This window comes from Eretmochelys imbricata, chromosome 7, assembly GCF_965152235.1.
Source record: "Eretmochelys imbricata isolate rEreImb1 chromosome 7, rEreImb1.hap1, whole genome shotgun sequence".
Lineage (NCBI taxonomy): Eukaryota > Metazoa > Chordata > Testudines > Cheloniidae > Eretmochelys > Eretmochelys imbricata.
The window spans coordinates 98709502-98853680 of record NC_135578.1 but is presented as its reverse complement, the minus strand read 5'-3'; positions in this window follow the sequence as shown (position 1 = coordinate 98853680).

The window sequence follows — 144179 nt, the reverse complement described above, 5'->3', positions numbered from 1 at the left end:
TTGCTATTAGACATGGTAGGGTACCTTATCACTGAACAGCTAGAGGCATGAGATAGCATAACCTTTCTTATCAACTGTTTTACAAATGAAAACTCCATTTGATGAGGTATTTTGCAGTTAAAGTTTTTTCTCCCTGTTTCATGTGGTCCTCTCTGAACTTCTAAAATGCTGAAATGTACAAATGTTTAATCTCAGACGGAGCAAAAAAATCACACTAAGTTCTAGTCTATACTTAAAATTTAGGTTGACATAGTTGCAGTGAAAAATTCACACTCCTGAGCACCACAGCTATGCTAACCTAACCCCCAGTGTACACGCTGCTAGGTCGATGTATAAATTCTTCGATCAAACTAGCTACTGTCACTCAGGGAGCTGGAGATCCTACAGCAATGAAAAAACTCCTTCCGTCACTATAGGCTGCCTCTATACTATGGGGTTATGCCAGCATAGCTATGGCACTGTGGCTATGCCACAAAAATCCCCATAGTGAAGACATGGCCTGGAAAATAAAAAATAAGTGCAACTCTACAGAAGTGGAAACAGTGTTAGTAAAGGTTATAAGTCAGAGATGGGGATTCTGTGACTTAAGAATACTATAGAACGTTGATTTGAACATTTTTATCAGTGACCTGAGATAAAACAAAATAATCACTGATGAAGTTTACAGATGATATAAGGATTGGGGGAGTGGTAAATAATGAAGTGGAGACAGACAGAATGGTCTGGATTGCTTGGTAAGCTTGGTGTGTGTTTTAATATAGTCAAATGTAAAGTCGGACATCTAGTAACAATAAATGCAAACCATACATACAGGATGGGGGACTCTATCCTGGAAGGCAGTGACTCTGAAAACATATGAGCTCCCAGTGACACGCTTGTGGTCAAAAGGCCTAATTCAATCCCTGAATGTATAAACGGAAGAATATTAAGAAGGAGTATGAAGGTTATAATACCTCTGTATTTGGCACTGATGTGATTGCTACTGGAATATTGTGTCCACTTCTGGTGTCTACAATTCAAGAAGCATGTTGATAAATCAGAGAGGATTCAGAGAAAAGCCACAAGAATGAAAAGATTAGAAAACATGCCTTATAGAGAGATACTCAAGTACTTCAATCTATTCATCTTCACAAACAGAAAGTAAAGGGGTGACTTGATCACAGTCTATAAGTATCTACTTGGGAAAGAGAAATTAGATAATAGAGGGCACTTCAATCTAGTAGACAAAGGTATAAAACAAGATAATGACTGAAAATAGAAGCTAGACTAGTTCAGACTAGAAATAAAGCTCAGTTTTTCTTTTAACAGTGAGGAACATTGTCCCAAGGGCTATAATGGACTTTACATCACGATTGAATATTTTTCTAAAAAATATGCACTAATTCAGACAGAAATTAATTTAGTGAAGTACTACAGCCTAGAAAGTCTATGATCTGGGTTATACAGGAGGTCAGACTAGATGGCCTCATAATCTATGACTCTATGTACTCCAATGGTTCGGCTTATTATGTCCAGTGTATTTAACACAGCTGTGAAAAATTCTACCTGCTCCATTCATCTGGACCAGGCAAATTATTAGTTTGATGGTAAATAAGACACAGTTTGTTTTCCATAATCATATCCAAGTTTGGGTAAAAAATGTTTTTGTCTGGATTGGTAAATTGCCATAGCAGTTTTGCAAACGCCATGCAACTGTAGTTACCCTCCTCTTTTCTAAGATAATTTCACCTATCTTCTTCTAGCATTGGGCAACCTCAGCACAAACTGAATTCTGCAACCTGGCTTTCAGCATTTAGATGTGAACAAACCCACTGCAGGTTCAATGGGATGTTCAAATTTGAGGCGCTGCCCATGATATAAAGCTCTCACATTTAACCCTAATGAGTTACATATTATGTTATGGGACCGAACATTGTCTGTTCTCATCATTGGGTCAGTGTAATCCTTGGTGGCACCTTCGATATTTGTGGGGAAAAAAAGAGGAAACATTTTCGTAGCCAGGTGGTTTACAAATAGCAGCTGTTTGAAAATGTTTAGAAGTTTGGAAGAGCAGTAGTAATCCCGGCTACTAGTAGGAAGAGGCCATCTGACATTTGATAAAAACAATGCCTCATATGGATATCACAATTTATGTGGCGCACGCACACACACCAACAGTACTAACTGTGTTTGTCACTATATAGAAAACTGTTTTGTTTTTTTGGTAAATGCACTACAATATTACATTCCAAACCTAGGTAAATGAGGATTAGTGAAGTTCAATCAATATCATGACAATTGTTTTCTTTTTTATTTAAACCATTGTATTTTTGTTGGTCTGTATAAAACTGATTTCTTTCCTTTTTTAACCTATAATTATAGTGTATTATTATTACTCAATAAATTATCCATCTACACCTTAGAAAATTATTTCGTGCTATTAGCAGTTAATAATCTATGGTATCAATGCATTTCAGATATGTTGAGTAAGCTTACTTTGCCCTCATTGTGTTTGCTACACAGATGATTTTTATCATGATGGGCATGATTTTGTGGGGAAAAAACTGGTAAATAGACATGCTAAAAGGACTTAAGCAAAACTAGTGGAGAGTTGTAGGGGGTCAAGAAAGATTTCCCATACTCATGGATTTCACTGCACAATAGTCAGGTGTGCCACTTTCCTTTGACCTGTCAAGTGGTAGCCATCACAACATGCTGAATTCTTGCATCAGTGATCAACAAGCTGGGTTATTGATACAGAACTGATGCAGGATACTTGGGTCAGTGATGCAATATAGCAAATTAAATTCTGTTCTTGATAAACTTTCAAGGTGTAATATTTCCCTGCATACCTGAAGTACCATAGTCTAAGCATACCATAGAAAATCCTGCTTAGGGATACTCTTTCTGTAGAAATGGCAACCTCACAATTATGGTTCTGCATCCACTCCCAGATGAGAAAAGAGGATGAAACCACAATGTTCAATAAAAATAAAAACAGGACTTTTGTTACACTACATTGTGTTTTGAGCATGATTAATGAAACTGACTGGGTTAATATGCCTTGCAATGAATAGCTTTCATGCAACCTCATCCTTTATTATGCTTGCTGGCAGCATGACTATTAATAGTGCCTGAGCCTACACTTGCACTTTCAAACATTTCAGATACAAATAATAGAAGATTTCCAATTAAAAAGGATAATCTCTCTTCAGAAGGAGAGAAGTAAGCATAGTGAATAATTTAAAGGCTTTGGGGATATAAAGATTTATTATATTTCCCAACAAGCAATAAGCTGGAGGCTTGATTAATGCTTGAGAAATAGAAGATAGGGGATGATTCCAGGATTCTGAAGACATGATCTTTATTACAACTTATTTTTGTATCCTTATATTAGTTTGAAAGTGTTTCCATTGTATGCAAATCTTTCAGTCTTGACTTTTTTAAATTAAAAATATATTGATCATAACTTACTTTTCAATAAACTCATTTGAATTAACTTCCAAATTCAGGATCAGAACAAGAAGTGTTAAATAGCCCTATTACATAGTAAAAAAGTCCCATATTTTGAGATGTTCCAAACACAGATAGGAATATGGAAGCTTTCTACCCTTAACTCCCTCAATTTACAGGAAATCAAAACAATGTAGGTTTCTCTTAGAAAGCATTGCACTTAAGTACAGAAACATTAGATCAAAATTTCCTCTGGATGAATGAATAGCACATAGCTATAATAGGAGTTGTGTGGACTGATCCAAGGGCAGAAAACTCCATAAAAATACAAACATATGAAACAAAGCAAGACAACTTCCCCTAAAATACATTTCTCCATAAAAAGATCTCTGTAGCTATATGAAAGAATGAGGAGTACTTGTGGCACCTTAAAGACTAACAAATTTATTTAAGCATAAGCTTTCTTGGGCTAAAGCCCACTTCATCAGATGCATGCAGTGGAAAATACAGTAGGAAGATTTATATACACACACACACACCATGAAAAAAATGGGGGTTGCCATACCAACTCTTAACGAGATCAATTGATTAGCACTATAATTTTTTTTCTCCTGCTGATAATAGCCCACCTTAATCGATTGGTCTTGTTAAGAGTTGGCATGGCAACCCCCATTTTTTTCAGGTTCTCTGTGTGTATATATATATCTTCCTACTGTATTTTCCACTGTATGCATCTGATGAAGTGGGCTTATGCCAACAAAAGCTTATGCTCAAATAAATTTATTAGTCTCTAAGGTGCCACAAGTACTCCTCATTCTTTCTGCTGATACAGACTAACACGGCTACTGCTCTGAAATCTGTAGTTGTATGGTGAGTTATGCTACTCAGACTGGAAGCAAATTTAAAATGAGCACAAATAGAGAAAATCTCTAACCTTAATCCATTCCTAGGCCAAAGGGAGCTATGAGAACTGGAAATTGTACAAACCTAACATAATCTTACACTTTTCACATCATTATCTATTTGTTTGCTTTCAATACTACAACATATTTTTAAACATGAACAGCTTTCTGAGCTGAAAAGATTTTTGTTTCCATTAGCAATTTACTGTTCGCATCTTGTTTCATTTTTCACTAATATGTGCTTGTCAGAGTATATTGCCAAACACGAATAATAGCTTATAAGTTTGTAAAATGCAATTGAATTTCCTGTACTACCTCCATGTTAACACTATTGGATAATTCTGCAACAATATTGCTTTCTGCCAGTTACAGCTCAGTTTCTATATAGCATGCAAAATGTGCTCATAGAGAAGTTCCCACATACGGTAGGATACACGTCTCATACTTTTGTACTGAAGATGGGTTTACTCTCTCAATCAGCTCAGTTTATCCACAGGCTGGTACTCAAATCAGTTTCTTGGCGAGCTTCCTCCTGGAGTAAGGAAAAAGATACGTCAGCTCAATGTTGCAGAATAAAAATATGCATATTTTCACTTTGCACATGCAAACTTTCTTAACGACATCACTTTTTTGAAAGTACTATCTCTAGAGACAATGTGGGCTAATAAACTGGAATCTAGGCTATCTGGGTTTTATTCCCAGACTTGCTGCTGACTCTGTGTGACCATAGGGAAGTTGCTTACTTTTCTGTGCCTCAGTTTCACCAGTCTGTAAAATTAGAATAATAATGAACACACAGATTTGTAAAATTCATTGAGCTTTATAAATAAAGAGGGTTTTATAAGAGCTAAGTATTAGTCTATATGAAAGACATTTGCATGAAAATAGGATCTTCACATCTTAGATATTCATCCAGATCCACTGCTTATTCTTCCCAATCCTCTTAGGACATCTTAATTTGCTTTGTAGCTATTATCAGTGATGCTAGACAGTTTGCCACTTCCAAGTGAGCATTAAGCAACCTGAGCAGATGCCCCTAAAGAATAAACATCTTGTTTTTTCACTAGGTGTCCTTAATAATCTGGATAAAGGGAAGAGAAAGACCAAAAATGTTATTGAAGTAAATCTGCCCTTTTCAAAGCTTAGCGTGAAGCATTAAAGCTGTTTAATTTAAACTTTGTCTGTTAGATCTCTGAAAGCAAGAGAAAGATTCAGTCACCTAATGACACTTGATGTGTCTTGATTTAAAATTAGAGCTCGGACTACCTGGGCAAAAAAAAAAAAAAAAAAAACTGATGAGCAAACCAACTTTTTGTTAAAAAATAAAAAACAGCCAAAAGGGAAAGCAAAAGTTTGCTTGGTTGAAGCCAATAGAAAAATTAGAAATGGCAAAAGTGTTATGGCAGCAAGATATAAACAGATGCCTGTAAAAAAGAGAAGAACAAAAGACTAATGGTAAAAAATTAATTTTGTAATGGTACTGTTCTTTCCAATAGTTCTCCCTAAAACCCATCTTAATTGGGTAATTAAGAAAATGTGAATGGCATTGTCATGTCCTGCAGGTAAATCAACAGTGACAAACGCAGCTGTGTATTTCATTTCACATTCACTCTCACCTACAACAGACATATCTCTGTGCAACAGAAATTGGAGGATATTTGAATGAAGTTTATTCTCTTCCACCGTTCAGTGCTGAAAAAAGAGTCTCTCTCTCTCTTCCCAATTCAGTGAGTATAAACACTGACACACTCTTGCCATCTGGCTCATTTCTTTCACTTAACAATTCTGATGAGATTTTTTCGTTATGTTACTTGATCCAGTCCCAATGAAGTCAATGGGAGTCTGCCGATTGACTCCAGCAGTTATCTGATGAGGCTCTCAACTTGACACACAGTTTTATACAGATTCATTGGTGGGTGACTCCAATCCAGCTAGCTGCCTAAACTGTAGAATCCTTTTCAGAACTGTCCCCGCAGACCATAGTTGATCTCACAGAGCCCAACAAGATCCCATCAGATTGTAGCTCTTCCAGGGGTAGTGCAATGTAGGCTTAAGATGGCACATGAGAGGGATTCAGGGCACCAACATCCACACAAGCCATTTAAGATTTCATCTACCCCCTCCTACACGTGCCGTGATGTGTAGGGTATGTGTAGCTGCACGCTGCAGTGAAAGGCAGGCTGTGTCCACACACAATGAGGAGTTTCAGAGTAACAGCCGTGTTAGTCTGTATTCGCAAAAAGAAAAGGAGTCCTTGTGGCACCTTAGAGACTAACCAATTTATTTGAGCATGAGCTTTCGTGAGCTACAGCTCACTTCATCAGATGCATACCGTGGAAACTGCAGCCACCTTAGAGACTAACCAATTTATTTGAGCATGAGCTTTCGTGAGCTACAGCTCACTTCATCAGATGCATACCGTGGAAACTGCAGCCTTGTATGCTACCTGTGGCAGTGAAAGGCTCCAGCAGCGGTGAGGCAATGGGCAAAGGCTTTGGCAGCTCCACATTGACAGAGCCTTCCACTCCAGAGGAAAGGTTCTGTGGGTGAGAAGAGGCAAGTGGGAAACGGTCCAGCAGCAGGGAAGCAGTGGAACACTACACTGCTAAAAATAGTAGAGAGAGAGCCAGGTAAGGTATATGGGTTTTATTCCCAGACTTGCTGTTGACTCTATGTAAGCTATGTAATAGGTAAATTGCTTACTTTTCTGTGCCTCAGTTTCACCAGACTGTAAAATTGTGAATGCTACGGTTCAAGTGTATAGGCACTTTACTTACCTAAGCTGTGCCTCACTGTTTACATTGCTATTTATACCCAACCTAGCTGTGGTATGCAGTGTCTGTACTCTACATGCTGACATAAACTTACACCTGCCTTAAGAAATAAGGTAGAAATATTCTTGAGGCCTTTGCGGAATGGAACACAAACCTCCAGATTAGCCCTCAGGGCTTGGTTTGTGGCCAAGCCCTGTTAGCGTAACCCACACAAACCAAGTCTGATGGATTAATTCCTCAATCCTGAGTAAACCAAACACAGTACACATAGATTCACTCACATAACTGTGCTGTGACAGGTGAACTGCATCAGTGACTTCTGCAGGGGTAGAGGGAAAGATGGGATTAGAGTCACAAGCCAGCAAATGTCCCAATTTAGGCCTGCATCAGGGTTTGGTTGGCATAAATATCCCTGTCTCTATAGACAACTCCACCAATATGTTTCCATGACAATGCTTGCTTTTAACAGCCCTTTAATTTACTCATCTATTGGAACAAATTTATTGACCTCTCTGTTTAGCTGTGCATTTACTCAACTGATGTTAATAATTTGATGATTTTCTTCACACTACCCAAGAATATTTGACCCTAACTCCTAACAGAAAATGGGGTACTTTGCATTGTAGAACTAATGTCAAGAGACAAGCATGGGAGAGAAAGTATAGGGAAATGAATGAATTCTAAACAATGTCTTATAACCATAGAGCAGTTTTCTGCAATTTCAGTTATAACAGCAGAAATATTGCCTTGACTTCAGGTGTTGGTCAGCATTTGGCATCTGTAAATGAAGATTACTCCAGTTTGTTCTTAGTCTTGCTCAAAGGGTCCTCCTCTTTTGTTTGTTTGTGTGCGCACACATGCACATACATTAATATTTTGTCCTCAATTTTGAATGCATCACTGTTTGAGACGAAGAGATTGCTGCTGACCTCCAGACTTGCTCACTACCCTATCAATTTAAGGTCGTTGCTCCAAATATAGTACTTTCCTGATTGCTGTTATGAACAGTTTTCTTTCCAGTGACATTTCACCTAATAACTTATAGTGTAACTCTCATTATGAAATGTATTACTTTGGATGTGGGGCCCTTCCTCAGCTGTCAGCATTTTACTAAGCTCCCATTCCCATTTAAGTTTAGTGAACTGTAGAAATTTATCAGATTCTTAACTGTCTCTTTTCCACTTTAAGAGCTTTAATCATTTTCTGTCAAGATTTACCCCTCCGGGAGGCTGTCCCTGTAAAAGATCCTCACCAAATTCTCTTCAGCTCAGTTATAAACTGTGTGTTACTGAGGATTGTTTAGTGCAACTTTCAACATTGCTCATTGTACTACCTCACTTTGATGCATTCAGTGGTTATCCAAAAATCTTGCCTTAACTACTTTTCATCCTCTCTTGTCCCCATTCACTCACACTTACTACATTTTGCAATGAGCTTTTAAACTATAAGCTTCTCATGCAGAGACTGTCTTCCCATGCGTTTGTCTAGCACCTAGCACAATTTGGCCCATCTTGACTGTGGCCTTTGGAAGATGCTGCAATACAGATTATAAATGCTAATTTGATCCTACAACACGCAAAGCGGTTAGGCTCATTGCATTTTATATATTTTGTGAATCTCTGCGCTTCATGATTTTGGCTAGTACTGGATGAACAAGTACTGAGCAAGAAAATAATTTATTCAAACTTTTATAAGATTTCTATCTGCATTTTCAGGCCTAAGCAATTCAGACAAGTGTGGATGATCACCCAACTCTCTGATGCTTAACTGAACATCTAAATCTTCTGAGATTCACTTATTTCTAGGCATCTTTTATTCAAAGAGATAAAAACATGTATCACAATGTCACCGACATGTCTTCTGCCTCTCCTCCTGAGAGCTATATTAGGGCAGTGTGAGGTGCCACAGCGTGTGATACATATTACATCTCAGTCAGTCAGTAACACTGGTACAATCTCTGCAATTTCAGTTTATCTAGCTAATAGCACAAGGTTGATTGCCACTTCCATCACAAATCTGATGTCAGAAATTATTTTATCCAGTTCTTGGAACAGGTCTTATTGTAGACTGTGCTAGTACTGAGCCCATAGTAAGGTCCCCCAGGAGCATCCCAAGCATCCTGTGACTCAAGATAAGCTATAAATCCCCCTCTCCTTCTCCTTGCTCCAGGCCAATACCAGCAACAAACGACTAATCACCCCCTCTCATGTTTGCTTAGCTGCACTGGCTGGTACATTGTGGAGCAGTAATTTCAAGCAGTAACTTGTGTAATTTCCTCACCCACTCAGAGTAGCACATGCATGGTGTAAAAAGGACGAAGCTCTTACTCCCATTTTGCTCCTGTACAGATGCGCAGTCCAGAACACAATCTACCCTTAGGGTGAAATCCTGACTCTACTTAAGTCAGTGGCAAAACTCCCAAAGCATAAATTGGCAAATTACAGGTGTACCACATCATCAACTCAGGATTGTTCAATTACACCTCATTCTACTCACAGACACCGACATCCTTATTTACACTTCAATAGCTGTATCCTCTGTAATGAACTTTGTTGTAGTTCTCTCTGATCTTCTGTGAATGATTTACAAATGATCTAGAACTAATAGGAGCCAGAAAACTCACTATTTTCTTGCCTTTCCAAAAAGCTTGGTTTGCCTGAATCGACACTTGCATAAAGAGTCTGTTTTTGACATTCAGATCACATTCTTGCTCCAGATATTCTTTGTGATTAATCTTTGTATATGCTGGTAGATGAATTTTGCCTCATCATGCTTTCCTTTTCTCTGTCAACCTTATCTTCAGTATATCCTTGGTCTTTCCTAGTGCTGTACAAACCATACAATGTATAAGTCCTTGAGCAAAGTTCCAGAGGTCTCATGGAACATTACTTAATGCATTTGTACTCATTTCCCTCCCCCACCCCCGCAATGAGAGAAATGGGTTGTTGTATGAATGGGCAATGTGACACTTTTCAGTTACAATATATTAAAAAGTTATCTGAACTATGGAATATATTTAACCTGCATTCCTATAGGTGGTAATCTCCACACTTCCCAATGAGTAGGGAGATTTTTAAACTGGAACATTTCTTGGTATACAAACAACAGTTTAAAAATTTAACATGAGATTGCTACTTAATTAGTTGGTGAACAAAACAGGGCGACATTGTTCCCTTAGCAGAAGCCCAGAGGAAGGACTGGCACAAAATGGAAGTGTAGCTCTGATGGCATGAGCAGACGGATGGGCTATCAGCTTGAGTATGAGCCTGTCTGAGACCCAAGATATGTACTTGGGCAGGTTGTCTGTCCCACCGCTCATACCACCACAGCTATGCTTCTATTTTTAGTGTGGAAGTTTGACCAGAGCTATCACCTCAAAAGGCACACTTCCTGCCTTTAAGGGTATGCCAGTGAAGGCATACCCTTAGATAGAGCAGAATAGAATGTGAAGAATGTGTTCACTCTTTCTGTTTATGAGCAGATCATGAAATCCTTGATCCATCATTATTCAGACTTAATTGTCATATTTTTTCCTGTCCCACTCACTACAGATTTCTCACCATCAACTAATTGTGAATATTTGCTACTGGAATCTTGATAACCATGCTAAGTCTGTTAGTTATCAAACTCATGTAGTGTTGCTTTTGTACCCTGATTTTATGTTAAATTAAATAGAGCTTTCTGTGAATTTTGAGTATTACAAAAGAACACAATGTTAAATTCTCATTTTTGTGAATATTCATGCCAGCAAAGCTTGAGCACGTGAATGTTCATGGAAAGTAAATACACAAAAGTTGCAGAAAAAAGAAGAATGATCCAGTGGTATACTAGCCAGGACTTGAGATACCAATATTCAGTTGCCTGTTTCACCACAGACATCCTGGGTGACCTGGACAAGTCACTTAGGTTCTCTGTGCCTCAGTTTCCCATAGATAAAATATGAATAACAACCCTTATCTCACAGGGATGCTGTGAGGATAAATTCAGTACAGATTGTGAGAAGTTCAGATATTATGGAGATGAGGACTATACAGGACCGAAGATAGATAGGTTTCATACATTGTCACAGGGGAATGGGCTTTTTAACATATTTTAAGTTAAATATTACATGCATCTGGAACACAAATTGAAAAAAGTTATATTTCTTATATCAATATTTAAATGTAGACTCAACTGTTCAAAACTTTTTTTCCAGTCCAACTCCAATCTCCCTATATAAATTTCAGTTTCCACCTATAGCAAGTTAGAATCTCTAGGCCACATCCTCAGCTCCATTCAGCACAACTGGGGATGCGTGCATACTTATATGCATGTGCAATAAGGTAGCATGTGATCTTAAGCCACCTTTGCACTTTCCCAATTACCAGAGTTGCTGAGGTCCAAACCCATACCTCAGGGCAGTCTCAGAGTCTCAACATAAAAGCTAGTATGTACAGTTCTTTTCACTTTGGTACTAGATTAAGAGGGTTGAGGGCCTACTTATATGAAAGCTTGAGTTGCGGTCACCTGATTCTAGAGTGAAGAACTGCTGTACCTCTGGTCAATGCACCAAGAGTCGAGGATTATTGTTGTGTATGTAGATGTTATCAGACTGGATTATTGGTTTCAGTTTCATGTTTTTATTCTCAAATAAAAGCATAATCTGACAAAACTGAGTTTGTTGTGTTTCTTACCATTATCATCCCCTGGAGTCCTTCCATGCTGTCCACAGCTTTGCAAAGTAAGTGGATTCTGTTGACCTGTGTGATGTGACACTGCCTAAAGAGATTCTTTAGACACCCTGGAAGACTTGCTAAAAGACACAGAATGGCTGGCAGATTCTGTCTGTTCAGATAGCAGCTCTAATTAGTATGAAAGCAGTCCTTAGGGGTTACCAAAACAAGTGCCCCATACTTTGTAATTTGATAAATTGCTACAGACTTTGCTTCTTCCTTTCTGGGGGGTTGATTCTTGAGCCTTAAATGAAAAGGCAGCAGAAAGCAGCTGAAAAGATGTCCTAATGGGGCAGCTGAGGATTCCCTTGATGCTGGGAAACCCCTAGGTGGCATAAAGCCAGTATAGCTGGCTACAAACCATGCCCCATTATGTAGCAGGCTCTACACTGTGCTCCAGCAATCCTTACCTAAGCAGTGGCTACTGCAGGGACATTACCAGCTGGCAGAAATTAGAGCAGAGCTTCAGTTTCTTCAGCTTGTGCCAGGGGCCATTTTGTCCCTTTCCCCTCACACCAGGCCCAGAATTGGGGAGGTGGAAGAATGGCATACAGAACCCTTCACCCCTCCTCAGCAGTGCTGATCTCTACCGCAGCACAGCTGAGGATTTAACCTTGTATGCTAACAGCATGGATTATAGTTCCGAGGCCAGAACAATTTTTTATTAACATTTTTGATTTTTCTGTGTTCATTTATATGAATAAAACAGTATAAAACAAACAAACAAATACATTTAATAAAATGTCTCTCAGCCCTGCTTAGTGCCGCAGTGCTCCTAATAAGACTGAATGTCCTGTTAGGAATTGGGGGTTTATTTGTTTTTTCCCCTTCCCTGTTCATTAATACTTTTATGAGACAAAATTATTTTTCCACAGCTTGTAAAATATTGTGGGCTGTTTTAGATGAAGAACCATTTTCAATCAGAAGCCACCTTTCCATTTCTCCTAATCAGTGCCTTGTTATGGGTCATGCAAGCTCCGTTCACTTATTCCAGCCTACAGCATTAGTTCTTGTTAAAGGAAACTGGTGCATTTATTTTAGGTAATTTATTAGTTCAGAATATTCTACTATCCTTAACCATGGCAACAAATGAAATTTCAGCATTTCATTCCAGTTACATACTCCAAATTCTTACTATCATAGTATGTGAAGACTTTTTTTTAATATATCCATCCATCCATATAAAGTAAAATGTAATTACATTAAGCTTTTGGGAGCAAACTGTTATTTACAGGATATTATTTTCATAGGAAGTATATTTTGCACATTGAAAAGTTAACTGTGGTGCCCCACAGAGGACAGCCTAGCAGGAGTGAAATATTCTCATAGCCAGCTCTTTACAGGGGACAGAGAAGCCTCAGCATCAATACTTTAGCTTCTTGGGCAACACATAGGAAGGCCTTATAGGACTGGAAAAGTGAGCGGTCCCTCACCAGGGAACTTACTGAAGAATATGGGGGCAGGGAGAAGGAGGGCATCCCACTTGGTGCACCCTGAGAAAGCAAAAGGTGGTACAGGGACAGGCCATTGGGTGTTCTTGTTGGCTTGGCAAAGATGCAAACTAGAAGGATAGGATTTAAACAGCCAACCCGACAACAACCATTAAAGTCACTGCACTGACTCTGTGCAGTGCCTCCACAGGAGAAGGGAGGCAAAGATGGTCTTTGCACCAACTGGATTCTGAGCTGGCTAGGGCCCATTGTAACTCTGTGTTGCCGGCACCCAGTGCCGAGAGGCTGAACAACAGCTTGAGTGGTTCGTTACCCGGTGTGCTACACCCAATAATCACAACGGGGTGGAGAAGCAGAAAAGTTTATTTGCAGCTGCAAAAAGGTACAGGGAGAATAAAATCTCAAATCCTGCACAACAGAGCAGGAAGTTACACAGGCTTTTATACATCCTTTTTCCCAGCATACTTATCCAATAGCAAGCTGCCCCAAGTATCCATATAGCCAGCCAATCCAGTTCCCAGCTAGTTCCCTGATTCTCTGTATCATTTGTTAAACTATACATAAAGCTGCTTTATTCAGCATTGTTCTTCCATATCTCCCCTGTTTGGCCTTGCTTAGTTTCAGGCAGTCTGACTCTGCAACATACTGTTGCAGATTCTCAGCATAACTGCTGTGTGTGCCTCCAGGCAGGGGGGCCAAGGACACTTGGGCCTAGTACGCAGAGCTGCTGCGAGTGCCTCCAGGCAGGAGGGGAGGCCAAGGACACCGGGGCCTAGTGCAAGGGGGCTTCATCGACACTCGTGGTCTTCCATCCCCTCGAGTTACCTAGTGGCCATGCCCCAGTGTTCCCAACAACTCCCCCCTTTGAGAACACTCAACAGCCTTGGCTCTGAGTTCTCTCACTTGGGCTACTTATTTCTTTACAATAGGACTTTGCATAAGCACTTTGTGATAGCCCTGAAGAGAATGACTTATTAACTTTTTCCAAAAGGGCCCTGACACATGATACTGCACAGCATAATACCAGTAATACAAGCAATACAGGAAAGAGAATTTTCAATAGCAGGCTAAATAAACCACCAAGCCAAGACGACAAACCCCAGCCTGAAAACAAGGTTTGCAACCAATCGTTTTCTGGGGCAGTATAGGCAACCTGTGCTCCGGCTCGGGCATGGGCCTCAGCCTGTACCACTTTTTTATAGATTTCATAACTGCTATCATTTACATATACACAACATCGGGGCCTGACGAGGGCACAAACCCCTCCTTGGGATGCCAAGAGATAGTCCAAAGCCAGCCTGTTTTGCAGGGAAAACGTCCTGAGCTGCTGTACCTCTTTATTTAATGTTTTTACTGCTGACCCTAAATTACTAACCGAGTTTTTTTAACTTTAAGGCCACCTTCTTAAGTACCATCTGCAGCCTTACAGTATAGCAGCCTATGCATGCCATGGCTGGCCCAGTAAACAGTGGTGCTATTCCCAGTACAGAGCACCCTACCAGCTTCTCGGTTGTGAGGGGATTCTTCATATTGCCCTCCAATGCCTTAGTCAGTTGCCGCAGGGTCTTTTCTCATGACTCAACAGAGGTGTCTCGGGCATTTTTAATCTTTTCTTTGGGCAGTATGGCAGTTATGGAAAGATGAGGAACTCCATGAGCTATATAACAGCTACCTGTCCAGTTGGCTGGCAGCACCTTGTAAGCCTTTCGGCCACATACAAAATAGTGACTTTGTAGGGCCCAGTAAGGACTGTTTCTTAAGGGGATTCCTGGGATATTTAAGGCTGCTTTGGCTGCTTTTTTAAACAATTTATATGCCTCTATGGGAGCATCTTATTTTTTTGATTGGGTACAAGTGGGGGCGTTTCTAATTGTGCTGTTCAAATTACACTCGCCATAGGGATCACTACAAACCCACCATTGGCTTGCTACATTGGAGATATTAACTGGACAGCAAGTTACATTTCCAAACCTTTTTTGTGGTAAGATTATTTGTAAGTGTTTCCCTAAAAGGGGAGGAACCATTACACCCACACTGTTGGCCTCCCCTGTTGGTCTTTATTTAATACCCATCAGCCCACTGTGTAATAACACAGGAGCTCTTTCCCACAGGATGCCCATAGTGATCAGATTGGTTTCAGGTAAAACATAATACTCCCTCAGTGAGTACTGCAACTGAATACTCCTGGTCCTGATAGGTGGCTTGCTGTAAAGAGATCTTGTTCCAGAACGGCGAGTCCGTTCTTTCCTGCTCTTTGGTGGTGGCTAATTCTACTAGGGTCAAGGGCAGCATGTCAAGGGGCATTCCCGTTTTGGGGGATAGTGGAGTTGGAGCACATACCCAGCAATCAGTCTGGTTTGTTAAATTAGCAACATGGTGCGCAAGCAAAACAAAGGAGTTATGCTCCCGATATGCACAGTTTGGAAATACCAATACAGAGAATAACAATGTTACCCAATTAATTATGACCAGAGTCTTCCCAACCCAGGGTCTCCAGTACCTGGGTGGGCCCATTTTAGCATTAAGGTGCCCACTATTTGTGTCTTTTAAACAGTAGCTTTAGCCCGAGATCATCACTAGATGAGGAGTCAGCAGATTGGATGGTCCACTGTCCTGCTGACGAGGGGGCGGTTACTGCCTTCAGACGAGAGTGATGGATCCAGTTCTTGTGTCCCTCGATCTTTGCCGCTGTATGGGAGATCAGCAGGACGGTATAGGGTCCTTTCCACTTTTCCTGGAGAGGCTCGTCTTTCCAGGTGCGAACAAGCACAGAGTCACCGGGCTGTAAGGAGTGAACGGGAGAGTCCAAGGGGAGAGGCTGGGAATCCTTGGTATACCTGTGAAGAGACAAGAGAACAGCAGACAGGGAACACATATACTGTGACAAAAAAACATTACCCAACTCCCATTCCCCTGACAGAACCAGGGTGCCATTCATAGGCCATGCCCCTCCAAACATAATTTCAAAGGGACTAAGCCCTAATCTACCCTTTGGGAGAACGCGGATACAGAGTAGGACGAGGGGCAAAGCATCAGGCCATTGCAGTGAGGCTTCTTGGCACACTTTTGAGAGATGCCGTTTAAGGGTCTGATTGGTACGCTCCACTACACCACTGGCTTGCGGTCTCCAGGGCGTATGGAGTTTCTAGGGGATCTGTAAGGCATGTGAGATGCTTTGAATGATTTTTGATGTGAAGTGTGTCCCATTGTCAGATTCCATCCACAGGGGGAGTCCAAAGCGAGGAATGATCTCCTTAACAAACTTGAGGGCCACTGTTCTGGCAGTGCAGTTACGGCATGGGAAGGCTTCTGGCCATCCGCTGAACCGATCCACTATGACAAGGAGATATTTGAACCCTTGGGTCCGGGGAAACTCAGTAAAGTCTATTTGCCACACTTGTCCAGGGCCCGGAGTGGGTTCTAGGGCAGCTGGTGGCACAGGATGTCCCGGTCGGGGGTTATTCTTTTGGCAGACTAAGCAGTCTGCTTATACCTGGGCAGCCAGGGGTCGGAGTCCGGAAGTGATAAAGTATTTTCCCATTAGCTGGATAAGTGTTTCCCTGCCAGCATGAGTATGCAGCACACCAAAAGCATACTTTGAATCAGTAAAAATGTTGACCCGCTTTCCTTTTGACAGTTCAAGTGCACGGGTCAGGGCTATTCGTTCGGCAAGCTAGGCAGAGGTCCCAGCAGGCAAACCTTCAGCTTCCACAGTGTCATGGAGGGTCACAACAGCATAACCCGCCCTCCTTTGCCCATCTATTACAGTACTGCTACCATCAGTGTACCACTCATAATCTGCATTTGGGAGGGGTACATCCTTTAAATCCGGACGGCTGGAGTACTGGACATCTATGATCTCTAAACAGTCATGTTTCTGTTCCTCTGTTTCTGGCAAGAGGGTGGCTGGGTTAAGGGAGGGGCAAGGCTGTAAGGTGACTTCAGAGTTCTCTAACAGCTTAGCCTGGTACCGAGCAATCCGAGCCTGGGTGAGCCAAAGCCCTCCCTTTGCATCCAATAAGGCTCGGACCATATGGGGAGTATAGATTTGCATAACCCCTCCCAATGTTAGCTTCTCCGCTTCCTCAAGCAATAGGGCAGTAGCTGCAACCGCCCGTAAACATGCCGGCCAACCCTTTGCAACCTGATCCAATTGCTTAGAAAAATAAGCCACTGGACGTCTCCATGCTCCTAACAGCTGTGTAAGCACTCCTAGGGCCAGCCCCCTTCGTTCATATACATACAACTGAAACGGCTTAGAGAGATCCGGCAGGTCCAGAGCCGGGGCTTCCATTAATTTTCTTTTCAGGATTTTAAATGCCCTATCAGCCTCTGGGGTCCAATAGAAGGGGTCATGATCTGCTTTTTTTACACAGTCGTACAGGGGTTTAGCCCACAGTCCAAACTCTGGGATCCATATCCTGCAAAAGCCTGCCATACCCAGAAATGCCCTGAGCCGCTTACAATTATTTGGAGAGGAACTTGACAGATAGATTCCTTTCTTTTTTTTCGCTTGAACGCTGACGCTCCCCTTGCCTTAGCTGTAACCTGATCCCTCTCCACCTCAGACAACAGGGTTCTCAGGAGGATATTACAGTCGTCTCAATCGGCTTGTGACTACTGAGGCACCCCTCAAAGACTGAAAAAAACCTGCTTGCGTTCATTGAGAATTCCCCAGCCTGTGTTTTAAAAGCTGCTAAGTCTATTGGATTGAATGGCACATGGGTGTAAACTTGCATAGTGGTAGCCTGACGTCCGTCTGCCCCTGGGCAAGCCACAACAGTCTCGGTAAGCAAAGGATAGAGTCCCACCGAGGGGGCAATCTCTGTAACCCGAGGCATCCTACCCTTATACGGTGGGAGTGTGGGGGCCGAAGGGGACACCGGCTCTGCCATTACAGTGGGGGTTGGGGGTCTGGGGACTAACATTAGCTGCTACCGAACCAGTCGGAGTCAGATTACAGTGCTGTAAAATATCTGGTGGAGTACATAAAGTCAGAAACAAATGCGCATACATATGTTCATTTCATTTCCTTGTTCTCTGACAGAACAGGAGTAACTGAAGGATCGTGTTGTAATTAATTGACCCTCCTGGTGGCCACCACTCCTGGTCCTCTAGTTGATATTGAGGCCAGTCAACTGTACAGAATCATTTTAATTGGCTCTTAGTCATCGGATCCGCACCAAATACCTTCCAGTTTGCTAGAATGCACTCTAGGGGCGTACACCGTGCCCTAACCTCTGAGCTCTGTCCCTGTCCCATACCTACAGGGTAACTCTGGGCGTCCCCAGGTTCCAACAGAGCATATAATCCGGATTTCAAAAGGTTCCTACCTTATCCAAGGGACCGGTTCTTCACCGTGGCCTGCAGCTGCTCCTCCCCCATGTCTAAGGGACCGGTTCTTCACCGCCGTCCACAACAGCTTCTCCACTATATGAGTGCGTTGCACCATTGTGCCCTCTGGGGTCGATCAAATCGCGTCTCCTCCGAGGCCCCCGATGAACTCACCGGTGCGCGCTGGGCGTCGGTTCTCGTCGCAATCCTCGACCTCCAGGAGGGGTCCGGGCAAGGCTAAATTGCAGCCCCGTCGCCCACCCAGGGACGCCAAAAGCTGTTGCCGGCACCCAGTGCCGAGAGGCTGAACAACAGCTTGAGTGGTTCGTTACCCGGTGTGCTACACCCAATAATCACAACGGGGTGGAGAAGCAGAAAAGTTTATTTGCAGCTGCAAAAAGGTACAGGGAGAATAAAATCTCAAATCCTGCACAACAGAGCAGGAAGTTACACAGGCTTTTATACATCCTTTTTCCCAGCATACTTATCCAATAGCAAGCTGCCCCAAGTATCCATATAGCCAGCCAATCCAGTTCCCAGCTAGTTCCCTGATTCTCTGTATCATTTGTTAAACTATACATAAAGCTGCTTTATTCAGCATTGTTCTTCCATATCTCCCCTGTTTGGCCTTGCTTAGTTTCAGGCAGTCTGACTCTGCAACATACTGTTGCAGATTCTCAGCATAACTGCTGTGTGTGCCTCCAGGCAGGGGGGCCAAGGACACTTGGGCCTAGTACGCAGAGCTGCTGCGAGTGCCTCCAGGCAGGAGGGGAGGCCAAGGACACCGGGGCCTAGTGCAAGGGGGCTTCATCGACACTCGTGGTCTTCCATCCCCTCGAGTTACCTAGTGGCCATGCCCCAGTGTTCCCAACATCTGGACATAAATTAAAACAGCCCTGGCTGTTGCTCTAATTTGCGGACTGCATTGCAACCTAGAGGCTCTCGCACCATATATCCCTACTAATAATAGGAAGGGAGTAGGGTAGAACAGCTTATGTCAGGCCTATGCTGCTCCTGTACCAAGGGAATTCTTCCTGACCTCTTGTGCTATCTTTACAGCCTCTGTACACCACCACAATGGTACATAAGGGCCAGTGTAAAGGGAGTGGGGAAGAGGAGAATCTTTCCCAAATACTACATGTTATGTATGGTTATTCCTATGGGTAGTCCTGGGCTCTCATTGCTGCAGGTCACTTGGGATGTAAGTGAATGAATAGCATGGTATGGCAGCCTAGAACTGCCTGGATACCTTAACTGCTAATTTGCAAACTTTCCAGGTTTTTGAAACTGCAAACTTTCTGGGTATTCTGTTTAAAAGGGTACTTTCCTTTGCAGTGTTGTGAAAAGATAATAGAAGCACCTTCCAACCTTAACTTTCCTTTTTTGAGGGGATGGGAAGCGAGGTTGACTGGGAATTTCCAAGTTTTTTGCATGTGTGGTTTTTGTAACTCTCAGAACAATTTCTTTATACATTTCAAGAAATGCTTCAACGTGGCAGAGTTATTTGCAAGAGAGACCAAAATGCCTGATTCAAACCCCAGTGAAATCATACAGACAATCTCTAATGGTCTTCACTGGGCTTTTGATCGGGTCTTAATCTTTTGGAATCATTCAGGAGTTTGTAGGTGAAAGAATCAGTGAAATGTAGCAGGCTGAGGGGGTAGGAGAGAGGAGATAAAAGGATTTCAAGCTTTGAAAAAATGTTAATCACAATGACTTGAAAATGTTTTTTTACAGGTTTATCTCAAATTTATTTATTGGTTATTTTAGCTGAAAATTTCATGTGGTTTGTTCTGGCAAAAGTTAGAGGACCTTATGATGGGAACCTTGCTTTGCTCTTAACCATGGAAAGATGATGTGTCCTTCCATAACAGGGATAGCAGATACTGGTACAGGAAAGTGGATCACAAGGAATATTAACTTGGAAAGACTATGAAATAAGGGCTCTTTGTGTGTCTATTTTCTCTGTAGAGCTCTCTACATACCTATGTCACTTGTGGTAAACCCAGGACAAACAGCTACAAAAGGGGGGGTAGTAATTAGTCCCAGGGGATTAAAAGGCCCCTCCCTATCCACTGAGGAGAGAGAACCATGGGGCAATAAGGTTCAGCTGGAAAAGGGATTGTTAGGGAATCAATTAGGTTCAGCTGACTGCAACTACTTGGGACCTTTTTAAACCCTCCCCGGGTGGTAAAAGGGGGAGAGTGAGGAGAGCTGCCAAGTTGCCAGTAGGCTGTTTACAGCAGGACACCAGACCTTCCAGTAGGGAGGCTGTACTTGCTCCCCAGAAGGGAAGGAAAACATGCACAAGGGACTGACTGAGGAGAGGAGTAGCAGGACCCTGTGCCACCTGTAAGGATTTGCCTTGCCCCAAACCTGAGTCTCCAAGGCTAAAAAGGACTGAGCCTACTGAGGCGAACAAGGTATTTTGCCACACACTATATTACTATGATTATTAAATAATACATGATTCTTGCATATTCTTGACTCAGAATGTATTTACCATAGCTCTTTCTCTTGACTCATGATTAAAATCTTACCTGAATAGAACCATTAAAAAGGTTGTTATTTAGTTTTTAATCATATTAGTGCTATATGATGTACAGATTTTGCCATTATTTAAATATCTACAATACCTTTATCATTCTTCTTAAACTCCTCCCTTAGAAAAACTTTAGACAGGTCAAAATTTTGCTATATCAAATAATCTGATGTACTTATTCTTTTCTAGTACAAGCCTCTCCCATTTGAGTGAGTGCATGTTAAATATTTTAACCACATATAGTTCCAACTATTTTTGCTGGATTTGTACCTGAAGCATATTGGACTTCAGTTGATCTGTAGCTAGCATTTGAGCCATGGGGCATATCTGAAAAAAGGATATATACATAAACACGAATCTCATCGTATTTGTTAACTGGAAGTTCTCCCCAGCAAGTATGTTGGGTGATATGAACACGAAAAAGCACTATAGTGGTAGGCCCTGATCCTGGAAATGAATTATTCATACAGACTCTTGCACCCACATCAAGTCTCACTGTAGTCAATGGCATTCCTTGTATGTACAAGGCACTGTCTCCGGACCAAGGTCTCTTTATATTTTTAGAACAGACATAAAATTCAACCAAACAAAAAACCTCTTCTGGTAAGCGAACTGGTCATCTTAATGGTGGTGTAAATTAATGCATTCATTAGGAGAGGGATTGTCTTTTTACTCACACACACGCCCTACCAAGCACAGTACTAGAGGTTGCACGAACAACAGTCACTCCCTTTGGCTGTATTATTCAGGCTAATCTGAAGAGTTAAAAGAATGACAATGCGATTACTGTTTTATGAAAATGCATGTTGTACTCACAAACCTTGAAGTCCAAAGCTACGTGAAATAATTTTTCTTCCAAGGTACTGAATATTAACTATTGTATGTCCCTTACCAGCAAGGAAAATCTCCACAGATTTCAGGAGTTCAAAACAGCCTTCATTTTATATCCTGATTTAAATACTGTCTAGTACTCATTTTAAATAGCATCTCCTACCTTGCAGTTTAAAACTATCTAATTAAGCAATAGCTCATATTAAGGATTGTTAGCATGATAATTCACATCTTTGAAAATCTACTTAATTGATACTATGAAAATGCAGGGAGGAAGGTTGCTCATTTTTTTTTCCTCTCCCCACAGATGATAAAACATTAAACACATAATCAATGCAAGAAGTTGGGTAGCAGGAACAAAGACTGAACTAAAATCATATTTTCCTCTTGTTTAATGCTATTAAATGTTTTAGATTGATTAAAATTTAAGATAATAATGCAAAGAACAGCAGATGGGTTGAGAGGAAGCTAAACAATACATTTATTTTGGATTTATTATAAAGTTAAACAACTCAAAATAATAAATAAATTTGGCCTGCTTTACAAAAAACTTGCAAAACTCTAAAGATGGTATTTCTTATTCAGTCCCAGACAGCATTAAGATCTGTTGATTGTATCTACAGAAGGCCTTCTCTTCTGGCCTCTATTATAGAATATATGAGTTGTACAATATATCCCTTGCAGCTGAAGAATTGTGAATTTTTTTTTGGTGGGGACACAACCTGAGTACTGTTCATATATTATATTGAATTGCTATAAACTTCTGTGGCCTAAAGCCATCATGCTTTTCAGGTGGAACAATAAGGATCCTCTCTTTCTTATTAAGAGTCAAGTTTTTGTAAATACCATTTTTCCTCAGTGAGGTCTGTAATTAATTGCATTAAACTTGTTCCTGTCCATAACAATTAATTATCCTAATGGATCATTAATAATGTGCTGTTCTGTACATGGAAGATGAAGGAGGAGATTTCTTCTTTACCATACTGCAGGAAATCAACTTACATTCCAAACTGTGATTTGGTAACCCTCTTATTTTAGCATGGAAACCTATAAATGTTGTTGTTGATGGACACCAACCATCTTTTTGCTTTTTAAATCCATCCAGTGGTATGAGCACAGGTCTGTCAGCAAGGAACACTCGAGTTCTAATCTAAGCCACATTAGACATTGACTTCTTGTAGCTTCAGTGAAATTTTCCCCTTCTGTAAAATCGGGATAATAAAACTGACTTATCTGTCTTATAGGGCTGTTGTGAGGATTAATTCATGTTTGTGAAACATTTTGAAATGGAAAAGCACTATACCATTTAACTAGTTTTTTAAATCAAGCTCAGGGCTTTGCCATTAACCTCAGTTATTTTTTTTCTTAATTGTTTCTTAGTAGAGATCTTATCAAACACTTTTTTGAAATCCCAATAAATTATAGCCACTGCATTCTCTTTATCTACTTTAATGTTCTTTAAAGAATTCTGGAAAGCTACAGAAGTCATGCTGGTTTGATCCTATCAGGTTTAACTTTTTCAAGTATTGTATACTAGTGCTCTATCCTTAATTACTGTCCCAGCCAATTTCTCAGAAAAGAGGTGAGATTTAAGGAATGTCTATGCTTACCAGTAGATCAGCACTGCCGCAATCAATGCAGTGAGTGTTGATTTAGGGGGTCTGGTGAAGATCTGCTAAATAGATGGGAAAGCACTCTCCCATCAATTTGTGTACTCCACCTCCCCAAGAAACATAAGGAAAGTCGATGGGAGATGCTCTCCCATTGACACAGTACAGTGTAGCCACCACGATAAGTGGATCTAACTACGTCAACTTCATTACATGATTCACTTAATGGAAGTTGCGTAAAATAGATTGATTTACCATGGTAGTGTAGACTAGCCCTTGGTCTGTAATTCTGGAATTTCCCAGGTATTTTATTAGCAGCTTAAAAACTCATTCATTTGGTTTTAATGTGGGTGTACTGTTTGTGATATGCCATCTTCATTCTGATTTAGAATTGATTAGTGCCTGCTCTCATCCTACATGATTGTGCTAAATTTTACATTAATCTACCTTGCCCAGTTATTATAGAATTCCACTTAAATAATTAAACAATGCAAAGGCCTGAATATTTCAGTGCTTAGATCCTGATTAAAAATTATGTTGTACAGATGGTGCTCATTAAATCATTGTCATCAAGGCAACGTATGCATGAAGGGAAGTGCACTAAATATCATCTAGATAAGGCTTCAGAGTATTTTATACTCCTCTTGGAGGAAAACGTTCCACTGAGAAACATTTTCCTCTTCATAAATTTACCTAACTAGGTTCATCATAACATACACACCCCATCACCACAATATTTGAGCACCTGTCATATCTGAATATATCAAGTATATTTTTGAACAAACAAAGGGCTAAATTATGTTTCCCCTCCTACAGACCCTTAGTGGAAACTTTATGGTTAGTACATAGTCACCAAGTTACTTGAAATGATCTGAGATGACAGCATTTCTTCTCAGGAGAACATTTTGCTATTTTTGAGTATTATACCTACTAGCATATTAAAGCACAAAATAAATGGTTCACTATTCATAGCATCCTCATTTTAGTACTATAGTTATGTATAACTACAGGGTGGCTTTCAGTTCTTTGAGTTTGGGTTTTTTCCCTAGAAGTCACAGTAAGAAATGCTCAATGAAAGTATAATTTAATAAGGAGTCTACTCATCCCTTGGGGTAAATATACTTTAGCACTACATGTAATTGCTCAAATAAAATGCAACAAAAGCATATCTAAGTCTGAAGGTGCCACTGGTAATGTTAGCATGCATCGGGTAGGGCTGTCAACACTCCAAGATTGTCTTGGAGTCTCCAGGAATTAAAGATTTAATTAAATCTTTGTCATGCGATGAACCCTCCAGGAACATGTCCAACCAAAACTGACAACTCTAACAGGGCCTGATCCTGAACTATTTAATTCAATGAGAATTTTGACAGATACTTTGGTGGAGGATGTCACTAATTTCTGCAGAATTCTACATATAATAAGGTAGTTGTGATGGGCTGTGGGATTCCCTGTCCAGTGCAGGTTGAGTGCACCCCATCCTCAAGCCACCTTCTGCATCTAGACCATGAGGCCTAAAGGTTTAAGTCCACTGGATGACTTTGTTGTAGGGTCATGTGGCCTAGGAGTCCTAGTAAGTAGTAATCTCCTGACCCACAGGGCAGTGGTGGCTAGAGTCAATAGGTTCCCCCTTGTCCACAGGGTGGCTAGGCTTAGTGGTTGGAGTCAATAGGGCTGGGCTGCCTCCCAGGAGAGTGGTGACAAGGGTAGGGAGACTCAGGCCCTCCCTGCTCCACTGGGTCTCAGCCCTGGACCCTCAGTGGTGAGGGCATTCACCCCTTAGTCAGTGGGAATCCACCCAAAACACACTGACTGCTGTAGGGACAATGGCTAGTCCCTCCCTGGGCTACTTCCTACCGTGATTCCTGCAGTCCTAGTCTAGGCGGCTTTGGGGTCTCTGGTCTCCTCAGGTTGTGCTGGTCCCAGGGGCTCTGATCTGTAGCATCCTAAGGTACCTGGGTGTCTGAGTCTTGGTGTCTCCAGCTCCCACAGTTTGGGGCTTTGGCAGCTCTCAGGCTGGAGCCTGTAGCATGCATCCAGTGGCTAGCCTAGATTGAGCTGGGCTGCTTCCTCTTATACTGATGCTACACCTCAAACATGCCCAGTTAGGATGTGGGGGCAGAGCTTCCTCAGCCCTCAGTGAGGAGATAACCCTTCCCTGTCCAATGCAGGGTGAGTGCACCATCACAGCAGTGTTTGCATCATGCAAGAGTACATGTTCACTAGGAGGGTGGTGAAACACTGGAATGCATTACCTAGGGAGGTGGTAGAATCTCCTTCCTTAGAAGTTTTTAAGGTCAGGCTTGACAAAGCCCTGGCTGGGATGATTTTATTGGGGATTGGTCCTGCTTTGAGCAGGGGGTTGGACTAGATGACCTCCTGAGGTCCCTTCCAACCCTGATATTCTATGATTCTATGTTTGTTTAGGTCTCAGTAAACTGTTTGGATAAATGAGGAACACATGGGGAACCAGAAGAGAAAAAACAATCTGAACAACCATGATGTTGAAGTTTGAACTGGGATTCAAAATGTGTGGCACTGAGTCCATTTCTAGACTTCAAAGCAAACCTGAACCTTTTCAGGCATTCACATATCAGTATGATGAGCAGAAATCCTAGTTTCCCGTGATTTAAAACTCCCAAAATACTTTGACTTTAAAAAAACCCATAAAAATCCACATTTTTCCCCATGATTAAAATGAAATGTTGAATTTTAGTTTCCCTAGCCACAATATACCTAGGTATCAATTGAACAGTGTTTTATTGATGTACAGTAGAACCCTGTTGATCCAAGCCTCGTTATCTGGCTTTCTGTAGTAACTGAACTATGAGCCACCCGGGGCTGCCCACTCAAGCCCCACTCTGCTCCCATATTAAGATAAGGGATAGAAAGCTTTGTGCCAGTTCTCCTGATTATTCAAAATTTTGATTCTGACCTGGCCCTGGTTCCAATTATGTCAGATAAACAGGGTTCCACTGTTAATTTAGAGCACATTCAAAAAGTCAACCACAAGACAGGGAGGTTGCACACATTGAATAAGTGGCACTTTCAGTAAAATTTAGTTAAGTTAATGTTTTTAGTTTTTCACAAAATGTAAAAACTAAAGATTCTCTATAAAAATGCAAATTCCACATTTTTCCATGGCAGATTTCTAGGATCCCTGTTGGTGAGTCGAGTACAAGAATCAGATTCTTAGCTGGAGTAAATTGGAGCAGCTTCACTCACTTAATTATAGCTATGCCAATTTACATCAACTGATTATCTGTCCACAATTGTATAGATAGCTCAGAGGCTTGATAGGGGTTTTTTTCCTTTTTTCTTTTTTCTTGTGCCTCTGAACTTATTTTAGCTGTGATAGGCAACAGAAAAGAATATTTGTTGTTTTTCCCCCAGCCAAAACTAGGAACCATTTGAAATACCTGCCTGCTTTTGCAATACCTTTTTATATATTTCCATACAATACCCAGTTCTTGTAATGCTTATTTACCTGAACTAGAATTGCAGGCCTTTTGGGGATCATCCAGCACTTCTTTTTATTCAAAATTGCTGTGCTGAATTAAATATATAAAAGGAATGAGTTCATTTCAATGGACTGTTGCTGATAATTTTATTTATCAAAATGCTTCAAAACTAAAAATGTTGCATAATTTAGTATCAAAATGTCTTTGTTTTGTTTTTGGGAAACTTGCTCTGTTCATAAGTGGCAATTGCAAAGAAAAAGTAAATGTCACTGCAAATGAGTTTGTCTAAATAATACAAATTCATTAATACAGGCTAAATCTTCTTGAGCGCTTTAAACATCCTTTATAGGAAGGGAACCTGACTCACGCTTTGTAACATTGTACACTTAATGGGTCATCACTAGCCCTACTGCTTCAAATAAGGGGGGAAAAGCCATTAAATGCTTCAGTAACCACCAAAAAGGGACATGAGGGCTGGTCTTGGCAGTAGGTTGGCCTTTGCAAAAATAGCTCAGTGGTCCCTTCCATTCACCCTCACTGCCACCCAAAGAGCCCAAGCTGAAATTTGTGGTTGTGAGTTAAGCTAGGAACACAGAATGTATGGGGAAGAACTACTCCCTGTCCACTCTCTTCTTCCCTTTGCACCTCCATACTCCACACACCACTGGAACTGACCACACATGCTACAGTACAGTTCCTCCATGACTGCTATTGTACCTTATCACTGGAATAACCTCTGCTACCCATACATAGAAGGGATTTTGCCACTAGATTTGTACAACTGCAGTTCCAGAGCCCATCCATCTAAGCCTATGGTATTTAGAATCAGTGCAGAGCACACTTCCATGATGTGCAGGGGGTGGGGAAGTCACACTTGATAGCCATTCTTCCAACACACTCACAATACGCACCCAAATAGCAACTCTAACTTTTTGGGTGGCCATCCTGTGACAACTGCTGATGCAGATCTATACATTTAGGAATTCCAGCCTCTCCTCGAATGCACTGTACTTGAGAATGCAACTGCAGCTGTGAAGGAAACTAGTTCATGCAGCCAATTCACTGCAAGCACAGGCTGCTGCACTCCATTTTGGTGCACAAATCCAAGCACTAGCTGCCCACTGAACACACACATTGTTTGAAGTTCTTGTCTTAATTTTTGAGGTTCAAAGAGTACTGGGACTGAGCTATTGGAAAGAATGCCTTTTCCTTTGCAACTGTGATTTACTGCAATGAAGGTAAGACTAGTGCAATCAGGAAAAAACTTTTTTTAATAGCCAGCCAACAGCTGTCAAACACCTTTCCAATGGAGTTGAGGATCAAAATTAATCTGACCACATTTGGGACAAAATGCAAGATCCCCTTCTAACAGCCTGCCTGTAAGACACACACCTACTCACATGCAAGAATAAAATCTTGTATGCTATCCTGTCTGCACTCTAAAGAGGAGAACAAACAAGAACAGAAGGACAAAGAGAAGAAATTTTAATGTTTCCTACCTGCACCTGGACAGGGTACAGAAGCAAGTCTGTGTATTGATATTTCCAGTCACCTGACAAAATGTCAGTATTCAAATATGATGGGTAGTTAATTAAAAAAAAAGGACAAACAGCCTGATATGCAGGCCCTTCACATGTGGATGAATTTCACCTCCAGTGAAAATGGTGAATCATAAACATTTGCTCTGAATCTTATTACAAGTAATCAGATAAATAAAGAGCAAATAAAAATCAACAGTATTAGTTTTGGGGTCTCACTTTGCTCTCAGTGAAGTCAGGGGCAAGAACACTCCCTTTTTAACCAGTTTAGGCTAGGAAGAATATAAAAAGAAATTAACCAAGGCATCTTTGAGATAAATTAAAAATAATCACAAGAAATAAACCAGCAGCTTCCATTCATTCCAACAACAAGAAATAACCAATCAAATCCAAATACTTTGCCTCACCTATAAATACTTGCTTCTATCATAACTCTCCACCTCAAAAAGCTTTGGTAAATCCTGGCAGCATGCCCTGAAGATCAGAATTGGACTATTTCAACCCAAGTTGCAAGAGTAAGTTCCAAAATTGAGAGTCCTTTCTGGAAACGCATACAGGCATCTGCTTCTGTTAAACAGAGGGGTTTCAGATCAAATGCCTCTTTTGAGAGTAGCCAGGGTGGTATTATATGAAGAGATGCGGTCTCATAACAAGGCCAGTCACAAGATATTAAGGGCTTTCTGAGTAAAAATGGAGCAGCCCTGTTCAGTCCAGGTACAGTGCACACATCAGTCAACAACCACCCCTGATCAATAGCCAGAGGCATAGATAACTTTAAGGTGGTGATCTATAAGGTTTCTTCTATAGCTTCTTTGCTGTACTTGAAGTCTGGGCACAGATGGGTGTGATTGAAAGATTTGAGGCATCTAACTTTTCTCATTCACGATCAGCCTGCAATATGAGAGAACGTACAGACTGTTACAGCGATAGCTTGACTCCATTTTCTGTCTCTTCCTTGGGCACTCATTCCTAGCCAGCATGCCTGTGTTTCTCTCATGGAGGAACCCCACAGCTCACCAGGTTAGAGTAACCTCTGTTACACCAATTACATTATACCAGCAGGCCCAACAGTCATGCTATACACTTCTCTCTGGGAAATGTGATCAGCTGATCAATGCAGGGACTTAAGACAGCTTTTCAAAAACAAGTGTGATTTAGTTATTTATAGAAACATCACAAGTAGAGAGACCAGGATTAAAATAATTGTTTAAACACTTTCTTACTAACCTATGGCCTTTCTTTGCAAGTTCTAAGTAGCTTCACAGTAACAGTGTGGGCAAGGTGGACTGCTCATGTATAGAAGAAAACATTGTTAAGAACTAACACTAATAATCTTTCTATTCTTTAGAACATGCCAGGAGGCTGAGTTGCCCATGAAAAATGTGTTTGTCTGATAGCAGGTTTTTTGCATGTGCTAAGAGAACAATAGTCATTTGCAAGTCTTCTATTCCTATCTTCTACAGAACAACCTTGAAAATTGTCCAAAAATGGAGGGGCACATAGTGAAGCTGCTAGAAGCTGAAGGAATATTTGCAGTGCCCTGGTTTTTGCTGTGGGTTGGTTTGTCTGGCCTCAACCTTTTATTCATGGGTAAAATCAGGAAACTTTTCCAACTCTCCAGGCATCATCACATTATGAAACTGACCACACCAGTTCAAAAAGTGTTTATTTTCTATTTTTAGACATCCTGTGACTACCAGCCTTCCCAATTCTCTTGTAAAAAGCATGAGGAAATCAGTGTGCATGTGTCTGGAGATAGGGGTGTGAGTTTGGAGGAAACTTGTATTTCAAACTATTCAATCATCTGCAGAATAAGTACACCAATTGCACAGTCCATAATTTTAAAAAATAAAATAGTTTCATCATACTATATTATACAAGCCCTTTACTGCTGGAAATTGAAATCTCCTTATGATAGAAATAAATGTAAAAAGTACTAGCAATAAGTACCAGGAAATTCAAACTCACATTGCCTTGGGTTTTAATTATTTTATTCTGTATCTTTAACAAATACATTCAGATTTTTTTGCTTATAAAATAGAATATATTTGGGAGAGGAAAGGGGAATACTAGAGAACTCCATCTAAACACTCCCCCGCGCGTGGCCCCCCCCCCCACACACACACATTGTAAATGGTAATTACATAACCCAGATGCCAAGATAGGGGAAATATTCTTTCAACAGGAGCCAATTCTCTGGCAGAACAGGCAGGTTAGACCCTTGAAGGGCTGTCTGGGCTGCTTTGTCCACCTGAATGTCAAGTCCCTTGACTTAGCTCTCATTCTAAAGAATTTATGCACATTCATTTTCAGCAAGCTATGAAAAAAGGGAGCATATCTGCACAGCAGGAACCTAGAAAAGCCAGTAATTAGTTGTAGCGCACTGAGATTTATTCAGTGAATTCTCTCTAACAAAACAAGGAAAATAACAAAGACATACACATTGCAGTTTTACAAGGACTAGGAAGATTAGTCAACAATGAATTCTGCTTAACTTCTTTTTTGAGATAAGTTTCATTGATTTTTCTTTTAAATTAGGTTAAGCTAATTCCAAATCCGGAAGAGTCTAATCTTCTTACACTAGGGTTCCTTAAATAGTGTAGGTCATTAATTTATATAACTGTCACAATTTAATGTACTGTATCTATACCAAGTGGATCAAATTTGATCCCTCTGTTACACCGTGGAATGAGGTTGCATAGGTAGAACTGAGGGGAGAACCTTGCCTAGCATGTATGTATGTATGCATGCATTTTTATATAGCACATTCCAAACAAGAGATCCTAATTTTTTACAAACTATGTTTTAATCCAGGAAAGCATTCCTATCTTAGGACACTTAAGTAGTTTCTTAAGTCCCATTTAATTCATTTGCTTAAGTGCTTTTCTGAGGGCTTAATAAAGTACATACACAATCAATTCACAACTGCAATGCAGTTGCTAGTGGCATGAAAGGGCAGTATGAAGGTAGATCTCTGGGACAGAGCCAACATTTTATTTGAAAATGTGGAATAAAAACCTATTCTCATAGAAATTGTCACTGAACCTTAACAGTGGGATCTATAAGAGTATTCAATCAGCATTAGGCTAATTCTGCTTCTGTTAAAGACTATGAACATTTTACCACTGCAGAGTTAGACCAACACTGGACACACTTGTAAATGCCATTCTTAATATCCACAAAGAAGAGACATGACTGCTGTTATAAAGTCTCATCTGGAAGACTCATAATAAACTGTATTGAGCTTCTACCTAAGAAAGATGAAAGGCTGAGTTAATTAACAGGTTTCATACTTTTTATTCTCCAAAGATAGTTTACTGGTTATTTGAATACAAGCAATTGCATTTGTTTATATATAGGTTTGTTTATTTTATTTATATACACACACGGGAGGGGGTTTGGAAGGATTAGATTTGTATCAGTAAATGTTGATTTCATTGTATGCACACAAACAGTTCAATTAATATTCATCAAAATGTACAGATAAGCAGCATTTCTTTCTTTGCCTGAGAACTTGAGTATGATTTAAGGATATTTACTTTGTATATTTTGACAATGTGTATTTTAATGGTTATAAATATTAACTTTTTTAATCTCCTTGTCTTGTCATTAAATTGACTGACCCCCATTAATTTCCCACAACTGAATTTTAAAAAAAATGCTTAAAACCCATAATTTTACTCAACATAACCTTTAAAGTATCAATATGCAAAGTTATTTAAAAAAATGGAGCTCTACCAAAGCCTATTTATACAGCACCTAAACCCCCACAAAGTCCATTCTCCAGCTGAGTCAAAGGACAGTTTGTGCATGTAAATCCTTTGTGGGAGGTGGTAGCATCTCTCCACGTATGGAAAGTGAATGTCTCTCTATTCCATGAGTTCGGGATGCATTCATAACTCACCGAAGAGCCATGAAAGAATCAGCTGGCAGTATCTAATAGAGTGGAATGAACATGCATATTCCCTGTCTCCCTGTGAAGTATGGCGATTATAGCAGAACAGCTACTTTCCCATTTGTTCATTAGTTCAGGCTTGCATTTTACATTCTGACAGGAAATGGAGTCTGAGTGGGGGGGAAAAAAAATCACCCTAAGCAATAAAAGCAGCAGTTTGTGATGTTGGCAGACAGCATTATATACATTACCTTTCAGAGCAGTTGTGACATGAACAACAGAGGATTTCATAACTGAGGGAGAACTCAGAATGGCCTAGCTTTGACAATACTATAAAAGTGTGGTCAAAATAAGAATAGAAATAACTAACACTTTTCTGCTATATTCTGCTCAAGGTTAGAGGTACAGCTCTCAATTCATTCAGAAAGTCAAGGTAGCTGATTTTCCACTCACTTCCGGTAGCTCCTAGATACTTGCTCATAAACCAACATTTGTGGAGTCCCTGGCTGTGCATCAGAAGAAGTAGAGGAATGTGCTGCTCAGCACCCCGGTGCCTCTGCCTGAAGTTCTGAGAGCGCTGATCAAAGAGACACAGCAGCTCAGAGGCACTGTCTGGTCTTGCTAGTGGAAGAATCCACATAGATAGGCCACCAGCCTATAAGTAGACACACTGGGGGGAAGTAGACACGCTGGCTCCTTACAAAGCTGACTGCAGCTCCTGCAGCCTTCTCTAAACATCTCCCTTTATCTAGTGCTACTTGGATGTAATTGGAGAAATGGGGAGTCCTATAGTGTACTAGAAGCAATCTAAAAAGAGATTTTGGCTGGGAAATGTAGGGATGGAAAAAGGCTAGGACTGGAAATAGCAGGCTTGGAAAGACTGCAGAAAAGGGAAACTAAGGAAGCTTAACTCATGTGAGATGGACAGATATCACTGTGGTAGCAGTATAGGAATCTAGACAGCAAGACAAAGGCTGAAGTGGGACAAACCAGTGGAGGAAGGACAGATTATTAGAGCAGATAATGGGGTGCCTCTGAGAAATAGAAAAGTTTGGGGGTACTCATGCAGAGGAGGAAAAAGAGGAATGGCACAAAAAACATGGGGGTAAGGAGGGAAAAATCACAGGAGAAAGTTAAAAGCAATGAGAATAAAGGTGTTAGTTTTAACAAGCACTGAGGAAACCTCTAGAGCTGGGCAGGAAACTTCTCCTTCTGCAAGAATTTTCAAGATTTCAGAATATTTCCCTGTCCCAAATTGGGATTAAAAATCAAAATCCAAAGAAACAAATTATATAACTGAAATATAAAAGTTTTAGGATTAGGTTATAGAAATATTGTTTCAAACTTTTGATTTTGCTCTTTTAAAAATATGTATATGTAAGCAGTGTCAGGATGAGCTCCACCCTGACATCTGGTGGTGAGGTGTGGCAAGTTGTGGAAAAGAACTTCAGGGGCCGATGTCATTTGCATAGGCACACCCACCACGTCTAGAATGAGACCATAGCTGCTCAAATGGTCACTTTGGCTGCTGTGGGATCCCCAGCGTCTCTGTTATTGGGGCAGGAAGAATAAATTGTTATTACCCTGATTATGGGAACTGTGCTTGGAACTGTACGTGGCCTTTTGTTATGATGGAGGGATTCACCATCAACTAAGTAGCACTCGCTAGGCAAGGGTCATGGGTTCCAAAACTGTGTGAAGAGAGAGAGGCTGGGGACAAGTATTAATACTTGGTGGCATGGGCCCCTTGGTGAGGGCCTTCCATGCTAATTGCACTTCCTCCTCTCTCCACTGTGGAATATCAGAGCTAATTTTGATTTCATTAGAAGTCTAGTTATAGGCTGCTGAGCTCACTTTGGGCTGACAGTGCACCAGCACTGGGGCTCCCCTACTACAAGCTGAATTCACCTAAGAGCTGAAATCACTGAGTGTTGTGTTAAGTAGTGGAGGAGCCTGAAGATATATTGTGGAGCAGTTTGCGGCACGGCTGGTGAAGCAGTTCGACGCGGAGCAGTGTGTGGATGGCAGGAGCTGCTTGTGGGTCGTGGAGCTGAGCGAAGGAGTTCGTGGGGTGGCTGGCGGAGCGCAGCTGAGCGAAGGAGTTTGTGGGGCGGCTGGCGGAGCGGAGCGCCGCTATGGGGCGGTCAGCTTCAGATCATGTAAGGTGCCTCTTACCCCCGTCCCATTTCCACCCAGGTTGGGAGGTAAAGCTCCGCAGATAAACTTTCGAACTCTGGGGCTGCCCTGACCAGGGACAGAGACTTTTGGGGCATTGGACTTTTGGGACTTTGGGTGATTTGGGGTTGCTGGACTCAAGAACCAAAGGGAAAAGGGCATGCCCCAATTTGCCTGGGGTGGGTTTTTTTTTGCTCATGGGTTGTGTTATGAATCCTGTTGGTGGTGTTTCCCCAACATAATGCCACATTGTTTCTCTCTGTTATTAAAAGGCTTTTGCTACACTCAGGCTATGTGCTTGCGAGAGGGGAAGTATTGCCTCTTGGAGGCGCCCAGCGGGGGTGGTATATATTTGTCCCAGGTCACTGGGTGGGGGCTCGAGCCGGTTTGCATTGTGTTATTGGAATGGATCCCCTAGATATTGAACCCGGCCCTTATTGCTGCCAACTCTGACGGGCAGAAGGGTTACATATACTATAAGTTAACTTACATTTTGAAAGTCATTTTAAACCAAAAACCAGAAATTTTTCATTTCAAAAATACCAAGAGGGCATTTCTACAAGTTTTTCACAACACAAAATTTGTCAAAACTGATTCTTTCATAGAATATCTGAGTTGTAAGGGACCTCAGGAAGTCATGTAGTCCAACCCCCCTGCTCAGAGCACAGCCAATCCCCAATTTTTGCCCCAGATCCCTAAATGACTGAACTCACAAACCTGGATTTAGCAGGCCAATGCTCAAACCACTGAGCTATCCCCCCCCCCCCCAAATTGTTTCCCACAACTTGTTTCCGTTTCAACAAATCAGTATTAAATGGAAAAAATTCCTGAATGGCTTCTAGAAATACACTAAAACTATATGGGTCTGTATCTTGTTTCTTTAAATTGTATAGCAGAAAGGCTAGGAGGAGCAGCTGGGGAAGGTAAAGAAAAGCTGCTCTGCAGCTGAAGGCCTGCAAAGCTGGAGATTGCATGCAAATAATGTACTGTACTAATTTACATACCGTGAATATACACTCTCTCATTCACATGAATGACATCAAATTGCATATTTATGTAAATAATGCAAAAGCTCCACCCTTTATGTCCCCAAAAGTATCACATCCTAGTTCAGTAACATTCAGATCCCCATCCTTGACATGATCTTGATAAACCATTGCATCCCCCAAGTCTTTTTCCACATATGGGGGGAAAAAAAGACAGATGAGGGATTGAGATAGGAAAAGTGTTGCTTCTGCCAGGAATCTAATGAGTGCATAACTTTAGATCAGGTGATGGGAGGAGAGGGTTAGGGTAGACTACAGTAGAATGGAGTAGATTAGGTTGGGAAACTAGGGATGGGATTGTGGCATAGCTGGGGATCTGAGATAAACTGGAGGAGAAATGTGGGTTGAGGCTGTGAGTGTAACATTGGCCTCAGGAGCACTCATGATGTGTGTGGGTGGAGGGACCCTCAAATTAATCAATTTCCTTCTTCCATGGTGCCTGGCTCTAACTTGCCACGTTTCTCTGCAGAGCATCTGTCAGGATGACTTCTGCTTCTCCCAAATGCAGTGGAAGTGGGCTGGGGACATTCCACTTTGGGGTTCTCCCTTTTAGGACTGTTGGTAACTGTGAGAAGCTTCCAGATTTTCCCACTCCATAGAGGTGCCTAGGGTGGTGGCCACAATACTAAGAAGCGTACCCAGCTACCTGGCTAACAGTGCCACTGCTTAGACAGGAAATGCCACAGAGTGGCTGACTCTTGAGAAAGGTGTTTCTCCCTGTATGATATTTCCTGTTTGGGCAGCAGCACTCTAGGCAGCCAGCTGAATGTCTATGGAATGTACACTGGTGCATCTGCTCTTTAGTCAGAACTGATCTGTCATGATTCAGGCAGTACTTGGAAAGAGTACCTAGAAATGACAATCTCCTAGTAAAACAGGAGATATAACATCTTTGGAAGTTCTTCCTGAACAGTTCCATCTGAGAAGGAAACACGACTCTCTGTAATGCTTTCCCATTGGCATATGGGAAAAGTTTTAAGGACATGGCAAATATATGTGAAAGGAAATAAAAAGGAGCTAGAACAGGAGGTTGAGACAGTATTGCAAGAATCTGCTTTTACTGTGCATTATTATTTATAGTTGGCAAAAAATATAAACACTTTGCAAAAACAAAAAATAATTTCAAGTTACTTTCATTCTACAGGTTTGGAAGGGGTGAAAATTGTTTTGATTAAAAAGTGTTTGATTTTTCTTTAACTTTTCCTTCCTTACTAACACCTCCACTTTTTGGGGGGGGGAATGTTTCTGATTTAGGGAAAAAAGCTATTTTTATTAAAAAGAAATTGTTTGAAGAAAACTGACCAACTGTAAAGTATTTATCCCTATCAGTACTACTGGTTTTAAACTCTCAATATGGCATCATTTCATACACATTCTTAACATTTTTACCACACATTTCCTTGTTAGGGTGTTAAGCAGCAGGGCGGGAGGTTGGGGTGGGAAGACACATTTTGTGTGCCATTACTGTGGGCTTAAAGAGCTTACTATCATACAAGTAACAGTATTACAATTACTATTTATGTCTAGTTTTGCTACTAACAGCATTATAAAACAAAACTTTACAATAAAAAAAATTGTGGTAAAATTAATCCAGCAATGATATAAATATCCCTTTTGTATCAGAGTGAGTCACTATTCCTTTGATAAATCTTATCACTGCAGAGTTTCATTGCATTCAAAGAGCCACAAAGAGTTTAAAGAAACATCTGAATATAAAAAATTGTTCGATATTCCACCATAGCACTTCCATTAAGTTTTAAAAATAGTATTAAAGGATACTTCACTCTATACAAATTTATATGTATTGTCATTTAAATTAGTTGCTAATCAACAACAAAGCCTATACAATCATTATGCTGTTGTGTGTCACTGCTAGACACACATTCAAACAAAACAAATGAAGGAGTCTGGAAATTGCTACAGCAAAATGGGAACAATTTTTATTAAATATCAGAAAGCAATGCCATTGAATCAAAAATACAGTAATAAACAAAGAATGGCATATACAAGAAAACTCATTTTATTCTTAGGTGACTATAGTTTATAAAATCATGTGCAAATGGCTTAACTTTGAAAGGGCTTCTTTCGAAACAAGAACAGCAAGCTATCCCCGACAGTCTGCTGTACATTCACTTCCCCTTAATATATGCTGACTATTTAAATATTTGAAATCTACCACCAAATGAACTATTAGTCATGACAACACAGATTTAGAATAAACTTCTATCAGATCATTCAATTTTTTTCCTGCAGAGGATGTAATTAAAAAGTTAACATTTGACAGCTGTTACCAGTGTTATCTTTTATCCTCAGTACAGGGAATAACCAGAGAGAGCTTAGTTAACACGGGGTAGTAAGTCTTGACAAATGCTGACTGTTAATGGGGGACCCCTCAATAGTTAACATTTCTGAGTCCTATCATACATGCCTCATGACAGTAAAACTCCAAGGGACTTTTGAAAATAAAAAAAGTTGCATATTTAGAACCTATATTTATTTTTGAAAAAAAAAGTGCCTTTGTGTGACATTTCCTGAGTCTAAAAATGAGCCACTTGCCACTAATTTTGAAATATTATATTCTTGATTGAAATGAACTCTAACCAGAGGTTGTGCCAACTTCTGAAACTCCATGGGAACATTGTAGTAAAACTCTAATTATTTAAAGGAATAAAAAGAACTGTTAAGGGAAAGTAGATAAATATTCTGTGTCCTCATATACAAGGTATTATATGAGCTATGCACATTTGTAAAATGCATACATATTCCAAAAAGACTGCCTTCATTTTGTCATTGTACTTCCAACAAATCTCAAGCAACAGCCATCATATTATTGCCATCGTATACATTTCCAATATGGTCTCCAACTCTCATAAGACATCATCTACCCAGCACACGTGGCTCTCTGATCCAAATATGTGCTATTTTCCATTCACCCACCTGGTAGCCAAAGATACCAACATTTTGACTCTTATCCTTCATGTACAGACCAGGCTCCCAAGAGATCACGTATCTTATTTTCCATATATAGTTCAGAAGCAACACCTTTACCTTATCCATTATTACACGAGATAGAGAAAGAAAAGACAAATCTATCCAATCCACCTTCTCTACAAACCACAGAGCCAAAAGTTACTGTACATAGCTTGGAAACCACCAATCCTGAGGGGAGTTGCAGAGGCTGCTGCAGTTCTGGATACCTCTGAGATCATGGGTAGCTGAAGAGCCCTATCAAGCTAGAGAGGTTGGACAACTGTGCAGTGGTCCTTCAGATAACAGTGCAAATTATGGTGGGTCAGACCCCGGCCTCTTCCATGGAGGGACAAACCCCAACATCCTTATGGAAGAATTCAAAGACACATTCCATCACCATGTGGGTTATCCTGAGGGAGGGGGAGATGAGGCCTAGAATATTAACAAATGGGGAACTTTTTGGAGGGAATTTACGCTGTTTCGTCTCTATTATCATACACTTTTTCCATCACAGGAGCAACTTCTTGAGAAGCCAAAACCCTTAGCCCATCTCGTCAGACAGAAAATCTGCACTTATTAATTTCACTTTTTCCTAACCCTAAGAAAAGTTCTCAAATGATACACTAGCAAATTATACATTGATTAGATCAAAATTGCATTAGGAAATAAGTACATCATGCAAGGTATAGCAAATGGAATAATTAGATTAAAATACGTATCTACAATTTAAAAGGTATTCTAAACAAGTTAAACATATTTTCTAAGTAATTCAATACCATTCATGGTTATTTTATAATCCACTGCTTACATTTTGATTTCTAATGACTGTCACTGTTATTAGGTTTTGCATAGTTCAGGGAATTTTACCAAATAAAGACAGATTTTATATGCTATGTGTCATACATTTATGTTTATATGGATATGTATTTCTTAAACAACATTCATATTTTATTATGTCTGCTGCTCTTGGTCATGCATAATTTCTTACCTTTTAAAATAGCTGAATCAGGTTATACTAATGTTAAAGATGCAGGGATTTTGCATAAAACCTTCAATTTTTTATTAAATCACATAATCCCAGATAAGTGTGTAGTTCAAGGCTGGCAATTCAAGTTAGGAAACCCTTGAGTTTGTGATTTTTTAAAAATAGTATTCACGCTGTTTCAGAATGTTCGAACCTTGTCATTCTCTGAAGAGAGCAAAAAAGATGAGGAGCCTGAAGGGAGAAAATAGGAACAAAAGGGAAAGGAAGCTTTAAGAGCCAGAAGTTGTTTATCTTTTTGGAGGGGAACAGGAGTAGCCAGGGTACAATTCAACCCAAACACTTTCAGCTATGCAAAACACATGTAATTTCTACTATTTTGTTTGTGCTCCCTCAGCATGTATGAAGTGTTCTTTGACAAGGCTATTCTCAGTACATTGGAAAACTGTTAGCCTTGTATTCAACTGATTTAAGTCCTGTCAAGGTTCCTTCCCCACTCTGAACTCTAGGGTACAGATGTGGGGACCTGCATGAAAGACCCCCTAAGCTTATTCTTACCAGCTTAGGTTAAAAGCTGCCACCACCAAAGTGTTACACAAAGAACAGGGGAAGTGCCCACTTGGAAACGTTACACCCCCTTTCCTGGGGAAGGCTTGATAAAAATCCTCACCAATTTGCATAGGTTAACACAGACCCAAACCCTTGGATCTTAAGAACAATGAAAAAGCAATCAGGTTCTTAAAAGAAGAATTTTAATTAAAGTAAAAGAATCACCTCTGTAAAATCAGGATGGTAAATACCTTACAGGCTAATCAGATTCAAAACATAGAGAACCCCTCTAGGCAAAACCTTAAGATACAAAAACAGGAATATACATTCCATTCAGCACAACTTATTTTATCAGCCATTTAAGCAAAACCGAATCTAACACATATTTAACTAGAAAAGGAGTCCATGCTCAAATAAATTGGTTAGTCTCTAAGGTGCCACAAGGATTCCTTTTCTTTTTGCGAATACAGACTAACACGGCTGTTACTCTGAAACCTATATTTAACTAGATTGCTTACTAACTCTTTACAGGAGTTCTGACCTGCATTCCTGCTCTGGTCCTGGCAAAAGCAACACACACAGAGAGCCTTTGTTTCCCCCCCCCCCTCGCCTCCAGCTTTGAAAGTATCTTGTCTCCTCATTGGTCATTTTGATCAGGTGCCAGCGAGGTTATCCTAGCTTCTTAACCCTTTACAGGTGAGGGTTAAGAAAGCCAGGAGGGATTTAAAGGTGTTTACTCTTCCCTTTATATTTATGACAAGTCCATTATAAACTTTCTTTTGCTCTGGGAGATGGAGTTCCACAATGCATTAAACATCTTCATGAATTAGCTATTTTAATAAGTTCAATTTAGATATCACCAGGTGAAGCATCGACCTATTGAAACCCATAAGCTTGCTAGTGACTTTGGAGAAACAGTTTCAGAGAAAAAAACCTACCAAATAAAAGTAACATCACATGTGTGCATACACACACACACACACACACACACACTCATTAAGAATTCTAAATAGGAAATTTCCTAATGATGAGCATATTTTGGTCCACGACACTTTAAAAGAATATTTCAGGGCCAATAGGTTCTCAAATTTTCCATACTTAGGGAAGGATACTTTTTGTAACCAATAAACCAAAATCCTGCAAAGACTTTTGCATATGCTTCACTTTCCTAACTTGAGCAGTCCAACTGAAATCAATGGAACTAGCTACATAGTAAATGTAAGCACATGTATAAGTCTGTGCAGGATCTGGGCCAAAGTCTTTAGACAAGGGAATGCCATAGAACTACATTTAAGGAATAGGAAGTTTAAAGACTCTGGTGTATATAGGGAATCTGACATGACAACTTCCAAATGCCTATGAAACCTCTCTAACGGTATGTCTCCACTGGCAGAGTTACAGCACCGGCAATTACAGCGCTGCTCAGAGAGCACCGAAGGGAAAGTGCTGTTGTATTTTCACACTGTTGGCTGCCTGCGCAATAGCGTGTTCACACTTGCGGCACTTGCAGCAGTGTTCGGAGCGGTGCACTTTGGGCAGCTATGCCACAGAGCACCTCTCTTCTCTTCTGTCGCTAAGAGTTGTGGGAAGGCGGAGGGGCCATCTTTCAATGGTTTGTGTCCTGCACGCTCTGCCTCTTCAGTCTGCAGGAATGGATACCAAACTGCTGACCAGTATGCTGCTTGCTCTGACTAACATGTCACAAGTGGCAGTGGAGGTATTCCTTAAACTACAAAGGCAAGAAGAATGGGACATTGATCTCGCCATGCATAGTAGCTATCACACGAGATTGCTTGCGGCATTCAGGGAGGTGCTGACCACAGTGGAGCATTGCTTTTGGGCTCACAAAACAAGCACCGAGTGGTGGGATCACATTGTCATGCACGTCTGGGATGACTAGCAGCGGTTGCAGAACTTTCGGATGAGGAAAGCCACATTCATGGGACTGTGTGATGAGCTCACCCCAGCCCTGTGGTGCCAGGACACAAGAACGAGAGCTGCCCTGCCATTGTAGAAATGTGTGATGATTGCACCGGCTACTCCAGAAGCTGGCTACTCCAGACTGTTACCAATCAGTCGCTAACCAGTTCAGAGTGGGAAAGTCGACCATTGGACTAGTGTTGACAGAAGTGTGCAGGGCCATTAATCGCATCCTGCTCCAAAAGACTGACTCTGGGCAACGTGCGTGACATTGTGAATGGCTTTGCACAAATGGGCTTCCCTAACTGCGGAGTGGCGATAGATGGCACACACATTCCAATTTTGGCACCAGACCACCTAGCCACTGAGTACATTAATCACAAGGGGTATTTATCTATGGCTCTCCAGGCACTTGTGGATCACCATGGGCGTTTCACAGACATTAGCGCAGGCTGGTCCAGAAAGGTGCATGACGCACGCATTTTTGGAACACTGGCCTGTTTAAGAAGCTGCAAGCAGGGACTTTCTTACCAGACCAGAAGATCACTGTAGAGGAAATCAAAATGCAAACTGTGATCCTGGGAGACCCTGCCTACCCCTTAATGCTGTGGCTTATGGGGCACCCTGAAAGCAGCAAGGAGTGGTTTAACAACAGGCTGAGCAAGTGCAGAATGACTGTTGATTATGCTTTTTGCTGTTTAAAGGCCCGCTGGCACTGCCTATACTGGGAGCTGGACTTGGCTGATGACTATAGCCGTGTGCTGTACGCTCCATATTATTTGGAAAGGGTGAAAGCTTCACTCAGGGCTGGATTTCCTTCCCCTCCCCTCCTTTATTGAAAGTCTCTTACTGACCTTCTGCTTCCATTAGACTGTTCCTCTATTGTTCTTTGTTGAATTAGCTTTACTGGAAGAACAGTAAGGCTTCCATTTACAGATAAGCTTGCTAGTAGGATAGATAAACTAGAGATAGTGGAAACATACTAAAAGTTACAATACTTTACAAATATTAATGGAGTTCCATTCAGTTAGTCAGATACGTGCAATCCTGACTGCTGGTGAGATGCTCTGTAAAGCCTGCAGAGTTTCTGAGGTCATTTCTTTGAATAATCATCACATGATTAAACCTCTTGTAAAACTGAAACCTTTAGTTCATTTGCTCATATTTTATATCTGTAACTAAATGTAAGGAGCTAATTTTGAAATGTATAAATAGGATACTCAACACGGACACAGCAAATCATGTGGTTTTAATTTAACAAAATTGCAATAAGAGCGGTACCTAAGTCAACAAAAATGTGACCAACCTTTCTTGAAGCAACAGATAAAGGTATACTTTAGAGTCAAAAATCCAACAATCCCCATACAAAATAAGTACAAGGCATTCAGTAAAATGTGCTGTAAAAACACAACCACCTGCCAAACCAGCCATAAGTCAAAAGCTTTTGAATTACGCTCACAAATCTGATGTATGGTAACAATGCAACTGAACTGTATAGCACATTTTCAGCCCCACAGAAAATAGGAGATAGTATAAAATTAGAATTATTCTCGCACAATAGGGCTCAGAAAAGATCTTTAAAATTGTGTCTGGAGTAATTCTGTTCTGAATAAAAGTGTGTAATGCTTTCATAAAGAAACCTGAAAACTTGTTACAAACTCAAAACTCCGTTTTAAAAAAAAAAAAAGTGTTAATTAAATCTGTACTGAACTCCTTGAGGGAGAATTGTATGTCCCCAGTCTGTTTTACCAGCATTCTGCCATATAGTTCATTTTCTAGCCATCTCAGATGATGATCCAACACATGTTCATTTTAAGAAAACTTTCACTGCAGATTTGACAAAACGCAAGGAAGGTACCAATGTGAGATTTCTAAAGACAGCTGCAGCACTTGACCCAAGATTTAAGAATCTGAAATGCCTTCCAAAATCAGAGAGGGACAAGATGTAGAGCATGTTTTCAGAAGTCTTAAAAGAACAATACTCCAATGCGGAAACTACAGAACCCAAACCACCAAAAAAGAAACTAAACCTTCTACTGGTGGCGTCTGACTCAGATGATAATGAACATGTGTCGATCCGCACTGCTTTGGATCATTATTGAGCAGAACCGGTCATCAGCATGGACACATGTCCTCTGGAATAGTAGTTGAAGTACAAAGGGACTTATGAATTTTTAGCACCTCTGGCATGTAAATATCTTGTGACGCTGGCTACCACAGTGCCATGAGAATGCCTGATCTCAATTTTAGGTGACATTGTAAACAAGAAGTGGACAGCATTATCTCCTGCAAATGTAAACAAACTTGTTTGTCTGAGCGATTGGCTGAAGAAGACAGACTGAGTGGACATGCAGGCTCTAAAATTTTACATTGTTTTATTTTTGAGTGCAGGTTTTTTTGTACATAATTCTACATTTGTAAGTTCAACTTTCATGCTAAAGAGATTGCACTACAGAACTTGGATTAGGTGCATTGAAAAATATTTTTTTCTTTTTTACAGTACAAATACTTGTGTCAGGGCTCCCTCCTCACTCTGAACTCTAGGGTACAGATGTGGGAAACCCGCATGAAAGACCCCCTAAGCTTATTTCTACCAGCTTAGGGTAAAACTTCCCCAAGGCACAAACTCTTTGCCCTTGGAGGGTACGCTGCCACCACCAAGCGATTTAACAAAGAATCAGGGAAAAGACCATTTCTCCCCCCCCCCCCCCAAATATCCCCCAAACCCTTACACTCCCTTTCCTGGGGAGGCTTGAGAATAATAGCCTAACCGATTGGTTACAAAGTGATCACAGACCCAAACCCCTGGGTGTTAGGACCATAGAGAAATCAGTCAGGCTCTTAAAAGAAACAGAACTTTATTAGAAAGTAAAAAGGTAAAAGAAGCACCTCTCTAAAATTAGAAGGGAAGCTAATCTCACAGGGCAATCAGATTTAAAACACAGAGGATTTCCTCTGGGCAAAAACTTTAAAATTACAAAAAGAAAACCAGGAATACACCTTCCTCTCAGCACAGAGAAAATCACAAGCCAAAACAAAAGTAAACTAATGCATTTCCTTGCTAGTATTTACTAATTCTAATGGAGTTGGATTGCTTGCTTTCTTGATCTCTCTCCAGCAAGCACACACAACACACAGACAAAAGCATTCCTTGCCCCTCCCCAGATTTGAAAGTATTTTGTCCCCTTATTGGTCCTTTTGGTCAGGTGCTAGCCAGGTTACCTGCGCTTCTTAACCCTTTACAGGTAAAAGGATATTGTGCCTCTGGCCAGGAGGGATTTTATAGTACTGTATACAGGAAGGTTGTTAACCTTCCCTTTATATTTATGGCAAATCGTAATCAAAAATAAATATAGTGAGCACTTTACACTTCGTATTCTGTGTTGTAATTGAAATCAATATATTTGAAAATCCAGAAAGCATCAAAAATATTTAAATAAATGGTATTCTATTATTTAACAGTGCAATTAATCGCCTGACTGATTTTTTTTTAATAGCGCGATGACCCTACCTAATACAATAGCTTTAAGAAGGATGTACCCTCTAACAGTAACCTTATTTTGATCAGATTCTGAACTTTAAAACACATTTTTTTTCTACCAGGTAGCTTCAGTTTGTAAAGAAGCTTGAGCAAACATCAGAGGTTATTTCTCCAAGATATTTTTGCACCTGAGTGCAAAAATTGAAGTTAGTTTCTGCCACAAAGCAAGAGCTGATGCAATGATTTGTCAGAAATGGCAGCACTTAAACTTCTGGCATAAAAAAAGTGAACTTTAGGAATTTTGAATAATTATGGTTCAAGATTTTCAGAACTGTGTGCCTAAAGTCAGGCCCTTAGCCCACCTTAAGTTACCTAAATAACTGGTCTTATTTTCAGAAGTTCTGAGCACTCAACAGCTCCCATTGACTTCTATTTTCCTGGCAATTTTCCTGGGAAGGGGATGGGGGGGGAATATGAACCAAATACTTGACATGAAAAATATTGAGGGAAGTATAATATACATATGAATAAGCAATAATTTTATTGAAATGAAGCATAGCGTCCCTCTGAAAGATGTGTTTTATTACCTGGTTTGAAATAGACACTTCAGGACATGTATTAAATCTTCCTTTACTGGAATACCCAGAAAACTGAGTAAATGCAAAATCTGAACTGGTGCATTTAGCAAGCAAGCATTCATGAAATGCTTATATTAGTGCAACATATTAATGTCCCTTTAATGGAACATCTGTAATGAGCTTTTCAAATTAAAAAAAAATCCAGTAAGTATTCTGTGAGAATGGCTAAGGGCCCAAACCAGCTACACAAAAGGGGAAATAAATAGAATGGGGACTTTCGTGAGCAACCTCATTGACATCAGCGGAGTCCTTTGTGGGTTTACACATGCTTAAGTACTGCAGGACTGAACCCTAATATTGTAAAAAGTGTGACAGATACAATTGAAAGGCAGCCAATGGAGATTTATAGACACAATCGTAATGCAAGATTTTCCATGCAGCTTCCTATGCAATTAACAAAGGATCCTAGAAGATCAAGACATTTAAAAGACAAAAATGACAGACACACTTCATTAAAAACAAACAAAACCAAACCAGAATAGGATAACTTGAGTTCAGTGCACAAGTGCAGTTGTTTTGAGTTTTGTATTAAGTCTTCATAATTTTGGTGGAAATAAAGCAGTATGTATTATTTATTAGTTTCCAGTTTGTGAAGAAGTACTTTCCAAACATAACTAACACTAACCCTGCCTGAGGGTTAAGGACAAGGAAACAATTAATTAATTAAGTCTAGGTAGCTGTGGATAAATCCTGACAATACCAGATTTTATTGGCACACAGTGTCCCACCCTCCATCCCAATTACCTTACAACAAGGAGATGTCATGGCAGAGGTGGGATTTGAACAAGGAGAACCTAGTGGTATCAAAAGCTAGCTCAGGAAAAACATTCCATGTCTGGGGAGTATCATGGAAGGATGTGTGCAAATGTTTGTTGAAGAACCAGACAACAGCACATTGAGGCTGGCACCACTGCCAGATCAGAGTTAGGCTGCTGGACCTACATTCTCCTTTCTCTATCTAGGAAATCTGTGAATAGTCCAATGGTCTTTCAAAGACTTATGCATGTGTTTCACTGTTGCTTCACACATTGTGAAGTATGTGCGTGACAGGATGTATCTACTCTCCACTGGCCCTGCAGGGGTTAACTGTGCACTGCAGGTTGAAGAAGCCACACCCGTCCATCCCTGCTGCACATGCTCAGCCTGGAGACAAGGTACAAAGGGAAGTAGCCCAGCTCAGCTAGGCTGGACCATGGAGGAGAATGGATGAGTTTTGCTGGCTCCCTTCACGGAGCTGCCAGAGCCCCAGTCCACAGAGGCCAGGCACACCCCAGACAGCCAGCAGAAATCTGGGAAGGGACTGAGTCACCGCAGTCCTCGCAGAGATGACCCCTGAGACCCAGAGGACCGATGGACTGCTGTACTGGGAGGCTGGGCCATCAGAAAGACTTGAGCAGTTGCAGCATAAGCTCCCTGCTGACCATATGTGACCAGACACCCCTCGATAGGGTGTATCTACCCCAAGACAATATGCTTAAGATTTTTCAGGATCAGGGCCTAAAATCAGTGAAGAGGAGAAAAATAGATACCATACATAATGTATCTTTCCCAGACTGTAGCTAGAATAAGTATAATAAAATATGTCAGGTTATCAAACTGGCTCAGAAACTTTGAGGTTAGATAGCAATACAGAACATTGGACTATTTATGTTAAAATTACAAGTTCAACGTTAATGCACAAGCGGAATGTATATTTTTATACTGACAAATAAAATGCATCAGTAGAGCTTCATTACCTAAAAAAAAACCCTCTCACTGTAATAGAAATCACCTCCTATTATGCCAAGCAAATAGCATTCCAAAAATTAAACAGGTAGGTTTGTTTTCTCACAATCTCACCTCCCCCATTTATTATGTTGCTGATCCTTCCCCACATTTTTTGCTTTTCCTCTAATCTCTGCATCCTTTAATTTATCTACTTCATCTCCCCACTGTTTTCTTTTCCTTTCGCCACCCCTCCCATCACCGCGGCTGATTTTCATCCTTCTCCCATTTGCGCGCTCTGTTCGCTTCAGTGCTTAAAACCTAATGTAAAGCTATGCAGCAGTGCCTTGGAAATTCTGTGATGCAAATTACAATATTTTTTAAAATGTGAAAGGTCAGCAATTCTGTTTGCCCTTATAAGTAGAAATTCATGCTTAAATGTAGACTTAAGTGTGAGCACATGATGTTATTACCAAGAACTCTTCCAACTGTGCCCACATATCTATTCAGGGGACACCATCAAAGGGCCTAATAACATCAGCCACACTATCAGAGGCTCGTTCACCTGCACATCCACCAATGTGATATATGCCATCATGTGCCAGCAATGCCCCTCTGCCATGTACATTGGTCAAACTGGACAATCTCTACGTAAAAGAATAAATGGGCACAAATCAGATGTCAAGAATTATAACATTCATAAACCAGTCGGAGAACACTTCAATCTCTCTGGTCATGCAATCACAGACATGAAGGTCGCTATCTTAAAACAAAAAAACTTCAAATCCAGACTCCAGCAAGAAACTGCTCAATTGGAATTCATTTGCAAATTGGATATTATTAATTTAGGCTTAAATAGAGACTGGGAGTGGCTAAGTCATTATGCAAGGTAGCCTATTTCCCCTTGTTTTTTTCTACCCCCCCTCCCCCCACCCCTGACGTTCTGGTTAAACTTGCATTTATGCTGGAAATGGCCCACCTTGATTATCATGCACATTGTAAGGAGATTGGTCAGTTTGGATGAGCTATTGCCAGCAGGAGAGTGAGTTTGTGGGGGGGGGGGGGGGGAGGACCTGGATTTGTGCTGGAAATGGCCCAACTTGATGATCACTTTAGATAAGCTATTACCGGCAGTAGAGTGGGGTGGGAGGAGGTATTGTTTCATGATCTCTGTGTGTATATAATGTCTGCTGCAGTTTCCACGGTATGCATCCGATGAAGTGAGCTGTAGCTCACGAAAGCTCATGCTCAAATAAATTGGTTAGTCTCTAAGGTGCCACAAGTACTCCTTTTCTTTTTGCGAATACAGACTAACAGGGCTGTTACTCTGAAACCTGTCTTAATTTATGAATGCTCCCGCATTTAATTCACTTTTCAAACACTGAAATAAAGTAATTCAAAGCTAGCATAGTGATTCTGCACTGTTTAATTGTACCACTATGTTATATTCTAAAAAACAAAAACAGGCAAATGAAGCTATATGAAGGATGTCAGGAATCCTACTGCTTAAACAACAATTTTTTGTCTAAAGCATCTTTTCTATTACGACATAGCAAAATGAAAAACATCAACTGTGCCTTTTATCTTCAGTGCACATTTGGAATAGTTCTACTTCAGATACGAATATGCACCTACTCATTGTATCGTTGGGAAGAAAGGTAACAAAACAAATTGCGTTTAAAATAGCATTAATGCAACACAAAAGCCAGGATATTTAAAGCTAATGCTTACTCTGTTAGCTTGCTGTTTAACTAGTATTACAGGGAAATGCTAAATGATGGCATATATTACCAATACCCAAATAGTGTGGTAATAAGTTGTATGGGTTGATCCAGCAAAACATTTCAGCACATGCTTAACTGTAAGCATATGACTAATTCAACTGAAGTCAATGGGACTATTCATGTGCTTTGTTGGGTCAGGGCCTACCTAAGTTGCAGAAATTTGGTCCAAGAGTGAAGGATGAATACCAAATATTAGCTTTAAACTTTTCATTTCTGGGGTTCCCATCAATCTGAATAATTTATGACCTGTTTAGATAAGGAAAGAACAAGCCCTAAATTAGAACAGAGGCTTTTGTAAGTTTCAAAAAAATAGTATTTCTTTTATTTCCATATAAACACAGAACAGAACTCTGCTTCCTGGTTTAAGTTGCAATTGAAAACACTACAACAGAGGCTGTTTTTGTAGAATGTGCATTCCTGCAGGAACATGAAAATATCAGAAGCCTCTTTTTAGACCTAAATGAGCCTCAGTATTGCACCACTTAATAGCAGTTTTGCCATTAACTTCAATACAGCGGAATTGGGCCTTTTGTGAGGTTTTCAACTTAATAAGTGGACCAGAGAGACTCTGATATTCAGATAAGTTTGAGATTCACTCATAAGTCTAAAATGTTTTTACTATTGAATTTGGAAATTAAATGAGAGGATGTTGTTTTATATTGGCTATCCCACCATTTTGAGAGCTATTCTGAGTCTGTCCAAATTCAAGAAGCCTTTTTGTTCCTGTTTTGAGTAGCAGACATTGATAAATCCTCCCTCACTCCAGATTTCATTAAACTCTTGGGAACAGAGCCAAACTCCAGTGATGTTACTAGGAGTCATTCCACTCGCTTCAACAGGTTTTGCTAATCTTTAAATATTTAAAAGGCATAAATACAGATTTTGCTTTTTGATATTTAGTGTTCACATTAGTATGGTGTAGATATACGATCCAAATGACACATCATAATGCCAGAAATAGGTCTTAACCAGAATTCTAGATCAGATAATCCCACACAAATTTTGGCAAAGAGACAATCTCTGTGGTTTAAACCTCTCTCTAACTACAACTCTATTTACCCATGATTGTTTATGTTAAAAGTTACAGAAAGTAACTAAATTTGGGGGGGGGGGGAGTTGAGGGTTTATCAAATCAGGATACCGCACACTGAATTAGATCTCTGAGAGAGGGTTTAAAAATAGGTTTACAGAGCATAACCTACGAACACTGGGGAAAAAAAAAAAAAGATATCGGAGGTTCTGACCCTAAGTCTAGTAAGTGTTAACTTCAACTGATCTATGTGGATTTGTGCCAGCTTCAGACTTAGCCCTTAAATTCTGAGCCATAAATTGGCTTCCTACCTGAACTGATACACTGCCCATTTCATCAGGAAGTCTTTGGAGATGGCAGTCTCTGCTGAGGCAGTTGCTCTTTAGAGCTCATGTGCTCAAAGCTTCCGTCAGAAAGAGCTCAGCATACATTCTGGTGCATCTTATCCAAGGGAAGTCCCCGCAAGAGCACACACGATTTAAGTCCTTATCTGGCTCAGCAAAAAGCTACTAGAACTGCTGAGATTCTTTCCTGAAATTGGAAGGATACTTGCAATGAAAGAAGGCCTACTCTGAGTTAAAAGGAAGTGGAAGAATCAAAAGAGAGAAAGAGACACGTCAGGAAATTAATCAATAAGCCTCACCTAAGAGATCAATAGAGAGAAAGTTAATTGTACTCAAAGGGAGGAGAGAAAAGTTTGGATTTAAGGTTGAGGACCTGATGCAAAGCCCACTAAAGTTAGAGCAGGATCTAGAGTCAAAGAAAGGTGAATGAGAATTGAGGGAAAGGCGGACAGGAAAAGAGAACTTCAAATGATATGGGGAGCAATGCCAACTTTGGGAAAGAAGGCTGTGATTAGGTTCTCAGGTGGTATCTATGTTGTAGAAGAGGGCTTGATGTATAGGACTTTCAGGGAGACCCTTATGGGTAACAAAAAGGGCTTAACCAAACTGAATATTTTGAGCTTTGCCATGCTGGTGTACTTCTGCTGTATCTAGGGTGACCAGATGTCCCGATTTTATAGGGACAGTCCCAATTTTTGGGTCTTTTTCTTATATGGGCTCCTATTACCCCCCACACTTACCGGTTTTTCACACTTGCTGTCTGGTCACCCTAGCTGTATCAAACTTGCTAGCGAATTTATATTATATTTAATTACCAACATCCCAAACCAAAATGATTTAGAGAAGTATAAAAGAGGAAGACTTTGCAACAGAAGCCATAGGCAAGGAATTTCTAGCTCGGAGCCCAGAATAATACTATGCAAAAAGGGTAGCCAATGGATCAATAATGGAAGATGGGAAGTTGTCTTGATAAAAGGCTACATTTTTACTAAGTTATACATTTGATTAAAAAAGTAACTGGTTTGTTCTGAACAGTATTTATTTTGGCATTATTTGGCATAAATGTCAGTTTGGGGATTTTTTTTAAAATTAAATAAAGGTTACATATATGCAATCCTTTCACAATTAAGTAAAAAACAAAAGTGTGAAAGAAAACCCAAGAAAAAGAATGATACCAGCAAAAAAATGAAACATACTCCCCATCCCTTGCTGCTGGTCAGCCTCAATTGTCCTCTCCTCAGGCATCATCCTAGGTAGCAGCTGTCAAGATGCTGATGGGCTGACAGAACCTTATTAACACTTCAGGGGCACTGGCTTTTTTCCTTTAGTGTTAAGACTGGGTAGTTATAAGTGACTGGAAATGTAATCAAAGTTTTTGGAAATACTGGGCCTGATCTTCAGATGAGGTCAACTGGTATAGTTCCATTGTAACTTTATTGATTTACACTAGTCCATTATATGGCCCATTATCTTATATTTAAGATTTCAGTTTAGTCCTTATAGACAGACTGTTTCTCATCTAGCTATGGACTTGAATGTTGTATAAAATTAAAACCCATCAAATCAGTTTATTTTACAAAGAGAGTGAGAATGCTATCAGAAGACTGGAAAGCAACTCAGGAAACAAAGATAAGAAAATTATGTATGCCAGATCCATTACTCTGTTTCTGCTTCCACTTCACAGAATAAAAGGCCTGGTATGCTGGAGGTAATATAGTTTCAAGGTCACTTTCCCAAAATGGGAAGTAGATCCAGCAGAACAGGATTACTAGTCTTTCCTGGTCTAAAATGGTTACTTTTCAAATGCCAAATAAGATATTAATCAGAGACAGATACTATGTGAAGCAGTTTTAAATCATTTAAAGCATTCAGTTCTCCAAGGTGGTTGTTGTAAAGACCACTGGCAGCATGCACCACTCAAAGACCTGAGCTTTAAACAGATGGGAGGTATATGGTTTAAGTACAGTGCCATCTTTTGTGGGCTAGATGCTTTACTATTGAAGCAACAAAGTGAATTCAAGATGTGTTGATCTTCATAGTTGTACTTCTAGGAAAAGCATAATATGTATTTGCTTTGTCCCAGCCCTTGTGATCAGAAAACTAAACATAAATCAAATCATGCAATAATTTTTGATGCTAACAGTGGCTCAGTGGAAGGATATTTGGCAAGCCTACTTCTCAGAGCAAGGTTAAAATAAATCCAGCATTTTCCAGTGCAGCAACACACTATACTGACAAGATAGCTGAAGGTCGATAGCCATAAATAAAAATCACTTTTATGATCTTGTATCAGTTTCTGGTGGATAATATTGTTTATCTCAAAAAATACCACCTCCAGCACTGGCTGTAATTCAGCAGCACAAGTGGACAGTTGTGACTCATACCAAAGTACAGAGTAGGAATAGGAGCTACTGCTGCTTCCGCTAATGAATTATAAGAGATGCTGCATACAGATTTATTGGAAACCACATTTCAGTCCTGATCCACTGTATAGCAAAAGTGACACAGTGAAAACACAACAGATTTGTTTTTAACACCACATAGCCTTTTGTATTCGGAAAAAAATGAATAGTGTGATTTTTAATTTTCATAAAAAATTGTACATTCTGGATTTTTAAAAAAAGTATTCATTGCTATGATTTCAATATCATTATCCTTAACTATATTCCCATTGATAAGGTACAAAATCTCAGCATCTGTTAAGTTACAGACCAGAATGAATGCTTTGTTTTAATTACTTTCAAAACTAAAATATGACTATAAAGGATGGTTCTTCAGCTGTATGAAACATTTATTTACTTTGCTGTGCTTTTGGAGCTTGTGGAATATTTATAATTAGGTTGTGTAACCATGCGAACCTTCAGCTGGTGTTTGCTGTTTTTAAAGCAGTTTTGTTCTGCATTTAGAAATCAGGAAATGCTACAATACACCATATAAATTATGCATTCTATAATCTCTACTTGCAATGTGAAAAAAGCCTACTTCAAAAATATAATTGCTGTATTTTAAATGCAGCTTAGGTGCACAACAGAATGCTGCTTTATGTTTTAACGTAAAGGAGTATATTTGCATTTAGTCACTTATAAAGCAGATTCTTTGGCCCTAGTCCTGCACCTTCACAGAATCTCCGACGAGCTGCCCTGTCCTTGTTTGGTCCATGAGGAGTCTTAATCTGCTAAGTTACTTCTCCATGGTATCTCAGATGACATGGTTCTCCACAATGCTTAGGACAGAACTGAGAGAATCCAATACAATGACAACTGTTATTAAATTCTGAATTTGTCAAAAAGAAAAGGAGTACTAGCATCGGATGAAGTGAGCTGTAGCTCATGAAAGCTTATGCTTAAAGGAGCCACAAGTACTCCTTTTCTTTTTGCGAACACAGACTAACGGCTGCTACTCTGAAACTTGAATTTGTGAAGGAATTGTGTGTGAATTCTCCCTGGTACACTCTTTCATATTTGAAATATTCACAGAAGTGATCATACTGATGAGACAAGTCTATCTAGTCCAGTATCTTGTCTCTGATAGTGGCCAAAACTTAAATGGTTCAGAGGAAGGTGCAAGAAATCTTGTAGTGGACAATTGTAAATATGTATACATATACTTGTCATACAATTGTGCTGTTTTTCACCTTAATGGATAGTTACGTTAGCTGTAAGTTTTATATAATTCAAAAGTAAATCAGATGTTCACATGGCCGCAGTGGTCTGAAATCCCTGTTACGTCAGATGAAGCTATGCATATGAATATTATGGCACAGGTATTACATGACATAGTGTAAACCATATGACCACGGTGTATATTTACACAGAAAGGACTTATTCCTGCCAGTTTTTCCATGTGGGTGCCTGCATGGAGCCCAAGTTGTTTTGAGAAGACTAAGTGGGTGTAGGGATCTGCCTGCACAGAGCAGTTTGCAAAAGCAGGGCCATAATTTTTGATGCACAGTCAGGACATGTTGCAGGTCAGGCCTATGGGTTTTCACTGCATAGCTATTTTGATACCTATGTCTTTTATCTACCCAGGGTGCTGCGATACTCTTGGAATTAGTACAGGCAACTGGAGAGAGCAGTGATTTCTGCATGCCCTACATGTCCCTCTTTGTCAGAGACTCTGTACTTTAATGTAGATTTTGTTCAATTCCCTGTAAAGTCCGTCACTTCAAGCCAGGGAGGAAATTGTACTTTTCACAGTTCCCACTGTAACTCATCTGGAAATGTAATATCAGCACTTGAAGTATTGATTCAAGAAATAAAGTAATTACAGAAATGAGAACAAAATATAAGTTGTTAAGTATTGCCAGTATACCCCCAAGTAACAGTTTCTTTAATATTCAGAAATTATTGTAATGCTAAGCCTTTTCTTTCATATTTATACATTCCAAATACACACAGAAAAAAATGTATCAAATAATCCTGAAAGTTTATACTTTCCATTATTCACCATGTGTAATGTATGACAGTATACAAGATGTCCATTAGTGTCTACATGAATTATAGAGCCCAGGACATCTTGTTTCTAGGGCATGATAGAAAAGAATTGTATACATTGATGGTTTTCTAGTGCATTTAATAGAAATTTTGCAGCTGAAGCAAATACAGTGCCAATATTTTCTCTAACAAAAATAATGAGTTAGAGAAGTGAAAGAGACAGAACATTGGGAAGAGGAAATAGGGAAGAGAGGCCAATATATATACATAAGTTACTAGGACAATAATACCCCTCTTAAATTTTGCATCCTTTTTCTTTTGCATTCCAAGTAAGCAGCTAATACTGAAGTTTGGCACAAAGATGGTAAATCTGGCAGAAAAGATTTCAGAGATATGTTAATACCATATCAGGAAGGAAGGAAGGAAAGGGAAAGAAAGAAAAACTCCACTGCAGCAAAGGGTGTGGCACAAGGAATTAATGATATACTTCCAAATGCAAGAAAAAGGAAAATTCATCTCTGCAATAAGTGGGCAGAACTCCATAGCCAGGGGAAAGTATGAAATGACCCTTTTTTCACTGAAGGGATATTGACTTAAACCCCATAATGCTTTCCAGCAAGTGAAATAATAAGAGGTGCTTTTGTTATCTGCTTATGCAAATGGCATAAACCAGCAAATATGAGATACTAGACAACTATTACTCCACAGACCTCACTTGGAGATTAGTGATTGCACTCCACAGTCTTGCTTCAAAGTATAAAGTCATCAAAATGGAGATTACAGTTTTAAATGTTAGTTGACACACACCTGACTCAGGGCAGACTCTCATGAAATACATGCCACCATCTCAATCTAAAATACACCTCCTCTAGAGAGATTTTAATACTCAAAACATTGACTCTGAAAAAACATGATGGCATTTTAACCACCTTTGTTAAATATAAAGATCATTTATAAATCCTGATAATGGATAAGGGCTGTCATATTTCATGAAATGTTGAGTGACTCAATCAGCACATCCCATGCAACCCTACTGATTTCAGTAGAGAAAAAACAGTAAGCTTTGAGATGAAGAATAAAGCATTAATACGAGACTATCGCCCAGAAATGGAGATGGAGGACTTGAAGAGTGGATGGCAAAGGTCAGACACTGAAACCACCACAGTCTTTGACACTCACAGAGTTAACATTGCCATCACCCATACTGACCTCCCTTGACACTGAAGAGTTGGGAAGTGTGTGTGGGGTGGGTGCTACTTTGAGGGAAGAGGGCAGAAGGCACTTATTAACCAGTTGTTTGTGATTAAAGTACCCCTCACTGGTGGTGGTAGTAGACAGTACTGAACTCGGGTGAGTGGGCCTTGAGACCCCTATTAATGGAGGAGGCTCTTTGGAGCTCCCAAATATTTGCAGATTTGGTTGGAAAAGATGAGACAGATCAGATACTTCTCAATGTTGTAGCCTTCCCCTAGGTACCAAAGTCACTGAACATAGGTGTCAGTAACAGGTGTCATCTCTTTATATGAAGCACAAAACAAAACCTGTTTTTTGTAGGCCTCTTATACACAGATTTTCATCAAATAACCATTTTAGTAAAATTGGTATTTTATTTGTAGACACTTATTTCAGCTTAAAAGTGGTTGTGTTGCAGTTCAGCTTTTATATCTATATCGTGTGACAAGACGGCCGATGTTAGTATGGTGGGTCCTGAGCTTTTCTTGGTGGGGGACTAAGATGCCACCCCTTGCCCCTGCTTGTGGGGCACCAAGGGCCCCGCTAGTGGCCCAGGAAGGTGGTAGAGGAGGGAAGCAGGGAAGGGGGTCTGGGTTTGCTCCTCACTCTGAGCCCCAGTCCCTCTCAACCCCTGCGGGTTCTTACCCTCTTCCCCCTTGGGTGGGGTAGCTTTGGTCCTTAGATGCTGGGGATGGGAGTCTCCCTGGTTTTTCTGGTTCTCTGGTTTTTCAAAACACACCTCCAAGCTCCAGTCCTCTCTCCTTCCTCATCTTCCCTGACTGCCTGAAGCAGGGGGTTTTATTAGGTTCCTGACAGAGCCTTAATTGACTTCAGGGGCTTCAATTAACCTGAGGCCACCCCCCTAGTCTACAGGGAACCACACCTTAATTAGCCTGGGGCTTATATATTTCCCCTCTACCACTGCTCCCTGGCCCTCCTGTATCACAGTGTATATATTAAAAAAAAAAAACGACCACAACATCTCAATCAAAATAAGCCACAATGCCAATGTAGGTCAATGTTCCTAAAAGGAAGGTTAACTAGGAAGGAAGAAAAGTTCTAAGAAGAGTAAAACCAGAAGAAGGAGGTGCTCAAGTAGGCTAACATCCAGAATGACACAAGCAGGAAAATACAGGGGGAAGAGGATGCTTAGGATTTTTTAAGAAAGGAAAATGCCCTTCCCAGTAAAGAGTTAGGGCAATGAGCTGAGTTTGGAGCCTACTGCACTCTCACTAGGTAGAAAGGTGCTGAAATGTGCTTGGGGCCATGCTCCTTTGTGTTCTTGAGACTCAGTAGGAGACACTCATTGACAGAAGTTTTTCAAGCTGAGAGCACATCACAGAAGTATGGACCAATATGGATGAGTAACTTCTATTTTGGTTCAGGCAGCTCTCCCTGCTCTCCCCTTGTCCAAAGTGTTGTATTATTGCTCTGTTGAAGCAAAATCCATTTTAAGGGCATGCTATTGGATAGATTCAGTACCTATTGAACTAAATGGAAAGTCACCTGTTGACTGTAATAGGATTTGGAGAATGCCATAAATAATTTTTATACTATTTGTTCTGGCTAGGATATGTTTTGCCACAAGAATTGCACTGCATTTCTGTGCAGCTGAAGTTGGTTCAAATTGAATTTCTTGAGATAGTTGTTAGAGTATGGCAAAAAGGTTGTAAGTAATAAAAAAAAATTGCTAATAAAAGTAGAAAGAGGAAGATGCTTAGAATAAAAGTCACTTTGTGGAGAGATTTACTATACAACAGTATGTTTGATTTGTTTATGGTGTCAACAACAGCAGAAAACATGCCGTGGTTGAACAGAATATATCATGGCAAAGGATAAGCAATACAAGAATAGTATTTTTATGAATTTATATTTTCAGTCCTGATTTTTACAAATGTATTACTTACTGTATGCTCTGTAGCTTAAGAGATACTACAATTTGCTGTCATATTCACCTTCATTGTTTAAGTGTACATAAAATAAAAAAAAAATCAACCGTCATTCAACAAAACCAAACTGAATAATGTGTGCCAACTGGCACATATCTAACTGGAACTATACTGTGGCATCAGTTTTAAAGAGGAACTCCCCCTTGAATTCATGTGTCATTCTTCTTAAAATCTGATAAAAAATTAGTACCTATTGTGCTAAGTCTGCAGAGTTGATTTTACCACTCTTACATAGCAGTGAGTAGTACCTAATTTGGGGAAAAGGTAGATCCTTTCTATGGATCATAAGAGTAAATGCTAAAGGAAGAAAATGAGAATAATTAGAACTCTTCCAATAGGATCCAATTGACTTACCATGCTACAATATTTATTAATAAAATATTTCCTGATCTGAATAAAACCAGGATGCTTCTATCTAGTATACAGATGATCCTGATTAAATGTATGTGTTGGGGAACATTCTGAAGAATTCAGATAACTAGAGTTTTGGATTAAATTTAATTTCTATATGATTTTTGATTCAGGGGAAGTATCTGAATTTCAGATTATCCAAAACTTTGATAACCAGATTTCAGATAATCAGGGCTTATGTTTATTAAAGTTACGCAAGAGCTATTTGGCAATTTATGTGTAATACATCAACAAATGAGGGAGGGATTTAGAAGGAAGTTAATAACGTCGTAAGGAAAGGAACGGAACTATAATGAAGCAGGCTTTGCTTGCAATTCAAAGGTAGGACAGCAGTGTTAACCTTCTAGTTGAAAGTTTATGGCAAATCCCTCCTTTACTAGGCCCACACTAGAGATATTTGAAGTTCTCAGGCCCTGTTCTGAGACTGCTTGGTGTGTCTGCCTGCTGAATTTTGGGGGCTGAGGCTGCAGATGAACCTTACCTTGTATCTCACTTTCCAGTTGTTCCTCTACTCTTGCCAAGATCAAGGTGGACTTGTTTCTTGTTTATAATGCCCATGAAAATGACTAATCCCATATAGATGGGAGCAGGAGAACTTTTGTCCCACCTGTAGCATAAAACCTTCAACGTTCTAATGCTCCTTCTCTGGCATGATCTCTGGTCTCCTCCAAAGGTTTTATTTTAGACTGAAGAAGCTGTCAGAAAAAGCCTCAGTGCAGATGACCTTCACCAGAGGACTAGACAGATAATGCCTCAGGGTCCAATCCCAAAATGAGCACTCCTTCAAGGATGGAGCATGTAAAAGAGATGGGATTGCTACAGTCAATAACTTACATTCGTTCATCCTGGCATTGCTCTCCTGTTCGAGAAAGTCATGAAAGAACCACTGTTGAGAGTCTGCTTCTCACTCTCTGTCTCTTTCTCCTGGCATCCTCAGAGAGCCTTGAGGCAAACCAAACCATACAGGGGTTCAGAGACTCACTCCCTTCTCCGGCAGCCTTTGTGAGGAAAGATAAGCGGATTCCTTTCAAAGAGGTAGATCTGAAAGTCTCCAAAAAGAGGAGGTTTGCCATTACATTTATTTTTGTCCAACAACAGGGCTAGAGCTGTCACCCCCTCTTTCCAAGCACAAATTATGCTCACATGGGTTACTGAGGCAATAATTTACCCTACAGAATCATTATTACTGATAATAATGCATGTAAGGGAAGAACGCAATTTGGCATTTAAATCCCTGGCTGAAATTGCAAAGCTAGCAGTTTATTAAAAAGGAAGACTAAACTTGGAAGTAAATGGAACCATGTCAATTCAGACCAGTTTAACATCTCCCCTAATCTTTCTACTTGTAAGTACAGTGGAACCTCAGAGTTACGAACACCAGAGTTACAAACTAACTGGTCAACCACACAGCTCATTTGGAACTGGAAGTATGCAATCAGGCAGCAGAGACAACAACAACAAAAAGCAAATACTGTACAGTAAACTACTAAAAATATAAAGGCGAAGTTTAAAAAAAAAGATTTGACAAGGTAAGGAAACTGGTTTTGTGCTTGTTTTGTTTAAGTTAAAATAGTTAAAACTAGCATTTTTCTTCTGCATAGTAAGTCTCAAAACTGTATTAAGTCAATGTTCAGATCTAATTTTTTTAAAAAACCGTAACATTTTCTTCAGTTACATTTCAGAGTTACAAACAACCTCCATTCCTAAGGTGTTCGTAACTCAGAGGTTCTTTTCATATAGAATCACTGAGATACAAACATAAAATGCCATTGTGTGCCTTTTTGACAGAGAACCACAGAGTACACTGTAAACACCAGAAATAAAGGACAGAGTCCAGAGCCATAACAAGGGATTCTAGCACCTGAGGCAAGCAAGCATATTTGTGCCCCCTACCAGTGGGTTATCATTTTTTTGCTCCCGGGGTTTTGCACCCTGGGAGGCTGCCCAAATCATCCCGCCCTGGTTATGGCCCTGATGAAGTCAGATACTAAAAGGGACTACATTAGGGAACTTTTAGTGCATGCCATCAGAGTCCACGTGGGCCAGTTAGCGCACAACACAGTGTAGTGGACTGAGGCACCGTGTAGCCAAGCCCTAACTCACAAGAGAATGACCTCAGCATAATGCAGTGATTTAAAATAATATTTTTATTTCTGTATTTGCTATTAAAGACATCTGATTATTATAGCTAGTGTCCCAGAGCTGGCCCTGCGACTACCTTGTTAACCAGAAGAAAAATGAAAGGATGGTTTGAAAAAGGATGAAATTAGCTTAATCATTAAGAGAATAAATGGGGTGTTTAAGAATTGGAGTAATTGCAGTCTCCAGACAGGCCGGAAGCTGAGCTTGAATAAGTAAAAAATCATCTATCAGCAAGAATTGAACCCCAAATATTTATGCAATCTATTAACAGCTGTGCTGGCCAAGGATCAGTGGACCAGGTGGTAAGTCAGAGATGCTGAAAAATCAACCTAAGCTCATAAATAGTCAAGAAAGAAAACTCAGAGAAAAAAGTTGTCAGCATTTATGGAACTAAAAGATCAAAACCACCAGGAGAACCGCTACTGGGAGGTTTAAAAAAATGTAACTAGAAGACACCATAATAGATTTGAAATTAAATCAATAACTCTTACCTTTTCACCGTAAGTAAACACAGTGAAACAGTACAGAATGTAGTCTTGCTTAAAGCATTGCTATAACTCACCATGTGGTCTTTCCACATTCAGTGAATCACAAAGTACCTAAATGTAGCTGCCCTCCAGTGTCAAATTTTATCTATATTAAACCATGATCTGAGTTCATTATCAAAACAAAGGCAGACACTTCTCATTCCCCATGTCTATAATTTCATCAGTTAAATTAACAATGTTTTGCTATTTGTTGTTTCCTCCTAGCTCCATTTGTTTTTCCACTATTAAATTGATGTATAGTAAATAAAAGGAGGGTGGATTTAAAATATTCCAAAAATAACTGCAGTGTCACAAGAAAGGGCAATTATTTTAATAAAAAGGATATAAGCAGTGATCAGAAAGAGGTAATTTTTATAGTAGTAAAATGAAATGAAAAATTCAAGTTTGATCCTATTCCTACAACAGGTAAGGAGAAATTTTAAAGATTATAATGATTAACTGAAGTCAGTAGGGTCCATCTGCCTGCACATTGCCAGTGGCAGTGTTGCGGAACAACGGAATACAATGAAATATTCTGAACCAAGCTAAAAGCACGCCTCAAATGCGATGAGCAAAATTAGGTGACAAGGCCTTTTATTGGTTTACAAACGTGGGACTGAGTAAAGAGTTCCCTGAAAACCCATGTCTGAAAAAGATAAATGTTGACATTAAAGGTCATGGTGTTCCCCATAACTTCACTACTCAAACAAAAAATAAAGATTAGGATGATACGTATATAAGGCTGTTTTAGTCATGGGTATTTTTAGTAAAAGTCATGGACAGGTCACGGGCAAATTTCACAGCCTGTGACCTGTCCATGACTTGTACTATATACCCCTGACAAAATCTGGAGTGCTGGAAGGGACACGGTCCAGGACCCCAGCTGGTGCTGGGGGTGGGGGAGGGACGAACAGCTGCAGGGTCCCTTGACTTCCATGACAGACTCGCAGCCTTATACATATATACTGAATTCTGATATTGAAATATAAAGATGAAGAATTTCTGAACAATAAAAATAATAATTTTTTTAATTATACTTTAATAATTTATATTTATGAACAGTGAATGAGTTTGGATGGGATAAGGCCTTGGCCTAGGTTGTGCCTGTCATGAGGAGTGTTGACTTGCTGATTTTTCTGTTACATAGACTTGTTTAGATGCTTTGCTTATTGCTGAGAGGACAAAGGTGACGTGTCATTGCATGGAAGATTTAGATAAAAAGGAAGTTAATTAGTTGGGTCCTATCAAATTCACGGTCCATTTTGGTCAATTTCACTGTCATAAGATTTTTTTAATCGTAAATTTCATGATTTCAGCTATTTAAATCTGAAATGTGACAGTGTTGTCCTGACCAAAAAAGAAGGTGTGGAGGGACAGCAAGTTTATTGTAGGGGTCGGGGGGTTGTGGTACTGATAGCCTTTCTTCTGCACTGCTGCTGGCAGCGGCGCTGCCTTCAGAGCGGGCAACTGGAGAGCGGTGGATGCTGGGTGGGAGCCCAGTTCTGAAGGAAGCACCGCCGCCAAGAGCGGTGCAGAAGGAAGGGTGGCATAATACGGTATTGCCACCCTTCCTTCTGCACTGCTGCTGGCGCAGCACTGCCTTCAGAGCTGAGTGCGTGGCCAGCAGTTGCCACTCTCCAGCTGCCCAGCTCTGAAGGCAGCGCAGAAGTAAAAGTGGCAATACCACGGCACCCCTGAAATAACGTTGTGACCCTCCTGCAACATCTTTTTGGGTGAGAACCCTCGATTTGAGAAATGCTGGTCTCTGTGAAATCTGTATAGTATAGTGTAAAAGCACACACAGACCAGATTTCATGGTCTGTGACACATTTTTCATGGTTGTGAATTTGGTAGGGCCCTATTAATCAGTATAACAAATACACAAAGGTAGTGCTAAAAGTCCCTAACCTGGGAAAAACAAGAGGATTATGACGAAGATAATGACGTCAATATAGTGCAAACAGAAAAAGCTGTGGAAATTGAAGTTTCTGCAAGTATATTGTATGTGTTGTGTGTTACATAAGGTACAATGGTTAATGCCGATTGAAAAAGCTAATAAATATTTAATATGGAAAGGAAGGAACAAAACAAAAAAGTGAACAAGGCCCAAATCAGAAAATCGCCAGACCAGAAACCGAAAGAATGAGACTGAAGGACCAGACCAGAGGCTGAAACGACCATCATGAAGTGGAGAAGGGCTTCTCAGTGCCCTGGAACTTGCTAATTCGGGCTAAACCTGTTCCATCTTAACTATTTAATGTCTGGTATAAATATATGTTGAAAAAAATAAGTGAAAATAATTCTGTCTGAAAATTTATAAATAATTGTGAAAATTGATTAAGCCTAAACTTGGTGGACTTGTGACTCAGTTTCTCATCTTACACTCCCAACACCAGGATCAGCACCCATGTGAGCGGAGCACTAGGGCTGTTTAAAATTATTCTAGAGGCTGGACAGATCCCTTGGCTGATCCCAGAATAAGAGAAGATGAAAGTGTAAGTGCCATGTTTTCTTCACTACACAGCCTGCATTCTGTTGCTGCCCAGAACACAGAACAGCCAGCTAAGAGATGCAGCTCTTTGTTGTAGCACTCAGCAATTCACTCATATCTATTCCCAAACAGGAATTCAGGCACACAGGTTTGAAAATTTTGGTTGTGGATTTATTTTTTTGTGAATAAAATTCAAGTAATTTTACTAAACAACCTCCACTTCCAAAATTCCCATATTTTTAAATCTAAACTCCTGCTGGTGTATGTTTCTTCAGTACCAAGGCAGCAGGAACAAACTACAATAAAACACTTTAAAGATCCAAGGTCAATGCACTCCCAAATACTTCAGTCCATGAACAGGAATGAATTAGTAGCAGGATTAGTTTTAAGGAACAGAGTTATAACATCTTTTCCCCAGCAATCACAAGCTCTCCTGCTTCTGTTGCAGCAGACTCTAGTACTTTGGACAGATCCTACTGAAGTTGACAGCAAAGAGACAGAATCCTTTCAGCTGGCAACATTCCAGAAGATAAAAGCAAACAGTCAATGCTCCCACAGCCAGGATTCAATCAAAGCAGACTAGTCTGAGAAACCAACAGCTCTGAAGAACTTCTAATCAGCAGTGTGCAGTACAGGTGCTGGCAGTTAAGCAAAAAGCACAAATCCTATAAAAAGAAAAAGACTAAAATGAAACAAAAATGGGCAAATGAGGAATAAAAATAATTATCTTAACATTTAAAAATAAAGAGAGAGAATATAAGAATTCCCGTAGCCAGAGAAGACCCATGGTCCACCATCCAGTACTGATAGATAAAAAAAACCCAAGTGACAACTGAAAGCAAGGCAGACTTTAGCAACAACAATAAAATTCTAAAGATTAATTGTTTTAAGTCTACAATAGCAAGTATTCCCTACACAGGTCTAGATCATTAAAGGAGGTCAATCTAAACCACAGTTTAATGCACAATTTAGCAAACTTTGCTATACCATTACAGATACACATTTATAGTAAGGGTATGGTAACAACAGAATTTTCTTATATTGCTTTGGACTATGTTCTATAAAATTCTCACTTCAGTAAGTCAAGATGTACATCAAACTATTTCAGCTAGTTAGATCCATCATATAACATAACAAGAGGGACCAGTCATTCAAAAGACCTATGCAAGCATTTAATAGTAGCACTACTGAAGTCAAATTAAGCATGTCTTTACAATACTGGGGTCACAGTTAGCATAAGAAAGCCCTGTAGAAGTTTGACCTAAAGATTAAGGTCATTACATTTTGTCTGAAAAGTTCTGTTACACCATAACGTGGTGTACAATCTGTAATTTAAGCACCAACACTTTGCTTGGTCTTGTACAATACAGAGGAAGGTACGCTAACTGACACAAAGATTTTATAGTTTAAGGCCCTGATCTTACAAACTGCTCAAGAAAGGCCATGTATTGACTTCACAGGGTAGGGATCCACATGTACGAAGCAGTCTGCAAAATCAGAGAGTCAAAACAATGCAGATACAAAATACTCTATATGTGTAGAGCTGGGCAGAGAAACTTCGAAAGAACCATATGCCATCAAAACATATGGTTCTATCAAAATCGAAATGCATCAATTTTGCTGGAATTTTATTTGGAAAGAAAACTGGAAAAGTACATCCTGTTTCATTTTCAGAACAAAACATTTCTATTTTTTATTTTGAAATAGCTTTTAGTCACCTATTTTAATGTAATATTATGTTATAGTAAAATACAAAATAAAGCCAAAATTGAAATAAAACATTTTGATTGTTGAAACAAAACATTTCAACTGACCCCAAAAAAGGGTGCACTCTTGGGGTGAAGAACCTCTATCACCCCCTCATGAGAGTTGCAACCATATGGTCCAGCTACCCAGTGCTGACCCCTCAGACACCCTCCCCATTGCTGAAACACATCCTCTCCCAGACCCTGAAAGCTGTTCTGGGTCCACAGTTTATATGGTAGGTGGCACATGGTAGGTGTAATACATCAAACTCTCAGACACTTTGATTCTAAAACCATTGACTTTTACTTAATGGCATGAGAAATAAAGATCAACACAAAATAATAAACTTGTCATGCATTTCTCTGCCTCAGTTTCCTCACTTTTCCAAAGCATTCTTTGGTCTGCTTAGAAGAGTCATCTGGAACCACCCAGGGTCCTGTTGCTGCAGTACATGTCTGCTGTTATGGAACACAGAGCCTTCTCTGACCAGTGCCCCTTCTCAGATCTTGGCCAGCCCACCCTCTTCCCCTTTCCTGTCCAAAATTTCTAGTAATGCTAGGCGTCTTCCCCCGGAGAATCCTTTTTGAAACTGCTTTGTCACCTCAGTCTCTTTTCCTGCTTGAGGAATTTCTACTCTGTCCTTCACAGACCACTACAGAGAACCTTGGTCAAAATGGTTTCCCCTCTTTAGCAACCTCTTTAACATACCTGTTGTGAAAGAAGAAAAGAAATCCAGAGCCTGTTATTGCTTTTCATTCATCTACAAAAATATCTCTAAGTGAACTGTTAAAGACAGCTACCTACTAGTTGTTCATTTATGATAAAAACAGTCAATAGATCTTACAGAAAAAGACTCCATCAATTGCCTGATTCAAAACACAACAACACAACTCTTAAAAGTTTATGGTAGCATGGAGGATTTGTATGAAGCAGGACTGATCCTGCAAAGAGCTCTGTGGGGAGGTCAGCCCCTGGCCCTCTTTCTTACTCTGAGGCTATTATTAGATTGTTTTACTGATTTTCATTGTTTTAGACTATATTGTACTTACTCTTGTACATATTCTTTGCAATCTAATTTGCTTGGTTAAGATTCATTAAAGAAATTAAGCTACACTAGATATGAACCCTGGAAGATAATGCTTTCTGTCAAAAACTGTTATATATTTATATGTCTTAATGGACATTTACACTTTGTATGCATTTTGCTCCACCATAAGGCTTGGGCTTTCTCCTTGAGGGGCTTCCCCAAGAAAGCCCCCTATTATTGTCTGGCTTCAAGACAGCCCTGGCTGGGCATAACGCTCATCCTGTTGCTGTTGATATACAAAAATAACTTTATCTCAGATTCCATTACATAATGGATCTCTGCTGAGAAAATATTCCGTGAATGTGTTTTTGAATTTTTATGCAGTGACAAAAACAAATGAAATCAAGCCAATTCATAGGAAGCCTGATTGTTTACTAGTTAGTGAAACATTTTTCTGTGAATTAGCTTATTTTTGTTAGTTTTTCCACAGAGCAAAATTCATTGACTTCTGTTGTTTACCATGTGACTTAGCAAATATTACAGCCTCTGAAATCCCAGTCTTATGACTTCTATCTAACATAGGCCAATTTTCTGGAACCCTTTTAATGGTTTTAGTAGATGATGGAGCAAAACTTGGAACAGCTCTTTAAACCTTTTCAACATGATCAAAAATCAACATGACTAAACAGAGCTTTTTTAGCACAGCAACCCCTACAGTCTTTAAAAAGAATGGCCACTGGGAGGGAAATAGAGAACAGAGCAGCCAGTTGACACCAGATGGACCAAAGCCAGGAAACTAAGATGGACTTTATCACAGCAATAGAATTTATCAACAATTTCCAGTCAAAGGAAAGCATCATTTCAAGTTGGTCAGTGGAACTTCCATTAAAAATATACGAACAGGCTTTGGAGAGCCCATCTAAAAAGCTAAAATATAAATAAAATGCTGAAGGCAATATCATTTATATCTTGCAATTTTAGAGAGTAACAAAACATCATTCTGAAAGGTTCAGACTAACTCCCTGATAAATTGTATATTTGAAAAAATAATTTACAGCTAGATACTTGAAGGCTGTCAAGAGGTACACCATTTTATTTATAGGAAAAGGGAAATCACATTGTGATTTCTCTTCAGGCAACCTTTCAGGAAAGCGAACTTTTTGCAACTTAAATGTACAAACAAATGGCACATTAGTTTGAGGTCTATTTCCCCAGTACAATAGCAGCATTACTCTGTAATGACATCTGAAAGGCCTCTGTATTACAGTGTGCATTGGAAAAAAATATAAAGGCGATACTAGCTGGTCATGTTTAAATTGCATCTCAAAGAATGTATTTGGTCTTTTGTTAAGCTAAAGTAAGTTCCTTATAGTTTGCCAGGATCACAAATGCATCAATTTTAGAATAGAACAGGGGTGACTTCATTTCATGAAAACATGCATGGGAGATAGTAACCTGGAAAACCCACTTCCTCTTCTGTGCTGCACAGTTAAATGTGATAACAGTAATAAAATGCATAACTTAAGGAATAAAACACAAAAACGTCAAAAAGTGCAGTTCATAAGAAAGCAATTCACACACAGGGGCCAACAAAGAAGCAATTTTAAAAGCACTTCTAAAAAACGAGCTGCTTTTATGTCATTGTTGAAGCTCAGAGGGGGAGTTCCACCACCTTAATAAAGGCTCAGTCTGCCACTGGCAGAACAATCAGTGGGCATGTGTGCATCACAAGTTTCCAGGACAAAGCCTCAAATACAGTCATCAAAGTGGTCTGCCATTTTAGCCCCAAGTCCTCAATGAGCTCTACAGAGATGAAGGCATCTGCCTGCATCTCGCTCAGTGTAAGATCACAGCCTATCACCAAGATTCTTCAAAGACTCTCACAGGCACTTAACTTTACACACTGAGCAGTCCTATTGAAGTCAGCTGGACTACACACAGTGTGTAATATTGAGCAGGTAACTAAATTTTTGAAGGATCGGGGTCTTAGCGGACATGGTGGTTGTTTCCCTCCCCTTGTTTCTTTGAGATATTAGCAGATCTTTCATGACAGAGAATTGCATTTCTTGTTGTCCCCAGAGGTTTTTTGTTTTTATTAGCAATCCCTAAGAACAGGGTTCTTCAAGGCCCTCAGAATATCCTAGTTTCAGCATGTAGTCTTCATTTGCTCTGGAAAGCCTTCAGGCTGTTTGTGCAGATTAAACCCCATATGTGGTGCAAACAGAGTAAAAACAGCACTAGTTCTCTTTCTCCCTTTCTTTTTTCTAAGTCAGCATAGCATTTTTTCTTTCAGACCTTTCCTAAATACAACAAAATGCCCCCCCCCGCCTTCTTTCTAGAGCAATGTGCTTATTTGATAGTCAAGCAGTGCACTGTTGTTACAACATGAACACTGAAGAAAGACACAGAAGGGACAACGAATTACAGTTCCTAAGGAATTACATAGGACCATTTCAAAATCTCTGATCTAGCTCAGACACTCTTAATTACTCATTTATCACACGTGTCATAAACTAGCCATGACAACAGACCAGAGCCTACAATGAAACAAAACAACAAAAAAACATTTATTTTGCTCTTTCATTGTGAAGACAGATACTAGCTTACCTGAAAAGGAGAAAGCAGTAAAACTCCCACTCATGATCTCATGCCCTTGCCTTGCTTACACCAGATATCATGTGCATCTGTTAAGCAATTAGCCATTCCCTAACAATAGGTTTCAGAGTAGCAGCCGTGTTAGTCTGTATTCACAAAAAGAACAGGAGTACTTGTGGCACGTTAGAGACTAACAAATTTATTTGAGCATAAGCTTTCGTGAGCTACAGCTCACTTCATCGGATGCATCCCTAGCAATAGTTACCATTAAACTAGTGATAACAGCTGGCCCAAAGCTTTGGCTATTTTAAAAGTCAGAGTTTCAGCAGTGAAAAGCAGCTGAGTTCAAGCCAGTATTTCTATTCTATAAAAATATCTGAAAGAATTAGCCTGGGGTTTATTTCTGCTGTGAGCACTAGAAAGACAGGTCAGATTCCACAATAGGCTCATTAGCTTAGAAGATCTACATTTTGGTTTCATACTTTGGATTTGGGGAAGCTGTAGCTCATGTTTATTTTAGTTTTCTTTTATTAAAGTTTTATGGACCCGAAGTCTACTTCCTTGAGTCATCTCTGTAAGCCTCCATACCCATCATGTTGATAACAATGTTTAGCGATATGATAAATACAATACTAAATTCATTCAGTTGTTCATTGTGCTATAAAAATGGCTGAGTGATTCCAGAATTGAAAGCGTGGGGATAAATTGCTTATTGATATTCTTTTAGCACCGTTAGTGCATCTCAGTAAATTCTCTTCTCTATTGTTCTATCCTGCAATGATTTAATTTATTTGGAAAACATATGTTAATGTTGAACACTGCAATAGATTGACATAACACATTCTACAGCTATCCATCCGGACAGTATATGGATTCTAACTGTTACAGAACCACAATTAAGGAAATAGTTTTTCTCTGAACTTTTCCACTCTGTGGTATAGTAGGCTATACCTAGACATAGTGCACACTAATTCTTGATGAATATCGTTTCACAACTAGAGCTGAGCAAAACACAGATTTTTTTGGTTCACTGGCCATTTTAATTTTATATATATATATATACACACACACACACAAGTGTAAATTGGAACAGTAATAAACTTTGACATTTTTGGCAAATCAAAAATTTGAAAAACATTTAATATCAGGTGAAACAAAATATTTCAATTTTGTTGAACTGAAATCTTTCATTTCAATTTAAAGGTTTTTTTAAAAAAAATAATTTTGAATACATAAAATTAAAGGAAATTTTGGGTTGAAAAGTCGTTTTAAAAATGTCAGAACTGGCCCTAGCCACTGGGCAATAGTATATTCTGATGTGAGTCTCTCTCAATCTCTCCTGTTAAGCCATTCCACTTTGTATAAATAATTAAATATGCATTGAGCTGGAGAGAGAGTGGGAATGACTTTCTAGTCCAGTGAATCAGGCACTCACCTGGGAAGTGGTGGGCCTTTGCTCAAATTCCTTCTCCTCATCCAGCAAAGTGGCAAACTGAAATGCAAATTGAACTTCCGCATCCTGGCTGAGTTCTCTAATCACTGGGCTAAAGGTTATAAAGGAAGTCCTCCCCCCTCCCCTCCCCATCTCCAGTTTCTTGCAAGAAACAGCTTAGACACCTGACTCCAGGAAAGGATGCCTAGTGTGACTTCCCTGCAGCCTGGACTTAGGCGCCTAAATCCCAGAAAGAGAAGGGGCTTTTGTGAATCCCATTCTTAGGCATCAATCTCTCCCCATGTATTATATAGGGTATGTCTACATGGTGATTAAACACCCGTGGCTGGCCCACGTCAGCTGACTCAGGCTCTTGGGGCTTGGATTATGAGGCTGTAAAATTGCAGCGTAGGCATTTGGACTTGGGCTGGAGCCCAAGCTCTGGGATGCCATGGTGAGGGAGGATCCTAGAGCCTCAAGTGTCAACACTGCAGTTTTACAGCCCCATAGCCCAAGCCCAAATCAGCTGACACAAGTCAGCCACAGACATTTAATTGCAGTGTAGACATACCCATAGGTAGCCTGGGCACCTAAGCCAGGGTTTGTGAATTCCAGTGATTTTTCGAGGTGCCTGAAAGTTAGGCATCACAATGCTTAAGTCCTTTGTGAATCTAGCCCAAACTTTCACAATTTGTGTAGGAGTTAACATATAGAAACAAAGATATAGCATTATAATAAGTAAAAAGAAGTGTTCCTTTAAGAGGTGCTATTAAAAACAATTCAATAGCTTCTACCTGTTTGGTCCATCTCTGGTGATTTGATATGCTTATAGCATGCAATCTGTGAAAAGCGATAAAAGTGAAATATGTCCCATTTCAGCCAGAAATGAAAGCAAACGAATCTCAGATAAATGCTCAGATTAAGTATATTTGCCATCTCACCACATCATGTTTTATAACATTACTTCTGCTGCTTTTATTATGCATTACAGTAAAGTTTAAAAGCCACAAGGAGGTCTAATGTGCTCTCTAATACAGTCACTTGTGACAATAAGTAATGGGCTTGAAATTATCAACAAACTTTTCATATCCAAATGCACAGGGATTATACAAGCTGCAAAACATTTTGCTCTACTTCAATAAATATTTATTATAGAGTTTTAAGTAGTAAAGCTCATGAGCAGGAAATCAGCTCAGTTACCAGTACAGTTAAATATCCAGTAAAGCTCATGAAAAGTCAAAGTCCGCAGCCCAGGAGATATCCCAATAAAATTTAATGGGGGAAGTTCTCTGCTGTATTTCCAAGTTCATGATCAATTGAGTTTGGGAGGGTTGTGTTCATGTGGTGTGGAATTTGTTCTATGTCTTTATTTGGAAAATGCAGTACTCTTCATGCCAGATGCTGACTGGCATCCTCTCTCCACACAGAATGGCAAGTCTTCTCCCACTACTATTCAACCAATTTACTTCACACCTGACCTGCAGAGGCCACTTCTAGGAATCCCACTTTCTGGGATTGAAAGGATAGATCCATCATTTGAGGCGAGGAGCAGTCAGGTGACTGTTGCATTTAAACTATGTAAAAAAGATTCCATACAACTTTATTATGGGTAGGAAATAGCTCTCCCAAACTACAATGCAGTACACCAGCCGGATAAAAAATACTGTAGTATGTATATGTGACATTATACAGGGTACAGTCTAGACCACTGTACAGCTGTGTCCCCTCAGTTCTCTAACCTGGGGTGCCCTTTATGCAGCTTTGCTATGAGAGCTACTACTCCTGGTCTGCTCACACACAGCCTTCAGCATGTAAGTCACTCCCAGTTGTACTGTATGAGTGCTATAACCAGCCACTCATAAATTACACTGCAGAACAACACCAGCAAATTCCTAGTCCCAGGCTTACCCCGAGAAATGTACGTCTTGTACTGCTCAGCTCTCTCCTGGACAATGCAAGATCATATAAAGCCCATCATTTATTAATAGAAAATGATATCCACAAATCCTGTTATCTCAAGTGGAGTTTCCCAAACACTGCAATCCAAGCACACTGATTTAGATAAAACAATAAAAAAATATTAACTATAGAAAGATAGATTTTACATGACAACAAATAATGAGTCATAAAAGTCAGAATTGGTTATAAGAAAATAAAAAACAAAACACAACTAATATCTAACTTAACAAGCTAAGTGAATTCAAAGCAAAAGGTCTCTCTGACCATGCTATAGCAGTCTTACTGGCTGAATTCCTTTCAGCTAGGATCGCTCTCTGGTCCAATGATGCTTCCTTTTTCCTTCAAGTTTTGTCGATGCCATGAGTAGAGATGAAGGGAGAGATGATTTGGGGCCTTTATTCTTCAGTCTTTATTTTTCCTCTTTTCTGAGCTCCAGATGAGTTTTAGGAGACAGAAAGTCTGTGTGGGTGGGAAACTCCAGCTATTTCTTTGTCAAAATGTAAATCTTCACCGATATCCTTTTTCCTGCTAAAAAATGGCCACTTAACCAGGTGATAGTCCATTTGATTTTGTTGATACCTGCTGTGACTAGCCTTTTGTCTCTGAGGAACTGGTTTATGGCTGCTTTTTGTAAAATCATACAGTAGAATCTTATAACTTGACATAGAATGTTACCACATGTATTTTACCAGTACAATAATGATCAGCGTATTATGAGTTTTCAAATGATACTTCACAAGCCACACTTTTTACAAGATTTATCATAGTCCTATAAGGGTACAGACTGTCACAGTATATAATTGCAATCAACGGAGACAGTTCATTCCAAGGAGCACTGACGGTGCATCTTCAATCTCTAATTTTGCTTCTTGTTTATCCATTCCTATCTGTCTCTTTCATTACTTCTCTTAGTCTACAATTCTGTGCTTACTGATGACTTCTTCCAACTCTTTAATTATGATGTTTGGCTATTTGTCAGGAGTCAATATACTAATGACTCTTCTGATAATTTACATGGCAAATGAAGCCAGATTAACCACATGCATACTTTTTTTAAAGTAGGGTTTTTTTTGTTTGTTTGTTTTAGTTTATGGGTTTTTTTTTGTTTTTGTTTGTTTTTTGCTTCATGTATTTTTGAGGCTCCCATTGTAAGTAATTAATTTATAATAACTCACTAGAGGAAATGATATTACTTATCAAACAATTCCAATTTTAAAATAAAGTTGTATCTGGCTCCTGAATTAAAATTACTTTTTTGATTGTTTGTAATAATTACATACAAGCTTGAAAGTGAATAATTTTCCTTATTGAATTTTTAAAATTAGTTTGTTATGGAAGGTACTTTTATAAATAATTTTTTTTATAAATAAAATAATACATGTGATGGAAGATCTACGACTGATATAAACTGCCAGCTACACTGAAGTCAATGGAGCTCTGACATTTCACTCCAGCTGAAGATCTGCTCCCTAGTACTTTATGAAGATGTCTTTCAAATAGATAGGACAAACTTACCATGCTTGATGTTTTTCTCTATGTAAAAAAAAAAAATCTTAATTCAAATTTATTACTACATTAATTCTTTATGATTTTCAAATCCAAGCACAAATACACATGTGCACACATACACAAATTTAATTGCAGAGCTAGAGCACTGTCACATATTTGTTTCCTAATTGTAAGTTGCGCAAGAGTAGCTTCTGGGTACTAGTTTGAGTTGCAGAGTTCCCCAGGACAGGACAGGACAAATTGATACTTATCAATTGGTACTGAGCTACAGAGATAATTATTATTCAAACCTCATACTTCTGAAGAGCTGGGATTAGAAATTTGTATTTCAGGTCCAAAAACCATAGGTTTCTAGCATCTTTCCTGGCTGGCAGCAGTAATTGGTCCCTTATATTCTTTGTAGGCCTACATGTTACCTGTAGAAGGTAATTTCTGTTTGACACAACTTCTGCTGATTGCTGCTTGATTTCACTCAGGTTTCAGCTATTGTTTAATAAGTTCCCATACTAAACACAATTTAGTCAATAGTTCTGCTTGACAGTTTATTAGAAGTATATTATAAGATAGTACTGAAAATAGAAATCAGCCACTTCAGTCTTTAAGCAAAATGTTGATTGATAAAGACATACCTAAAACTGGATAAGCTTTGAGCAAAGATTTCTGCAAACTTTTTCTGGAATTCTAAACCAAATTAAATTCATCTATGTTCATGCTCCTTATTATTCAGTTGCTGTGAACTTTTGTGCATTCACCTGAAAGAAATAAGTCTGGATTTGCTCACATGGACATCTTAGGTTACCATTGAGCCAATTAATCAAGGGAGACAGACATGAGTGACCACATGCTTTGCAAATATCACTGTATATGAACATACAGACACCATGACCTTGTGTGACTACAACAAGAGAAGACTGAATGTAAAGTCTGTTGTACACAACCATTAAAGCTTGATAACAGTGGTTTGTAGCTTTCTGTCCCCTATAGTCTGGAAGTAACTCACATGCTTTAAAATCTGGCCATGCATGCCTTCAGAAAATATGGCTTTTGTGGAGATGTTCATATACAATAGTAATGAAGCCATATATAAATAATATAATTTCTATTGCTGTTTATACTACAGTAGCACTTTTAGGTCCAAGGCTGTGTCCCCTTTCCCCCATGCTAGTCACATAGTAAGAGACAATCCCTGTGCCCAAGAGCTTACAATTTAAATAGATATGACAGATGAAGGATGGGCAGAGATGAGGGCAGGGCAAGAGGTTCAAAGAGGTGGAGTGACTTGCCCGTGGTCATACAGCAGGACAGCAGCAGTCCTGGCAATACAATCCAGATCTTGAATCCTATCTACTGGACCATATTGCTTAAATACCTACATAGCTCAGAGGGAAAGAGGAAAAGAAAATGTATAATATTTCCAAAAATTTCATAGACCTGCTTATTTCCTACTACCCCTCCTTATAGTATGAAAGTCCTAGTGCCTTATCCAGCAACCCCAACATGCTTATAAAAATTAGTCATCCAATCCAACAACACCATGTGATTAAGTGACCATGTAGATGGAATATATCTGAGTGAGCCATAGGATAAATAGAACAAACATCTGTTGAATAAATTCAAAGGTAAATGAAAAAAATGCTCTGGGACTTAGGCCAAGAAAAGGTGAGGGAAAGGAAATGAGGGGAATGGGGCAGAGGAGAAGAGAGTAAGAGGGGCAGCTGTTGAGGTAAGGTTGCCAATTCTTGTTGGACATATTCCTGGAGCTTTAATCGCATGACAATATTTAATTCAAGATTAAACTTAAATATCTGAAAACTCCACGACAATCCTGGAGGGTTGGCAACACTAGTGGGGAAAAGCTGAGGTGAAGAGACTGAAGGAGGGGGTGGGGCGGCCTGGAGTAAACATCCAATCTTCCCAGGGCAGAAAAAGTCCACTCAAAACTGTAGAATACCCTTTGAATATCCAAAGGTCCCTGTTTTGGATTCTTCTGCTCCTACCATCTGGAGTCTCTGGGACTTAGACATTGCAATGCTAAGTGGAGCAACGTCTAACTATCTTCAAAAATCTTATTCTTACTTTTGTAATTATATATTCCAAATTTTCCAACCAATTCTCATGGCTATTATAGCTCTCTCACAGAAAACAGTCTGTGCATACCACAGAGTTAATGTCAAAACAAAGTTCTTGCAAATCTAAGCTTGTTGCCCGTTGCAACCAGTAACAGATGTCCTTTATGATCATTATTTGTGGCACATATGAACCATGTATTGTCAGCTTCTAACTCACAGATGCATTTTTTATGCCTCCATTTCATTTGGAAATACTTCTATTGGCCAACTTCAATAAGAACGGATATTGCAAAGCAGATGGAGATTATTCCGCTGATCTCTGATTCTTAGTCAGAGTTCAGACTATTTTCTCTGGTGTTCTTCTGAAGTGTATTCATGCAAAACAATAAAACAAACGGCCGCCTCCCATGTTAAAACATATTAAAAGTTAGGTATTAGCCCTCAAAAACTTCCAAGATATCAGAGATAAGACTGAAATTCTCTCTTTAACTTATCCTGCTCTGGCTTGTTGTTGGAGATATATGATATGAAAACTGTGTTATTTTCTCTAAGAACAAAGGCTCACAGTGAAAACACAGACATAGCTCTATGTATTGTAAGTAGGTACAATAGGAGGGATCCCCGTGTGTTTGTATATTTGCTTGATTTGGAGGTGGAGAAGGCAGCAGTGTGTACGTGTGAGATAGAGGTTTTTTATGGGCTTGGGAAGGCAAGAGTGTTTGTGCTAGGGAGATTTTGGGAGGTGGTAGAAAAGCATGTGTGATTTGTGGGTATGGCATGTTGTTGTGATTGTTTATTGTAGTGCCCACTGCGGACTGAGGTCACATTATGGTAGGCACTGTACAAACACATACAATAAGAAGTGCCAATCTCTTCCCTGAAACCTTTACTAATTTAAGACAAAACACAAGAAATAAGTGTAGCAACCATTAGGAGCGGAGGAACAACAAGAGTGACGGTAATGAAACAGTGTAGATACTTAGGCTTACAGTGTGTAAAACTTGATGGTTTGAGTCATTCACATGTTCATTTTAAAATATTATCAATCCCTACTCGTCCTCTGGACAGTCATTCTGTGTATGGGAGAAAAATTGTGTGTTTTTAAGGAGAAGGTGAGAGGTGGGCAGAAGACTCTCAGAATCTGGACAGCATGGCAGGAGAGTGTGAGTGGTGATCTGAGGGACATCATGTTGTACGCTGATGCATAAATGCTTAAGTTTGGAGGCAAGGCAGGAAAGTGAGTGTAAGAGAAGATGGTGGTGGGAATTAAGAAACACGAGAGATTAAAATCTTCAGGGAAGAAAAAGAGAAGTGAGTGTAGGAAATGAGGGAGGAGGGGGAAGAGATGGAAAATCAGTTATTACACAATATAGAGAAACAATTAAAATGAGATACATTCAAAAATAGAGGAAAAATAGTCTGACGTGAAAAGGAAAAGGACAAATGAATGAATGTCACATACATTTTAAAAAATTTACTTAATGAAATGTGTACATGCAAAATGGCCCAATAAGCCATGTTTATTAAATTCTTTACAAAGGCTTAGGATAAACTGGGCTGTGGGTAGAAACTGGCCTGCGGCCATCTCTTGCCTGATGGTGTCTAGTTTTCATGGAACAAGATTCCCTCTCCTATTCCCCCACAGCCCTTCAATTGTTTTTCCTTATGGTTGGCCTGTGCCCTGGGCTGCTTATACTGTCCCTGTAGTCCCCTGCAGCTTGAATACAAATTAAATCTGCTTCATGGAGCACACAAATCCCAGTCTCCTCCCAAATGGCTATGTAGTTGGCAGCCTGTAGAATAGATGTTTACCCAAAATTTACTTTTATGGGCTGTGTCCTCCTGCTGTCCCCAACCCCAACAGGAAAAAAACGGTGAGTAGAGCTAAAAAGTGTGACCAAAAACCTTGGCCAAGCTCCTAGAAAGGGGAGGAGTTTGGAGGGCTGCAGTGTGGAAAGGGGGAGACATATCCTAACTTCCCAATGAAAGAACTCCCATATTAATAGAAGCTGGGCTTATGAGGCATGGTACATTGCTCCTCTAGGTTTTTACTTTGCCCTTCTAGCAAAATAGCTTCTCAAGACATATTCAATAGCAGTTCCAGAGGGGACCCAGTGGGAATTAATGCTGCAGTTATAGAGGGCTTGTAGGATTAGGCCTTAAAAAGAAAGGGGAATGCATCCTCTGTTTCGTCAGCAGTAGGTGAGAAGTTAGAACTTTTGCTAATTTTACTGCTGATTGTTTGTTCCATCTTCATTTCAATTTTCAGAGATGGACACTGGCTAAGCAGCGTGAAATGTAACAGCCTCTGTTTGGAGGACTTGAGCAGACCTGACCAGTTTCATGGATATGAGTTCTGGATTTATACTAACCCACCAAAACTATTAATTGGCCCAGGTTTGATTTAAACTGAGCCTAGGCTTGATTTTCAGGCTAGTAATATAACCCTGAGGTGAATGTTCATCTGGTTTTTGATTTCATCATTTCAAAGCTTGCAAAGCTTCACATTGGATCAGACAGAGCAAACCAGAATATGTTACAAAAAGATCCGACTTGTAAAATATTTCACAGCATCTTCCTAGAGTTTAGTCAACTTTGTAAAATCCAAAGAAGGCTCTGCAAGACAGAAAGTGTCAGAGTAGGAGAAAGGTCTTGCTTAATATTGCCAAATTGCATAATTTCCTTGTCCTTTGAAGAAGTCTAGCGGATATCACCTCTCAAGAATAGTCCTGGCTGCAAAGTCTTGACATGATGTCACAGTGTGAATTTAAACAAAGGCATTAGTTTGTCAGCCTGTGCAGTGACTGGTTGCTTTAAAAGATTAAAACTGTCTTTTAAAGGCATTGTTATGTGAGACCTCCATGTCAGTCTCAGCTGAACTTGCTTTGCATTGATCGCACTATCATCATGACAAAAAAAATATCAACAGAGTTTTCAGCAGATTGGTTTGAGTGTGGTTAAATATGAAAAATGTGGTACTTTTTGCTTATGATTATAGCCAACTGTCTTTCAGGTGATGATGATGTACTACTTTCAGACTGTAAAACTTTCATTGTTGTTTTCAGTGGTGCCTTGGCTGTCCCGTCCTTGCTTATTTTGCCTTCGTTTCATTTTCTTCATATCTCATGCTTCACCCCATTTTCACTTTTCTATATATTCATGGGATGTAGTTTGAGAATTCAGTGTAGTGACAGCCCTTTGCTTTGTTCTAGTTTGTGGCACCACCATATTGTCCCTACCCCCTAAATACTTGAGATTGTGTTAAACATCTGAGCTTCTTTTTTTATTTTCTCAGACTTACCCTTTCTCATTTTTGCTTTCCTGCTACTTCTCATGGTGGATCACGCTCTGTTGCTTCTGTTTGCTGCTTTTATGTGAACGGAAAGCAAAATGTATGATCAGATGAATGTAACCTGACCAGAGATCCCTTCCTTTCCCTCTTTATTTGAATTAATGACACAGAGCTCTTTCTTCTTCTTCTTCTTTTTTTAAAGACTAAATTCTCACTGTTAAGAATTATATGGACATCAATCCACATTTTTACCTAGGTCCCTGTCTTATCTAGAACTTTTTGGTGTTTATATCATGAACTCATATTTTAAAGGAGTAATCTCACAGATGAAGGTTGAGTAGTGGTTATGAGGATTTGGAAAAGGTGAGGTCAAGTCTCTAGTCTGCTCCACCACAGACTTCCTGTGAGCAAGAATAAGTGGCTTAGCCTCTTTGTGCTTCAGTTCTCCATTTGTAAAAGGGGATAATAGCACTTCCCTGCCTCACCAGGAGTGTTGTGAGAATAAATATATAAAAATCATTAGGACCCTATTAATATGATGATAGAGGCTATATAAGTATCTAAGATAGAAAGATAGATCTTAATCATGTGTGGTCGCATCTGTGTAAGATGCGATATAAAATAACTACTAAAACCATTTCCCTATGTGCTACCTAAGATAGCGTAGTTTGTCTCAACTTGTAAAAGTGATGAGTAAATACTGGCTTTTTAAAAGTCAACTACTGTACAAGTTCAAGCCAAATGCAAATTGCTTTAGCAAAGGTATTTAAATCTGTCAAATAACTCTAAAGTTATAAAAAAGGTGTAAATGTTTCCTTGTGGTCCTTTAATTTGACGGTGGAAGAAAGTTGTATTGCTTTTCACATAATAAACGTGTTTTCCCTGCTAGGGAGAAGTTTAGAGAAGCCTTATGGTTGAAGAACTATTATTATTTTATTTATACTATTCCACAGGTGTGCATGACTCTTTGTAAAACATATAAAGGCATCCGCCCCAAGGAAATTACAGTTTAATGTAGAAAGAACACGGCAAAGAAGGACAACAAACAAGAGGAGGGGGAGGGTGTGTAGCCAGGATAAAGATTAGATCAGGAAAAGCTTAGGAGATACAATTAAGGTTACATCTACATTAAGAGCTGGGGCATGATTCCACTGCTTGTGTAACGTACTTGCGCTAGCTTTCTTCAAGCTAGCTTGTGTATAAATATATAAAAACTAATGTACCTGAGGTAGCACAAGCAGCGGAGGCATGGCTTAGCTGTGCCAAGTACAAACCTGCCCAGGGTGCTGGACAATTTGTATAGTGGGGATGCTGAATGCAATTGAACCAAACTGTAAACCCTGTGTATGATAGAAGCCGCTTCAAACCAGGAGGTACGGCAGCACCTCCTGCAGCCCGACTTCCAGCACCTATGAACCTGCCTGAAACCAGTGGGTAGATACTCGGCCCAGCTAAGCTGTGACTCCACTGCTGAAACCCAGGCAACCATGGCTATGCTGCTGTTTCACTCACACTAGCTTGAGGAGAGCTAGGTTGTATTCCTAGCTCTACCATTGGCCCGCTGTGTAACATGGGGCAAGACTCATAGCCTCTGTCCTTCCCCTCACCCGCCCACACAACACTCTCTCTTTTTTTACGTGGACTGTAAGATCTTCAGGGCAGAGATAGTCTCTCACTCTGTTTGTACAATGCCCAGCACCGTGCCGTTTGAGCCTGATTTGGGCCTTTGAGTTGTGCTACAACACAAATATTAAATAAACTACTGTAAAATAACAATAGTTTTTGGATACTGTATTTTGTGTTGATAAAGCAAATTATTTACATTTATAAAGTAAATATTATTCCACCAGAAAAGCTGCATTAATAGATGAATAGATTACGTTTGCTTGGTTAAACTATCAAATGTCACTAAATGCCAGGCTTAACAATGCACTTACAATCTTAACTCCGTCACCTTGGGCATATACGTTATGACACATGTGACAGTTTTAAAAACTGGATGCCTAAAACTTTAGTCTCCTCAATATAATATTCTACTTAAGTGTTTAACTGTGGATTTAGCAACCTACATTTATGTACCAACGTTTTGAAGATTTTGGCCACCATCTTTCATTACATGAACACATACAACTCCAATAATATTATGCAATTTTTATTCTACAGCATTAAATGCACATAGGTAGTATCAGGCACTTACATGTATTTTAGACACAGAGCAAGAATAACTTTTATACAAGGTACAAACTGAATGGGGCAAGACCACCTATCTCATTCAATGTTTCACCTTTCAAGTCAAACATATTCCCTGCAGCGCTCAGTTCCCCATGCAAACATGCAGAGTAAAGCCTACCTCCTTTCCTTCCAAACTTTACTTTAGAAGTGCGATAACTGCTCAACAGTGCGCTGTGCATGTACGAAGTGCGATGTTCAGTGCCCCCAATTTAGGACAAATCAAAGCCAGTTTTCACTGGCGCACTCAAAGACACTCATCTTCAGTGAGTACTATTTCTCCAGCAAAACTTCATCTTTCTACCCCAGTTACTTCTGTCACTTAAAGCACAAAAAGAACCAGTACACTGTTTTAAATAAAGTTTCTTTTTATTTAATTCTGTTATCTAATGTAGCTCACTGAGGGAATAAAAAGTTATCTCCTCATGAGCCCGGCATGTGGTACAACTATCATTAGTTCATTTCTGTGGAAAACATACCTGAAGGGGTAATCTTTGCTCTGTATCTTTAACAGCAGGCCTCTGACATATGGATATGAAGACTTTAGGAGAGTTAGAACAAGATACTTGAGCAAAGTGAAATACTAAATCCTGATAAACTTTTTACCAGCTTTGTGTGATATTTAATGTTAGTTAGTAATGCCCCAATAGCAAACCTCAAGAAAAGTTCTGCTCAATATGAATACATTCTAATATGAAATATTAAAATCCATATATACATATAAAAATCAATCTGGATAACGGATTGTAATCAAAATATCTACTACTCCCCACATCTGCATATTTACAAGGATGCCAAACCACTGTACTGTGATAATATCCCCAGAAACTGACATTTGGGAAACACTATTACAGCATCTGGACTAGCCCTAGAAATCGGACTTCAGAAAATAATGCAAGTTATATAATTGCTTCGCCTGTCCCATGCCCAAAAGTCCCCAGATTTTTTACGTCTATTAAACCCATCTCTAATATTAAATTTTTTGTTTTGTGTTTTTCAAGTAAAAACACTATTGTCATCTTATTTTAGTTTTCATGAGTTTAGCTATGAAACCAGTATGTTTCTATTAAGAAAGCTAGCAGCTAGTGTTTATCTTCCATCACTTATCACAAATGTGATTTGAGAAACAAAGCCATTACCCAGCTGTTCAGTAATTTTTACATTTGATGTCTTACTATTTGATCTATTATATAACAAGCAAGTTAAACAGCAAATAAGTCCTAACACATGGATTGAGGTAGGATTTTTCACATACTTATGCAGTGACCCGGGGATGTACAAAGGTCAGGCAAATAATTAACACCTCTGTTGCCATATTCATATAAAATGTATATCAGTTTATTCTATTTAAATTATTGGTGCTGAATTAGAACATGTCAGGCCCCTAGTGTGCATTTTTGAAGAGGCAGAAAGAATATCACTCCATTTATATTATGCAAGCTAAAGTCAAGTGTGCTTTTAGGTAGAGGAGTGTGCACATCCTATAGACCTTGGAACTGTTTTGAAAGCAGGGCTGGCAATTCAATAACAGAAACGTTCGAAGACTTTCAGAAGGTGTATTCACTACTTCTCCTTTCCAAGGTTCATCCCCAACCAGCTAGAGTCAGAGCTTTGATAAGAATATTAAAATATAAAAGATGCATGTGCAAATTCAAAACAGTCCAAGGATGGGGGAGTTTTCTTGTTTTGAAGAACCCAGCGTTTGTACAGAGGAATTGCAAAAGCACACAACAAATGCAGTCTTTTCTTTTCTAACAAACCAGTTATAATCAGAGGTATGTTAGTCTCTATGGTGCCACAAGTACTCCTTTTCTTTTTGCGAATACAGACTAACACGGATGCTATGCAGAAACAGGGCAGCGTATGTGCCTAAGAACTCTTGCTAGGAGGGAGCTGTCTGGCTAATACACCCATTGATGCTTCATAGTCTCAAGGGGGACCTTTCATGTTGCAATCAGTAGTAGGCACTGGGGAGGAGAGAAGAGCACACATTGCTCCATTATGAAGCAGCAGTAAGGAGCCCTGTGGCATGTGTAGCTCTCAAGGCTCCCAAACAATCATTCTCTTTGCAGCAAGATGCCTCCTCAGCCCTGTGTTTGGCCATTAGCACTCCACTCCTGCCCACTATCCTTTGTTGTGTGTGTCAGGTCCTGAACCGTGTTTGGGCAGCAGTTTCTCTCCTAAGCCTGAAACTAGACCACCACAAGGAAAAATAGGTATCCTTTCCCTCAAGAGCCAATATAAAGCTGGACAGTGAACACGGAGAGGCTGTTGAGAAGAGCTCAGTAGGGACCAAGAAGTTTGTAGATATCATGGGTATAGCACTAAAACACACTTTGTTGGGGACTCTATTTACATTCCACTGTTAACACTAGAGTGCAGCATGGGACAGGCTGGGAAATGACAAAGGGCAATGAAGATGTGCCCTTACCATTTATAACCATTTCTGAAGCATTGTGAAAAGGTCTGAGCTTAGAGGAAGAGATGCTAATAAGGACAGGAGCAGCAAGACTGTGAGCAGAGTGCCAAGAAAAGAGGCACAGGGTCCCATTCAGGAAAAAAAATAGATACTCATAGCCACCAAAAAGAGCAAAGGTCACCTGTCATACAGAAATAGAATCGTTTCATGATTCTGAGCATGGATTAGCTGCTTTTAAAAACAAGGAAATGTAGAGTTGTTAAATAGGTCAGATATTTTTCCCAGTTAACAATGAACAACTGGAAACTTCTGGTTGGCTGACACAATGATGATCTTCCCCAGGTACTGCCTTCTGGTTCCCTGAATGATATTCAGACACTACAGTCCTGGTGCTATAGGAACACCTAAGACAAACAGAAGACATTCAATTACTGGAAATACTAGACCAGATATTTCAAAGCACAAGCAGGCGCTGTATATTAAATAACTCTCTCCTGATTTTTAGTGGCTTTGTATGATGAGAGTTAGGTGCAGAAGAAAGGGATTCTCAGAAGCCAGCAAGCTCAGTGATGAACCACCTAAGCTGGTGAGGAAAAGGGTGGGACTTAGGCCCAGAACCTCAAAGGTATTTAGGAACCTAACTCCCATTGATATGGGCCTTAGGTGCCTCAGTGATGGTCTGGAGAGAGGTACCTACCTCCACTTGGGATTCTCAGCCATAAACCTTCTCCCAGAGTTAGGCGCATAAGCCAGGTCAGATCTCTCTCACAATAACTAAATAAATAAGTAAGAAAAAACAGAGATAAACCCCATTATAGCTAACGAACCAGTGGTTGGGCACTCCAAGTTGTGGGATTCCCAGATTGCAGTCCTGCTCTGCTTGATTAAGAGCAGGGATTTAAATGTAGGTCTCCCTCATCCCAGGTAAGTGCCCCAATTACTGGACAACCCTCTGGGCTGTCCTTTGTTCAAAACCTGATCCTAAAGCCATGCTCTCGTCATACCAACAGAATGCCTCCCTGGCAAGTTAGGAGCGGGAACATGTAATTAAGAATCCTGCTTCAAGGCTACCGGAGATTTGTCTTGTGCTAAGACACTAAGCAGCTCCTTAGCTGTGTGGAGTAGTGTAAGGACATAAGTTGTGTGCATTTCCAACAGCAGAAACTTAGACACCAAGTGGTCAGATGACAGCTGAGCAGTGGTTTTGAGAATGTCATTGGTACCTAAATGGTAGACTTGGGCCCTTAAGCAACTGTGTGGATATGACCCTTTCGAGCCTAAGTCTCATTCAAAGTTGTCAAGGTTCCTTCCCCACTCTGAACTCTAGGGTACAGATGTGGGGACCTGCATGAAAGACCCCCTAAGCTTATTCTTACCAGCTTAGGTTAAAAACTTCCTCAAGGTACAAACTTTGTCTTGTCCTTGAACCCTATGCTGCCACCACCAAGCGTGTTAAACAAAGAACAGGGAAAGAGCCCACTTGGAGACGTCTTCCCACCAAAATATCTCCCCAAGCCCTACACCCCCTTTCCTGGGGAAGGCTTGATAAAAATCCTCACCAATTTGTACAGGTGAACACAGACCCAAACTCTTGGATCTTAAGAACAAGGAAAAAGCAATCAGGTTCTTAAAAGAAGAATTTTAATTAAAGAAAAAGTAAAAGAATCACCTCTGTAAAATCAGGATGGTAAATACCTTACAGGGCAATCAGATTCAAAACATAGAGAATCCCTCTAGGCAAAACCTTAAGTTACAAAAAGACACAAAAACAGGAATCTACATTCCATTCAGCACAGCTTATTGACCAGCCATTTAAACAAAAGGAAATCTAACACATTTCTAGCTAGATTACTTACTAACAAGTTCTAATACTCCATTCCTGTTCCGTTCCCGGCAAAAGCATCACACAGACAGACAGACCCTTTGTTCCCCCGACTCCAGCTTTGAAAGTATCGTTTCTCCTCATTGGTCATTTTGGTCAGGTTCCAGTGAGGTTATCTTAGCTTCTTAACCCTTTACAGGTGAAAGGGGTTTGCCTCTGGCCAGGATGGATTTTATAGTTCTGTATACAGAAAGGTGGTTACCCTTCCCTTTATATTTATGACAAAAGTCAATGGGATTTAGAAGCCTAAATTCTATTGACACCCTCTAGTGAGGGATTTCGTTCACTAAAATTGCAGTTAAACCTAAGTTCAACTTTTAGGCACTCCTGCCATTCACAAAACCCCTGCTCAGATGCTGCCTAACCCTATAGGTGCATAAGTTTCTGCTGTTAAAGTCCCTGAAGCTCCTAAATTTTGGCAGCTGGGCATGGGCTCAGCCACCGAAGTCTGCCCAGAAGCAACACTGCCCAGAAGCTCACTGCCTAACTCACACCTATGCCCCAGAGGTTTTCATAGAAAAAGCATTTGCCCTGTATATCTTGCCTTTGGGGGCCAAGCTGGTTGATGTGATGTGATGTGATGGCAGATCAAAAGATGCTGGGGGGAAGAGGTGATAACGATGGCTCCCCTGCTTATAACCTTAAGCCCAGCAGTTAAAGCATTCACTCAGGACATAAGACACCCCAGTTCAAATCCCATCTCATCCTGAGGTGGAGCAAAGATTTGAATTTGGGTATTCCAGGCAGGTCAGTGACCTAACCACTAGGCTATGAGGTATTCTAGGGCAGGTCTCTCTTGATCTCTCCTGTAGGAACTATTTCGCTGTATATACATAAATATAGTTACTGGAGAAAGGGGACCAGAAACCTATGTCTCCCACTGTCCCAGGGAGTGTCCTAACCACTGGAGTGTAGACTCTGTCTCATACTTGCTCTCTGTCCCAATAAATATTTAGTTATTTGTATATTGAAGAATAGCTCTAAAGTGGAAGATCTCCAGAATACCCCAGAAGTTGGGGCACTCTCCTAGGAGGTTAAAGACACCATTTCGAACCCTTGCATCACACCAGGCAGAGAGGAGATTCAAACCATAGTCTACTACACCCTGGAGGAGTCCCTTAACCACTGTGCTAAAGGTTATAAGAGGGGGCAGCCTCACCACCACCTCCTCAAAGGGCTGATCTGGCTTAGGCATGTATCTCCAGGAGAAGCTGTGAATCCCAAGTGACAATAGGTGCTTCCTTCCGACCCAGAAGTTCAGTGTCTAATTCCCTCTGACAGGCAGGGCACAAGCCCTCTCCACTGCATTTTCTATTGGTTAATTCAGCTGGCTCCCCAGTCAGCTTACTGGCTTTTGTGAATCCCTTTTTTAGGCGCCTAAGTCTCCCACTGCATCGTACAGAGAGCCTAGGTGCCTAACTCAGAGTTGTGAATTCTATTAGGTGGCAGGGTTGTAAAAGTTAGGCAGTGTAATGCTTAGCATTGCAGCACTTAAATCCCACCTTGTGAATTCCACCCTAAGTGCCTAAAGCCCAGATCCTCAAAAGTTTCTAGCTACCTAACTCCCATTGATTTCTGTGGGAATCAGGTGCCTAAATACCTTTGAGGATCTGGGCCTCCATTACTTTTCAAAATGAGACTTAGACTCCTAAGTCACTTAAGACTTGCAATACTGACTTAAGCAACATCTAAGTACCTTTAAAAATCTGGGCGCTGCTGACTCCAAGGCCTACTCTACCTGTCTCCATTTTGTATGGCAGAAAGATACATGGTTTCCTAATACATTTGTCTAGTTGGAACAACTTCAGGTAGTTTCTGAAAAAAAGCTAATTTCTATTATCCTGGCCTATGCTTTGGCTTGTCACTTCTCTATTCTTACCACCTGGTATAAATTGTGCATCAGTGAGACTAAACATAATAACCTGTTAAGCAGCTTAATACTCTGTATTTGATACATACTCACAAAATCAGTTTGTACCACTAGATTTTTAAAGTAATGTTACAAGGAGGAAAGGAAACATTTCCCTCATTGTTTATTTAGGATTTACTCTTTTATTTCATCTGTCAAGCAGCTATCTCATATCAGTTTAAATGTACTTTTTAGTTATGTATATTACTTTTTGCATGTGACTAGAAATATGTATCTCATTTGATTTTATGTTGTCCAATTGACACAAAGGCATTTTTCTTAAATATTGAGCACTCATGTACTTTTTTAAATCAAGCTTAAAACATTTTTAATTAAAACTATAAATCCCAGACCGCAGTTTCTATCTAAATTGTCTTTTGATCCAAGTATATTTGTTCCTTCCTCAATAAGATTGACCTCAAAGGTATCAAACAGGTGAAAACAACTTTCACACTTTCTTGATACAGTAGCAATTATGCTGTTAGTCCAAATGACAGGCAGAGCATATATTTGAAATACCACTGCTACAGACCTAGTTGGGATCATCGCAGACTACCTAGTCTTTTTCCTTACGCCCGCCCTACATGAGCACCGTTGCAGCAAATGAGACACAGCTAGCCTTAGCCCTGGTCTTCACTAGGACTTCAGGTCGAATTTAGCAGCGTTACATCGATGTAAACCTGCACCTGTCCACACGATGAAGCCCTTTATTTCGACTTAAAGGGATCTTAAAATCGATTTCCTTACTCCACCCCTGACAAGTGGATTAGCGCTTAAATCGGCCTTGCCGGGTCGAATTTGGGGTACTGTGGACACAATTCAACGGTATTGGCCTCCGGGAGCTATCCCAGAGTGCTCCATTGTGACTGCTCTGGACAGCACTCTCAACTCAGATGCACGATTGTTTGCTGTTGCTCTGACGCAGGGAGGGGCGACTGACGACACGGCTTACAGGGTTGGCTTACAGGGAGTTAAAATCAACAAAGGGGGTGGCTTTACATCAAGGAGTATTTCAGGCAGCACTTCACGGAGGGTTCCAATAAGAAATGGTGCACCTAAGTTATTGTTCTTATTGGAACAAGGAGGTTAGTCTGGCCTCTGATTGATACATGGCTAGATTTACCTCGCTGCACCTTCTCTGTGAGTGACTGCAGTGTGACCTAGAGGAATGAGTCCCCTAGAAGGGGGGGGCGGGGTGGAGGTTTGCAAATGAACATAAAACAAATCTGGTCTATTTCTTGTTTTGATACACTCCATCTATCTCTTACATCTTTGGCTGGCAGCAGACGGTGCAGAAGGACTGCATGCCATCCACATCTCATGGCTGCTCGGCAGAAGATGGTACAATAGGACTGCTAGCCATCCTCATCTCTTGCCTGCCTGGCAGAAGATGATGCAATAGGACTGCTAGCAATCCGTATCACCTGCTTGCTCACCATAAGATGGTTCAATAGGACTGACTGCAGGACTAAAGAGAATGACCTGATCAAGTCACTCCAAATTTAGTCCCTGCGCCCATGTCTGCCCAGGCGCTCCTGATCGACCTCACACAGGCGACCAGGAGCACCTCGGACATGACGATGACGGCTACCACTCCTATTGCACCGTCTGCTGCCACAAGGCAATGGGTTGCTGCTGCTGAGTAGCAATGCAGTACCACATCTGCCAGCACCCAGGAGACATACGGTGACAGTGAGCTGAGCAGGCTCCATGCTTGCCGTGGTATGGCGTCTGCACAAGTAACTCAGGAAAAAAGGTGCGAAACGATTGTCTGCCCTTGCTTTCACGGAGGGAGAGAGGGAATGGGTGCCTGATGATATGTACCCAGAACCACCCGCGACAATGTTTTAGCCCCATCAGGCATTGGGATCTCAACCCAGAATTCCAATGGGCAGCGGAGACTGCGGGAACCGTGGGATAGCTACCCACAGTTCAATGCTCCGCAAGTCGACTCTAGCCTCAGTACTGTGGAAGCACGCCGCCGAGTTAATGCACTTAATGCACTTAGAGCATTTTCTGTGGGGACATACACACTCGAATATATAAAACCGATTTCTAAAAAACCGACTTCTATAAATTCGAACTAATTTCATAGTGTAGACATACCCTTATATAGTTTCCAATTTTGTTTCCTATTTGCTCTTGCCACATAGTACACCTAGATTTTGTTTTCTCCTGTAGCTTTAATCACCCCTTCCTATTGCAGTATTGAGGGTTTGGGGACCTCAGTGTGTGGATATGTTCTCCAAGACCCAGATTATTTCTTCCTATAGGACTCATGGGGATGGGACAGAAACCTTATTGAGGTTCACTTCAGAGTTGTCTGGGAAACATCTTGGCTTCAAGGACCACAGAGTGGTCTGGGTGTGAGGCTTCACAATCCTAGGGGATACAGAGGAAGGACCATCCAGATCGTCAGCGACTGAAGTCACCTTGCTGTACATGCATAGCTGTCCTCCTGTATGGCTCTGCTGCATCTCTACACCACCTGTGCCTGTTGTCTGAGACCCCTCCCTAGCTCTATGCAGTGTTGTAGCCCTGTTGGTCCCAGGACACGAGAGAGACAAGGTGGGTGAGGTAATATATTTTATTGGAGCAGCTTCTGTTTGTGAGAGAGCTACAGTTTTGAGGGTTCTGCTTTGTGTAAGCTCAAAAGTTTGTCTGTCTCACCAACAGAAGTTGGTCCAATAAAATAAATAGCCTCACCCACCTTGTCTCTCTACTCCCATAGTTCTTCAGTAGCATCCATGCAGGGGAGTGCAAATAAATTAATGCTGGGTTAACTTCTGTCCAAGTTTGTGCATCTGGGGACTGATAATGGTGCTCCAGAGAATGGCAACTCCCCTGTTCCTTCCCCATTCCCCACAACATGTGGAGTCCCAGCAAAGGGACATGGAAGGGAGCATGCCATGGAGGTGGCATACTTCCCGCACACATAGAGGAAATTGTGCCAGAGTATACTCCCCTCCAGGAGTTTTAGAAGAGGGGATGGTCTATTCCCATGTCAGCAATAATGCCTGTCTATTTAAAGAGTAGGTCAATGGCTCATTGAGTTATCAGCATGATGTGTCAGGAGTACAGCTAGTGATTTTGGGCACATTACAGCAGAAGAGATATATTATAACACAAAATATTGTGGGGTCAAATTCTGTAAAAATGTATTGTTGTTCCCAAGAAAATGGCCTCCAAAACTCTGTGAGCTAGAAGAGCCTAAAAAATAACTGAAAATAACTGGTTTTTATTCTGTTTTAGAATAAAGCTTTCTTGTTCCTTTATTTTTAAATGATACAAGTCCCAATCACTTTTAAAGTAAGAAGAGATAATGATGACCCAATAAATTATTCCCTTAGTGGGGTATTAGAGTGCACTTTGCATCTTCATTTCCCCCCTGGAATTCTGAAAGTGTTTTATATTTGTGGAAATAGAATAAAGAATTTTTAAGTGTTGCATCTTCTAAATTCTCAATTAGACATTCAGTCCCAGAGGGGAAAATATTAATGTCATCATACTGCTGTAGACACAATATCCTTGCATTTTTAGGGCCAAATTTTCAAAAGTGGCAAGTAAATGAGTAAATATACAATTGTCTTAGCACAGAAAAATGTATTTATACAAGCCAATTAAATAGTCAGATGTGCAGTTTTCCAGGTTATGTTTGCAAATAGTTGTGTATATGCATGTATATGCACAAATGAGGACAAACAATTTTGCATTTGTCAGTTCTGAATATTATTGTTAATATTATTTTGTGGGTTGTCTTCTGAATTCTGAAGCTCTCACTCAGTTTTCACTGAATTCAGGCAAGATTCTCGTTAACATTAGTTATTCAAGCAAAACTCCGAATAATCAGCAAAGATATCAGGGCTGCCTATGTAAATAAGCATTCTCTGGGCATTCACCTCAGAGGTCTAGACTGTGGAGTGTCACCAGCCCCGCTCAAAGAGTCACTATTCAGTCCCTACTTTCCCCTTGCTTCAGTTAGTAAGTGGGAGTTCACTGTGCCATCTCTCTCCTGCTAGCAGGAGCAGATTGCTTCCCCCTCCACAGCAGCACAGCTGCATTGGCTAGCACATTGGAGAGGCAGACTTCCCCTCCAGTCCCTCTGCTCAGGAGGAAAAGTAGTGGCCCTGCAGAAGCTGCTCTTCCCTACCTTAATGCACAGACTAGCAATGTGGGAAATGCTATGCAAGTGTGTAATGGCACACCGTTATAGGTCACCTTATTTAGTCCTTCATCAAGAGTAACAGCTATGCCTCAATTTTCCCTTCTGGTCCTCTGAGTCAATCACATGCCTCCCTCCTGGGGTCTGGCTTATAAATATATACATTAGTTTCCAGAATTTGCACTCTTCCATCAAAATCTTGTGCTCAGGTTTCCATAGCCCTCTCACTAGGGACTGCACATAGATTTATTTATTTTATATCAGGGTTGACATGAATCCTGACACCCATCAGTGGCAGAGGTCCCTGCAGTCCTTGCATTAGGTTTTGTGAGGAGTCCTCTTGCCCCTGTTTCTCCAGGCTGCCCGTTGCCCTCCTAATGGTTTTTAGCCAGAGGCCCACTCAGACTCCAGGCACAAGCTTTTGCCAGAAAAGACCTATTCAAACTGTACCCTTTCACATTGCACAACCAAAAAAACAAAAAAACAAAAAAGCCCAACCCTCTCACTACTCTACCCAAGATTCCTCTAAAAGTAAGCATTAAGACTTCCTTCTTATTTCCTGCCTCTCCCAGAAGGCCTTGTTCTCAGCCTGGTCATATGACCAGCCACAAGCTTCCTAGGGATTACAAGTACCACAAAGCCTTGCTTTGAAAGTGTCAAGACCCCATAAGTCTTGCCAGGTTGGGCCTTAAAAAGGGTCAGCACACTGTTACAGGCACCATATTCCCCAGTGATGTGGCTCATGTTTCAGTACAGGAACAACTAATAGATTTATCTTACTGATATTTGAGCTTTTTCTTCTGATACTTCCACTTTTGTCTCTTATCTTGAAATTAAAATTTATTCTCATGTCCAGACAATTCCATTTCTTGAATATCTTGCAACACTAGCTAGGGGACTGACAATGGACAGATAACAGGAACTAAGAATCAGAAGAAAGGATAAATCCCCCTGAGGCACTGAATCTTTATACAGTTACCTATTCTAGTCCCAACCAGTGACCAGAGATAATATTCAAAGCCTCTTTAATGAGTGCTAACTTTATCTGGAGCTTCCTGAAAATCTTTTTTCAGTTCAAAAACAAATGAAATGAGTAGGTAATTTCAAGAGGATAAACAATATCTCTCATCACTCTTGGCAATAAAGTGGTAGTAAATTCCAAGAACTACTTACTCAGAACTAGACAGCAGTAAGAACACCACATTTGGATGATGTTGCCATCTTGCTCTGCCTTCCCAGAGGTCATGTTGATAAGAACATGTGAATATTCAGCAAGATGAATTCTGATGGCACTCTTGGTGCATCCTTTCTTTGGGAACTACTTCACTATTTCTTTTTAAAGCTGTTTGTGAAAAGCAGTTGCCTGGAACTCTCCATCAGAGCAGTTCTCCCCTTTCCGAAACATTGCAACATATGTCATATTTTATATAACATTAACAATGAAATATTGGGTCTCATCATGATTTCATATGAGAGAACAGAAACACTCCAGAACATGACATAGTGTTGTTGAAAAAGCAAAACAAGCCAAACAGAATGTCACCTGCTGGAGTTAAGGGGACTTTACAGTCTTTCTGAACAAAAGAACCAAGACAACCCTTTTAACTGAGTTTAGTTTTGGGACAATTGTTTCATCTGAGACCTGAGGGACAGAGAGACTTTGTTAGACTACTGACTTTAATTAAGTTTGCCATGCTTAGCTTGTGAGTTTGCTGAGGAAGTGAGAGAGAGAGAAGGAGCAGCTTGTCAGGGACAATTTTCAAGTTTCCATGGCTCTGATGAATGTACTATACAAATCTAGTAGATAAAACACAGCATTTCTTCATGCTTAAATACTGTGAGTCTTATTGTGGCTCTTAATAAAAATTTTCATTGCAGGGGAGATGGTGTAGAGAAGATACATGTAATATGTACCTTTAAAGGCTCAGACCACAGGAATTCAGTCTGACTTTAAAATGCACAACATATATTGCCTTCCATTATTAGGGCCCAGATTGTGATACTTTTACACTGAATACTACCTTACAGCATAACTAATCCCATTTAATTCAACAGGACTTCTTTTGAAGGAAGGCAGTAATCAGAGTGAGTGAGGGTATCACAATCTGGCCCAAAATTAGCATCAGCCATTACCCTCCCCACGCCCAACCCCCCTTTGAAAAGCTAGCATTGCTGGGAACACTAATTAGGAGCATGCTAACTCTCCCCAGTGAGATTGTGCCTGGGTTTCTGGACAGGGTGCAAAGTAGAAGGAAAAGACTTCTTGTCCCCTACCTTCTCCTTTGTGCACCGTGCAGGGCTGAGTGCAATCTAGCCCTATGTTTGCATACATATAGATGGAATAAGGGTTAATTTGCCCTGAGTAGTTCATAATGTGTACTCTGGAGAGAGAGAAAAATCCTAATAGAAAAAAAATACTGTGTTGACAGAATACAGCCTAGAGTGTATATATTTGTCTCAAGAGAAGCAGAGTACTTTCCTACTTATTTTTTTAGAGTATGGCTTCCCTGCAAGTTAGCTCTGGGTCTTTCCAAGGTATTTGTCCCTAGTCTCTATCCCATCCACATACAAAAACCTCTGACCTGAGTTTAGTGGTATTTTCAACCAGGTTAGCTGGCACAGCTGTGGGGGTGGGTGAGAGCCCAGGTTTCACTCTCACTCAAACTGATAACCCACCCACTTTCCAGTGAGGACACAGTCTAAATCACTCAAGTGCTGATAGTCCTCCAATGCCTTCCCACAATTCCCCCTGTGTACCTAGAAGGATGGACAAGTTCTTCCACAATTCACTTGGAAAAAATCATAGAGCAGCTCAGTTTGCTGCAGCACAAAGTACCAGAGGATACACCCCTCCCCCAGCCCCGAAGTTCTAGTGACACACATGGGCAAGTGCCACACCAGTGAGGACACAGTAACTTGGGTATGGATTTGCAGTGTAGCTGCTCGCATCTGGTGCAGATTATCTAGACAAAGTTTGCAGTGAAGACATACATTTCCTGTGGCTATGTCTACGCTACCATGGCAAGTCGACCTATGCTACACAACATACCTTAGATTGAGTTACCGCGTAGCTTGAGAAACTCTCCCATCGACTTACCTTACTCTTCTCATTGGAGGTGGAGTACAGGGGTCGATTGGAGAGTGATCTACTGTTGATTTGGCAGGTCTTCACTAGACCCGCTAAATCGACAGCCGGTGGATTGATCTCAAAGTGTCGATCCCAGCTGTAGTGTAGATGTAGCTTAAGTGTTTACACAAGTAGCCTCATCCAGACATAGGATGTCTCTGGCTAACAGTATTAGTCAAATTATTCATTGTAAACAATTTATGACAAATTTTTATTATAATTCTTCAACTAATTTATTCACTGATTATTTTTTCATTCCCAGCTGCGGTTGTTGGAACATAAGTGAGGCACATTTAACTATGGGGTTGACTGTAACACCCAGCATTCTTCATAAACTCATATTTTGTTCCTGTCACAATTAACACGCAGTAATATTTTTAAGATATTGGACACCAGTTCATAGGTCAGAAGTAGGCATTAAAGACAGTGATAAAGGTTGAAGATGTAGAATATACCTATTTCCCTTTTACATGTGTTATAGAGCAATCCAAAAATCAGAAGTTTTTGGGAAGACTAAACACTAAGGCATTACTTACTGTTTGGGAATTCTTTTGTTCCAGGGACCTTGTGTTTATTGGATCTTGCCTACTTCAAACCACTCACTATTTGATTCACAAAAATACGATTTCCTACAAGCATCATTGGTAGCAAAATGTTTGATTTAAGGATATGTCTACACTGTGTTTAAAACCCACAGGAGCAAGTCTCACAGTCTGGGTCTACAGACTTGTGCTCGGGCTATCGCACTAGGAATGGCTGGAGCTCAGGCTCTGAAGTCCAGGGAGGGTGATGGGTTTCAGAGCCCAAGCACCAGCCTGAACCCAAATATCTACACAGCTGTTTTTAGTGTCATAGCACAAGCCCGCAGAGCCAGGCTCTGAGACTCCCTGCCCTAGCTGTTAAAACTCAGTGTAGACATACCCTAATACACTTGAAGTCATCTTCAACCTCCCAGGATAAAAAACTGGTACAAAGTGACATGGCCACTCTTGAAAGAGCAGCATATAGAAGAAAGGAAGACTTTCCCAAACCACATAATATGTGAAAGGCCGGTGGCTTCAACAGAGCTAAGCAGATTTACACCGGCTGAGGATCTGGCCCGTGGTCTTTTTAGTAGCAGATTCTCATTTGCAAACACTTATGTACCTCCTTAACTTTAGTACCATGAGTAGTTCCACTGAAGTGAATAGGACTCCTCACAGTAGTAAAGTTAAGCATGTGTGCAGGTGCTTGCAGGATTGGGGCCTAAGCCCCTCCTTTAGTCTGTATAAGCGGGCCTTAAAGTGGGCATAAATTACATAAATGCATGGCTTTTAAACTACTTACACTCCCAAAATGGTGTAATATCTGACCATTATCTGTAAAGGAAACCAAACCCTCTGCTGACAGAATGGTGTTGGGAGGGAGTTCCATTGGTGGGCCTGATTAAACAGTTTTTGAGATAGATATACACTGATGTCATTGCTGCATAATAATGTTCTGGTTCCGGATAATATTACTTCTCTCTCATAAACTGTATTCTGAATGTCATCTTTCCTCTCATTTCCTGGAACTTGGTCTGTATATTTTTTTTTTTCCTCTGAGTTTTCTTCCAGCAAATAGCAATGAACCAACATAAAATATTTGTTTATGATACGGTGCGTGAGGATTTATATTGTCCTCATCTCTGTATTGTATTCCTGTTGCATTGCAATTGTTATAGGTTGTTTTGTTTCCTCTCACACAATGTACACTTAATAAAATAATAAAACAAATCAAGATTAGCCCATTTGGAAATCAATGCATTTTCATATTAATAGGGATTATATTTACATTTTCACATGGATTATAGAGTCATTCTTTAGGCTTTGATTATGCCATCCTTACTGGTGCCAAGTAACACCATATTATGTAAATACACCCAATAAAACAATGGGATGATTTACTTCTCTGTGATTAAGGGTAGCAGAATTGGACCCTTCATGTTCAATATGGATCTAAGATAGGCAAAAATTCAGTTTATTGAGGTACAGAGGCAATGTATGATGAACTTTTTGTGCAGTGAAAATGCCTCCTACTGGCTTTTACAATAGTTTGTTTTTGCTGATCCGGATGCTTGGGTACTGTGCTTAGTTTTTAATACTTGTGTCTCATAAGGTAACTAACAAAGTAGACTTTTTACAAGTTTGATGACATTGCCTTGAAATGCCAATTATAACCTACAGCACATTGCATTGCTTAACACAAAATCCATTGACTTTAATGGAATTGTTCCATGGTTGAGTATGTTTTGTTATGGAGAATCCACCTTTCTCCTCACATATCCACAATTGGATTTTCTTAAGTAATGCACAATTGTTATTTAAACATAGAAGAGACCAAACCTGCTGCTTCTGTTCCAAGCTTTCAGACAACAGACTTCTCCGCAGAACAACTTAAATCAGTTTTTATTAAAGACAAACAAACTATCATACAGGCTATGCTCCCAGCTGCAACTCCTTCTATTGAGCTTACACTGATTCTCCAGTACACAATAAGTCAACAACATTTAACTTTCAGTAAGTTCAAGCCCTTCTATCTTGTACACATACAGTAGCTGCTGTGGAACACAGCTTGGTCCACATGCATATATTTCAAAACTCATCCATACTTCAATTTTGCACAATAATACAGAAATTAAACATCTTATATTGTGGGAAACTGTATAGCAGAATCCTCCATTTCTTGGCTGGACATTTTGGGACTCAGACCAAGACATAAATATGAAAGTTTTCTAACTGAGCTAAAAACAAGGCTACCTGGGTCTGCTCTAAAGCCCATTGCAGTCAGTCACAGTCTTTCCAATGACTTGTGGGTTTTTACTCACGCCCTCTATGATCTTTCTGTAGTTCTGGGCAGAAGTCAATACACAGGAAGCATATTTATCACCATAGGCCAAATTTATCCATTAATTTTTATGAGAATTAGGTTTCATATTTAGTTACAATCACAGCTACAGTACTGTAGTTGTAAGTTTGTTTTAAAAAAAATCAAAGTGCATCCATTATGTATTAGCCCTGAACAAAACCAGGAGATTGGTAAAAATCAATAAAATACACCTAGTCTTTCTAGCTGATAAATAATGGCAACACTTCAACCTTTGCAAAGAAAAAACAAAACCTTTAAAAAGTCTCAGATGTAAAGAGATTTGAATACTGTGTTTAATGTGGAATAATAAACCAACTGGAGGCTATTAATGCTGTGGGCTCCTTATCAATCTTTATTGTAAAATGAAAAAAAAAAACGGCAGGCATTGTCTTGAAAAGCCATTTCTAGATGCTTTCAGTGATCTTTAGGCTGTAGCATCGTGAAGGGGAAACACGATGAGACTGTTTGCTTATATCCTGTTGAAGATTAGGACTGAGGTTTCCTAGTAACAAGCACAATTTTCCATCCTGTTCCATGCATTACTTTCCAGAACAGTTTGTAGCATTACTGGAATGTTAAAAAGGGACTATTTTCTCATGCATCATTAGGAGACACGTTTGGCCCCAGGGAGACGAGAACAAGGCATAGTCTTCCATATTACTCTTCAGATATAGCAAGATTATTTTAAACGAATTAAACCTTATCCTAGAAGACCAGTGTTACAACAGGGCCAGACTTGGGAGCATTATGGCCTAGATTCTCAAAAGGTATGTAGATGCCTAACTACCATTGAAATCAACATCAGTTAAGCACCTAAATACCTTTGAGGATCTGAGCCTAAATCACTGTTACAAAGCCAATTGAAGTCAATGGAATTTGAATCAGGCCCTACACCTTGTTTTGCAGCAAACACCTTATATTGCAAAGGAGGGCAAACATTCCTTTTACTGGTTTCAGAGTAGCAGCCATGTTAGTCTGTATTCGCAAAAAGAAAAGGAGTACTTGTGGCACCTTAGAGACTAACAAATTTATTTGAGCATAAGCTTTCATGAGCTACAGCTCACTTCGTCGGATCCATTCAGTGGAAAATACAGTGTGGAGATTTATATACATAGAGAACATGAAACAATGTGTTACCATACACACTGTAACGAGAGTGATCACTTAAGGTGAGCTATTACCAGCAGGAGAGCGGGGGGAGAGTGGGGAAAACTTTTGTAGTGATGATCAAGGTGGGCCATTTCCAGCAGTTGACAAGAACCTCTCAGGAACAGCGGGGGGTTGGAGGGGAATAAACATGGGGAAATAGTTTTACTTTGTCAGGTTTCAGAGTAACAGCCGTGTTAGTCTGTATTCGCAAAAAGAAAAGGAGTACTTGTGGAACCTTAGAGACTAACCAATTTATTTGAGCATAAGCTTTCGTGAGCTACAGCTCACTTCATCGGATGCATACCGTGGAAACTGCAGCAGACATTATATACACACAGAGATCATGAAACAATACCTCCTCCCACCCCACTGTCCTGCTGGTAATAGCTTATCTAAAGTGATCATCAAGTTGGGCCATTTCCAGCACAAATCCAGGTTTTCTCACCCTCTGCCCCCCCCCCCCCCCACAAACTCACTCTCCTGCTGGTAATAGCTTATCCAAAGTGACAACTCTCTTCACAATGTGCATGATAATCAAGGTGGGCCATTTCCTGCACAAATCCAGGTTTTCTCATGCCCCCACCTCCATACACACACAAACTCACTCTCCTGCTGGTAATAGCTCATCCAAAGTGACCACTCTCCCTACAGTGTGCATGGTAATCAAGGTGGGCCATTTCCAGCACAAATCCAGGCTCTCTCACCCCCCGGCCCTTTCCCAGGGACACACACACACACACACACACAAACTCACTCTCCTGCTGGCAATAGCTCATCCAAACTGACCACTCTCCAAGTTTAAATCCAAGTTTAACCAGAACGTCTGGGGGGTGGGGGGGGGGGTAGGAAAAAACAAGGGGAAATAGGCTACCTTGCATAATGACTTAGCCACTCCCAGTCTCTATTTAAGCCTAAATTAATAGTATCCAATTTGCAAATGAATTCCAATTCAGCAGTTTCTCGCTGGAGTCTGGATTTGAAGTTTTTTTGTTTTAAGATAGCGACCTTCATGTCTGTGATTGCGTGACCAGAGAGATTGAAGTGTTCTCCGACTGGTTTATGAACGTTATAATTCTTGACATCTGATTTGTGTCCATTTATTCTTTTACGTAGAGACTGTCCAGTTTGACCAATGTAAATGGCAGAGGGGCATTGCTGGCACATGATGGCATATATCACATTGGTGGATGTGCAGGTGAACGAGCCTCTGATAGTGTGGCTGATGTTATTAGGCCCTGTGATGGTGTCCCCTGAATAGATATGTGGGCACAGTTGGCAACGGGCTTTGTTGCAAGGGTAAGATCCTGGGTTAGTGGTTCTGTTGTGTGGTATGTGGTTGTTTGTGAGTATTTGCTTCAGGTTGCGGGGCTGTCTGTAGGCAAGGACTGGCCTGTCTCCCAAGATTTGTGAGAGTGTTGGGTCAAGAAAGCCTGGATTTGTGCTGGAAATGGCCCACCTTGATTACCATGCACATTGTAGGGAGAGTGGTCACTTTGGATGAGCTATTACCAGCAGGAGAGTGAGTTTGTGTGTGTATGGGGGTGGGGGGGTGAGAAAACCTGGATTTGTGCTGGAAATGGCCCACCTTGATTATCATACACATTGTGAAGAGAGTTGTCACTTTGGATGGGCTATTACCAGCAGGAGAGTGAGTTTGGGGGGTGGGGGGGCGGAGGGTGAGAAAACCTGGATTTGTGCTGGAAATGGCCCAACTTGATGATCACTTTAGATAAGCTATTACCAGCAGGACAGTGGGGTGGGAGGAGGTATTGTTTCATGATCTCTGTGTGTATATAATGTCTGCTGCAGTTTCCACGGTATGCATCCGATGAAGTGAGCTGTAGCTCACGAAAGCTCATGCTCAAATAAATTGGTTAGTCTCTAAGGTGCCACAACTACTCCTTTAGTTTTACTTTGTGTAATGACTCATCCACTCCGTTTTTATTCAAGCCTAAATTAATTGTATCCAGTTTGCAAATTAATTCCAATTCAGCAGTCTCTCGTTTCAGTCCGTTTTTGAAGTTTTTTTGTTGAAGAATTGCCACTTTTAGGTCTGTAATCGAGTGACCAAAGTGATTGAAGTGTTCTCCGACTGGTTTTTGAATGTTATAATTCTTGACATCTGATTTGTGTCCATTTATTCTTTTACGTAGAGACTGTCCAGTTTCACCAATGTACATGGCAGAGGGGCATTCCTGGCACATGATGGCATATATCACATTGGTAGATGTGCAGGTGAATGAGCCTCTGAGAGTGTGGCTGATGTGATTAGGCCCTATAATGGTGTCCCCTGAATAGATACGTGGATACAGCTGGCAACAGGCTCTGTTGCAAGGATAGGTTCCTGGGTTAGTGGTTCTGTTGTGTGGTGTGTGGTTGCTGGTGAGTATTTGCTTCAGGTTGGGGGGCTGTCTGTAGGCAAGGACTGGCCTGTCTCCCAAGATCTGTGAGAGTGATGGGTCGTCCTTCAGGATAGGTTGTAGATCCTTGACGATGCGTTGGAGAGGTTTTAGTTGGGGGCTGAATGTGATGGCTAGTGGCATCCTGTTATTTTCTTTGTTGGGCCTGTCCTGTAGTAGGTGACTTCTGGGTACTCTTCCGGCTCTGTCAATCTGTTTCTTCACTTCAGCAGGTGGGTATTGTAGTTGTAAGAATGCTTGATAGAGATCTTGTAGGTGTTTGTCTCTGTCTGAGGGGTTGGAGCAAATGCGGTTGTATCGTAGAGCTTGGCTGTAGACAATGGATTGTGTGGTGTGGTCTGGATGAAAGCTGGAGGCATGTAGGTAGGAATAGTGGTCAGAAGGTTTCCGGTATAGGGTGGTGTTTATGTGACCATAGCTTATTAGCACCGTAGTGTCCAGGAAGTGGATCTCTTGTGTGGACTGGTCCAGGCTGTGGTTGATGGAGGCATGGAAATTGTTGAAATCATGGTGGAATTCATCAAGGGATTCATTTCCATGGGTCCAGATGATGAAGAATTGGAATTAATTTGCAAACTGGATACAATTAATTTAGGCTTGAATAAAGACTGGGAGTGGATGGGTCATTGCACAAAGTAAAACTATTTCCCCATGTTTATTCCCCCCGCCACTGTTCCTCAGACGTTCTTGTCAACTGCTGGAAATGGCCCACCTTGATTATCACTACAAAAGGCTTCCCCTACCTCCCCCCCCGCTCTCCTGCTGGTAATAGCTCACCTTAAGTGATCACTCTCGTTACAGTGTGTATGGTAACACACCCATTGTTTCATGTTCTCTATGTATATAAATCTCCCCACTATATTTTCCACTGAATGGATCTGATGAAGTGAGCTGTAGCTCATGAAAGCTTATGCTCAAATAAATTTGTTAGTCTCTAAGGTGCCACAAGTACTCCATTCCTTTTACTGAAGCTATGTTAAAGGAAAAGTAAGTAGACAAATCCAACATACTTTAAAAATACCTCATTATTAGTTAAATTAGTTCTGATTTTATGTATGTTCTGATCAGTGCTTGCGAGTTACCAGTATTACCCAAGACCACAGAGTCCCTTCAGTATTCCATCTCACAGATCAGGTACTGGTTAACTCTTTATTTAATTCCTAGTGCTTATATTTTCTTTCTATTGCATACACTGAAGACCTGTAAGGTGACACTTCTTCCCAAGAAGAACAGGTAAGGAGAATTCAGTTTTTAAGGGTTTCGGTGAAGAAAGTGACAGACAAAACTTTTTCAGACAGCTCTATTTCATCAAAAGTACAAAAATCACATCAAGAAACAAGATGTGATCACCAAACTCTGGAGTGTAGTAAATAATCCAAGAGTGATGCAGACTGAATATGAAACAAATATTGATTTATTACTTTTTTTTTTATTTGCTGCCTCTGATAGATAAGGTACTAAAACTTTTAATAACTTCAGGCATAATTTCTTCAGGGGGATTTATGCTAAAATGACAAATATGGTCATTTGATGTTCAAAGATATAAACTCCTATTTCCATAATTCAGTTTATGGCACTTACCACCTGAGGTTAATCTCACCAAACTGCATTTATCATGCTCAGAAAGCAATGTCTATTATATTTCCCTTGTATGTTCAGAACATTTTATAACAGATTAAACATATAGGAAATTTATTTCTAAAAGAGCAGGAGGTGCGAGTAATATTTCTGCAACAAGTAAAAGTCTATCTTGGTATTGAGGCACCTAATTCTCATTGAAATCAATGGGTGTTAGGTGACTAAATACCTCTGAGGATCACATTGAACCAGATGAAGTTTTGTTCACACCAGCTACGTTGGTATTTTTGAGCAAAAGTTTAATTACAGGATGTTAAATTGTATAATATACTTCGTACTTTTGAAAAATCTTAATCATGGAAACTAAAGCATGTGCAAGTGTTTTATGATTGAGTCAAACTGGCAAACAAGCCCTGATCACGTCTTCATGTAAGATGACATCTCAAGGCCATTTAAAGAGGAACTGTATATTTACTGTGCTGAAACAAGTGCCTTGGCAGTAGGTTCAGCTGCCTTCCACTGTTAAACTTGCTTTACTGTTTACCCTCAGTTAAATATTTATGCTATTGGGACAAATGAAATCTGTAAGAGACAGACTTAGAGAGAGAAAAATCCCGTTTGGGATTTATACCGTTGCTAAGTATTTTGCACAAGTATTTGAAATAGTAACAGTGCCAAGAATCAATGCAGCTGCTGAGTTCTTGTTTACTTAGGTGCATGCTGCATTCTGTTTCTAAAACAGTATGCTCATCACAGTAAGTTAAAAATATAAATATTTTAATGATTCACTAAAACATTAATTTTATTATTGCTTTTCCAATGCTCTGAACTGCATCAATGAGCTGATATGCCTCTGCAAGGACCTCAAATACTCAGAAGGATACAAGCACATTACCTTCGAGGGTATAAATGTAGAGAAGAATCCAAATGACAATATTTGGATCCAGGTCAAGATTCAGCTTTTGAGACTCACCTCCCCGCAAAGATCTGGAAGCTATTCTAATTGGGGACTTAGGCCCAGATCCTGCAATGTGCCCCAATCTAGATGCCCCCCACTGAACTCATATTGCTGTAACCTATGCTGAAAATTCAAGGGTAATTTTGTGCTTTGTATGAAGACATTCCCTAAATAGTTTATAAAGTAAACTCCAGCCCTCCTTAAGATAATTCAAATCTATATCCCCATTCCATTTCTCTCTAAAGTTCAAAAAGCCCCTCTGAATACAATATATATTATAGATGATGATGGAAGAATCATCTATAATTAAGGTTGCTTGACACTTTCCATTACAAGAACCTGCTTTCAGTTGCTTGTAACTTTCCACACTGTAACCATATAGGCAAACATTTTCCATGACAGGTGTCTGCCTCAGGTTGAATATTTCTGGGGGCGGGGAGAGGGGGGAAGGGGAAAGAAAATAAAATCAGCCAAAACAGTTCAGTTGTTTTCGAGAATAAGGCTAGGGAAAAAATACATTTTGCTCATGTTAAAAAATTTTGACAACCTTTTCTTTGAAATGTGCTAGCATCCCCATGCTTTGGAGCAGGGATCTGAAATCAGGTATGGGGGACCTGTAGTTAAAGACTATATCTTAATTCATATGCACAAGGTGGCTGAATTAAGGTTGCACAGACAACTTCTGTCATTCCCTATCTTTTGAGTACTTGACTTTCCAACCTTAATAATGTTTTTTTAAAATATTTTTGAGAATGTAATATGCAGAGAGAGAGAGAGAGAGAGAGAAATTTTTTGGTCTTATAATGGAAACAAAGTCTTATTTTTTTAATTATTAGGTTCTTTCAGCTCACTGTAAATACTATCAATCCATTAATACCTCAGAGGTAGATAATGCCAACCTCCCTCCAAAAAAAATGGCATCAGAGAAGCAAGATTATAACTTTCATTTTAATACATGATAATAAATATTAAGTGATATTAAAATTGCTGTGTAAAATATTTCCGTAGTTTTGTACCATGTTTCCCAAGCATTAAAGAAAAGGGGTCCAATCCTATAAAATCAGGAAAGGGATCTAGGGCGTCATAATGGACCACAAGCTAAATATCAGTCAACAGGCTAACAGTGTTGCAAAAAAAGTGAACATCATTCTGGGATGTATTAGCAGGGGTGTTGTAAGCTAGACATGAGAAGTAACTCTTCCGCTCTACTCCGCACTAGTTAGGCCTCAACTGGAGTATCGTGTCCAGTTCTGGGCGCCACATTTCAGGAAAGATGCTGACAAATTGGAGAAAGTCCAGAGAAGAGCAACAAAAATGATTAAAGGTCTAGAAAACATGACCTGTGGGGGAAGACTGAAAAAATTGGGTTTGTTTAGTATGGAAAAGAGAAGACTGAGAAGGGACATGATAACAGTTTTCCAAGTACATAAAAGGTTGTTACAAGGAAGAGGGAGAAGAATTGTTCTTCTTAACCTCTGAGGATAGGACAAAAAGCAATGGGCTTAAATTGCAGTAAGGGAGGTTTAGGTTGGACATTAAGAAAAACTTCCTAACTGTCAGGGTGGTTAAGCACTTGAATAAATTGCCTAGGGAAGTTGTGGAATCTCCATCATTGGATATTTTTAAGAGCAGGTTAGATAAACACCTGTCAGGAATGGTCTAAATAATACTTAGTCCTGCCATGACTGCAGGGGACTGGACTAGATGACCTCTCAAGGTCCCTTCCAGTCCTATGATTCTATGATACCTTAGTCATATGAGTAGCCTTGCTCACACTGGTAATCCTGTTATTTTCATTTGGACTATTCATGTGACTAACTACTCACAAGAGATAAGCTTTGCAGCATCCTGCCTTATATCTTGAGAAATCCTGGGTTATATTACAACCCAGGATTCTGTGGACCAGCCCACAGTTTACCTGATCCAGGACCAGAGGGCTGCCAGTCACTGGCCTGATCCCTGACATCAGACATAACACTCTTCAGGTTGTTGTATTTCGCCTGATCTCTGGCAGGCAGGTCATATGGCTTTAATAACTCTTTAACTACTGAGAAAATTAAAAACCACAAAATGCTTGCCACAAATAATACCTAAAGTCTGGGTAGTTACTGTACACTCCTACCTGCAGTATATTTCTACTCAGAAATTAATTTGGCTATTTCTGGGACTGTTCTCTATTTCTTTGTTTTTCAAATACTTTCTGTAGACAGCAGATTTTTACCTTTTGCCAGTGTCAGCCCTCAGATAAAGAGAGCTAACATTCATAAATAATATACAGACAAATAGGCTGCAGATTTTACTAACCTCCTAACTGAACCAACTAAGACCTAAAAGAACCAGGAATTCGTGCTGAAATTATCCACAGGCGCATGTATAACTCATGGTGTTGTGTGACCATGAGTATTGTATTTGTAGCCAGTCATAGGTGTCTTTCCACCCAATGTGGAAAATGTTTTCCAAGCAGTGGTTTAAAAAAAAAAAAAAGTGATGTGGGACCCCACCTCCACAGATGTTCCTTTGGCATCCCTCAGAAGTTGGTGCTCAGGGCAATTGCCCTTATTGCCTGTCCTTTAGGCCTTGGACTGCAGAGTGTGCCATGAAGTAACACACATGTTTACTGAACTGCTAGACTGGCATCCACAAGTGAAATCCTTCCTTGGGACTGACTATCCTTGCCCCACCAATGGCTCAACTTGGAATGTTGGATTTTCACACTTTATTACCCAATATCTTTTGCACAATTACTAAGGTTCACCCTGTAGATACCCTTAGGACATGCACTTAGAGTATGGGTCATTTGTTCCTGGATCATGCTGTATTACCAAGAACTACTCAACACAAGGGAAAATTAATCTAAGCTTGGCTACCTTATCTCCAGAACCTGGAGTAATGAAATGTTTCAGAGTAACAGCCGTGTTAGTCTGTATTCGCAAAAAGAAAAGGAGTACTTGTGGCACCTTAGAGTCTAACCAATTTATTTGAGCATAAGCTTTCGTGAGCTTATGTAGCTCACGAAAGCTTATGCTCAAATAAATTGGTCAGTCTCTAAGGTGCCACAAGTACTCCTTTTCTTATTGGAGTAATGAAGTAATCTACACAAACTGGTTTCAGGCCTGTGATTCCCCTCCCAGCAAAGTCCATTGTTCTACAACCACAATGAGATAAGAGGGAAGAGAAAGCCCTACATGACAAATAGTTGCAGACCTTAATCAAGACCCCACAACAGATCCCCCAGAAAAGCTACTGCACACCCAGAATTTTGGGCACATTTTGAGTGGCTCACTCTCATCAGGTGGAATCAGAAGCAGACTCCTCTCCAAGAAAACCCAACCAACATCCAACTTCATGGGTTAGTGAGCAGCATTAATGACCTTTGAAAATTGGATGGTTAAAATAAGGAAATTATATACACATTGAGAAGTGAAGTATGCAGACAGTCAATATTAACCTCAGCCAAGCAATGAAATCAAAGGTTTATCATTATTGTAATAGAATGTGTTTCATAAAGAATGAAATGATTTTTGGAAACACTGTAATTATAGTTATTTGTCTGAGCAGCTAAATTAAGTATGACGTTGTTCACTATTCTAAAGTTTTAGGGTAATATCTCTGCTGTCATCCTGCTTGTGACATTCAATGACATCTAAAAAAGGTCAATCTGGTTACCTGCTGTTAGTTTAAGAATAATTGTTTTCAAGTTAAAGTCTTTCTGTTTGACTGATTTCATTCATGAATTATTACATCTATTAAAATGGATACTGGCGGCACGTACATTTTAGCTGATAATTCATCTCAAAAGGTTTAGGCAGCACATTTTCTTCTTCATTACTGATGTCCTCAGATTTATTCTTTTCCCATCACTGAAATTGATTCACGTCACTGTAAACATATAAATAGAGCAAAGAGGAAGTTACATTCTAGCTTTCTGCCAAATGGTCTGTATTTTGTATAATTACAGCACATCTATGTAAATTGCTATACCCATATTTAAGTGCACCTAATTAACCTAAAATTATATTGGAAGTCCTGGTAAATTTCATTTCCAGCTATAACTCATTTAATGTCATGTTTGCTGTGATTGATGCTACTATAATGACCAAAGAATTAATAATAATTACAGTTCTTTAAAAATTGTTACAATTTTTTTAGCAACAGATTTTTCAGTCCAACATATTTGTGCCTGTATTACACGACAAGGCTGTTTTTTTCCCCCCAGTATCTAATGGGATTTCTCAGAAATCCTGCCATCGCTTTTGGCCACTTTCCATTTTGTGATTGTTTTCCTTTATTGGAAATTAGATTAATTTGTTTTACAATAGTCTGCTTACAAAGAAGTTGCTGTTGATTTGTATAATTAGAGTTTTGACCACTAACCAGGTTGATCTTTCATTATTTTCCTATCTTGGACATTACTAGTAATGTCTTTGGGTTAATGAGCAGCTTCCCAATTACCTTAAATTAGCCTTTTGATTTGTCAATGCAATTTTGGAGCAATCATTTTGATATTGTTTTAGGACAGTACCACTTCAATACAGATATCAATAAGTCAGACTGCAACAACCATGAAAAGAATTAGAAATAAAAATACAGCATACTAAATTATATGAATTACTAGACTGGAGTTGGAACAAATAGAGTTTGCCACTCACTTTGATCTCCCACAAACTTCACATTTCTTAAGCAACAGGCAACAATTTAAAAATAATTTAACTTGAATAAATAGTTTCATTAAATGTCAAATTGTGGACCCTGTACTCACACTGAGTAGTATCTTACTCTGATGCTCTGTACCTCGGGGGAACACCCAGCACCCCCATGTTCATCCTAATAAAATGATTGTGTGGTATCCAATGCAAAGTTTGTCATGTTGGATGTCTTTGGAAGGCTCATGATGCACTGAGCATGGTTGTTATAGTGATGTTACAGTAATTGTTACAGTAACGTTATAGGTTGTAATTTCATGTATATAGTTATGAGGCTGAAAATGTATCCTCATGTCTTAAAGCAAGCCCCGGCAAAAACTCTCCGAGAAGAGAGAGGCAGTTCACACCTCATCAGGGCATGTATAGGACAAACCCAGCCCAGCCTCACAGGAACAAAGGACACTGGCCTAGGCAACAAAAAAAGAATCTGTTAGACTCTTTAGGAAGTCACCCCCCTTGCTATGGTCAGTTTAGAACTGCGATGAGGTAATGCTCACCTAACTCTGAAGCGAGGGGGCAAAGCCAAGAGGGAAGAAAGGACATGATAAAAGGGAGAGACATTTGCCATGCTCTCTCTCTTCCACCACCATCTACAGAAACCACACCAAGCGACTGAAGTGCTGATCAAAGGGGAGAGCCTGGCTGAAGAGCAACCAGCCAGCCTATGGTGAGAAACATCTAAGTTTGTAAGGACACTGAAAATGTTAAGATCAGTTTAGAATGTGTTTTGCTTTTATTTCATTTGACCAAATCAGACTTGTTATGCTTTGTCTTATAATCACTTAAAATCTATCTTTCATGGTTAATACATTTGTTTGTTTTTTCTACCTGAAGAAGTGTGTTTGGTTTGAAGCATGTCAGAGACTCCCCTTGGGATAACAAGCCTGGTACATATCAATTTCTTTGCCCCCTCCTTCTTTCCCCACCCCGACACGTTCTTCCACACTGCATTATGGGTCGCATCCCACTTTTTTTGGCAAACTTGGGCATTTTTTCAGTTTGCTTTTGCCAGCTGAGCAAACAAGAGAAATGCCCAGTTTTGTCAAAGTAGTTGGGATGGCCAGGACAGGGTTTAAAAGGGGGACTGTCCCAGCTAAAAGGGAATGTATGGTTTCTCTATAACTCCATGAATAGCCCTACTCAAATTAATAGGGATATTCAAACAGTGAGGTCCCTATCTTCAAACACGTCATTCTGTGTTGACTTGAATGGGCCTAATTGCATGCTTAAAGTGTTTGCAGGAGCTGGCCTAAAGTCCTCCTCAATGTAAATAAGGATATGAGAATCTAGTCATACATGTGTAGATTGGAAGTACTTAATTTTATGTATCCTCAGTTGCATGCAACTCTGACTCCTCCAGGCAGGATATAAACCCAGATCTCTCTAATGTGTATTGTAAAAAGGATTCCAAGTTTTATTAAAACTGAATACTTCGTAGTCACTTAGGTGTAAAGAGTGCTAAACATAGACATATTTTATATGCAGAGTTTCACAAATAAAGAAGAAATTGGTTAAAGTTGCTTTTTATTGCTGTTGCTTTGCACAGTTTTGTAAAGATGGGGGTGATATGCAAAATCACTATTTGTGGCTTTCATTTATGGCACAAAAAATATTACAGAGGAGTTTAGATGCTCACTTTTTGCATCATTTCTTTGTACTGGCGTATAATTTACTTTGATCATACTTTTTTTGAGTTTCACAACATAATATACTAACCCACATTTGTAAAGAGTTTTGAGATCTATGCAAGAAAAGTGCTATGTACTACATGTGACAACTGTTATTATGTATTTATTATTATTATATGGAGAAATCTTAGTCACTGACATACAATGAACTTCTTGTTTACTAGTTTGTATTTAGTGCTTCTAAAAGCTGAGACCCCTTGAGATTAAAATTATTTATCCACAGAATACAGATAGATGGGCAATGCAGTACAGCCTTCCCCACACTGTGCCCCATCCCTGCATACTAACTATGTTTTATCAGGACTGCTTTTATAATGAGAGAGTACTTAAGTCTTCATGCTCATCCAATATCTCTCTGAAATCACTCTCATGGGTGCCAGATAGTGCCAGTACAATGTACCTAAAATATTGCAGAATTGATCCATTTAATTATGATGCATATTTAAAATATAAGATATGTGAATTAAGTCCATATTTAAGATAGTACTCAGCTGTCTTTGTGCACTGGTCTCAGGTTGCATTGTTATTGTCACTAAGTGAAGTAATTAATCCAGAATACAAATCAAATTTTGTTCCAGAACAGAGGGCCCACACATGGAGCTATTGTGGAATAGCTTTTTCCACTATAGCTATGCTAGTCAATTTCCCCACATAGATAAAGGTCTTAGTCCAGCATTTAGCCTGGCATGATATATAGTGAAATGATTGCTCCACACAAAATCATATGATTTTTTTAAATGCCTGATTGGGAGCTAGACAAGAATATTCAAATCCACATGAGAGTTGTAATGTTTGGAGAAGCACTCAGATATCAGGTTTGTCAGGAGATAACTCACAGCACATTTTATTAATAGTATGAGCATTCAGCTCTGTTTCAGTCTACTAAGGATTCTGGAAAGATCAAATTTACAACGGGCATCCCAAAGGTTTGCCATATCTTTAGTATAGTCATTCTCATACTTGTTCTTTCAGGGTTGTTTTGAGCTCTCTCTGGAATACTCAGTATGTAATATAACAGACTTCTTACGTTGCTTTATTTCCCCAAAAGTACATCAGTCTCTGTAGGTGGGCCATAATCAGGCAGGACCATTCAGCCTCCAATAGCTAATTGCAAAAGTCTTTTTGTAATACCCTCAATATTAAACAAATATATTGTAGACTCCAGACTTAAGTGTTCTCCTTGTGCTCATTGGAACTATTGTTGTGAGTAAAGATATTCATGTTTGCAGGAACACGGCCAAATGTTTCACTACGATCAGCGAGAGAGCCAAGCAATGGCAAGTAAGTTTTAATCTGTTGGTCACCAATGCACAGGGTCACATCCATACTTTTGAGGAGCTTAATTTACTGTGTTTAATAGTAAACTTGTCAAGAAAACTGTGTGTGCTTTTTTTTAACTGCTACCATACTAAAAATGATAAACAAAACCATTCTGATGATTATCTCATGACTCAGTGTAATAAAGTAAAGGGGTTCGTGCTACTTAATCCATGTTTATAAGTATTTGCATTATGATCACTTAAGAATTCAAGAAGATATAAAAGAAGAATAGTTTAACGTTTCTTCATCTCTTTCCCTTTAGTTGCATCAACAAATCTGCATATAAATGGTAAATCAGTCCTTAGCATGTGCTTTCTGGAGTGACATTATTAAAGTCTACTTCCTAATGCTGATTGCTGCTGCTGACATCAATTTGTGATTGCCTGTTACTGAATTAGAGCAAGTAAACCATCTAAAGATACAGCTTCACTACAATAGTGGGATACAGCTGCATACAAAACGTTTCTCAAAAAACCCTGGATCTAGCTGAATCTACTTCTACATCTGTCATTGTTAATAATGCAGAATGCAAGGAAAAGAGCAAGTGAAGGATTGCTTCATTATTAGCTGTATTTTTAGAAATTTAATTATTAGAACACCAAACAGGTAGTGTCAGTTTGTGCTTTTTCTTATGCAATGCAATCTTGACTGATAATAAAATATATAAAATTGTGACCATTAGCTGTTGTTTTGCACTAATGATAAAGATTAATACCCACAGGCAGTTTCTCACTGTCAGTGGCTCATTTCAGACACACCTTATAATTAACAATTTAGCACAAGAAAAATCCTTTCATTCTGTTTGGTTTTGCCCTTTCATTTCCTTTAAATATATCTATTTAAAATGCTTGTAAAAAATGTAACACTATTTATGTCTTTATTCCATTTTAAAAGAGGCAGTCAACATTTGACTTCTAATCCACTTCCCCTCCGCCAAAGGCTAAAATAAAATAGAGGGCTCTGCATATCTAATACGCTAATCCCTTCCCCCCCCCTTCACAGTAATATACTTTATTGCCTTATCATTACAATGAACAATACTTTAGAAGAAACTCTGAACAAAGAACAACCTTCAATTTACCTACAGTAAATATTTAGTAAGAAGACTATCAAAAGTACAAAGAGTAAGTATGTGCCAAATTCTCATTGAGTTGGAAACCTTAATCCTCATTGTGCTTTTGACAATCTCCCCCAGAAAAGTTAATTTTAAGAGATAGTGAGTTTCCTAATTGTTACAATTAAGCTTCAAGTTAGATTTCAAACTTCAAAGTTATGGTTAATACTTTCTTACCTGTTACTAAATATTTTGGGGATTCTAGTTTCTTAAGCACTATGGTCAACACTTTTAAATAAGCACTTTAGATAAGCTATTACCAGCAGGAGAGTGGGTTTGTGTGTGGTGGTGGTGGTGGGGGTGGGGGGGAGTGAGAAAACCTGGATTTGTGCTGGAAATGTTCCAACTTGATTATCAGACACATTGTAAGGAGAGTGGTTACTTTAGATAAGCTATTACCAGCAGGATAGTGGGGTGGGAGGAGGTATTTTTTTCATGCTTTGTGTGAATATAAAAAGATCTTCTACACTTTCCATAGTATGCATCCGATGAAGTGAGCTGTAGCTCACGAAAGCTTATGCTCAAATAAATTGGTTAGTCTCTAAGGTGCCACAAGTACTCCTTTTCTTTTTGCGAATACAGACTAACACGGCTGTTACTCTGAAACCTGTCATTATGCAAGGCACTGCATTTAGCCGTATGGAGTGGAAATCTATCAACTGCATGAAAAAACTTGTACAGATACAGACAGACATCATCTTCCTTTCCAAATGCAAACAGATGGACATCGTACCAAAAGGACTGAAGGTAAAAAATCCATTACAATGTACATACCACACAGACTATGCTGACAGCTTGTGCCACATGCTCTCAAAGAAACTGTGGAATCACCTGATCAACGTCCTCTACAGCAAACAGGGAAAGATTAAGAATGAGCTCTCAAAAATGGATACTCTCATAAAAAACCAGCCTTCCACACAAACTTCCTCGTGGCTGGAATTTACTAAAACTAAACAAGCCATTTACAATACACACTTTCCTTCTCTACAAAAGAAAAAGGACACTAAACTTTCTAAACTACTACATGCCACAAGGGGCCACAGCAATGGTTCACTCAACCCACCCAGCAATATTGTTAACCTATCCAACTATACTCTCAGCCCAGCAGAAGCAGCTGTCCTATCTCGGGGCCTCTCCTTCTGCCCCTCCACCCCCACGAATATGATACAGTTCTGTGGTGACCTAGAATCCTATTTTCGATGTCTCCGACTCAAGGAATATTTCCAACATACCTCTGAACAACATACTAATCCACAGAGACCTCCCTACCAACACTACAAGAAAAAAGGATTCTAGGTGGACTCCTCCTGAAGGTCAAAACAGCAGACTGGACTTCTACATAGAGTGCTTCCGCCGACGTGCACGGGCTGAAATTGTGGAAAAGCAGCATCACTTGCCCCACAACCTCAGCCGTGCAGAACACAATGCCATCCACAGCCTCAGAAACAATTCTGACATCATAATCAAAAGGCTGACAAAGGACGTGCTGTTGTCAACATGAATAGGTCGGAATATGAACAAGAGGCTGTTCGGCAGCTCTCCAACACCACTTTCTACAAGCCATTACCCTCTGATCCCACTGAGAGTTACCAAAAGAAACTACAGCATTTGCTCAAGAAACTCCCTGAAAAAGCACAAGATCAAATTCGCACAGACAAACCCCTGGAACCCCGACCTGGGATATTCTATCTACTACACAAGATCCATAAACCTGGAAATCCTGGGAGCCCCATCATCTCAGGAATTGGCACCCTGACAGCAGGATTGTCTGGCTATGTAGACTCCCTCCTCAGGCCCTACGCTACCAGCACTCCCAGCTACCTTCGAGACACCACTGACTTCCTGAGGAAACTACAATCCATCGGTGATCTTCCTGATAACACCATCCTGGCCACTATGGATGTAGAAGCCCTCTACACCAACATTCCACACAAAGATGGACTACAAGCCGTCAAGAACACTATCCCCGGTAATGTCACAGCTAACCTGGTGGCTGAACTTTGTGACTTTGTCCTTACCCATAACTATTTTACATTTGGAGACAATGTATACCTTCAGATCAGCGGCACTGCTATGGGTACCCGCATGGCCCCACAGTATGCCAACATTTTTATGGCTGACTAAGCACAACGCTTCCTCAGCTCTCGTCCCCTAACGCCCCTACTCTACTTGCGCTATATTGATGACATCTTCATCATCTGGACCCATGGAAAAGAAGCCCTTGAGGAATTCCACCATAATTTCAACAATTTCCATCCCACCATCAACCTCAGCCTGGTCCAGTCCACACAAGAGATCCACTTCCTGGACACTACAGTACTAATAAACAATGGTCACATAAACACCACCCTATACCGGAAACCTACTGACCGCTATTCCTACCTACATGCCTCCAGCTTTCACCCTGACCACACCACACGATCCATCGTCTACAGCCAAGCTCTACGATACAACCGCATTTGCTCCAACCCCTCAGACAGAGACAAACACCTACAAGATTTCTATCAAGCATTCGTACAACTACAATACCCACCTGCGGAAGTGAAGAAACAGATTGATAGAGCCAGAAGAGTTCGCAGAAGTCTCCTACTACAGGACAGGCCCAACAAAGAAAATAACAGGATGCCACTAGCCATCACATTCAGCCCCCAACTAAAACCTCTCCAACGCATCGTCAAGGATCTACAACCTATCCTGAAGGACGACCCATCACTCTCACAGATCTTGGGAGACAGGCCAGTCCTTGCCTACAGACAGCCCCCCAACCTGAAGCAAATACTCACCAGCAACCACACACCACACAACAGAACCACTAACCCAGGAACCTATCCTTGCAACAGAGCCTGTTGCCAGCTGTATCCACGTATCTATTCAGGGGACACCATTATAGGGCCTAATCACATCAGCCACACTCTCAGAGGCTCATTCACCTGCACATCCACCAATGTGATATATGCCATCATGTGCCAGCAATGCCCCTCTGCCATGTACATTGGTCAAACTGGACAGTCTCTACGTAAAAGAATAAATGGACACAAATCAGATGTCAAGAATTATAACATTCATAAACCAGTCGGAGAGCACTTCAATCTCTCTGGTCACGCGATTACAGACATGAAAGTTGTGATATTACAACAAAAAACTTCAAATCCAGACTCCAGCGAGAAACTGTTGAATTGGAATTCATTTGCAAATTGGATACAATTAACTTAGGCTTGAATAGAGACTGGGAGTGGCTAAGTCATTATGCAAGGTAACCTATTTCCCCTTGTTTTTTCCTAACCCCCCCCCCCTCCGCAGACGTTCTTGTTAAACCCTGGATTTGTGCTGGAAATGGCCCACCTTGATTATCATACACATTGTAAGGAGAGTGGTCACTTTAGATAAGCTATTACCAGCAGGAGAGTGGGGTGGGAGGAGGTATTTTTTCATGCTTTGTGTGTGTATAAAAAGATCTTCTACACTTTCTACAGTATGCATCCGACGAAGTGAGCTGTAGCTCACGAAAGCTTATGCTCAAATAAACTGGTTAGTCTCTAAGGTGCCACAAGTACTCCTTTTCTTTTTGCAAATACAGACTAACATGGCTGTTACTCTGAAACTTTTAAAATAATATATATTCTTAACGTCATTTAAGCTTTGTGACTACCAAACTTAAGAAGATATTTTAAAAGAATCAGATAGTGCTGGGATGTATGATCAGAGCAGCAGCAAGCATCCTATGACTGTGAACAAAAATTATTCCACAAATGAAGAGAAAAGGGAAGTGAATTTATTTTCTCAGTTGGAACTGATTGCCCTGAAAAAAAAATAGAATGTCAATCATTAACGTAAATAGTGCTTTTATGTAAAATGTATTTGCACATCGTCTACATTTCCCGTTGTACAGATTTTACCCCTTGCATTCATTTAAGGGTCCTTTAACATTTTTGGCAGATGAATCATCTATTTAGTCTTGAGCTGATTGCTGTTAAATTTTAAAGTTATTTAGCTTTAAGACAAATAAATAAATCCAACAACCCTGTAAAAGTATGAAAAGAACTTTTAAAAAAAACGTTTCCAGAATAAGATTTGAAAAGAAATGAAATATTCTTAAACCTTCTAATGTTTGACTTTAGTTTCTATTTAAAAAACATATACCTCTTATCTGCCTTCTTGATTCATGAAGGCATCACTCACAAAGCATAAACTGTCCAAAGGAGAATATTAGGATTCATTGCCACCTGCTTGAAACCACTAGTGCCAAGGAGGATTAAGTACCCAGTTTTGTTTAGTCTTCTCAAACCATCTTTAAATGAAACAAACCTTCTGGTACACAATTATGCTCTGTGGAGGGGTTATGGTGGATAGGATTGGGGTTGTTCTGAAAAGTGGTTGGAATTAATACCTATGTCATGGAGATCCAAGTGAAAAAAAACAAATGCAATGCATGTTCTATGGTAATATATGACACAGAAAGCATGTTATCACAACATCAAAATTAAATAAGTTGGCCAAAGGAAGGGAATTTTCAATTACAGTGGAAATGTACTAAAAATTTATTTTCATACCTTATTACTAAAGGTCATGCTCATGAAATCATTAAAGTAGCCTCCTGTTCATAGTGGGGGTGGGAGGAGGATACATTTGTCCTTGATTAATAGATTTCCTGGTTTTTAACCATTTGTATGTATAAATTTTATTAAATAGCATTGAGCAAGATCATCCTATCCCTCAGAAAAACCCACAGGAGGGGGCAGAAAAAGCAAGAAAACTCTGAGTTTGGTCTTATGGATATTCCTGCAAACATATTCCTTAGAAGGGAAAGAGTTCTGGGGTGGGGGAATGGGGTTGCCAGTGCTACTGCAGGTGACCTTCCAACCTGTGGATCCATGGTGTCTATGGGGGAGAAACTCTACCCCTGGATTTGTGAAGGCTGAAGCCATTTACCTGGATGCTCCTCCCTCCACATAACTGGAGTTGCCCACGTGAGCATGACTCCACTACAAGCCATTCTTCTATTGGATGGTGGCTGCTTAGCAGCAGCCACCGAAGGCATCCATAGGAAGTTAATATAGTTGTACGTACTCATGTCTACATCTCCATATGGAAACCTAACAGGTAGGCAGGGTATATAGCTCTGGCCATGACCTACTTTCACCTCCCAGTACCCTGGCCTACTCCCAAAATCCCACAGAACTACATTCACATGGGGGAGGTGAGGGATGGGATAGGGCCATAATTGCTCCAAGCTGATGTTTTCAATAGTGTCTCCATTCTAGTTATCTCAATTTTGGGGTATCTACCTTCAGACACCTAAAATCTGAATTTCAGAGCTGCTGACTGAGCTCTTGCAGCTCCCACTAAGGCACCCAGGATCACCAGACAGTTGAAACCGTTGGCCTAAATTATTAAAACAAGTATTTATCTACAATTTAAAGGGGCACTGTGTGTAACCCACACATCTCCTGGGTGTGGTGCTCTGTTTCCTCTAGTGCCTATGGCTTTTAGCTCATGCATTTAGCTCCAGTGGTCCCAGGTTTGATCCCACTCACTAATGAACAGGGTCCATCGATGTTATACGTGCACATTTTTAGGCCTCAAGATTTAAAACTTCCTTAGAGAAAGGTGAATGCAAGGCAATATCCTTGGAGAACACATTTTGGTAAGCAGCACGGTCTGACCCTCAACATAAAAAATAAATGCACCGTTTTGCATGACATTTGCTAGCTAGCAAGCATGTATCCTGCTGCTATTCCTGGAGGTGTGGTAGTTCACACTATGCACCAACCCAAAGTTATCCTGTCCTGTGTCAGTTTGTTTCCCACTGCCCCAAACTATCTCCCAAGAATAAGGCAAAGATATTGCCTGTACCCTACAATGCATCTTCCAAGGATGAGACATAGAAATTACATTTCTCTAAGGCAGTGGTTCTCAAACTTTTGTACTGGTGACCCCTTTCACACAGCAAGCCTCTGAGTGTGACACCCCTTATGAATTAAAAACATGTTTTTATATATTTAACACCATTATGAATGCTGGAGGCAAAGTGAGGTTTGGGGTGGAGGTTGACAGCTCGCGATGCCCCATGTCATAACCTCGCGACCGCTTGAGGGGTCCCGACCCCCAGTTTGAGAGCCCCTGCTCTAAAGGATCTCTAAACTTTGTAGGCTTGATCCTGTCATCCTCTCTCAGAAAACGCTCCCACTGACTTCAATGATATTCAATAACAAAACTATATAGAGGCTGCAAGATTAGACCCCTTAATTCTAATCAGATATCATAGTTTAGAATGAGATGAATAGCTCAGATACAGAGGTGGGTGGAGAAAGAATTGTGTTTTGGAGGATTTCATTATTTCAGAATAATTTTCTGCTCGAGGAAATGGAGCAGCCCATCTGCCCCTGCCAACCTATGCAACCTTAATTGATTCATTATGATATTGTCTTTAATTACATGGTCACAAACTACTTTTTCCCACAGGACCCCACCTCATTCAGTGCACAGAATGGATGGCACTGAGTTAGTGAGCATCTATTTCAACATTATGTTTATCCTTATTGTTCAATGTGCGGCCCCAGGCCTTATTCACTGCACGCTGTTCCCTGCGCACCATACAGTGAATACAAAATTATTAATTTCCTCCTAGGAATGTCTATCACACTCCTCACTATCCTATCTGTGTGCTTCAGAAACAATTAATTTAATTTCACAGCACCCCATGAGATAAGGGTTTCCCATTTTATAAATGGGAAACAGACACAAAGAAACTAAGAAGTGTTGCATGTTTGAATTTGATAACAATAATGTGAGATTCTCACAATAATTGGCTCAAATGAAATTAATCAGATTACTACAGCATTATACAGAAAGAAAAAAAATACTTTACCACACTTTGTGTAAGGTGAAAAGCTGTCCCCCGTTTCTTCCCTCTGTAACTGGTGAGATGCTGTCAGAACACATTCCCCAATTTACCTCCCAAAACCTCTGTCTTTTGCTAGAGTGTGAGACAAAGAAATTTCTCTTTGGAGAGAAAAAAAAAAAAAATTCCCACAATTAATTTCACTATGTGTTCCTTTTTTTGTGTCTTATGATACCTAATTACTGATGGAATTTCTTTTGTTTATCAGTTTACCTGATTAATAAACTAAAAGGAATTTCTAATACGCTCATCATTACTAACAGCTGTAACTACCTGCAGTTCTTAATGAGTTAAACATTTTTCAATGAGTCATTTCATCAATTAAAGAAAACATCTGCAATAACAAGCATCTCTTATCAATCATAGAACATAATTTGATCAGAAGCACCCTTGTCAGTCACCCAGCCTGGTTTATTATAACATATTTCTGTAGACAACTTTCATTAGTTTTGAGGTGTCTGATTCCCTAGACATCTAAACTCTCACAGACAGAGGTACTGGGGACGATTTGGTACAGCCCAATATGTAATATATTCTTGAACACTGCTCACCCAGTAGGTTAAAGTTAAAAGCCAACACTCTGAGGCCTTCGAATTCAGACACACTTTTTGATAATACTGTAAAGATTCTGGAAGAATAGTTAATATGCAAAAAATTATGAGTTTAATATACAAAAATCATTTAAAAAATCATAATATACAATCTACTAATCAAAGTATCCACTAACTTTGGATGCCCCAACTTGAGACAGCTAGGACCTGAGTTCTTTTAAAAAATCATCATTATATAGCAGTCCATATGATCAAAGCACAGCTCCCATTTACTTCAGCTGCAACTGTAACTATTCAACATTTCTGCAAAATGAAATTTCAGGTCAGTCACCTAGAAAATGAAGAACGTACAATTTGTGACCAGCTATGAAAAGTCTGGTTTAAGTTACTGGCATAGCATCATCTAGCACAGGCAGGAAAAGAATTCTCCAGGGCAGCATTCAACAGGGCACCAGCCTATTTCTGCTTGCACCTACCTCTTTCACTATACATCTTCTAAATTCAGCAATAGATGAGCCAAATAGTCTCTTTTACCACACAACCCTGACTTATCACCACAATGCTGTGCACTGAACAAAGCAGGAGTCCTGTGGAAAAACTAGTATGTGATCATGTAATTAAAGACTGCATCATAATACATATGCCCAAGGAGGCTGAATTAAGTTTGCACAAGCAGCCTTAATTCTGGCATTTCCTAACTTCTGAGTACTTGATTTTGCAGCCTTAATAATGCTCTTTAAGGTAGGTTTTCTTTGTGTCCACACGTGCACTTAATATTACATGTGCCATGGAAAAATATGCCTCGTGCATGTCCAGTAGAATTAGACTAGTTTTATTTTTTCAGACAGTCACAAAGAACGTCAACACATCAGATCAAGGCTCCAAACCTGCAAGGAGAATCAGGTCAGACCCCTGACCCTATAAGGAGCCCCATTGACTTCAGTGGGGCTCTGTTCAGACACATGGTCCACCCACACCGTTTGTTTTGCAGGACTGAGACCCAAATAATCCACATTATGGTATCACTGGAGCAAATTGTATCTTCAGTAACACCGGGCAGCGCTGTTGACTCAAATGGGGTTATAGTGATGTGTTGCCAGCAAAATATGAGCTAATATAGGAAAAATTTAAGAGATGGCAAGTCAAATTTTAAAGTTAACTTTTTTTTGCCATTTTATGACTCAAAAGGAGGTATAAAAATAGTTGGTAAAATAGAGCAGTGTGCATAAACAAGTTTTACTTGAAAGTGACGTTTTTTGGCCAAAGACATAAAGCCTTAAAATGTAAAATATGAAATGTATAACGGGATTGACCCAACTACAACAATGCTAAGATTTTAGAAAGAGCAACTGAAGTTGATCCAATAAAAGATATTATCTCCCCTACCTTGTCTCTCTAAAAGCATTGTTTGTCAATCTCTAAATCTATCAGATTAGGTGGACTGAATATTCTAAGGAAATATTTTCAACAGCACAAATGGGAGCTGGGCGCCTAACTGTCCTGAAAAATCTTCTGTATTTCTTTTTGAAAAGTGAAGGTGCACGACATCAGGAAAAAGATCATGCCAGATGCAGTCAGGTATTGCAATATGCATAGTATTGAGTGCATTAAGTTCATAGCCTGTAGCTACTCTCCTCCACCCCACACCTTAGCTGACTACTGACGAAAATAGCCACATTCATTTAGGTGCATTTATAATCAGACCATTAATGGTAGTTCTGTTCCTGCTTAGTAGCCTCACTTTGGTGATGTTAGTAAACTTGTCTGTTGGCATCACGGAGACAGTTGTGTGTTCTGCTATTACGAATTTGGAACTATACTGTGAGCACCCTGGGAGACTTTGAAGGGTGCCAATTTAAATAACCTCATTACATCAATTTTTTGCTCATATGAACTTTTTTATAACTACCCTGTTAAAGTGTTTTCCAGACATTTTAATCTGAATGTATTTTAATTCACATCCCAAAAGCAATGGAAGTTTTGTCTAGAGGTTTGGTCTTTTCAATTTCCTTTGCTGTGCAGTACACTGTTCCCTGTACAAAGCTCCCTGTACAATTCTGCAATTAAAAAGTAGTAAATGCATTGTTCCAAAGATAATTGAGTCAGAATCTCATTCTTCTCTGGGCATGGAAGTCATAAACTTCCAGCTGCAAGTATGATCTTATCTGTCTCTACACAAAGCTTCACCCTTAAATCGTTTCCATTTTAGGTAGGTCAAGGTTAGAATTTGGATGCAAAATGCTGCAGCTACTTAGTTATTCAAACCATATGAACTAAAAGATTCACACTTTCTTTTACTGGTAAGGTATTCTTGGCCTCTTAAAATTAAAGCTTTTTCAGTAGACATCAGACTCCTCCTCACACTGGTACCTTGGAAAAATTCAATGTGCTTAGTTCAGTAAGAAATATCATATGTGGTTTTCATGAAAACTCCAATTTAAGTTGTCCATGTACACTGTTTCATTTTAATCTCTTCCATTAATGTGTGTTCATCTTACCCATGAGTATGAGACCATTGGTTAATGAAAAAGGTCTTTGAAAAGAATTTCCCCTCTACCTGGACTTCTATATTTCTATAAAACCAGGGCAGAATTGTCAGGCTCTATTTACCCTAAAATAGATCATTAATTTCTTACTGAAAATAGATTTCACAAATATAAATATAGTTGCATACGTCTCCGTTCCCACAGGAACCAAGGACCATCACAAAACTCACCATCTTCCACTCCTAGGGCAAGGTGCACTTCTTCAGTCTAGCCTTCTCTAACATGTACCCACAGCAGTTTGTACATTGAATAAAAAATTCCAATTCCTAGCAAAGCAGAACAGTGTACTGCATACGCAGTTCTCCTCCTTAGGAGACAGTGAACCACATGTGACAGATGTTAGTCCTGTTGCTTAATGCGCGACTGGAATGTGCTCAGATATTGTGATAATGAGGGTGGTATATAAGAACCTAAGCAGACTAGGCTAGAATACTAGACAGAAAGTAACTTTTCAAAGGGGCTCTGTCAACTTGAAACAAAATAACATTTCTCTGTTACAATTCTATACCTACCAAAACACTAGACTAGAGAGATTAATGATCTTTTCTTCATTTTATTTACTTTGTACACTCGACAATATCCTGAGATAGATTCTCAGCCATTGTCAATGCTGCTGCACCAACTTATTTCAATGGAGCTTCACTGAATTTGGCCAGCTGAATATCTGACACTCGTTATAGATTCATTTTCACCATTTTCTGATGCTCACTTGTGTCACGCATGGGCTGATCTGTGGGAATCCTGTGTGTATCCACTACCCCAATTTGTACAAGAAGTTGTTTATCAATAACAGCAGCAGCAAAGGTAAAAATTCAATGGAAGGATATGCACAGTGTATGGGATGGAGGAGGAAAGGATGCCCCACAGCATATTTGGCTGGCTTGCTCCTGGCCACAGAAAACCCTTAGAAATACAACAAGGAAGCAGAATAAAACCCACTAATACAACATTTTTAAAGGAATTTAAATATTCACAACAGTTTATTGTGTGATCTATCAGAAAACAGATTTTTTTTAAATGTTAATTTTAAAGGTTCAAGTTGCCAGTAACCATTTAAGAGAAATTATCTTCAAATATTGTTTGTTCTTGGAAAGAGTTAAATATCACACTATTGGGAAATTTAATTTAAATTTATTATTTTGAGTTCTTTGGTCTTTTCGATCTTTTTTAAAGCCTCCATTGATGTAGGTTCTTACACTGGTTCTCTGTGTTCCTCCCAAGAATAGAGATGACAATGTGGCTATTTCTCTCTTACCTACCTGCTGGCAAGAGGCAGGCTTTGGGTTATTGTTTTAATTAATATTGCATGCAGAAGTGCGAGAGGGTACTATTGTGGGAAAGCTTGGACAAAAAGTGGGTTTTTCACTTAGCTCTGAATTTGATGAGGTTAGTGGTTATTCATCTGACAATGAATTTCATAGCCTTGGTTTAGCTCCTGTGAAGATTCTGTCACTGCTAGTGACCGTATTTAATTGCTCCAACTGAATGAAGCTGTGATGGGAGGTCATACTCACAGAGCCAGAGAGAAAGGGCAATGGTTTCTTAGGAGGCTAGGATTAATTTTGAAACAGGCTCTCCGTTCAATGGTGAGCCACTGCAGAAAATGGCAACTAGTCGTGATGTGTTCTTGGCAATCTGTGTTGTGGAGCAGGTGGGTTCTGAATTTGTAATAGCTAGTTAGTATATACAAGTCATTTGGGTTTGGATAACAGCATACTCTAACCAGAGTTCTATGGATTTTTCTGCTTTGGTCCCAAACACATACATATCTTACATATCAGCAAATCTATAGAGAGAGCATCTTCCATATAAAATGCTTTTCACTTCAGTTAACTAGCAACTGTAGATTAGTTTTGGAAATCCTTTCTTATATCAGTTGAGTCTGTTCATGATTCTCTGGATTAACTAGGTCTGATTGCCATCTGCAAGGTATAATTTGCTGCTCAATTACTTTTCTCTCTCTTAAGAACAATATTTTCCAACTGACTTTCACTTCTAAACTACTCTCTCTTTTTGAATCGGCTTGAATATGTCCTAAAAATTAAAATTATGTTTCATGTTTGACTCACAGTTTCCAAACAGAATTCATTCACATCACTAATGCGAAGGAGAAATAAAATGTATGGTTTTGAATAACAGTACGTTGGACTATTTGAAATTATAGGGCAGTATGAAACTCAAATGTCAATAATAATGATTTCAACTTACATGGTACTTTTCATTCGAGGATCTCAAAGCAGTTTACAAATCTCAATTAAGCCTTACAACACACTGGAGGTAGCTCTGCATGACTTTGGATGTGTGGACCTGTTTTGCCGAATTTCACACCCATTAGAACATTATGGGTTCAAAATTAGGAACAGAGCTCAAGCTGTTTTGAGGGAAGTCCATGATCTGTTTAGAGTTGGAAACATTCCAGTTCTGGGTTGCTGCGCAACAACATTCTCTTCATTCCTGATGAGGAAGGAAGAAAGAACTCTTCCCCCTTCATGGCGGGGCAACCCTTCCCCTGACTATCAGCTCCCCAATCATCTCTGAAGAAACTCCTCCGCATCCTCTGTATAATGCCTTCCAAGAGGCCCCAGGCTCCTCAGGGAGCAGCTCCTCTCCATTCATTAGTGGGAGTGAATGCCGACTGCCCTTATCCATCTTCTTGCTTCAGGAAGAGGGTTTGGGCTCCTACAAAGTTTACTGCTCCTACCCCCAATTCCAAGAAGGATTTCAGGGTACAGGCAGCCTGCCCAGCCCCAGAATCCTATGATAGTAATGGGAACATATGCTCAATCCTGATATCTTTTAAACTCTCTAGGGCAGAGCCTTCCTAAAGAATATTGAGTCCTGGGAAGTCATACCCAGTTCCAGGCCAGAAACAAAAGGCAGAGATTCCTGGGCTGACAACAGTGCATTTCCCTTCAATCTGCATGGAAATTGCCCTGAGGTCTGTGTTCTGTATAACTCTGGCTTGTAACATTTATACACTAGAGAGCTTCAGGGCCAGTGCAGCAGGGCAGGAAATCCCCACAGCTTGCAGTGAGGTAGGGTCAGGACTGGCTACCCAGTTCCTGAAGAGGATTTCTAGGATAGGAAGGCAGAGGAAAAGAGTGCATAGGCTCTTCCTGGCTGCCCCCGAAGAGGAGGGAGAAGCCAATGTCCCCAGATGACTGGTCACTTCACAATGCTGCATCAAACATTATAAGACAATTCAAATTAATCCTTAAACCCAGTGATTGCAGATATCACCCAATCCTCACAGGAAGTCTAGAAACTTGAAACGTGGGAGTACGTTATGAGCAGTGGCTAGGGAAAGTATTTGGTACCTGTTCACTTACTTTTGCGGGGGATTAATTTTGTACATCTATCATTCTTTCCTGAAAACACTGATGAACAAGTGGAACTAGAATAAAGATTTCAGGGAAATTTTGAGTACAAGAATCAGTAGCTGATGCCCAGCAAGAAGATTAATTGCCTTGGACAGTAACTTCTGATTTCCAAATGTTTTTCCTGCAGAGAGGAATTTAAGAAAGAAAGAGTAAGAGAGACCTAAACTTATCATGAATATACATGCCAGGCAAGAAGCCTTCATCTTTATTTAGTTACTCGTAGTCCCTTTTAAAAGAGTTTTCCATTGTGTGGCTTTTCAGGCAATGCTTTCCTGCTTCAAAAGACTCAGTCACAGTATATCATCTTTTTTTTAAAAATAATTTTGAACTATTCACTGAGGTAGATAATCACACACTGTAAGCTACAAAGTCAAATCACTTTCCTTAGTTTTTTCTTCCATTGTTCATGGACAATGGTTTGTTATTGTAGGCTTCAGCACAATTGGTGGGATGAATGAGGCACTGTTACTTCTGTCTGGAAAAGAACATGGGAACACATGTTTTTAAAAGAAACACAAATGGAAATTTAAATAGACTTTGTCCCTAAGGTATCATTGTTAATATATCTGAGTGGGTTTCACAGTGGATGATGTTGTCAAGTGTGACCAGAAAACCCCTATGATATTTCTTGCCATGGGAGAAACTTGGACACTCGGAAACTAGTGTGAGTATATTGCACCAATAGCATAAATGAAGCCTGCCAGAAGTAGTGAAGTAATGCAGAACCACGCATCATGCTAGATGGAATGAGGTCTACCAAATCTATGTGCACAGAGGATCACTGGGACCAACTCTGAGCAGTGGTGATACCACTAAAAAAGTACACCCCTTTTTTCACAATCAAATAGCACTGGATCAAATTCTTGCAAGATCTAACCTGCACCTCACCAGACTCTGGAAACTAGGAAGAACAAAGCTTCTAACATGCAGGAGCTAGTATCAAAGAAGAATCCCAGGACATTCAGATTTTCTGTTCAAATACCTGTACTTTTTTCAGGGCAAAGAAGCCTGGTCTACACAAGAAAGTTAAGCTGACATAAGTCATCTTGTGTCGACCTAGTTGTGCATGTGTCTACACTTAAAATTGTCTCTTACGATGTAAGCAGCCTGTTACATCAATGTAGTCAAACCACCTACCTGGACAGGGTAGAGCCAGGAGTGACATACTGAGTTTGACGCAGTACAAATGTAAACACTGCGTGACCTATGTCAACCCTAGCAGTCCTCTAGCAGCTATTCCACAATGCCCAACACTGATCGCTCTGTTCACAGTTGTGAACTCCACTGCCCAGGGGTCACGAACACCAGAAACCACACTCTCCCACTTTAAAAACATTGCAGGCACCATTGCATCAGCATATGGCCCCAGAGGCCTTCAGGATGCCAGCAGAAGTGCCTTTGTTACCCTCAGGAGTGAGATATCAGCTAAAATCAAAGTGCCTGTGGTATATAGTGCCATCTCTCAGTGGCATTGTCCTGCACCCATACCCTTGGCAATAAGGGCCAAAGTTGTACTGTTTCATGCAGCTGAAAAATTCCCTCCCTGTTCTCCCATCCCCAGCCCAGTCCAGCTCATGGCAGGACATACTCAACACAGCTGGGACTAGAGAGCAGTGTAGTACAGATACTCCAAAGCTGCAGAGGCAATAATCACGTCTTATTTAAAAGTTTTATGGGAATGAGGGGAAAGGGAGGAGTTCTGAAACTTGTCTTTCGCTTTCCATTATAACTATTAATACAATGGTATATCTATGTACTTTATATGTAGCTGTTGCTATTGCGGCCTTGGCAGGTGCTTACTCCACTTCTGTGGACTGTTTGACCCCCACTAGGGGGAAGACGACAACTGTGGAGGACATATTTGCTGAGATTCTACAAGCCAGTGCTGCATATGATCATGAACATAGGGTGAATATGGTAGACACACTGGAGAAAGCTAACAGAAGTAAGACCCAGGAGTCTGACAGAGATGCATCAGGACATATTGTGGCTTCTGAAACAGCAAACACAAATGCTTCAGTCTGTTGTTGACCCACAGGCTCATCTCTTTTTGCATTCAATAGAGAAGTCCATTTTAGCACCTGCCTACACCTCTCAGCATTCCACAAGGCATCAGGGGCTGCACCCTACCACTGCAGGGGACAGCAAGGACAGCCCCAGCTTCACATACTCCGATTTATGTAAGACAGAAAAAAATGGACTGAAAAAGACATGGGTGTCCCTTTTGCTGTTAAAAGATTGTCTTCCAGTGATTTATTTTATAAGTTCTATCATGTTTATTGTTTGTATTTTAATTGCATGCCATTATTTTGTCTTCATTTGTTATGTAATAAAGTTTTGTTTTTTGAAAAGAAATCCATCTTTACTTCACAACTTGGCTGCTCAGTGCCTAGTGCTACTCAAAGTGGCCACTACTTGAATTGTTCAGAGCACAAAACTCATAGGTTCAATAAAGTGTAATAATTATCAGTGTACAGGAAGCGTTGCAGAACTCACAGGTGTATAAAACAAACAGCATTATAAAGATAAATCATACGTTCACCGAGCACTACACAATATCCAAGGGCCCACAAAACTTCGGGACAATGCAGAGCACAGTCCACACCACATCACTGTGGTTGAATGTTAAAGAACTCTTTCAAGGTCTTCCTAAACCACACAGCTCCACATTGAACTCTTCTAATGGCCCTTGTGTCTGGCTGTTCAAATTCAGCAGAAAGCTGTTTCACCTCCACCCCAGGGGCTACTTTCCCCCCTTTACCTCACAGATATTATGCAAGACACAATAGGCAGCTATAACCTTTGGTATATTTTTCTCACTGAGATTCAGTCTTCTGAGTAAACAATGCCAGTGTCCCTTTAATCTCAAAGAGATGCAAGTGTCATACACCTTATCCGGTCAACCCACACTGATATAAGTGAAGTGATCCATCAGTGCTTGCATAACCATAGAAAACTACTTGTTTCTGTTGATGTATTCCGTGGCAAGGTGGAGCGATGCCAAATTAGAGATGTCTGTGCTGTCTTATCACCTCACTGCAATTCAGGAATCCCTTTATTGCAAATACATCCACAACTTGGCCTCTGACTCCCAAGACCCCTGCACAGCTTCTTTCCGCTCCACCATTCATTGCAAAAATTGCCCAAAGGAGTATGCCAGACAATGTCAAGTGGCACACTGGAATACCTTCCCCTGGTGTGCTGCATTGTGCATTGGCATAAACAGTTCTGGTGAATACACACAGCACCGACTCAAAGAGCCAACTGTGCATATACATTAATAATATACTAACTGTGGTAGCAGTACATGGATTCAACTTGTGTTGATCTAACTTTGTAGTGTAGACATAGCCTGAGTCTACGGAGGCTGAATGGTAGTATAAAAGATGAATAAGTGTAACTTAGAATGAACTGGAACCCAGCATTCCTAATGCACCTCTCAAAACTAAATATTTTCACTTGTGTGTGTGTTCATGACAATGCATCTTGGTTGCAGTATAGAAAATTCCCAATCATAAATCTAACCTCATTTTTACTCCTGCATATTTGGGATTTTTTCCTATGTTCTTTACTTCCAGCATTTCAGTGCCTATTGCATTGTTCATTAACAGACATTAAAGCTGTATTATGCATTTCAAAATAAACAGGCAGACAATGAATCATAAACAATGATACACAGTGAAGCCCTGTTTATGGCACTCTTTTCACCCAGGTGAGTACTTGCTCATGCAAGTACAGGCGGAGGCAGAATCTTATGGTTAAGGCACTGGACTAGGACTCTGCAAATTTGGTATAAATCGTAGCCCTGTCAGAGACTGTGTGTGACCTTTACACATCACTTAACCTCTCAATGCCTTAGTTACCCAAGTGTACAAGAGGGATAATAATGCTTCATTTTCCTGTCCTTTGTCTTGTCTGTTTGGACTGTAAACTCTTCAGGGAAGGCTCTTGGTATATATTTGTACAATACCTAGTACAATGGGATCCCAATCTCATTTGGGGCTGCTAGGTGCTACTGCAATATAAATAAAAAAATAATAATTCTATTGGGACTACTCGGATAAACAAACACACACTTCAGTAAGACTCATTAACTGATCCCTGAACCAATGCAATAATCCATTGTTATCGGGTGCTAGTATTAGAAGTGTGGCTTCACAAGTTTAACACTTTATCATTCTTTAAACATTCCCAGGACATTTTCAATTGATGTTTTATTTGATTCTCTCTCTTCCAAACTCATTAAATCTGGAACTTTTATGGATTGTTAAATGTTTTTCTGACAAATTGGTTGGGAGTTAATCAACGAATTAAACAGTCAGGAGGCTGAGTAAGAAATTTGGGTTGGAAAGCTTTTACTAATTATGGTGTGCAAGTTACTGCTGCTGCTGCTCCACAATTGCATAATAACAGAGATTACAGAACAGCTAATTTGTGGGAGATCTAGGTACAGATATAAAGCTCTTCCTGAGCCTGGAGAGATCGCTACTGCTTATGTTCTAGCTCCATGTATGGCATTTTTTACATGAAGGAAAATTACAATTGCTGTCAAGTTTGATATGTTATTTATGTTCATGAGTAAAAAATACAGTAATTAAATTACGAGGTCTTGAATCTGTGATTTTGCACAGAATACAATGTAAAATATTTCTGTAATGTGACTACTTGCATGAAGGACATGAAGGGCGCAAACCTCAGCGTAGCGAGGTGGTCACCCGCTCTGCCCTTAAAGCGCTAAAACAGCCTAGGAGAGGGCTGTGGCTAGGAGCAAGCAGTTCCCAGACTGATTGGGGGAAGTAGGTTCAGCTGTGGCCACGCCCCAATCAGGGCTCAGCTGGCCCTTATAAGAGGGCAGTGGGCCAGGAGTAGAGACTCTCTCTCTAGCTTGCTGAGGGAGAGGGGCCTGGCTGATAGGAAGCTGAGAGAGTACCTGAGGTGGAGAAAGGTCGGTAGAAGGCCAGAGGAGCTGGGGAGCTCCGGCCTGGAAACCCTGCAGGCCTAGAGTAAGACCAAATAGGTACTGGGGTTGCAGGGAATAGCCAAAGGCAGGCAGAGGCAGTAGGTCCCAACCCCCCCTTGCCTGTGATGATTGGCTTATACACTGCAGTCTGCCCCAGTGTGCGGGTGCTCAATGGTGACTGGCAGTAGCCAAAGACTGAGGCGGGGATAGGGGGTGGGGGTTCCACAGGGAGGGGAGACCCAGAGACTGTGGGGATACTGCCAGGGGGCAGCACCCTGGCTAAAAGAGGCACTGGGGTCTGGGAGGGACACAGGGGCCCAGCGGCAAGCAGGACACCAGCCTGCAGAGGTCTCTCTGGAGGCTGGAATGCTGGATGACCAGCAGGAGGCACTGCAGGGGCAAGTTGCCCTCACAGTGACACTCAGTAATGCAAAATTCACCTCGTGGCAGACAAAGGTGGCTTGAAGCCATCTTAATACCTTCTCCCAGTACTCACTTTGATCAGCAACTAAAATGGCCCCCACTGTAAATCAGAGCAGCCTGATGACTGCTTTGACTTGTTCAGGCTAGAGTGATCCTCTAGGGATTGGCCTACTGGCTAAGGATCTGACTTTCATGCCATGTAGTAAGGTTAGTGGAAGTCCTAGTAAAAACTTGACTTTATTTACTGGCCTCAGCCACTGTATGTGGGGGACAGTGAAAACTGTTGTCTCCTTGTCTCATAACAAGGCTCACTAACAAATGACTGTATAGCCACACACAAGATCAGGGTCTCTATCCTCCCGTCAGCATGGTGCCTCAGGAAAATTCAAAGAAGGAGGTCAGGGAGGGGAAGTGTTAGAAAGGAAACATGGCCCAGAATGAAGGGGTGGGTGAATATCTAATTATTTCAGCTGGATGTGTAGTTTTGTTTTGGCCTGCAGCAGAGCTGGAAAACCATTGCTGAAAACATACCAGCGGTTATATTCTCACTTCAGAGTGATTTTTTTTTTGTCTCTGCTTTGCTGAGTAATTTATACCCTCTGAGTCTAATGAGATCTGTTTATTTAAAGGTATCCCCTGAAGAAGCAGAAATAATGTGACCTGATGGCTATCTTACTAGATTTTTTTTTAAAGAAAATCACCAAAACAAACAAACAAAAACAATACTTTAGATTCATGTTTGCTTCTTTTAACCCTAAAACCCTGAAATTTCTTAAGGGAGACTGATTTGTTTACTTAGATCAAATGACTATGCCTATTGTCAGGTTTCAGAGTAAAAGCCGTGTTAGTCTGTATTTGCAAAAAGAAAAGGAGTACTTGTGGCACCTTAGAGACTAACCAATTTATTTGAGCATAAGCTTTTGTGAGCTATAGCTCACTTCATCGAATGCATACTGTGGAAAGTGTAGAAGAGCTTATGCTCAAATAAATTAGTTAGTCTCTAAGGTGCCACAAGTACTCCTTTTCTTTATGCCTATTGTAAAATCAAGGCAAATTACAGAGTGACATTAAAAAAATTCTAATTCATATTTTAGTACAATTCAAGTAAACATGGGTTGCATAATTCAGGGCAGTTGACCAGACCTGTGAACCTTCTGTCAGATCTGTCTTAAGTGATTTCTGAAGGGTGTACTTTTTACCTGGGGTCTCAGTGTTTCCTAGCAATTTTAAGCAAGTGTGGGGAAAAAAAAAGGCATAAACAACCTCCCAGAGAACAGATAGAAAGGCTAGCACAGCCTTGAGGTGCTAGAGAGAAAAGCAACAGTTTGTGAGAGAGAGAATGTATAGAAACATTACTATAATTCGGAAAGCTAGCTTGTTTAACGTGAGAAATAGACTTGAGAGAATTAGGAGGATACAACATATACGCTCATACCTATAGAGAGAAAGCATAAAGCCATTCTAGAGGCAATATCACTGGGGACCAAATTCTGCTTTTCCAGGTATGCCACTAGAAATCCCACTCAAATAAACAGGGTTGCACCAGTTTAACTAAAAATAAAATTTGGCCCTGCTTGTGTAATTGTGGGTCAAGTAATAACTTCAGTCACTGATTTTGATGGCAAAGAACATCCCACAAGGTGAGCACAAATGGATACCAGGAGCACAAGACTGTCGGAGTGACATTGTGCAGAAGCCCCTGCACATGGTGTATGTCTATCTTAAGGCTGTGTTTGATTCAGCTGACTGAGTCACCCTATGGAAGGCCTTAAAGGGTGTAGATGTCCCAACCACTCTGGTGGACTTGATTAGTGAGCTGCATAACAGAACCACTGCCCATGTACATCTTGGGAATCAGATGTCGGCACCTTTTAAATCAGTATCTGGTGTCAGGCAGAGCTGTGTCTTGGCCCCTGCACTCTTTTGTCGGGCAATGGATTTCATAACGCAGCATTCCATCAGATCCATAGGCATTAAGATCAGTGATCTCTTGCTCTCAGACCTTGATGATGCGGATGACATTGTTCTTCTAATACAGAGCCTTGACAGGTTTTGCACAGCACTCCAGCAAATGGAGGAGTCAGCTAAGGTTGGCCTCCATGTTTCACAGTCAAAGACAAAGCTGCAAAATCTAGGATCAGGTCCACCCGTGACCCAAATGTCTTTGAATAATGAAAGTGTTGAAGCAATCTTCAGCTTCTGCTATTTGGGTTCTATACTCACCAGTTCCGCAAACTCTCACATGGAGGTTTCTCCACCATATTGGTATTGCAGTATCTGCCATGGGTCATTTACATTGAATATGGAATCAACATCATCTCGGCATGACAGCAAAAAGTTCAAGATCTATTTGAGCTATATCCTCTCCATGCTGCTGTATGGTTGTGAAGTAGGGACACTATGCCACTCAAACTGGGCAAAGTTGGAGGCTTTCCACACAAAATGCCAATATTGTATTATTGTATACTGGGCATAAAATGGAATGACTTCATTGGTAACGCAAATGTTTACAGTCACTCCGCTCTATAGACTACTGGGGCCATTGTCCGCAGATGATGTCTTATACTTTTCGGACATGTCATGAGAATGTCACAAATAGGAGTGCTGGAGCAATTTTTATAGTGGGAGTGCTGAGAGCCATTGAACCCATCTGTAAACCCTGTATATAATGAAAACCACTTCAAGCCAGGGGCTGCTGTAGCACCCCCAGAACCCCTAGTTCCATCACCTATGGCCAGAAGATGTTCCAGTGAACAGCATTCTCCGGGTGGCTTGTAACATCTGAGATAAAATTCCACCAACTGAGGGATGAAGGCAGCCCAGAGGCAGACCCCCTATTTCATGGGTACATCAAGTCTGTTCCAACATTGGACTCTTGGCCCGTCAAGCCCTTCTGGCCACATAGGAATGGATCAAATGGTGAACAATCACTACAGCCAACTGTAAAGAAGAAGCAGCAGCACAAGACCTCTGAATCCAACTCCATTAATGTTACACAGGCCCAAATAAGTAACCTCCTGACTAAAACAAGAGGACAGACTCACCAGCTCCACAGTGGTGAAAAAAATAACAAAATAAAACGTATACATGCATCTGTTCAAGTTAATTTGGCTAACAATATTATGAACCTTATTACTTCCTAATGTAATTCAGGAACAGTAGTCAAGGAACATATCTTCATAATTGGCTAAAATAGCCTGTACTGTTTAATATGTTTCCACATCCACTCTTTCAATAAAGGAAGTTTGTTGTCCCTCCACTTTTCATTTAATAGATTAAGGCAAGAAGGGACCATTACGATCATGTAGTCTCACCTCCCACATAATAGAGCATAGAATCTCTTTCGCCCAGTGATGCCTGCAACAATGCAGCCCAACGACTTGTTTTTGTACTAGAATTATTTAAAGATATGATCGATGTTGGGCCAGTACAGCTAATACCACCAAGAGCTTATGTTGCTCATGCACCTCTTCATTACAGAAACATCATTAACCAAAGCCTGTGTAGGCTCCTCTTGCATTTCCTGATCAGGTGTTATTGCTTTGAGTTTCTTAATATTTTAAAGATTTATCCTAGTCCCATAAAACAGAGCCTACTATGATTTAATTAAAATATCAAATGTAACTTTTGTAATATTTACAACTTGAGAAGAAAGTCAGAAATGATAACTTTCAGTAGCAAGAAAAAAGGCTAGTGCTGGAAGTAATTTAAAATATTTAGCTAAGAATGTAAGTTGGGTAGGTGCCTCAGTCTGCAGTCAGTATCCAGTGACTGATACAAATTATTTATTCCACTTTAGTTTTTAAACTTTTCTCCCTTCCAAGTCTGAACACTACATTCTAAACATTTCATTTGAGAGTATATTGTATAAAAGGCAAATTACACCAACTCCACTTGTGTGTAGAGCATCTTAATGTATGGCCATTTCTTTCTCTGCAGCAGCTCTCTGATAATTTTCTGTGATATGTAGCAACACTTATTTGCGTGGGTAGAGTTTCTTTTCTACAAGTATACTCCTCTTATCTTCATAATGCTAAGAGCCTGTCCTTGACCCCATGTTTACACTCTGATTTTTGGAAGCCTCCCTGAGGAGTAAAATACTATCTTTGCTCCCCAAATGCTATCAGGTACAGGCAACTCACTGCCTGCATTACAAATAAATTATACTGAATAATGAAACATTTCCCAGGAGTTGTAATCAAAACCAGTGCTGTTATTTATTAGCATTGTAGAATCTAATGTAATAAAATTTCATTGTTTTATGCTGTTACAATGTAGCACAAGTATAAGCTACTTTATAATTTTGTAGGAAATTCCATACAACTTCAAAATATATAGTCCATCAAAAATATAACGTACGGCCAAGTTCTGCCCTCGCCCACGCCCCATCTCCTCATTACATGGATACAGAGATGTTCTCTTCCATAATGAGCTGAGGCACAGTAGCAAAGTAGCCTGGCAAAGCTCACACCGCAGTGATCAATAGAATACGTGCTTTTTTGATAGGAGGTTTCAGTTTTCAGCACTGTCAATCCACTGCATTTCACTAGCTCAGTATTCACTTCCAGATTAAGAGGTATATCCATAAATTCATCAGAGAAGCCCCTGGACAAACTAAGCAAGATATTAGGTGCCAACCATGCTGGGTCTTTGAATATATTTCCTCTATCAGAGCATTCATCTTGAACTATGCAATAAGAAGTTAGTTTAACCTTTTCCAAAGGCACTTTGTCACCAATTTATATTTTAGCCAAACCTTATGCCAAAATGCAGGTAAAGGGTTTGTGAGGGTACACACCAGTCTTGTGCAATGGTTCCAAAAGGTGTAAATCACCAAATAAGGCTTGCCGTTTAGGGCAAAGCATTTTGCAGTTATTTATTTTAATTTATACAGATATAAAAAGAAAGACCTAAACCAAATACCAAGGCATCACAATACAAATTACAAAAACAACCTCAAAAGAGCCAACAAAACTGCAAATACTCACACAGAATTCCCTGTGTGAGGGATGTGAGGAGCCAGGAGCACCAGGGCATCCGTAAGCAAGTGCTTTGGGGAGCATCTCACGGTAGCCAAGCTCTGTGGGCAGCGGCTGGCTCCAGGGGGTATTTCTGGCTGGTGCCAAGCTCCTTCGGAGGATGCGGGGGTGCAGCACACAACTGTGCTGCCCTCCCTGCCTAGGAAGTGCCCGGCATTGCAGAGGAGGCCTGGCTCGGGGAGCAGGACAGGGAGGGCTGCCAGGCAGCCAGCCAGCACCCCACAGAGCCAGGGGCCCAAGCAGCTCCCAACAGCTTCCAATCCACCAGCTCCTGACAGAATGCAACAGTTTTTAAACTGTGGCACACATCTCTCTAGGGGGCTGCACCGCACAGTTTGAAAATTTCTGTGCTAAATGGAAGACAGAAATATGGGGGGGCACATGACCCTGCATACCCCCACCACATGTCATCTCTAGGGGCATAATTATGCTTGCTCACCCCAAGTGTTAAAGTGCCTACTTATGGTCTGTGAACAAATGAAATCTTCCCTTGCTCTAAGCAATCACAATCCAAATGGGACAAGTCAAAAACAAGATACAGTCCTGGTAAACTCTTAAGGTAACAGAAGACATGGGGATTCTTGATGAGGAGCAGGTGGAAAAAGTTGCTGGAAGACGTTGGCTTTACGAATCTGTTGGAAAGAGAAGACAGAGGGAGTTCTGAAAAAGAACAAACAGACTGTTCCAAGCACGGGGCAGCACAATGGAAGAGATTGTGGCCTATCAGTTTACTTAATAAAAACTACACCACACTAAGAACTAGAAAATACCACGAACAGTTCTGCATTAACAGGTGTTGGGAACACTGGGGCATGGCCACTAGGTAACTCGAGGGGATGGAAGACCACGAGTGTCGATGAAGCCCCCTTGCGCTAGGCCCCAGTGTCCTTGGCCCCCCTCCTGCCTGGAGGCACTCGCAGCAGCTCTGCGTGCTAGGCCCAAGTGTCCTTGGCCCCCCCGCCTGGAGGCACACACAGCAGTTATGCTGAGAATCTGCAACAGTATGTTGCAGAGTCAGACTGCCTGAAACTAAGCAAGGCCAAACAGGGGAGATATGGAAGAACAATGCTGAATAAAGCAGCTTTATGTATAGTTTAACAAATGATACAGAGAATCAGGGAACTAGCTGGGAACTGGATTGGCTGGCTATATGGATACTTGGAGCAGCTTACTATTGGATAAGTATGCTGGGAAAAAGGATGTATAAAAGCCTGTGTAACTTCCTGCTTTGTTGTACAGGATTTGAGATTCAAATCTCCCTGTACCTTTTTGAAGCTTCAAATAAACTTTTTTGCTTCTCCACCCCGTTGTGATTATTGGGTGCAGCACACCGGGTAACGAACCACTCAAGCTGTTGTTCAGCCTCTCGGCACTGGGTGCCGGCAACAGCTTTTGGCGTCCCTGGGTGGGCGACGAGGCTGCAATTTAGCCTTGCCCGGACCCCTCCTGGAGGTCAAGGATTGCGGCGAGAACCGACGCCCAGCGCGCACCGGTGAGTTCATCGGGGGCCTCGGAGGAGACGCGATTTGATCGACCCCGGAGGGCACAACGGTGCAACGCACTCATATAGTGGAGAAGCTGTTGTGGACGGCGGTGAAGAACCGGTCCCTTAGACGTGGGGGAGGAGCAGCTGCAGACCACGGTGAAGAACCGGTCCCTTGGATAAGGTAGGAACCTTTTGAAATCCGGATTATATGCTCTGTTGGAACCTGGGGACGCCCAGAGTTACCCTGTAGGAATGGGACAGGGACAGAGCTCAGAGGTTAGGGCACGGTGTACGCCCCTAGAGTGCATTCTAGCAAACTGGAAGGTATTTGGTGTGGATCCGATGACTAAGAGCCAATTAAAACGATTCTGTACAGTTGACTGGCCTCAATATCAACTAGAGGACCAGGAGTGGTGGCCACCAGGAGGGTCAATTAATTACAACACGATCCTTCAGTTACTCCTGTTCTGTCAGAGAACAAGGAAATGGAATGAACATATGTATGCGCATTTGTTTCTGACTTTATGTACTCGACCAGATATTTTACAGCACTGTAATCTGACTCCGACTGGTTCGGTAGCAGCTAATGTTAGTCCCCAGACCCCCACCCCCACTGTAATGGCAGAGCCGGTGTCCCCTTCGGCCCCCACACTCCCACCGTATAAGGGTAGGATGCCTCGGGTTACAGAGATTGCCCCCTCGGTGGGACTCTATCCTTTGCTTACTGAGACTGTTGTGGCTTGCCCAGGGGCAGACGGACGTCAGGCTACCACTATGCAAGTTTACACCCATGTGCCATTCAATCCAATAGACTTAGCAGCTTTTAAAACACAGGCTGGGGAATTCTCAACGAACGCAAGCAGGTTTATTTCAGTCTTTGAGGGGTGCCTCAGTAGTCACAAGCCGATTGAGACGACTGTAATATCCTCCTGAGAACCCTGTTGTCTGAGGTGGAGAGGGATCAGGTTACAGCTAAGGCAAGGGGAGCGTCAGCGTTCAAGTGGAAAAAAAAAGAAAGGACTCTATCTGTCAAGTTCCTCTCCAAATAATTGTAAGCGGCTCAGGGCATTTCTGGGTATGGCAGGCTTTTGCAGGATATGGATCCCAGAGTTTGGACTGTGGGCTAAACCCCTGTACGACTGTGTAAAAGGAGCAGATCATGACCCCTTCTATTGGACCCCAGAGGCTGACAGGGCATTTAAAATCCTGAAAAGAAAATTGATGGAAGCCCCGGCTCTGGGCCTGCCGGATCTCTCTAAGCCGTTTCAGTTGTATGTACATGAACGAAGGGGGGTGGCCCTAGGAGTGCTTACACAGCTGTCAGGAGCATGGAAGCGTCCTGTGGCTTATTTTTCTAAGCAATTGGATCAGGTTGCAAAGGGTTGGCCGGCATGTTTACGGGCGGTCGCAGCTACTGCCCTATTGCTTGCGGAAGCCGAGAAGCTAACATTGGGAGGGGTTATGCAAATCTATACTCCCCATATGGTCCGAGCCTTATTGGATGCAAAGGGAGGGCTTTGACTCACCCAGGCTCGGATTGCTCGGTACCAGGCTAAGCTGTTAGAGAACTCTGAAGTCACCTTACAGCCTTGCCCCTCCCTTAACCCAGCCACCCTCTTGCCAGAAACAGAGGAACAGAAACATGACTGTTTAGAGATCATAGATGTCCAGTACTCCAGCCGTCTGGATTTAAAGGATGTACCTCTCCCAAATGCAGATTATGAGTGGTACACTGATGGTAGCAGTACTGTAATAGATGGGCAAAGGAGGGCGGGTTATGCTGTTGTGACCCTCCATGACACTGTGGAAGCTGAAGGTTTGCCTGCTGGGACCTCTGCCCAGCTTGCCGAACTAATAGCCCTGACCCGTGCACTTGAACTGTCAAAAGGAAAGCGGGTCAACATTTTTACTGATTCAAAGTATGCTTTTGGTGTGCTGCATGCTCATGCTGGCCTATGGAAGCAAAGGGGAATGCTGACAGCCCAAGGCTCCCCAGTCAAGTACGGGCCCCAAATCCTCCGGCTCCTAGAAGCTGTACAACTCCCCTCAGAAGTGGCAGTGGTACACTGTAAAGCCCATCAAAGGGAGGATCAAGATGTGGCCAGAGGTAACGCCCGGGCAGATAGAGAGGCTAAGCATGCTGCCACCCTGCCATCCCCTCAGGCTGAGAACGCCCATATGCATGCCCTTATCCCATCAGTAGGGGAACTTCCAACCCCTCAGTACTCTGGGGAGGAGAGACAGCTAACTGACAAACTCAATCTCCGGGAAAAGGAGGGATGGCTCCATTCCTCAGAAGGGAAGGTCCTCTTACCAAAGGGCCTAATCCGGCCAGTGCTGCAGAAACTACATCAAACTACTCATGCTGGCAGGGAAGCACTTATCCAACTAATGGGAAAATACTTTATCACTTCTGGACTCCGACCCCTGGCTGCCCAGGTACAAGCGGACTGCTTAGTCTGCCAAAAGAATAACCCCCGACCGGGACATCCTGTGCCACCAGCTACCCTAGAACCCACTCCGGGCCCTGGACAAGTGTGGCAAATAGACTTTACTGAGTTTCCCCGGACCCAAGGGTTCAAATATCTCCTTGTTATAGTGGATTGGTTCAGCGGATGGCCGGAAGCCTTCCCATGCCGTAACTGCACTGCCAGGACAGTGGCCCTCAAGTTTGTTAAGGAGCTCATTCCTCGCTTTGGACTCCCCCTGTGGATGGAATCTGACAACGGGACACATTTCACGTCAAAAATCATTCAAAGCATCTCACATGCCTTACAGATCCCCTGGAAACTCCATACGCCCTGGAGACCGCAAGCCAGTGGTGTAGTGGAGCGTACCAATCAGACCCTTAAACGGCATCTCTCAAAAGTGTGCCAAGAAGCCTCACTGCGATGGCCTGATGCTTTGCCCCTCGTCCTACTCCGTATCCGCGTTCTCCCAAAGGGTAGATTAGGGCTCAGTCCCTTTGAAATTATGTTTGGAAGGGCATGGCCTATGAATGGCACCCCGGTTCTGTCAGGGGAATGGGAGTTGGGTAATGGTTTTTTGTTACAGTATATGTGTTCCCTGTCTGCTGTTCTCTTGTCTCTTCACAGGTATACCAAGGATTCCCAGCCTCTCCCCTTGGACTCTCCCGTCCACTCCTTACAGCCCGGTGACTCTGTGCTTGTTCGCACCTGGAAAGACGAGCCTCTCCAGGAAAGGTGGAAAGGACCCTATACCGTCCTGCTGATCTCCCATACAGCGGCAAAGATCGAGGGACACAAGAACTGGATCCATCACTCTCGTCTGAAGGCAGTACCTGCCCCCTCGTCAGCAGAACAGTGGACCGTCCAACCTGCTGACTCCTCATCTAGTGATGATCTCGGGCTAAAGCTACTGTTTAAAAGACACAAATAGCGGGCACCTTAATGCTAAAATGGGCCCACCCAGGTACTAAAGACCCTGGGTTGGGAAGACTCTGGTGATAATTAATTGGGTAACATTGTTATTCTCTGTATTGGTATTTCCAAACTGTGCATATCGGGAGCATAACTCCTTTGTTTCGCTTGCGCACCATGTTACTAATTTAACGAACCAGACTGATTGCTGGGTGTGTGCTCCAACTCCACTATCCCCCAAAACGGGAATGCCCCTTGATATGCTGCCCCTGACCCTAGCAGAATTAGCCACCACCAAAGAGCAGGAAAGAACGGACTCACCGTTCTGGAACAAGACCTCTTTACAGCAGGCCACCTATCAGGACCAGGAGTATTCAGTTGCAGTACTCGCTGAGGGAGTGTTATGTTTTACCCGAAACCAATCTGATCCCTATGGGCATCCTGTGGGAAAGAGCTCCTGTGTTATTACACAGTGGGCTGATGGGTATTGGATAAAAACCAACAGGGGAGGCCAACAGTGTGGGTGTAATGGTTCCTCCCCTTTTAGGGAAACACTTACAAATAAACTTACCACAAAAAAGGGGTTTGGAAATGTAACTTGCCGTCCAGTTAATATCTCCAATGTAGCAAGCCAATGGTGGGTTTGTAGTGGTCCCTATGGCGAGTGTAATTTGAATGGCACAATTAGAAATGCCCCCACTTGTACCCAATCAGGAGGATGGGATGCCCCCCTAGGGGCATATGAACTGTTTGGAAAAGCAGCCTTAAATATCCCACAAATCCCCTTAAGAAATAGTCCTTACTGGGCCCTACAGGGTCACTATTTTGTATGTGGCCGAAAGGCTTACAAGGTACTGCCAGCCAACTGGACAGGTAGCTGTTATATAGCTCATGGAGTTCCTCATCTTTCCATAACTGCCACACTGCCCAAAGGAAAGATTAGAAATGCCCGAGACACCTCTGTTGAGTCACGAGAAAAAACCCTGCGGCGACTGACTAAGGCATTGGAGGGCAATATGAAGAATCCCCTCACAACCGAGAAGCTGGTAGGGTGCTTTGTACTGGGAATAGCGCCACTGTTTACCGGGCCAGCCCTGGCATGCATAGGCCGCTATACTATAAGGCTGCAGATGTACTTGAGAAAGTGGCCTTAGAGTTAGAGGACTCGGTTAGTGATTTAGGGTCAGCAGTAAAAACATTAAATAAAGAGGTACAGCAGCTCAGGACCTTTTCCCTCCAAAACAGGCTGGCTTTGGACTATCTCTTGGCAGCCCAAGGAGGGGTTTGTGCCCTCATCGGGCCCCGATGTTGTGTATATGTCAATGATAGCAGTTATGAAATCTATAAAAAGGTGGTACAGGCTGAGGCCCATGCCCGAGCTGGAGCACAGGTTGCCTATACTGCCCCACAGAACGATTGGTTGCAAACCTTGTTTTCAGGCTGGGGTTTGTCGTCTTGGCTTGGTGGTTTATTTAGCCTGCTATTGAAAATTCTCTTTCCTGTATTGCTTGTATTACTGGTATTATGCTGTGCGGTATCATGTGTCAGGGCCCTTTTGCAAAAGTTAATAAGTCATTCTCTTCAGGGCTATCACAAAGTGCTTATGCAAAGTCCTATTGTAAAGAAATAAGTAGCCCAAGTGAGAAAACTCAGAGCCAAGACTGTTGAGTGTTCTCAAAGGAGGGAGTTGTTGGGAACACTGGGGCATGGCCACTAGGTAACTCGAGGGGATGGAAGACCACGAGTGTCGATGAAGCCCCCTTGCGCTAGGCCCCAGTGTCCTTGGCCCCCCTCCTGCCTGGAGGCACTCGCAGCAGCTCTGCGTGCTAGGCCCAAGTGTCCTTGGCCCCCCCGCCTGGAGGCACACACAGCAGTTATGCTGAGAATCTGCAACAGTATGTTGCAGAGTCAGACTGCCTGAAACTAAGCAAGGCCAAACAGGGGAGATATGGAAGAACAATGCTGAATAAAGCAGCTTTATGTATAGTTTAACAAATGATACAGAGAATCAGGGAACTAGCTGGGAACTGGATTGGCTGGCTATATGGA